This window comes from Pinus tabuliformis, chromosome 7 (assembly GCF_031772625.1).
Source record: "Pinus tabuliformis cultivar Carrire ecotype Pingquan chromosome 7, CPIR1, whole genome shotgun sequence".
In the NCBI taxonomy this organism is placed as follows: Eukaryota; Viridiplantae; Streptophyta; class Pinopsida; order Pinales; family Pinaceae; genus Pinus; species Pinus tabuliformis.
In genome coordinates, this window is record NC_142293.1 from 1,593,261,487 (window position 1) to 1,593,405,665 (window position 144,179).

Sequence of the window (144,179 nt, forward strand, 5' to 3'; positions counted from 1 at the left end):
TCTGGCTGTATAAAGCGAGGAGGTTGTTCCATATAGATTTCTTCATGCAAGTCCCCATGCAAGAAGGCAGATTTAACATCCATCTGATGGACTTCCCATTTGAAAGAGGCAGCAAGGGAAAGAACAAGGCGGATAGAGTTCATTTTGGCAATAAGGGAGAAGGTTTTAGTATAGTCAATGCCTTCAACTTGTGAAAAACCCTTAACAACAAGACAAGCTTTATGTTTATCAACTTTTCCATCTGGTCCATACTTGGTTCTGTAAACCCATTTGCATCTAACAAGTTTTCGTCCCTTTGGAAGAGGAACAAGATCCCATGTATCATTTGCCAATAATGAACGATATTCTTCATTCATTGTTGCATCCCAATCTGGATGGCCTGAAGCTTCTGCAAAGGTGTCAAGATCATAATTCGCTGAAGCTTGAGCCAATAAAGAAGAGGCTCTATCGAACTGAGAACGTGTACGTCGTTGATCTGTAGGATCACCTGCAAGAGCATCTGCTGCATCCCGAGTAGCACGGACCCATTTTGGAAGCTGAAGAGCTTAAGGAGGATCCTGAGAAGGTGGGGAGGATTGTCATCCTCGCTGTCATCATCTGAAGAAGAAATATTTTCAGAAGTAGAAGGGATAGAGAGAGGTGAGACATCCGCCGAACTAAGCTCGTAGGCCGATATATTTTCATCAAAATTTACATCTCTTCTGATGATAACATTTTTGGACTTAAGTTGAATAATTCTATATCCTTTGACATCTTCAAAATATCCAACAAAAATACATTTTTCACTCTTAGGTTCTAAGGATTTATGTTTCTCATCAGGAATATGGGCCCATGCTTCACTTCCAAAAACACGAAAGTGACTTACATCTGGTTTAATTGAGCTCCATGCTTCTTCTGGAGTGATATTCTTTAAAACCTTAGTAGGAGTGCAATTTATTATGTAATTAGCACAGTTAATTGCTTCTGCCCAAAAATTAAGACTAATTCCATCAGATTGAAGCATATAATTAGCCATTTCCTTTAAAGTGTGATTCTTCCTTTCAGCTACACCATTTTGTTGTGGAGTATATGGAATAGTATGTTGCATTTGAATTCCATTCTCAGTGCAAAAGTTGATGAATTTGTTGTTAATATATTCTCTGCCATTATCAGATCTTAGCTTAATAATTTGATGTCCAGATTATTTTTCAACAAAGGCTTTAAAGGCCAAGAACATGTTAAATACTTCACTCTTGAGTTTTAAGAAGTATACCCAAGTGCGTATGGAGAAATCATCAATGAAAGTTAAGAAATACTTGTAGCCAGAGAATGAAACAACTGGAAGTGGACCACAAAAATCACTATGCATAAGCTATAGAGGGACTGAGGCGTCCCAAGAGGCACGTTTTTCAAAACTATCCCGATGATGTTTTTCCAGTACACATCCACAACAAACACCATCTCTGCAGGATACCATTGGAAGAGCAGTCACCATATTTTCTTTACATAGATTCTAAAGGGAGTGATAGTTTAAGTGACCAAATCGTTCATGCCAAAGTTTGCTCACTTCATCATTATGAGCAAAAAATACTGAGGGAAGATTTGATGACCCAAATTTGTTAAACTTATACAACCTTGTAGAATCAGCAGCAATGACAGTAGCTAAAATATGTCTAAGATCTCTTAGGTCCCTAATTACAACATCGTGAGGTGAAAATTCAATGATTTTACCTTCACCTGAATGAGTTATCTGATATACAGATAGAAGGTTGCACGATAAGGTTGGAACACATAATACATCATTAAATTGACCATTGTCTATATGAACAGTTCCAGTCCCTACAACACTAAGAGATCTATAATCACCAACATATATATTTTTGGTGTTACAATCATTTAAAGAAGAAAAAATGGCTTTGTTTTTAGCCATGTGATAAGAACCTCCATAATCAATGAGCCATTCATGAGAATGAGAGGAAGAAGATACATTTAGTGCATAACCAGACCAAGATGCTTAATAACCACATGCAAAAAGTGTTATTCTTGAAGATGAAGTTGAAGTTAAAGAGTGCTCCAAATGGATGTTAAGCTTCTTCATTATTGCTTCCAAGGTTTCCATCTTCTTAAAGCATTTGGATTCTAAGTGGCCATCTCGATTACAAAAGTGGCAATGTTTATCAGTCTTCTTCCCTTTACTTTTATTTTCCTTATCATTTTGTTGAATTGATTTTTCATTTTGAGACTGAAATTGCTTAGGACCCTTGTTTGGTTTAGGACCATTCTTTTTAGGATACTGCTTCTTAAGATTCTTTGAATTTGGTTGCTGTTGGGCGGCTAAGGCTTTCTTAGAAGAGTTTCCAAGATTAAGAAGACCAAGATATAAGAACTTTTCTTGTTCTCCTATCAAAGAATCACAAAAGGCATCAAAAGAGGGGGAATTGTAGTCTTTTCCTTGAAAAATAAAGGCTTCTCTAGTAGAATGGAAGGTGGAAACAAACACAGAGTAGGCTGGTCCCAACTTAGTAAGAATGGAATAGATAAGGCTACCATCTTCTTTCTTAACTTTAACACCTTCCAAGAGAAGTGTAAGGGTTTTGAACTTGGGCAAAAAAGTTTCAATGGAAGAAAAATTATTGGGGTCCAATGTAAGCAACTCATTTTCGAGTTGATGGGCTCTAATTTCATTTTTAATTCCAAAAAATTTAGTGATTTGTTTCATTGCTTCATTAGGAGTATCAAGTTCTGTGATATGGAATCTAAGGTCTGGAGAAATAGACATCCCTATCAACCCACGTGCTTGATCTTGCCTATTTTCCCATTTGGCTGCCTTATCTTCATCTTGAGGTTTGGTTTCTTGGCCTGAGGCTATTCTGTAAAGACCTTTACTTCTAAGTAAATCCACAATGTAGGACCACCATTGGAAGTAGTTGGTGTTGTCAATAATAACTTGACATGGACTTTCCATTTTAATAGAAACTGAAGTTGTAGATGCTGAAACTAAGTGTTCCAATGGAAAGATCTCAAAAAATTAGGCTAATTAAAAAAACGACTCTGAAAACGGCTTCTGATGAAGAGGTTATAGCTTTTTGAAGAAAAGTTGTTGAAGATGCTGACGAAGTGTGTGAATGTGCAGAAATGAATGATAATGTTATATTAAAATATAAAAAAAACGCCCCCCCCCCCCTCCAAACTTAATTTAATTAGCTCACTTTAAAAAAATAAATAAATAAATAAAATTATGTGACTCACTTTTATAAATAAGTGAAAGTCACTTTTACAATGGTACTTTATGAGCTACCCACTAAATTGTAACTTAAATAAAAGATAAAGAGACTTTAGAATTATAAGTGACTCACTTTTTATAATGGGTGAAAACAATTTTACAAAAAATAACTTTAAAACATAAGTTACCTGTGCTTTTTGAAAAAGTAACTTGATAAAAAGAAAAACTTGAACTCAAAACCTCTATTTTCATAAAGTAACTTTGGACCAAGTGAGCTAGTTGAAAAGGTTAGTAATTTTTGGAAAAGATGAAGGTTTTTTTTTTTAGTCACTAAAGCTTTGGGGTGCATGCTTACTTGAAAAAAAAATTTGGCTTACAAAACAAAAACCACAAAACCCAACAAGGACATACAAAAAAAAAACAAACCTTACAGCTTAAAGTTAGCTTTAGCTGGAAACTAAATATTGTTCTCAATGTTTCTGACTTTCTGAGATCACACTAAGGCGCGGTGGAAAAGAGCATATGCATGAGCAAAATCCTTCCTTTTTGTTTCTAATTTGCCCAAATTGCACAGAGTCGCAGGGCAAAGAGCATACACAAAAATGAAAGGTATAGATCTGGTAATAAAAAACAGAGAGCTAAATAAACAGAAATAAACAGAGAGATGAATAGCTAGAATTGCAAATAAAGACTGTATACCTCCAGATCTTTAAAATAACATAGCTAGGGCTACCAGAAACCTTTTCGCGTGAAAAAAAGGGGTTCCTCACTAGAACAGATGCTCCTAACACAATAGAGCAGTCCTCTCGGCCCGAAAGCAATCAGAAACAATAGATATAGAAAACAACAGTTGGATGTAGTTGTACCGGCTTCAAATTTGGATCACCAACGGATGCGGCCCTTAAATAGCTCTGATACCATGTAGGAATTTACAGGGTAAGTTCTTCATATAGAACACCAAAGGACATCGTTCACAAACAGATCACAGATCAATACACCGGTATTCTTGACGTGGTTAAAACCCTCAAAGAGGGAAACAATCCACAGCCTGAGCCAACGTGACCACTTCAAGCAATTTATTAATAAAAGAAATAAAATTCACATAAGATTCTCTCATGAACAGTTACCCTACAAATGACCCTCCATTCTCTTTAAATAGAAATCATGGACCAATCAAGTGTTAGGCCACGAATTAAGTGTCGGTTATACTAAGGAGAGAATGAACCGTCGAATCACTTCATGTCTAGAACATATCGTGACTGTCGGATTGTAAGTTACAAAAGTACATAGTAAAGAAACACTCTTTACTTAACTCTACACTAGACCAAGTTATACTTAAATATTTCCTATGTGTTGGAATATCCTAACAAACTAGAAATCTCTCTGCAAATAAATCATAATGGTAGAACCCTTCAATCTTGTTGTTTTCTCATGTGAAGAATCAATTTTACTTTCTCCCTCAACCAATAGTGTTTCATATGTCTCCCAGGCGAGCAAATTACCTTGCTAATCCCAACATGAGGGCAATCCTGCCTTGATCCAATGACAAGATTTCCTATATTCTTAAAAAGAATAGTGTTTGTACTCATTCAAGCCTCTTAATACCATTAGAAATTCTCTTAGATCCGTTAAGGACCTTGTAGATCCTAAGGACATGAAAGGGGTCTATTTGATCCCTTGTTCCTATGGGATTCCCTACATTGGAAAAATTGGTCGCTCCATTAACCAGAGAATCCAAGAGCATGCAGTAGACATTAGGCACAATCATTCCCACTCATAATCTCTAACTGAACATGCAGAGAAATCCAAGAATCATGTCTGCATTGAAGATTCCAGAGTCATTGCTAGGGTTGATCACTTCCACCATAGGAAGCTTAGATAGGCTATTGAGATTGAGAAACAAGCAATCAATCTCAATAGGGATGATGGCTGGAAATTAAGTAAGAGTTGGATTACGACCCTCTTCTTGATTTCACCCTTGTTTCCTCTCTCTTTCCTGTTTCCTCTGTTTACTTAATTTTCTTTTTATAATTTTATTAATTATTATATTCAATTTTAATAAGAATACTAACTTATTTTCTTACCCTTGAATTCTCATTATAATTTATTTATTTTTAATAAAATTATTAATATTATTCTAATAAATATTCTAATTTTAGATCTTAGACATTTGTGATCCATAATGATAATGATGTAGATAATTTCTACACAACCAGCTCTGATACCATGTAGAAATTTCTACAAATCTAGCTCCAATACCATGTAGAAAATTCTACAAATCCAGCTCTGATACCATGTAGAAAATTTGATGGTAGGCTAACCCGATAATGCAATATAAATCAAAGCAGAATACTATAATCTACTTCTACTATCAATTTGCGGAAGCTTAAAGATCGAGTTGAATAATATAACCAGAAGAAGAAGAATCAATCGTACAATACACATGAAAATACTTTGGGGAAAGCCTTAGCTAAAAACCCCTCTCTATTGTATTATCATACAAGGTGGAAATGCATAGGAATTATACAAAGCCTTAGCTCTCACAGCTAGCCAACTCTCAATACAATCCTCACATATGCTCACAGGAAATCTTGACTGCTCTCCAGCCTTCCTCTCTGCCCTCCAAGCTCATATTTCCTTGCATTGTTCCTCTAGGATGATTCTCTCTTACCAAGTGGAAAACTCATCTACCAAGTGGATGATCACCTGATCTCACACACTGTCAGAACTGCGCAATCCTCAAGGAATGATACCTTGACTGCATGCATGAGTTTTCTTTATAAGAAAACACATGCAACTGATAGTACATTGTCCTTAGATTGAAAATGAATTGCACCTGGGGGGCAGACTGGTAAGAGCTAGGGTTTATAGAAATAAATCAAGTGTTGGATGCCATGGAGGGGCGTAAGGGGGGAGCACCACTCCCTCCTATAGTCAGGCAGTCTCCAGCCGCGGCAAGAAACTGCTAGAGGCTGAAAAAGGTTTTTCAGGAGGAGGGAAACTGGACAACGGAGACTCAAAGGAGCAGAATAATAGGAGGGAGGAAGCCAGAAGAGAAAAAGAATCAGGAAGCAGAAAACAAAAAACAAAATGGTCCATGTAAGCCTAAGACCACTATCACACCCAGAGTGGTGTTAAGTGATCCAACGCTGCAGGCACATAGGGATCACATGATGACTTACGCAATCATTTGTAAATTCATGGGGTTATGGCCAACGGAGAAGGCGCTACAGGCATGGATTAAAAATCACTGGAAACCTAAAGGGGACATAGACCTACACCTTGGATCAAAGGGTTTCTTCACTGTAGTTTTCACTAACATTGAGGATAAAGACAAGGTGTTTGAAGGAGGGCCCTACTTCTATGCAGTTGTAGGCCTCTATATGTGGCCTTGGATGATGAATTTTGTCCCAGAGCGTGAGACTTTCACTTCGGTCCCGGTTTGGGTACGACTCTACTCCTTACCACTAGATTACTGGCAACCAGAATCATTATCAGCAATAGGAAACAAACTAGGGCATTTTGTTAAAATATCTAAGGCAACTAGAAGGGGAAAGTACACTTCCTTTGCCCATATATGTGTGGAGATGGATCTCTCTGGAGCTCTATCGGATGAAGTGATCCTGGAAGTTTTTGATGAAGAATGGGTTCAAGCAGTGCATTATGAACATGTTCCTTTCAGATGCCGCAAATGCCATGAACATGGGCATCTATTCAGGGACTGCCCTCTCAACAATACAGAGAGCAGAAGTAAAGTTACAATAGGGAAAGAAACTGATAGCTTTCACAAGGTGGGAAATAGAGGTAAAGGAGGGAAAAGGTTACAAAAAAAACAACAATGAGGAAAAGCAGACAAGCCAGAATAGGTACAAGGTACTAGAAGAAGAAGAGGAGTTAGAAAAGGCAAATCAGACCATGGAGGACAACCCAGGGGAGAAGGAAAAGGAAGAAAATATGGAGGAGATATAGGATATTAACCAACAAAAGGAGACTATGATGAGCAACATGGAACTTGAAATGGACCAAGAAATGACCTCGAGTGAGGTGGAAACAGAGGATCATGAACTGCAGGATATTCTCGAAAGAGAACATCTAGATCTGGAAAAATTCCTGAAACAGGGAACCACGGAAGGTATGGATTCATTACCTCAAGAGGAGTTTAATAGAGTGCAACAGTTGTTTCTGTGGAGAACTCAGGCAAAAGGGTTGGGAGGTAAAAGAAACCTCGAGAGACAGGACAACGAAGGGGTGAAAACCTTGAAAACCACATCAGGACTCGCTCCCAGAAACCCAGGAAGGAAAAGGGGTAGAAAGAAACAAAACGAGTTACTGATAGAATGTGGAAAACTGATGATAGATTTAGGTAAGATGAAAGATCTAACCAACTACTCTTTTACAAATCTTTCTTAATGAAGCTCACATCTTGGAATATTAGAGGTCTAGGAAGTAAAAGGAAGCAAAGGAATCTTAACAATAGAATGAAAGAAGAAACACCAGACATGATTTTCATCCAGGAAACTAAATGTTCAATTCAAAAAATAAGAGAAATACACAGCAAATGGCTTAATAGATATGAATTTCTAGAAGTCAAAGCAGAAAAAACAGTAGGAGGTATTCTCACACTTTGGAACCCTCAAAGAATAGGCATAGTGGATGTTGAAGCATCTAGGAATTATTTATCAGTGGTTATTCAGCCTTTGGGAGACAGGGAAATTTATTTAATCACAAACGTTTATGGTCCACAGAAGCCTGATGACAAACTCAGACTGCTTACTTCTCTAGAGGATCTAAGAGATAGACATTCAGGAATACCATGGATTTTGGGAGGGGACTTTAACATGATCAAGTCCCTGTCAAAAAAAAAAGGTGGGACTAGAACTCTAGGCAGAGACTCTATAGCATTTTAGAATTTTATAAACAACATGAAGCTAGTTGACACAGATACAAGTAATGGCCTCTTTATCTTAGAGGACCTTATGCTCACAAGCCTTGATATGACAGCATGGATTCTCCCCTTAGGTGGCTCGAACCATTGGCCTATTCAACTTGAGGTGTCCTATATAGGAACCCCAAAAAATAGACCTTTTCGATTTGAAAATATCTGGCTCACCCATCCAGACTTTATTAGCAACATTGAAAAATGGTGGAAAGAAGATTTGCAGATCCAGGGGACGAGAATGTTTCTATTACACAAAAGATTGAAACATATCAAAATCAGGCTCAAAGATTGGAATAAGAATGAGTTTGGCAATATTTTTGAAGCTAAAAAAGTTGTTGAAAGGAAAATGCAGGAAATTAATCAGACCCTAATCATCGATGGCTTTGATGGGGAAAGAAATGAACAAGCTAACAAACATCAACAGGAATGGGAGGACTTATGCAAACAAGAGGAAATATTTTGGAGACAAAAATCAAGAGTACAATGGCTAAAAGAAGGGGATAGAAACACAAGGTTTTTCCACAGATCTACAATGGAGCACAGGTCTCACAACAGGATCTCAACAATCAAGGATTCCAGAGGCAACCATCTCAATACCCACAAAGAAATAGAAGTTGTGTTGGTTCAACATTTTCAAGGCATAGCAGAGGAACCTCTCTTAGATAGATCACAATTTATCAGTGACTTCACAAAGCACATTCCTAAGCTAGTAACAAGAGAAGACAATTATAATCTTAATAGGTCGGTGAATGAAGAGGAGGTCAGTGAAGTCATCAAAGATATGCAGAATGGAAAAGCGCCAGGCCCGGATGGTTTCAATGTAGATTTCTTTAAAGCATGTTGGAGTATTGTCAAGCAAGATATACTGAATGTGGTGGAGGACTCCAGGAATAATAGAACAGTATTGAAGGCACTCAACACTTCCTTCATCTCCTTGATTCCAAAATAGGACAATGCTATGACACCAGACAGATTCAGACCTATAGCTTTATGCAATGTGGTGTATAAAATAATTTCCAAAATAATTGCCAACAGACTTAAACCCCTTCTTCCTACTCTGGTTTCTGTGGAGAAAACGGGATATGTGGAGGGCAGACAAATTCTCAATAATATCATTCAAGCTCATGAGGTGGTTCACTCAATGATAAGTAAAAGGCAGGCAGGAATGATTATGCAATTGGACCTAGAAAAGGCTTATGATAAGTTAAATTGGGCCTACATCAGGAAGGTCCTTCTAGCTTATGGATTTGACCACAACTGGGTAAGATGGGTAATGGCCCTGGTGACTACCTCTAGTTTTTCAATTCTGGTAAATGGTTCTCCATCAAAGACCTTTAATCCTTCAAGAGGCCTCAGGCAGGGAGATCCTCTCTCCCCCTTTCTCTTTATTCTTATGATGGAAGGACTAGGCCGAGCTATCAAGTCCACTAAAGAAGCAGGTAAGATCTAGGGTCTCAAACTATCTGGGAACAAACAAGCTTTAACCCATCAACAATTTGTAGATGACACCATGCTACAGGGCATTCCCACGGTCAAGGAAGCACTAGCTTACAAACAAATCCTGCGAGACTTTGCTATGGCGGCGGGTACAGAGGTAAGCCTCTCCAAATCAAAGATTTTCTTTTTCAACACTAACATTGTTATTCAGAGAAACATTTCCAGAATTCTGGGCTTTCAAAGAGATATGCTACCATCCAAATATTTGGGAGTACCGCTCACAGACAAACCTCTGAACAAGATAGTATGGGAGCCTGTGATTAATAAGCTACAGGACAAGACTCGAAAATGGACAAGCAGGTCTTTGAACTTGGCAAGCAGGCTGGTGCTTACAAAAGTTGTCCTTCAATCAGTTCCCATCTTCATGTTTTCAGCCCTTCCAGCTCCAAAAGGAGTTATGCAACAATGTAGAAATATCCAAAGAGATTTTCTTTGGGGCAAAGGGGAAGAAAAGAAGAAATGGGCCTTGGTAGCCTGGGAAAAGATATGTAAACCTAAAACACACGGAGGTTTAGGATTGGATGATCCTGAAGTGCTAAACAAGGTTTTGGGGGAAAAATTATGGTGGAGATGGATAAAAGATTCAGATGCTCCTTGGGCACAAATTTGGAACCAGAAATATGCAAGTAATTGGCAAGAAAAGGACCATATAAGAATGTCTGGAATCATAAAAGGCTCCCACATCTGGAATAAAGCTTGGGAGAATAGAGGCATAGTTCAGAAAAATAACTTATGGGAAATTAGAGCTAGAGACCTTGCATGGTTTTGGGAGGATAAATGGAAACAGGAACCTAAGTTGTTAAGAGAAGACTTTGCAAATCTCAAGCATGATACTGACACCAAAGGGTTAATCCGAGTAAATGAATTTTGGGATCAGACAAATAGCAGAGGAAAATGGAGAACTTGGAGGGAAATGGATTACAGGGATAATGGCCCCTTGAAAGCATAGGCTGATGCTCTAACAGCCATCCTGGATCAAAGAAAGATCCTGATATCAGCTGATTCTGACCAACTAAGATGGGGCAATAACAATGAAGGCACCTTTAACCTTAAAGAGGCAAAACGCATAGCCCTTGAGCTTGATTCTACAAAACTAGATGGGGTTTGGAAGAATCTTTGGAAGAACCAAGGATGGATGAAAACCAAACTGTTCATGTGGCTAGTGCATCATAAGAAAATTCTGACCTGGGAGAACATCCAGAAAAGGGGTGTTTTTGGCCCATCCAGATGCCAGCTATGTGAATCACAAGATGAAACTATGGAGCACCTTCTCAACCTCTGCATATTTACTTCCACGTTGTGGGATGGGATTGCCTCAATATTCAGACAAACAGATAGGGACAGAGGAAGCATTACCAATACCCTAAGGAATTGGAGGAGAAACTTCTTTGATTATGAAACGGTAAACAAAGCTTGGGCTTTAGCTCCCAGCTTCCTAATTTGGGACGTCTGGAAAGAACGCAACAATAGAATTTTCAAAAATAAAAAGAGTTCCTCCCAGAGTATCATGGAACAAATTTTAAAACAACTCAAGGAGACGGTTGGGACTTTAATGCAAACACCCCCTAAGAACCTCCCTTCAAATGCTGATGTGCAGATACTACTTCAGTTGGGTATGCAGGGGCTTATTCCTCAGGGCAATAACAGATTGGTAGAGCAACCAGTCACTGATAAAGATTTCTGGCATCCTCCCCCTCAGGGATATATGAAATGTAACATAGATGGGGCCTCAAAAGGAAATCCGGGCATGGCTGGTTATGGGGGAGTGATAAGGGATGAAAAGGGTTGTATACAATACATTTTTCATTGTAATTTGGGAAGAGCCACAAACAATATGGCGGAGCTAATGGCCCTAGAGCAATGTTTAGAAATCCTGAAGAACGACAATCTTCAGAACATCATAATTGAAGCAGACTCTGAGTTGATTATCAATTCGGTCAAGAGAATCTATTGTGGTTCGGCTCTGGAAAAAGTCTTGAGACATTGGAGGCTTCTTCAGGTCTATCAAAGAATCCATCTCCACCTTCAGAACATGAGAACCTTAAGGTTCACGCATGTGCGCAGGACTGCCAATAAATTGGTGGATATACTAGCCAATAAAGGCGCTCTCTGTGCTAAGAGCAACAATAAGTATAGATGGAAAGAGGTTCCCCAGGGTAGATTGAGGGATGATTGTCTCAACCAAGCGAATGTGGACCGAGAAATCCATCAGAACAGGGGATGCTAGCAGATCGCAGCAGTTGGGTTTTAGTAGATACACAATCAACATGAAGCGGTTTTCCTGGGGTAATTTTGAAAATGACATTCAGCCCTTTGTCAGCTATATCAGCCCAGAACAGCTCAGACCCAGGGTTCTAGGGTGGGCGATGATTTACAGCAAGAGGATTTATTTAAACTATCTTTCACCACAGATCAACTCAGCTTTGCTCTGCAGGGAGATGGGGTGGGGAGTTTCCAGTCAGAAGGAACAGTGGAATTCCTACCATAGATATGGATATGTCGGCAATGGACGCAACGAATTAGTGATTTTTTTAATTCATACCATGGCTATGATGGTTTTCGGGTTTTCAGAAAGCCTCATTACCTGAAGTGGTTTTCTTGAAATGAGCCCGATGCCACTCATTGATCGACACTTGTCGCAGGAAGGAAAGAGAATACTACCTTTATCGGGCAGGTATTCCTCCTGCTTCTCTTCTATCCGATATCCCTCTCAACCGTTGGATCGAACGGTTGGGGATCAATGGCCGAGATTCAAGGTGCATGTTGGTGGGTCCGGGTCAGATTCTTGGCTTCCTCAGCGGACCCAAAATCTTCTAGGTATAAGATCTATTTCATCTTTATGTCCACCACTAGTTATTCTATACCACCCTCAAGGTGGTTTTCGGTTCATCGGGTGCCCTCAACTCTGGAAGTGGTTTCCTAGAAATGAGCCCGATGCCACTCATCACGCAACACGTGGCTCTAGCAGGAGAGAGAATACCGCCCTCATCGGGTGGGTATTCTCACGGCTTCTTTTCTACCCGATATGTATTTCAACCGTTGGATCTTGCAGTGGCGGATCAACGGCCCAGGATCACTGTGCATGTTGGGGGGTCCGGGTCAGATACTTGGTTTCCTTAGCGGGCCCGATTTCTGTATTTTGTGGGCCATATCTCCTTTTTAAATACACTGCTATGCGGGAAGGGGACACATACTTTTGTATCATTTAGTTTCTCGCTCGTTGGATCTTGGAGGACGGGTCGAGTGATTCAGTAGTCTCTTGGCTCAGGTCGCGAGCCATTGGCTCTTTTCCCAAGGCGCCTAGAGATAGCCATATCTCTGGCCATTTTCTACCCTGGGTTTTTTGTATTTTATGTAATTTATTTTATATAGAGAAATGAAAAGAAGGTTTGACTCTTGCTTAAGCAAAAAAAAGATAGTACATTGTCCTTGACTTTAATCTCAACTGGGTCTTTCTCATAATAGACATGCATGAGTTTCTGATGAGGAAATCTTCAATTAACTGGAGTAACACTAGTTGAGTGCATGCATGCATCAACTGACTGTTGACTCTCTATTAGTTCCTCAAACAGTTTGGAACTAATTTAATTGGACTTAACTTAGTAAACTGAGTTAACTAATTACAACTCAAATATAACTCAATCTTATCTCCTTAATTTAAGGGATAACTCTTGCATGACTTCAGAAAGACTTATAACTTGAATTTCTCCAACTAATTAATTCAAAATGAATTAATTAATTATTTCCAAGTCGCTGTTAAGACTAAATTCAATTTTAATTCACAATTTAATTCAAGGGCAAATTAAATTGGAATATTCTTCTTGCCATATTTCAACAAATGACATTATCTTTCGGATTAATCACATCATGACGATTTGGTTGACGTTTCAAACCATCTAATGTGGTTCATCCTCAGGACAAAAGTGAAAAAATCAATCTTTCCAAATGTTTAAATAACAGAGATGCATCTAGGTCCAGACAATCTCATTATAAATATTCTAATCCTTTCTATACAATTTTTAACCCTGGTAATAATATTAATTTTATTTAATAATTAATGTAATTAATATAGATTTATATAATTAAAAAAAAAGACTAATTCGTAATAGATGGTTTATAACTTTAATTAATTTAGGTACTATTAATTCCTAATTTTTAACACTCGTAATATTATTAATTTTATTAATTCCTATAATATTATAAATTTATTTATTTAATTAATGTATATAATTAAAACAAATAATGACTAATTCACAACAACTAGTTTATAACTAAATATTATTTTAATAACTAATTCCTAAAAACTAGTTTTTAACTAAATATTATTTTAATTAATTTAATAGCTAATTTACTAACTGCTAGCTCTAGACCCTGATGCATCATTGCTATTTATTTTTTAGGATTGATTGATTTTTTCACCTTTGTCCTAAGGATGAACCACATTAGTTGGTTCGAAACGTCAACCAAATCCCAATGATGTGATTAATCCGAAAGACATTATTATTTTTATTTATTTTTTGACAAAAAAAAATGTTAAACATTACAACATCTCTTAAGACCCAAAGGCATTTGTAATTCTAGGTGGCATGGTTTTCCTTCAATAACAATGATGAGTCAACCTGCATTCACAGATAACAACAAGTGATGATTGTCTCTACTATAGGTTTGATAATATACACCTGATCAGGTGCTCAGAATTATGCTAAAGAATAAAAGAGTCGGAATCTTGTCAAACTTAGCTTTATATTGAAGAGCTCGCCATTCTAAATCCAACGGTGTGAACGACACTCAAATCGGAGTTTGTATGCAGAAGATAGAGCAAGTCAAAGTTCAAGTTTGACTTACCTATGTGGCAGGTTCAAATGACATGGCAAGGGTCCCAGCGAATGGGGAAGTACCAAGTAGCAGATTTCCACTAAGTCTCGCATATCGCATATCGGGAAAAAAAATGCTCAAGTTAAGAATTGGCCCAGTAAATTGCACCAAAACCCCATTGTTATTATTTGTTACCACTGATAAAGTGTCGATTGCGATAAACTATCGGATGCGGGATTTTATGTGTTGCAGTTTAGTGTCCTGGCGGGTCCGTCATATCGCACTGGTTATGTCTCCATAGTCTATTTCCGATTGCGATGAGCACCCCAGATACGAGAATTTTATATGACAGTTTAATACCCTTGGCGGATCCGCAATACCACTGATATTATCGTAGTGTGCTGTCGTGTTGAACTTCATCAATTGCGATGAGCGAGAGGTTCCGAACGCGGGAATGTTATATGTTGCAGTTAATTATCCCGTCAGATCCGCAATTCCGCATCACAACGTTTTGCTGTGTTAAGAGCCCACAACACTTACTTATTGGGATTGTGATAAGGTCGACATAATATAGCCCGTCGAACAGTGAATTCCTCACTCTATTAGCGGATTTTGGAGCGGAAATGAGGTTTTTGGTCGGTTTTAGAGCATTTTGTGGAACAAATAGTGGAAGAACTGGGAGAAGTCATAACTTCTTCAGTTCTTATCCAAATTGGATGCAAAAGGAGGCTAGATAGACATTTTTGAGTATTCTGAACTCATGGAGACAGGTTTCAGAGGCATTTGAGCATTGTAAACACACTTTTGTTGTACTTTGAGCATAATAGAGAGGCCCGAGCCATTGGAAACTGGACCAAAGAGACGTAGCCCAGAAGGGGTGAACTCCTTTATCATGTGCTTGTTGTGAGTTGTATTTTGATGTTCTTTGTTGTTATTTTGTTATTTTTCAGCATATATTTTTATGTTAAATTGTTTATAACATTTACATAAGAAACTCTCATGGGAATCAGTTAATTAAGCAAAATTATTGAATCCTTAAGCACTTGATAAGCAAATGATAAGAATCTTGGGTTTTATTCTGAATGGGGAATTGGCACAACATTACTAATATGCTCCATTTCAGATCAACACTTCTATAAATTGTAACAACTAAAAAGAGACTTCTAGTAATACAAATAAAAAATTCTCTTACAATAGTTTAATATATAACTTAACTATAACATTAAAACTAGCACAACCACATTAGTAAATGTCGTTGATAAACATCGATAGGAATATATGTAAACCTTAATGTTTCAACTTTTCACTAATAGATATAAATTCAAACCCTAAAAACGTTATGCAACCAAAACCCTAATCCTAACCATTAATAACTAAACCCTAATCTTTCAAATTTTTCACCGTTAGATGTTGGCAATGCTTCTGGATTAGCGAAATCCGAAAACAAAATTTCTACAACACTCTTGTTTCCAAGCATAATTAACGATAAGTACATGCGGATGTTGAATTTTGATGTTTCAAAATTTTAAGATTTGTCACCAACTATATATATATATATATGAGACATTGGCATAGGTATTTAAATACAATGTGAATATTAACAACACATTCACATATTTGGCTATTAATGCTTAATTTGTTGGGAAATCCTCTTAGGGTGCGTTACACATTAACTCGACATAAGTCGAGCAATGAAAGAGTTTGCAGTAAAAAAAACAATAAATGTAAGGAGCTAGTGGGTAATGAAATAAAAAACAATACAATGTAGCAACCTAGTGGGAAAATAAATGCTTTATACGTTGCATAGGTTATCAAAGCTACCATTATTATCATTAGGGTTTTGCATGACCATCATTATCATTAGGGATTTTCTTATCCTCCTTGTTGGTTTTTTCCTTTATCCTCCCTAATATGTTGTTTGTGTTGCTCATGCAAGAGTTGTAACCTCCTCTTCCCACATTTACCCAAGCTACCTGTTCCACTCGGGTAAACATGTGACGAGAGACTACTATAATGTGATTCAACCTCCTAGGTTACCTCAAGGAAGTGGAACAGACAAAACAAAACCAATCTAACCTTTCACACATGCTACATAACTCTCAAGAGCCAACCAACCCTTCTAGGTGTTCAACCCCTAAGACAACTCATCATTTGACTGATCTTGACCATCAGTCGCTCCCATGACAAGCCCTACAAGTGACTAAGGCCTTCCAATCACCCCCACAATAAGACATGCCAACGACTATGGACATTTTCAACTAGTTCTATGCCAATGAGCCCAGATTCTATGGCACTTTTTCAAGGTCATGACTCAGGCCACTACCCAAAACTTCATGGAAATCTCAAGAATGAAAAAATAACATGGAAACGTACAGTGATGTGTGGTTTGACGGTAAGTCTACTTGGGCGAAGCCTAGGAGACCGCAGTTCAAATCTCATTGAGTACACTGACCTGTTGTGGTGGCGGATCGAGGAGCAGATTCCCCACCCCCGCCTTGGCGGCACGAGAGTCTTGCTCTTGCTAAAATCATAGGATCTTAGTATATTGACTTGCAAGTAGTTGGATGTACTCCTAGTATTATAGAGGCAACTACGAGGATTGATCCTAGGTCTCCCATAGATTAGGACTGATAGTTACCGATTGACCATGTGGTTAAAAAAAGGAAAAATAACATGGAAACAAAGGTACTAATGCAAACATTGATATAAGTGCTTTATCTGACCCCTACTAGCCATGATAGGAATTTCGTCAAACATGTCACAAATATGTAATCTATAGGTCATAAAATAATATTTGAGAATATGGCTCTCATACTTATCTGAGATTCGTTAAGAAGCATTGGTGCCTTAACACAATAGTTGCATTATCATCTATTAGGTCATGTATTAATTGTTCATTCATTTGCTAATCAAAACATGATAAGATCCATACATCAAGTCTATCATAAAACATACTCATAACCAACATATAACCAACATAATTTAACAAGGATATAATAATCACAACATCCACATATGAACCAATACATTTACACATAAAATACCAAGGAGAAGTATTTCTTATTAATAAATGAATACGCCAACCATGTTCAAGACTTCCACGAACTACCTAACCATAGATTGGTTGAACCAAATCTTTCTTTCAGCCAATCACCCTTGTGCCATATTCCAAGCATGAAAGTGGGACTCATAACCAAAATCAACCAGGGATTCTCGAGGCTAAACAACCTCACCCTCATTAAATAGAACTAGGCTTTACCGCAATCCTCACTAGATCACTAGGCCCTAAACAAGCATGGATGCCATCGAATTTCTCCTCCTACGCCGTGAGGAATTTGCATGTCTCCTAGTCTCTAGGCTTTATCGTACATCCCACCATACAATGGTAGAAGATCCCTAGGCCTAATCAAGACTCCACCCTCCCCATATATCCTGCCATTCACCGGTCGAGGATTCCTAAGCCAACCGAGATACACAACATCTGGCTTTACCGCAATCCACATTATGGTTCAGGGATTACTAGGCCATGTGTTCTTTCTTTCAGAGACCACCTCACTAAGTTTCGAATCCATCCGACAATCCAGCTCAACCAAAACAAGAGAACCCCCTCACACCATGGCTATCCGAAAATGGCAAGGCAAGGCTGAAAAACATTGTCACACTTGGAAAAACCCATGCCAATGACAGTAGGAGAACCAAAACCACACATGCATGTAGCATGCATGCTAAATCTAGCAAGGAAATAACACATGTAAATTGATACTTGCAAGTAAACTTGTTGTAGTTGCTTGATCCTACTATTCCTTGTTTGATCTTTGCTTCCTATTGCCTTAATTGTCCTTCTTTTGCCTTTCTTGATCAAATGCTAGAGTGCTCCAAGAATGCTCTAAGTGTTAAAGAGTGTGTGAGAGAGAGAGAGAATAGAGAGAGAGCTCCAAAATTGAATTGACAAAAGTTACCAATTGATCCTCATAAGCATTTTTATTAATGAGACCTCTATTTTCTTCATTTTCCATTATTTTCCTTCATTTTCCTCCTCACATGCAACCTGTGACTCTTCATCTTCCTTTTCTCCTATTTTTCATTATTTTCATAAATAAAATGTCAATTAATGCCTCTTGCCTTTCCAAATCCTTTGCCATTGCCTTTGTCATTTTCCCCTGGCCATAATAAACCGAAATGAACACCCATACTAGGATGTTTTGCCCAACGTTAAGCTTGGAATAACTTTCCTATAACCGTGGTTATTATTTTTACCTTTATTAACTTTATTACATGAAGTTTTTAACCTTGGGTTGTTACAGATCCCTCCCCCTTGGGGGAACACCATCCTTGGTGTTCAATGACACTTGCAAACCAACAAGGCTGCTAAAAGCAAAACATACTTCCCATGGAGCTTTATAACTTAGCTCGTTGCAGTATTTATAATGATCATTGTTGAAAACAAAACAACATATCTCTTACTGGAGCTTTATAACACAACTCATTACAGTATTTACAATAACAACCAGATATACTCATGCACATTTGCTTTAACTAACAAATAACCATATTGTCTATGGAGCTTTATAAATCCAGCTCGATACATACACATATACACATATGCACATTTGCTCTAACCAGCAAATAAAATGATTCGATGCCTGCATTTGCAACAAGGGAATCTAGAGGCTCACATCTCCACCCTCAAAAGTAGTACCAAGATCACCTCCTTCCTAGAAAGTCCAAAATCCATTGCTAAGGTCAAATCTGCATCCAATTTCCAGCACTACAATCTTGTGACACTTGTCCGCTCAGTGAAAAATTACCGACTCATTGTTCTAGGGTACACCCCCAATGTGCATCTGATTCCATATGACAATGATAATGACCAAACAAATACATTCCTTGGCCTTCCCTTCTCTGATACATAGTCCCTCATGCAATCAGGTCACCCCCTTCCATGTAATCACTCACCTTCCAAGTTCCCTGACATCCCCTATCTCGAGCGATCCATCCCTTGGCAAGACTTCCTCGCATTGGAAGGTCAAACAACCAAGGCATATATCTGCCTCAAAACCATTATACTAGTCATGACATGCTCATGGCAATCAATCGACACTATTGGGTACCGGTGTCCCATAATGGCCCTACTCTTGAAGTGCTTTACCAACATACTGCTGCCTGTTCCAATTCCTTTTGATGTTGTTGCTAATTCTTGCAATAAGTTTCAACCACCCAAACGGACATTTCAACCATGCTTTCTTGTATCAAGCACATAACCACCATTAGATTCAAAATAAATTGAAATAAACTCAAATCACACCTCATTGGTAGTTCGTCAATAAGGTACACCTGCAATCTTGTTTACTTCCTGTCACAACAAATCAAACTAGCTATTTGATCAAATCATCATGTATAAACATATCACATCCGGTTAGCTCAAAATGCAACCATCATAATATATAATCATAGATCACATGCATAATTAAAAGTGAAATAAAATAATGATACTTGTCCTTCAATCGATACTTAGCTTCTACCTTTATCCTTTGTCCTTTCTGTACACACACCAGATAAGTTTCCACACCCAACAAATACCCAGTGCCTTCACTTCAACCCCACACACATACACATGATGTGCATCACACACATACAACCACACATGATATACAACACCATATAATACATGCACCTACACCTGACATACAACACATACACCTACACCCGACGTACAACACAACACATACACCTGCATCAAGTGTACGACACAACACATACACCTACACCCGACGTACAACACAACACATACACCTGCATCAAGTGTACGACACAACACATACACCTACAGTATTGTACACCTACACTCAGTGTACAACACAACACAATACATATACCTACATCTAATGTACGACATAACACATACACCTACACGCAGTGTACAACACAACACAATACATACATAGAGTACAACACAACAAATACACATGTCACAATACCATGACTACGCAATGCACATACACAATACCACACATGCACAAAACAACATGCTCACAATACCACATGTGCACACACACAACATGTACGACATGCACACAATACCACATGTACATAGCACTACTCGTACACATCACCACTTGCACAACATGTACACAACACCACCTGCACAACGTGTACAAAACACCACATGTACATATCACCATCTGCACAACGTGTACACAACATCACATGTACACAACACGACATGCATGACATGTACATAACACCACATGTACACAACATCACCTACACAAAACACCCCATGTACAACATTTACACGACACCACATGCACAAAGCACCACATGTACAATCATACACACAACACCACATGTACATAACACAATATGTACAACATGCACACCAGGCCATACGTACACAACATCGCATAACAACATGCACAGAGCACCATATGTACACAACGATGCATATCCAACATGCCAACAACACCATATGTACAAAATGCACACCACGCCATAGGTACACAATACCAAATATCCAACATGCTCACAACACCATTTGTACACAACGCTCCATAAACAACATGTACACAACACCATCTATATATAGCACTGCATAAACAACATGTACACAACACTATATATACACAAAACCACATGGCCACAACATCACAAGTGCAACATGTACAACATATACACATCACTAGTACTAGACATCCATATACCACACACTCACTCTACCAAGCAACCTTGCTTCTAGTGTCTTTCCACTATTCATGCTTGTTCTAGCATGTTGTCGATCATACTGCTTTCATTCTGCTAATGTATCCCTCACCATAGCCTGCCCGTAACATAAACATAGACATAATAAAAACGTATAATATTAATTCATATCCACATGATACTGACCTCATTGATCTGTCAAGACTATTCTTCCCACTTGATTCCTCATAAACCAGGAAACTCTTCATGCCATTCACTTGCATAAGCAATTATTCCTCCACAAGAATGATCTATGCTGACCCTGTTAGACAATGACATACATGCATACACACAAATATATATAAGCACTAACATAGAACAATCATGATCATGTCAGACAACGACATACATAGATGCATATATACATATAAACATTAGCATAAAAACAATCATGATCTCGTCACACATCGACATACACACATGCATATATAAATATAAACATTATCATAAAAACAATCATGATCCATGACGACCCTGCTAGACAACAACATATACACATATACAAACATCATCATAATCATAATTACAACATAATTACCAGATATCATAAGATCAAGGTTAAGAGAACTCCCTTTATCCATGCACAAGATTGAGAACAACAGTTCCTAATATAGCCAAGGCATTTGACGCCTCAAATCCATTTACTGTACCTTTCATGTTACCTTTCTCATCACTATCCTGCCACCGTCCATTTACCCTAGTGAACCAGACAGTCCAACTGACTGTCATATTCCTGCCTTTAGCTGCCATTATACATGCACCGAGCTTCCTTTGGGTCTTACATTACCTGCTGGGTACCACACAACTCTCCCTGATCTCCATTAACTCTCCTCTTCCCAACCAATTCATAAGACTCTTAAAACATAAAAGTTAAGACCAGGAAAACCAACAAGAAGAAGACCAAGAAATCCAACAATAATACGACACCAAAAACAAAGTGGCATGGCCATGCACTAGACGCAATCAAGACCGCAAATCCAATGCAACAAATCACAAAAGACCAAAAGCACAAGACTAGAAACAAACATCATGACTCAATCCCCATGGTTCCCAATGCTTCCAAGGGAAAGCTCAACCTGAGCCTTCTTCAAAATCTCATCATAGTCTCTTTTGCCATGAAATCCTTGTATCATACTGCCATAACCACACAACTGTCAATGTATATAGATATAACAATATACTAATTATCTTACCTTGTTGTGCCAAGGACATTGCCTTGCAACTGAACATGTACATGTATCATCTCTCAAGGAACTCCAATTCCTTGACAAATCCAACTATAACTAGAAACTAGCTAATATAGCTATCAACTACATATTCAAGAATATAGCACATATCCAGATAATGTCAGACAAGATCAAGGTTAAGAATACTTCCTGTATGCAAAGCACTCGTTCGTTTGGAACTGCAGTATCCAAACATAGTCAAAGGAATCCTCACTCAATTCCTTTCTTTTACCTTGCACAATTAAGTCTTATTATCTGCTATCACATCACACAACTGTTAGGTATACAAACAAATAAATTGTTACCTTGTCATGCTAATGCTAAGCATGTTGCCCTGCAACTGCTCACACATGTCAGTCACATGTTCCAAATATCAAGACATCATGTATATTAATTTGAAATCAACCTCTACCAAGACTAACAACCATGTCCTAATCAATAGTCAATTCATAGTCATTAATCACAATACTACAACTAGCACCCATTTACACTCAAATACATATCAATTGTCTCAACACAGAATGTGCTAGTACAACCATCTTGAAACAAGAGCATTCCTCCAGGTAATCATACATTTAATCAAACATTCAAACAACAGATAAATGACATAATAGACACCAAACTCTCAAACACCAAATAGACGACATAAGTAAACTCATACCTTAATGTATCTCAGGGGAGGCTATCTTGTCTACAAAATCAATCTAGATTAATAAGATATAACTTCACAACACATCAACTCAAACATAAAATATCCATAATAGTAACTAGCTAACATGTTCATGTCATAAACTCATAAACAATTGTCATTCATGCATAACAATCACATATGCATAGTCAGTCTAAATTAATATGACATGATATCACAATACATTGACTCATAATGTCATAACCATAATCATCTGCATAGGTCAATCCAAATTAGCATGATACATATAACATCAAGATCTTAGTTGCAATGACCATAACCATCATGCATATGACCACAATGTATATAACAACAAGCTGTTATCCTTCATAACTAATTGACGCATGTACATGTGATCACACTGATTAACTAGCATCTATCATACATGTAACCATAACAAATGTAGACTAACAAACATGTACATAACCCTAATGCTTATAACAACCATTAATCAACATACCTGCAGACCCACCATGACAATCCGCTCTTACCCCGAGGTCCAGTGTTGCAACTTCACTTTGATGGCCTACGTCTCCTGCTCTATCTCAACCAACACATCAACATCATAACATACCAACAACATCATGATCACCTAAAATGCATATAATGACCTCATGCATAACAACCATGCCCATAATAATGCATGTATAACAACATATAAACACTAACATGCATAACCAATGCATAACTGACATGCACCCATGATGACCACATCCAACAACACCACCATGACCAACACCATGCACATATAACAAGCATATAGACCACAAACATAAAAAACACATATGCAATCATCATATATGCATGACCAACACACCGCCCATCTAGTCCAAGGGGTGAACCATGCTCTGATACCACCCTGTAACCCCCTCCTCCCAAATTTACCCAAGCTACCCGATCCATTGGGGTAAACATGTGACAAGAGGCCACTATGATGTGATTCAACCTCCTAGGTCACCTTAAGGAAGTGGAACCGACGGAACACAACTAATCTGACCTTTCACACATGCTACAAAACTCTGAAGAGCTAGCCAACCCTTCCAGGTGTTCAACCCTTGAGACAACTCATCGGTTGATTGATATTGATCCTCAACCGCTCCCATGACAAGCTCTACAAGTGACTAAGGCCTTCCAATTTCTCCCCAGCAAGGCATGGCAACGACTATGCACTTTTTCAACTAATTCTGTGCCAACAGTCCCAAATTCAATGTCATTTTTCAGGGCCTGGACTCTAGCCATTGCCTAGAACTTCTTGGAAACTTTAGGAATTAAAAACAACATGGAAACAAAGGTACTAATGCAAACATTGATACAAGTGCTTGATTTAACCCCTATTAGCCATGCTAGGCATTTTGTCAAACATGTCACAAATATGTAATCTACAGGTCATAAAATCAGATTTGAGCATAAGGGTCCCATACTTATCTGAGATTCATTAAGCATCATTGGTGCCTTAACACAATAGGTATTCATTGTTAATTCATTTGCCAATCAAAACATGATAAGAGCCATACATCAAGTCTGTCATAAAACATACTCATCACCAACATATAACCAATAGAAATAACAAGGATATAACAACCATAACATCCACATATGAACCAATACATTTACACATAAAATACCAAGGAGAAGTAGTTATTATTAATGAATGAATATGCCAACCAGGTTCGGGACTTCCACGAACCACTCAACCATAGATTGGCTTAACCAAATCTTTCTTTCAGCTAATCACCCTCGTGCCATATTCCGAGCATGAATGTAGGACTCATAACCAAAATCAACTAAGGCTTCCCAAGGCTAAACCACCTCACCTTCATCAATAGTACCGGGCTTTACCATAATCCTCACTGGATCACTAGGCCCTAAACAAGCATGGATGCCACCAGATTTCTCCATCTACACAATAAGGAATTTTCCTGTCTCCTAATCTATAGGATTTACTGTACATCTCGCCATACTATGGTCAAGGATCCCTAGGCCATATCAAGATTCCATCTCTAGGCTTTACCGTATATCCTGCCATTCACCGACCAAGGATTCTTAGGCTTGATCAAGGGCACACACCTCTAGGCTTTACCGTATATCTCGCCATTCATCGGTCAAGGATTCCTAGGCCCATCGAGGTACACAAAATCCAGCTTTTCCACAATCCAGAGTCTGATTCAGGGATTACTAGGCCATGTGTTCTTTCTTTTAGAGACCACCTCACTAAGTTTCAAATCCACCCGACAATCTAGCTCAAGTAAAATAAGAGAATCCCATCACACCATGGCTATTCGGAAATGGAAAGGAAAGGTTGAAAAACATTGTCACACTTGGAAAACCCCATGCCAATGACAACAAGAGAACCAAAACCACACATGCATGCCAAATCTAGCAAGGAAATCACACATGCAAATTGATACTTGCAAGTAAACCCATTGTAGCTACTTGATCCTGCTCTTCCTTGCTTGATTTTTGCTTCCTCTTGCCTTCTTTGTCCTTCTTTAGCCTTTATCCAATGCTAGAGTGCTCCAAGAATGCTCTAAGTGTCCAAGAGTGTGTGTGAGATAGAGAGAATAGAGAGAGAGCTCCAAAATTGAACTGACAAAAGGTTACACTGACAAAAGGTACCAGTTGAGCCTGAGAAGCCTTTTTATTAATGAGGCCTCTATTTTCTCCATTTTCTATTATTTTCCTCCTCACATGCAACCCATGGCTCTTCATCTTCCTTTTCTCCTATTTTCCATTATTTTCATAAACAAAATGTCAATTAATGCCTCGTTTCTTTCCAAAGCCTTTGCCATAATAAACCGAAATAAACACCCACAATATGATGTTCTGCCCAACATTCAACTTGGAATAAGTGTCCCATAACCATGGTTATTATATTTGCCTTTATTAACTTTATTACATGAAGTTTTTAACTCGGGGTTGTTACAAGAATCCTCCAATTCAAGCATTCCTCTTCATCCATATTGAAATCGTAGCCCTCATCGACCTCTTTTTGTTGCGCCAGTGCTTTCTCATTGACTGATTGTAATATATCCACCATTTATTGAAAAATTTAGGGAAGATACTGCATGATTCCATCAAAGACTACTTATATCCACCGAATGAAATTTGTTGCTTATGCAGAACCAATTTTCCTATGCATTTCTGAAATTGCAATTGGAGGGTTGCATTTGAATATGAACAAATAATTAATAACAATGGTAATTAGAATTCGACGAATATCATAACAAAAAAAATTGCATATAGAAAAGAATTTTCTCCCCATTTAAGTATTTACCTCTCTCAAGTGAATGGATCACCAATATTATTATAAGAAGAAGAAGGGCGCATATCATGAAACTCCGGTGTCTCGAACTAATTGCGTTGTGCATCTTCGCCATTTCTGCAAGTCATGATATTATAAAACAAACATTTCCGACGCCATTTAGTTAATTCATCACATTTTGAGGTATTCGAACAAAGAAATTGCAACAACATTCATCTGTGTAAGTTGTATTAATATGGTTAGGTCGCCAAAAGATGATCCAAATTGAATGTTGAAAGCGGATTACGAATCTGCTGTTTGCTAGGGTTGATGATTGCAAGTGGATCCGTGCATGGCTGCAATTGAAAAACACATCATTTGGGAGCAAACAGAATGGGTTAATGTCCCAATTATAACATGGAACGACCACTGAATTGAATGCATAATGTGGCCACCTCGGGGAGACGAAGCGCCACCCTGTGTTTCGCTCCATGTGCGAGGACTACTAAATGTTTCAAATATATTATTAAAATATTTATTAAATCCTTTTGTAATGCAGAAGACGAAGCAAGTCACTGAAATCACAACTGTGGAAGGCTCTACCAAACAAAGAATATTCCATTGACATGAAATCTAGTCCATTCATTAAAAAATTAAATTAAATTCTACAAGCCTACATCCATCGTGAGTTGAAATAGGTACGCCTATCGGCCTAATTAATTTATATCTAACTAAAAAAATAAAAAAAAACCTTAAAAACATTTCTCCGTATTATATAAAAATAGTATTTACAGGAAGCTCATCATCATAATTTTTTGTTTGTTTGTTATGTGGTTTGAGTTGATCAAAGATTACATCAGGCTTGACATGTGGCTTGAGAAACCATGATCCAAGGGCATCTATGCCATCAAAATCATCTGGGGATCGCACGTGGCGTGGGGCACACTAGTTCTTAACATGGCTGGATTTTTGCCCACAGAGTTTTGAACCGATGACCTTCACATCACATCGTGACTTAACAATACACAAATCATTGTCTATTTTACGCCCCGAGGGCAACTCATCATCATAAATGATTTTTATTTCAAAAAATAAAAAACCTTAGAAACATTTATTTGTATCATAAATAATATCTACAAGAAACTCAACATCATAAATTAGAGAAAACTTAATATAATTGGTTTTTTTAGAGCATTTTTCGAGTTAATTTTAATTAAAATTCAAGAATTTTTTTTTAAGAATTTGAATAAATTGTTTAATACCATTTCAATCTGTAAATAAGATGAAATTAAACTACGCCTAAATTAATGCCTTTATATATTTTTTGAGAAGATTTTTCGGCGAAAATCACATCACAATTCATTTGTGGATGTATTTTGAACCATACTAGTTGGTTTGAAACGCATTGACAAATGATTGTTATGCGATTTTTGCCAAAAACTCTTTTTAAGACGTGTTTTAAACCACGCGTGTTGGTTCAAAATGTATTGCCAAAATGAATTGTTATGCGATTTTTATTTTCAAAAAACTTGATATGAATCACAAAAAGCCTAAATTCAACCTTTATATATTTTAAACTTTCACTTGGTAAGTGAAAATACGCTTAAATTAATACACTTACATATTTTATAATTTTCAATTAGTAAAATGGGCCTCTTTACTCCACATATCGATGGCCCTTCGTTTTCTTAAATATTATAACCTGGCAAATCCCGTGAGACTGGTTTTAATCAAGGGTTCATTTAAAAAATTAGGCAAATTGTATTAATCTGCCCATAGATATATTGGTTAACGCGAAAACAGGCATCCATTAATTTTAGACTGTTTAAACCAAACAGTACATCTACAGAAAAAAGCCAGGCAGGAGGAAAATAATACATGATGCAGACATCTGTTAGAGCGAGAGAGCCATTGTAATAAGGTGAAGAGTACGCTCACAAGCATCACTGGAATTTGTGCAAATCACTGAGAAGAAATACATTTGAGAGGAAAATTGATCACAAAATCACCCAAAATAAACGGAAAAAATGGTCAGGGAAGTATCTGAGAGTTGCGTGGACAGCGTGACAATGGAGATGGTGGCTGCTTACTGTGGCAGATTCTATGCCAACAAACAAGAGCTTGCTGCCAGGAGGATCGAAGCCATTGGATATCAAGTTGGCCTCCAACTTGCTGAACGGTAAGAATTTTCAATCGTCAACCCCAAAATAATCTTGTTTTCATGCACTGTTTGCTATCTCCGGGGTTATAGTAGCGTCTGAATCCTATATTGACTCTTTTTTGTATCCGTCGAACTTGTCTGTGATTTGGGTCATGTTCTGTTCATTTTAATAGAAATGATTCCGATGTTAAATTGGAAGAATTATGTGCCCTTTAAAGTGGGTGTTCAAGACGGACATGCTCTGTTTTGGGATTTCTTATACAAAATTTTAATTATTTGGAGTGCGATTTTGCATTCAGCGGGAGAATTGGATACAACAAAATATAGGGCATTGAGTCGGAGAAACATTTTTTTGGCCTGTACAGTATCTTGATAGGTGATAGCCATAATCCCCAACAATTGATACTTTTCCTTTCAGTAATAAGATTTGCAATGAAGAATACATTACACATATAAGAATCACAAGGAAGGGTAAAACACACAGCATACAGACACCAGAATGGAATTCAGGAAATTTAGAAGGAAAAAGGAAAGTGATACTACGAGAGGACATACACAAATCGATTAAGAGTAAAGAGATTAAATCCAAAATAAAACTCAAAATCTCTATCATGCTCCATGGGACATCGTCTATCTGTTAAATAGAACACCTTGCTTGCTTTCGCCAGAATCCGGCTGATCATAGATCTGCAAATTCTGAGAGATACATTGTTCGATTTGCGATTTTGATGATCTGGGGCGATTCATGGGCCCCCGAAACCCCTTAAATTGTGGTTAAGAATAAATGGAATGCCAACTTCGATTTGGTGGGATTGCAGTTTCAGATTAGCGGTCAAGAATATGCGGGAAGAATCACCTGAAAGGACAAAGAATTAGTCCATGCAGTTCTATGGAGCTTTCCTCTTTTCCATACACAATTTTATAATAGGATAATGACTTAGTGACATGCATGTTCAACATTAGTTACTAAAATGTTTGTGAATGCATGTTCTATGTCAAGGATTCATGCATGTTCCCATGAAAGTTTTAGTTCGAGATCCTAACCAAGCTTTTTATGTTTTTCAGCAAGCAACTCCAATAATTTTTTCCTTTGTTCTTAACAAGGAATTCGCACCTCACGGTTAGTCTAAAATAGCCTGATTTTCCATTTATTGCATTTTGTGGACAGCATCAAAGCACGGGCCACATCTTTATTCCAACACTTCCATTGACAGAATACTTAAAATTCCTTCATAAACTGATGAATATTTCTAACACATGCAAACAGATTTTGCTCCTACCGGAAACTAACAAATCTGAATTTGAAGGCCAATAAAAACTGCCATCTGAATCTCTCCAGAATCTATAAACACACATAGTTAGAAAACATACAACAGAACATGTAGATCACTGTCAAAAATCTCTGTTACTGCTATTCCATTACAGCTGAATAAAATCTGCCACAGGAAAAATTGCTAGACAGAATTTTATGTGTAATAAATAAAATTTGAAACTCTGTACAGATCTGTACCCTCTCCCATATCTTATAATCTGAGATGAGTCGCCTAGGGTTGCAAAAATATATCTGCATGCAAAATAAGGTAAAACTGTAAGACTGTAGCATCGGACATGAACTTCCGCACAAGTCTAAGTGTCTAAACGTGTGGAAGTTGTCCAAAGCCCTCAACCTTAGCAAATTCACTTTAATTAAAGGATTAATTAAAGTGAAGTGTTTTTTTTTATAAAAAGTGAGTTCATTCTAATGAAATGCAAATATTTTTGCATTATTGAATTAGATGTATTTAACCATTTGGCATTGACAAGTTAGGTGAGATCTAATTTCAGTTTTCAATCACTTTCAAGATTAGGTTTATGGATTTGGTCAATAACTCAAGATTATAAAAGCAAGGCTAGCTGAAGAAGAAAGAAAAAATTAGAGACATTAATTGATTTATGGAGGACAGTGTTTCAAGAACATCGCAAGGGTGATAAAGGATCTTCATCTAATGTTCATGCCAATGGAGGGAAGGAAACATTTCAGCAGTGAGGATAATCCCAGCAGCAGAAAAACAGCTGGAGGCTGTACAGCACAAATGGAGGCTGTACCATATCTCTGAGCACAAATTGCAGGAGCTGAAGGGTACTGTACTCAGCTGTACAATTAGCAGCATGCAGCAACAACTGAGAGGAAGGTTGTATGCGGGATATACCAGGTCATATGCAGGTTGAGAAGCTGAACACGGGCCGTACAAGGCAATATGCGGTAGAGAGAGTCTGTACTCTGGTTGAGGAGACCATACATGGGCTGCGGGGTTGCTGGAAGTTTTTACTAGATCATACGAAGGCCGAGGGAGCAGTATAGGTGTAGATTGGATATCTTCAGGGGCAGATTTGCCAGGTTCTAAATTGCTATAATTTCCAGTTTTCTCTGTGGGCCATTTTCTCAGTAAGGGAGCCTTTAACAGCAGATTTGAAGGGCAGAAAATTTATGTGTATTTGTGTAAAATTGGTTTCGTTTGTTTCCACCGTAATTTTTATTTTCTAGTTAAAATTTTAATAGTGCATTTTATTCAGTAAGTTGCAATTTAATTAATTTATAGTAAGTAAATTACTATGAAATAACTTGCCAGTTGCTGGGGTTAAGGAAATTTAACATGGTATTAAAGCTTTCACTCTAAGAGGAAGGCTGAATTTAATGTTGCATAACAGATCAATCAGTAGTCAGATTGGTGGAGGCTGTACGCTTTAGAGGAAGAGAGGGAGGCTGTACCAGCCATTTCATTTGGCAGCAGTAAAATTTTTGTGGGTGTTTAAAGGGCCAAACACAGATCCACAATAGTTTTCCGATCTATTAGATTTGCGAAGAGATCTTAGCAGATCTATAAACCAACAATAGTAAAAGTCTTGTGGTTGCTTGAAAGAATAAACACAGGTAGTAGCTAGAAATGGTAGTAGCTAGTCTTAGGTCTGAAGACAGGCCGGATGTGCTTTAAACTTCTTTCCTCAGTTGGCAAGGGTTACCTTGCTATTGAAGGAAAATGATCTCTGGGAGATTGTGGATAAGGTAATTCCTTCATTGATAGACCCGGTGCAGTTCGCAGCTTATGAAAAGGATATTGGAGCTTAGTGGATTATTATGGATGTCGTGAAGGATCATTTGATCCGTCACTTGGTGGAGAAGAAGTCAGCTAGGGAGATGTTTAAGGCTCTTGTGGATTTGTTCTAGAGTGACAACTTGAATAGGAAGATGATCTTGAAGAACAAGCTAAGATCCATGCAAATGTCAAGATTTGGCAGTGTTATTGGCTACCTCATAAAGATCACAAAGATACATGATCAACTTGCAGTGATTGGAGAAAAGGTGGATGATGCAGAAGTAGTAAATATGGCACTGAATGGTTTCACCAAGTCGTAGGAACCATTTGTCAAGGGGATTTGTGCTTGGGAGCATCTTCTCAATGGGGAGAGGCTTTGGGATGATTGCATTTGGGAAGAGAGGCTCAGGAGGAGTATAAAGCCAACAAGCAAGGGAATTGAGATAAGAACTTGACCTTGGTTAGTTAGGCCAAGAAGGGCAAAGGAAAGGGTTCCAAGGGTAATATTAAGGGGTCAAACACGCAATCGGGGAAGAAAAAAGACTTGAGCAAGATCAAGTGTTTCATATGCCACAAGAATGGGCACTAGCATCTCAGTGTCTGGAGAAGTGGATGGGGAAACAACAATAGATAACAACATTAACAGAGATCCACCTAGATGAGTTTGCGACAAAGTTTGAGGACTTCTCACTAGTCTCTTGCCTTTCTACCAACATCATCACTAGGAGTGCATGGTACTTGGACAATGGTGCATCATGTCACATGACAGAGGCATAGGAGCTATTTAGTAGTCTTATGGAGCTTACTCAGGGGTTCATGTGGAGCTTGGTGATGATGCCAAATATGTAGTGAGGCGAGAGGGAACTATCTTTTTCCAACTCAAGTAAGGAGGATCATTAGAATCCAAGGATGTGCTATATGTACTAGGACTGAGGAAGAATTTGTTCTCATTCTCAGTTGCGGAGGACAGGGGCTTTGGCATCATGTTTTAGAAATGGCCAATACTCATTTGTCCCAAGGGATCAACACAACAGTGGTCATTGGGGACAAAGAGGGCAATTTATACAAGTTGCAGTGTAAGCCAATTCAAACCTTAGTACATGACAATGACAACCTATGTGAGTTATGGCATAAGAGGATGGGAAACCTACACTACAGGACGCTGCGGATTTTGAGGGAGATTGTCATTGGTCTCCTAGATTTCAGTATTGAGAAGCATGGTATGTGCAGAGGTTGTGAACTTGGCAAGAATGCCAAGGTTGATTTTCTAAGCAACGAGAGTAGGTCCAAGGGGATCTTGGATCTTATACATTAGGATGTATGTGGACCGATGCTAGTGGCATCTGTGCAAGTTGCATTGTATTATGCGATGTTCATTAATGACTACTCCAGGAAGACATGGATTTACTTCATGAAGACCAAGGATGAGGCATTCAGTCGGTTTTGAGAGTTCAAGGCTCTCGCGGATAACTAGATAGGAAGTAAGATCAAGGTCTTGAGGTCCAATAATGGGGTTGAGTAACTTCCATTGACCACACATTTCTACAGGGAGGTAGGGATCAAGAGGGAGGTGACAGTGTTGTACAACCCTTAATAGAATGGGTTTGCATATAGAGAGAACCGATCCATCATCAATTCTACCAAGGCTATGATACATGATAAGGAATTGCCAGTATTTCTTTTGGTAAAGGCATGTAACACGACAACATATGTGCAGAACATGAATCCTCATAGGATATTGGGGGACAAGACTCCAAAAGAAGCTTTCATTGGGGTGAAGTTAGAGACAAGACATTTAAGGATCTTTCATTGTCCATTATACATCCATGTGCCTTGGAGAAGAGGATGAAACTGGATCCTTCGGGAGAGAAGGGCATATTTGTGGAGTACAACGAGACTTCAAAGGCTTATAGGATCTTCCTTCCAACAAGGAGGAAGATAATTGTGAACAGAGATGTGAAGTTCGAGGAACACTTAGCATCTAGGAAATCTCATGAATCACTACCAGTGATAGAGGAAGAGGATCTTAGGAACACCTTCAAGGAAAGTAAGTCTCTGAAGAAGTTTTCGAACTATATGGCACTAACGAGTAGCATCATTGAAGAGGCAATAAACCAATGGGTTTGGAGGAATGCCATGTTGAAGGATGATGCATGGGATATTGTGCCAGGATCGAAGGGAAAGGCAGTTCCAGGTGGCTCTTCAAGAAAATTTTTCCTCGCTAAGAGGGAGTGTTGATGACTATAGCATTAGATAGGAACTTCGACACAGGTCCAAGTGTCTACACATGTGGAAGTCATCCAAAGCCTTCAACCTTAACAAGTTCTCTTTTATTAAAGGATTAATTAAAATGAAGTGCTTTTTATAAAAAGCGAGTTTAATCTAATGAAATGCAAAGGTTTTTGCATTAGTGAATTAGTTGAATCTCAAGTGAGGTGAGATATAACCTCAACTATCAATTTGTTTGGAGATTAGGGTTATGGATTTGATCAATATCTCCAGATTATAAAAGCAAGGCTAGGTGAAGGACAAAGATAAAAAAGAGACATTGAGTCATAAAGGACAATGATTCATGAAGAACACAACAAGGGTAATGAAGGATATTCTTCTGTTGTTTAGGCTAAGGGAGGAAAGGAAACAAGGAAACAATGAGGATAATTCCAGCTACAGAAAATTAGGTGGAGGCTGTACAACAAAAGTGGAGGCTGTACCTTATTTTTGAGCACAAATTACAGGAGTTGAAGGGTACCGTACTTAGTCGTATAGGTAACAACTTGCAACAACAACTGAGGAAGGCTGTACGTGGGACGTACCACATTTTATGCAAGCCAAGAAGTTGAACATGAGCCCTACCAGGACATATGCAACAAAGGTAGGCTGTATTTGGGTTGAGGAGACCATACACAGGCCATGTGGTTGCTAAAGGTTTTTACTAGACTGTATGAGGGCTATATGGAGCATCATAGGTGTAACTTGGATATCTTTAGGGGCAGATTTGCTAGGTTCTAAATTGCTGTAGTTATTTCCAATTTTCTCTGTGGGCCATTTTTCCAGTAAGGGAGCCCTTGTATGTTGAGATATTATTTTGATGAACAACAAATTTCTTTGTTTGTGTGAAATTGGTTTTATTTGCTTCCACCATTATTTTTATTTACTAGTTAAAATCCTAGTACTACATTTTATTAAGAAAGTTGCAATTTAATTAATTTATAGCAAGTAAATTTATAGGAAATAACTTGCTAGTTGCCGGGGTTAAGGAAATTTAACAAAAGCATCACCACCTTGGAATTTGTGCCTTATCTATCTTGTACACAACATAAATTATGGTGTTGCTGAAAAGGACAATACCTAGGATAGTCTCATGTTTGTTGATGGAAAATATTTCTTCGAGGTACACTCTCTAACTCTCCTTCTACTAAGGAAAGTGTTCTCAACTAATCCAAGTAGCTTTCTAAGAATCTTGAGCTTCCCTTTGGCTAAGGGTTGAGTCAAAATATCCACAATTTGTTGGAATGTACTAAAGAGCCCCAACTTCCTTCTGAACCCTGTCTTTGATGAAACGGTATCTGATTGCAATATGCTTGGAGTGATCATGAAATGTTGGATTTTCAGTGAGTTTAATATAACTTTGCTTGGTACAAACAATAAATCACAATAGTGTCCAAAATTTGATATATCAACACTGCTAGTAACTTGCCAAGCTAGATGGCTTCACAACAACATAATTGGCTTCCATATATTCTGCCTTTGCCAAATTGGGTGTTATAGAAGTTTGTTTCTCGTTGAATCAAAAATCCTACATGAACCTAAACTGGAAAAACACCCTAACATGCTCTTCTTGTCACCAACACTACTTGCCTAATCAAAATCTGAAATACCTTGCAGTGCCACCTCCCCACCACCAACATATCTCAATCCAAAATGCATTATGCCCTTCAAGTAGCAAAGCACATGTTTTGCAACAACCCAATGAACTTGCTTGGGCTGCACCATGTACTGAATCAAAATGTTGAGTACCAAAAATATGTTAGGCCTTGTTTACTAAATACATGAGGGAACCTATCAATTTCTTGTACACAGATGGATCAATCAAATTTCAATTAGGATCAACAAAGGACTTCAAATTTACTACTGCAAGAGTACTAGTAGCCATGGGCTTGCAGTCCATCATTTGAAATCTCTTTAGAATCTCGATTGCATACTTACCTTGTCTAAGGAAAACTTCACTTGGACTTTGCCATACCTCTAGACCTAGTCAAGCCAATGTCCTTCATGTCAAATTCTCTCACCACCTCTACCTTGCACCATTCTATGAGTTTCTCCGAACTTCTTGTAAGTATAAGTTTGTCTACTTGTAATACTAAAACAAGCAAATTAGAATGATCAGCCAATTGTAAAGATTAGAATCTACATTTGACTTCATGAAACCCAAACCTGGAAGATACTCATGGATTCTGGAGTACCATGCATGTGGTGCTTGTTTCAACCCATAAAGGGCCACCTTCAACTTCCAAAGACAAGTCTCGTGTCCATGCACCTCAAAGCCTATATCAACCCATCAAGAAATGTTGTTTTACATCCATTTGATATAAACTCCAATCAAAGACTGCTATGAAAGACATAACAAATTTGATATAGGTAATACCTAGTAATAGGAACAATTTGTCCTCTTCATATTCAACTCCCTCTTTTTGGGAGAACCCTCTAGCTGCAAACTGAGCTTTGTATTTCTCTATGTTGCCATTTGTCTCACACTTAACCTTGTACAACCACCTAGCGTTAATCACTCACTTCCCATTTACTTTAGGCACCATCTCCCACACATCATTTGTCATGACAAAGTTGTACTTCTCCATTGTGGCATTTTGCCATACTTGCTTCCTTGTTGCCACCTCATAATTGGAAAGTTTTGTATCAATAATGGAAGACATTAGTGCAACATAAGTAGGAGGATGGATTACTTGAAAGGAAGTAGATGGAGCACCAACTTGCTTTTTTGCCTCTTGCAATGTCTAGGTTAGCCATCTAGGTCTTCCGATTGAATTGAAAGATAAAGAGGCACCCCCTCACATTCGGAAGCTTGTTGATCTAAATATGTTTTTCTCGATTTTTTTGATTTTTGCAGATCTATTCTTGGGACAACAAGCTCTTCTACCTCCATGGTCACTGTTGGAGGTTCTTGAGACTAAGAGGATCATGCATCTTCATCAAAATTTACATCTCTGCTCACAATTGCCCTCCATTGAGATGGAATGTAGACTTTGTAAGCTTGTGAGGTCTCATTGTAACCTACAAAGATACTCTTCAAACTAGAAGGTTCTAACTTTGTCCTTTTCTCATTAGTAATATGAATGTAGACATGACAACTAAAAACATGAAGATGTGAGACCTGAGGCTTCTCACTTGTGAATGCCTCCTCTCTTGTCTTGTCCTTCAAAACTCTCTTAGAACACCTGTTCAGAATTTATATAGCTGTCGGACATGTTTCTTCAGAGAGGCATATGGGCAGACTAGATCATGAATCATGGATTTGGTTGTTTCTGCAATAGATCTATCTTTCATCTTTGCAATGTAATTTCACTGAGGGTTGCATAGAATTGTTAGTTCCCTCTTATTTCCTGCTCTCTTGCAAAAAATATCAAACTCCTTGGAGGTATACTCTCCTCCATTTTCAAACCTCAACACCTTAATCTTTTTACATGTTTGATTTTTCTATAAGAGCCTTAAACTCTTGAAACTCCCCAAAGACCTCATCCTTGGTCCTCATGAAATAGATTTAGGACTTCCTAGGAAATAATCAATAAAAGGTACATAGTAAATGTTACTTGATAAAGAAGCTAAAGACATGGGTCCACATGCATTTGAGTGGGTTAGGTCAAGAATCTCTCTTGACCTATGCTTATTGCTAGGAAAATCAACTTTCACAATCTTGCCAAGTGCACAACCATTGCACACTCCTTTCTTCTCAACCTTTAAGTTTGGCAATTCCTGCACCATGTTCTTCAAGACTGGTAACACTCCATAGTGTAGGTGACTTAGTCTCTTGTGCCCATTTCCAAATCTCACAAAAGTTGTCAATTTATTGCACTATTGCTCTCGTAGGATTCCCCTGCAATTTGTATAGACCACCCTAAGAAACACCTCCGGTCAACACCCGACCAAGATCCGAGCATCTATTATGAATGAGGACTTGTTGATTGTCAAACTCAACCATATATGTGAGATTTGTCATCATTGAAATTGAAAGGAGATTTTTGTTAATCTAGGTACACACAAAACATTGATAAGTTCAAGGATATCACCCGATGGTATTTGGAATGAAATGGAGTCGACTCTTCCAACTAGATACATGGCATCATTACCAAGTTCCATTTGTATGCTTGTTTTCTGCTCTTGAAGTTTTCTGGAGGTCTTCTTGTTAGAGGTCATACAGTTGGAGGTTTAATTGCCCACATACTAGTTGAAACTTGACACCCAAAACAGTGTTAGATGATAGGCATGAGATCATAGAGAAATGTATCTCAAGCTTGGATGGAAGCTCATCCACTTTAGCTGATGCTTTTGCACTCCTTGTAAAATACTTTTGCGACTACAAAGAAGTGTGTCTCAAGCTTGGATGGAAGCTCATCTACTTTAGCTGATGCATTTGCACTCTTTGTAAACTGCTTCTGTTACTATTGCTTTCCCTTCTTCTCATAATATTGAGAAGCAAAGTGCCCAAACTTTTGACACTTGAAGCACTTGATATGGCTCAAGTCCTTTCCTTGGTTAGAGGAACTTGAACCTAAATCCTCTTTCTTCTCTTCCTGACCCTTTCCAAGTCCTCCTTTCCTGTTGCCCTTCTTCATCTCCCTGATGACTGCAGGATTCTACTCTTCCTCTTTTATATTTGCATTAGTCTCTAATCTCGTCTCCTCTTGGATGAAGTCATCCTATAGCCTCTCAAAAGTGGGAAGGTTTTTTTCGGCATAGACAAAAGGTTGTCAAGAAGTGTTACTAGAATTGAATTGATTTTTCCAAATTAGCTGGTTTAATTGGTTTACAATGGTTGTCAATAAAAATCAAGGATCTAATTTTGAAATGCCCAATTTTGTATTGAACTGGTTGATTTTTGATGGAATTGATTGGCTATATATAGAATCAACCTTAAATGTCTAAATTGGTTGGTTTCATATAGAAGTTGTTGGTTCCATACTAATCCATATGTGGGCATGTGGGATGACAAAAATAGCCCCCCTTCCCCCAAGAAAGAAAATGAAAGAAAAAAAGGAAAAAGAAAAGCAAAACCCTAGTAATTAGTGGTAATATTAAATTCTTATAGTAAAAGTTGACATTCTCCTTTATCTTTCCTTTTCTATCCTTTTACTTATTTTTAAGATTACCTTTAAATGTTTCAATATGCTTGAGAATGGTTCGAACCTCATTGGACTTCATATGGAGATAGTAGAATTTTAGATCCCATTCAAAATTCAATGGACTTAACAGTTTCTAGGATTTTAGGATTGGTACGATTGCAACATTTCCATTGGATTCTATGATGTATAAGGGTATGGAAGTGACATTTAATCAAGAACATGAAGCCCTCTATGTACCTTGATATTGGTGCTATAGGTTGTTTAACTCCTTTGTCATGACCTTAGTAAAAATGTACCCTTCAGTCAAGCAATTAGGTAGGTTATTATGTTTTTACCTTATTTTGATGCTTAGAGGGTGATATTGAAGATGAGGATTCCAATATAGGCAATGATTTCAATGATATGTAGTTATTTGTTGTATAATTTTTTGGACTCTAGAGGCCATTTAGAGCCTCTTTGTTAATGTATTTTGGTTTATATATGGATTGCATTCAATGTTATTTTCGTTATATACACCCTTGCTATATACATGAGAACTTTACATATTTGTTTCTAATGGTTTGGATTCAAAAGGACACACACACATACACAAACACAGACACAGACACACATACGTAGATGATCAATATTTTTTGGTCATCCATTTTTTCCTTGTGTTTCCTGTTTTGATTTAGGTTTCTAGTTTTAGGGGTCCATTAGTTCTATGATTGATTGGTTCTTATAACATTGTTGCCAAGTAGAAGAGAACCCATTTAATGCGATTGGTACTAGATCTTCACCCTTGAGCTCCTCTTCAACTATTGCTAGCTAATCACAGAGTTCAGTAATCTTCATCAAGTAGACAACATTGGTATCTATCTCACTCATCCACATGGCTCTAGGCTCACTCAACCACATCTTTTGATTGATGTTCTCTCTCCGATAGAGTCATTAGAGCATCAAACATGTCCTTTCTCATGGTCTTCTTTGCAATATGATGGATCAAATGATCCTTCTCAAAGTCAAGGATGATTTGCTTAACCTTTGTTAGAATTTCAAGCCCTAGGTGACTAATGTCCTTATGATCTCAATTAAATAAATAAATCACTGAATTTAATAAACACAGATTTATTAAATTTCATACCATACCATCAATCATACATAGCTAGAAGTTAAATAACATAAGCATAAAAATTAAGTTCACACACATAGGTAATTACTCCTTAAAATCATTGTTTGTTCTTTCGAAAATTTACAAGGAAACCTCCACACATTGCCCAAGAAAAATAACATGCACAGTTACCAAAGTTGCCCTTAAACTGAGCTTGTACAACTCGTTGAAAAACCTAAAAACAACATAAAACTTCTATAAGACCTGCATGACACCCTATATGGTATGTTTGTATGACTGTACAAACTTTTTCGTACCAATGTACAAAATTGTACGGATTGTTGTCTCGAAGAATGCCTCTTCTTTGGCTTCCTTCTCTCTCCCTTGTGCTCAATTGCACAAGTGTATGTGTAAAAGGCTTTACCTTTCCCTAGCTTTATAGGTTTAGCAGAGAATCTATTTTTAAGATAACTCGTAGTCTAAGTACAATGTTAGACTCAACTGCTAAAAATAACTTTCATGCTTTTATTAAACTGAATTACAAAATAATTTTTTCCTTCTAAAAATAGAATTACTTTTCGAAAATGTTTTTTTGAACATATCTCGAACTAATTATCTCATGTTCACACTAAACATATGTGGAAGTTCTTATCCGAGCTATAATTCTCAACACCACCTCCGAGGGAGGAATGAAATTTGCCCCAATCCAAATTTGTCTTTGAAAACCTCAAACTTCCCTTTTCTAAGGGCTTGGTCAGAATATCAACTACTTGCTAATTCGTGGAAATATGTTGGAGCTTCATTGCTTTCATTTGAATCTTGTCTTGTATGAAGCTATCTCTGGCAGTTACTGAGCTAAGTGCCACAAAAGTCTGCTTCTTGCTAAACTTGGATACCATCACTGATCCCAAGCTAAAGCAACGCCTTGAGGTGCTCTTCCTGTCTGCTACATTGCTTGCCACTTTATCATCCCCAAAATCTCAAAGGCCATACTCCTTCGTGCCTCTTAATTTTTGAGTGAACCATCGAGGTCTTTTGTTAGAAGTTAGAGCTCCCCCTCTTTACTTGAAGGCTGTTGTACTGCCCTGACAATCACTAACGACCTTGGCTCAACCTTCAGAGCTTCCTACTCCTCATTCTTTGCCACTAGGTCTATTGTCTCCTTAGACCTATCCTTGTTGCTTGTGAAAGCAACTTTGGCATGGTTTCTAAGCATGCATCCTCTACATACACATTGTTGCTCAATACTAAACTCTAAAAGATCTATGACTATCTCCCTCAGAATATGCATCACCTTGTGATGAAGGTGCTGCATTCTTTTGTGCCACAACTTGCACAAGCTCTCACTTTTATGCATCAAGGCTCCAATGGGTTTGCCTTGCAACTTGTACACATTGCCTTCTCTAACCCCTATTATCTGAGCTGTATGTGGGCTAGAATTTTTTGACTTGATGAAGACTTGTTGGTTCTTGAACTCCATTGCAAAGTCCTTATCCTCCGTGTCCAACATTGAAGCAAATTCTTCTTGAGACCTAGAACAAACAAGACTTTGTCAAAATCTAAAAAGTTACTTGACTTGAGCTGGAAGGGAGTAATACTAACTTTTGCCACTAGGTACTTGGCATCATCACCAAGCTCAACTTATGTTCTTGAGTCTTGCTTCTTTAGACTAGAGAACAACTGCCGAGTTGATGTCATATGTTGAGATGCCCCACTTTCCACATACCATGCATTCTTCAAAATTGTGTTGGTAGAAAGGCAAAATGCCCATGAGAAATATTTCTCGAACTTGGCTTCAAATTCGTTCACTGTCCACATACCATGCATTCGTCGAAGTCATCCTAGTAGAAAGGCAAAATACCCATGAGAAGTCTTTCTCAAACTTGGCTGCAAAGTCATTCATCTGAGTTTTTGCAAAGGTTGCTACCAGCTTATGTTGCTGCTACCACACCCCCGCCCTTCTTCTTCTATGGACATCGTAATATGTATTGATTGTGCTTGTGACAAATTAAACACTTGATTTTACTCAAGTCGTTCTTCCCTGATTGTGAGGTTGACTCTTCACTCTTCCCCTTAGCCTTGCTGGGGTCCTTTACCTCCGCTCTTATTTGATCGACCAAATAGAGCTAGGTTCTCATCACCATCCTCCTTGCTAGCCTTCGATTCCATTTGAGTCTCCTCTTGGATACAGTAAGCCTCTCAAAGTTGGAAAGGTTTTCTTGAGCACAAATACCTTTGACAATTGATTATTGTTATTGCAAAATCTAGTACCTTAGTGCAAATCCTCACTAAGCAACCTAAATTGAGAGCGATAGTGCGAGTTTTACCACTGTCACCTTTCCAACAACTCCCATCATTTTAGTGATGGATACAATCCACCACAAGGGAGGCTTCTCCAGTAGATCTTAGGGATCATGTAACCCAATTTGACTTAAGCTAAATGCCCCCTAAGGTTTTACAACAAGATCTCACCTAGGAATAAGTATGCAATCGCTAGGGTTTTGGTAGATTAAGGAATAATTCCAAGAAAGTGAGTTCAAAGGTTGCTATGGCTCAATCTAGAGGCTTAGGTCAACAAATAGAGGCTCAAAAAGTTCCCATCCATAAACAATCAGGAAATTATACTTGGCTGCCATAAACTAGGGTTTCAAACCAGAAGTTGCAGCAAGCAATCATTTGCAACTACAATAAGAAAAAATGTAGCATGCAAATAGTTTACAACAACAATAAGAAAAAGCGTTGGAATTTATGTTAAAGCAATGCAAAATTAGAGCTAATTAAAGAGTAAACAAGGGAGTATATTACAACAAATTTTCTGTGGTTAAAATAAGTGTAACAACACAATAAACCCTAGATATCAGCCCTAAATAATGGCTGAAAAATGCATGCAAATTGATATTTTTACTTTTCCAATCAAAATGCAAATAAGGCCTAACCGTAGGACAATGACATCCAAGACAAATAATGCTGAAAATGTATGATTTTGCTATAATAAAGTTCTACTTTAACCTCAAATCAATAAAAGGATTTATTTTTTTTATTTTTTTTATTGGTTTTAAAATATTGACACGAGATAAGTCTAGTGCCTTTCTCAATCTAGGGCTAATGGAGTAGAGGAGTAAAAATCCTTGGAAGGAAAGAGATGGTTGTGGATTCAAAGAAATTGAGGGAGACAAACATGTGTCACTCAACTCGTCCTTCTATCTTCTTGGAGATTGAAAAGGAGGGGGTTAAACCTAGGTCTCCTCAAGAGAAACTTGATGAAAATCTGGTACACAGAAATTTTAGAGCCATAAAATATCAACAAAACCTTGATAAATTTTTTATTAAACCCTAAATTATCAACAAGATCAAGATGGAAGAAGATAATTTACATTTATATAGTACATATCAAAGATTCACCAATAATTAGTTGGAAAAATTGTCATTGATGTCAAATGGTGAATGGGCTAACATTTGTTTGATGATTTGTGTGCACAAATCAAGTGAATTTGATTGAAAGGACCTGCTAGTTTGGTAGCCCTTGTCAAGCCATTTCATTTGATAGGTGACACATTTGGTGTGTCCTCTTTTGTCCTTAACATTCATTGCTGCCCTAAAAGGAAGGCCAAAAATTCATAAATTAAGAAGCCTAAATTCATTAGTTTAAATCTGCCTTGAAAGGAGATTATAAGAAAGGGAAAATTTGATTTTTTAAGTGTCCTAAAGCCTACTTGTATAGGTTGGCTTGATAAGAGTTCATAGGTTGGCTTGATCAGAGTTTAGGTCGGCTCCAAGAACAATCAGGTCCATTTATAAAATTATCATTATGTGTTCAAGTCGGGCCCAATTTTTTTTGAAGAAAAGATACTAGTATCTTCTTTATAATATAAGTAAAATACATTCTGCAAATACACAATAAAATGTGCATTCAATGCGGCTCAGAGCCGATCCATCTATGTTCTAATATTGAAAACCCAAATACGTATTACGTGGTATACTTTCAGTGTAGAACAATAAAAACAAAATAGATACTTGTTTTGTACAATCATAGTATCATGTTCATCTAAATGTCATATGAGCATGCAAAAAATATATATAGCATTGTCATATAAAATGGCTGCTAAGCAACATATATAGTATATAAATATGCAAGAGAAAATAAAAAAAAGGGGTCCTTCTCCAAAGGGCCGAAGTTGATACTGGAGCTGATTTGAACCACGAAACTCAACCACCATCCAAAGACCCTGATCCAAGAAGAGGCCTTCTTTAGAAAGGCGATTAGCGGTCCCGTTTCGCTGCTTGTAAACATGGCAGCATGTGAAAGATGAAAAATATAAAATGATACGATGAGTGTCCTCCACAATATCAATAAGTAATAAATTTTTGCACATTTGAATCTTGTTGAGGTAGTTAACTACAATCATAGAGTCCCCAAAGCACTGAAGATGTGTAACCCCCCTCTCAACAACAAAGGATATAAGAGCACGACAAGCATTTATCTCAACCCAATTATTTGATCCCTGACCCAAACCCATCCAAACATGATAATAATGATGATCATTTAGGTGTAGAACAAAGCCGCCACCACAAATGGGATCGTCTCCCTGTGATGAGTCATCAAAGAAACCCCAAGGTCGTGAAGGATCCAGATCTACGTGAACAACATTCCGAGCAGAGTGAGGAGACATCCCCTTTGAAAAATGAGCAAGAATCGCAAGGCTCTCAACTGCAACAATATCTGAGTTTGTTTGGCAATCAAAGAAAATTGTTTTGTTCCGAGCAATCCAAATGCCCCAACTAAGGATTAAGGGAAGAGCACAAATCCCTTTAGCGAGTCGATCCTCAGTCCACACCCGCCAAGCTACAGAGAAAGATAAGTCATCCCATTGACATATAGGCCCCAAAGAAGCCTTATAAGAGTCCTACACCCGAATGGAAAAAGGGAAATGGATAAATAGATGATCAATTGATTCCCCATTTGACATGCACAAAGAGCACCAGCTAGGCCCGAATTTGAATCGACACTGAATAACATCCCAAGTAGGCACCTTGCCCACCATAATAGCCCATACCAACAACTTTGATTTTGTTGGACATCTGGACTTCCACAGACACCCCCACCACCATTCCAGAGCTTGGGATTGAACAATCGCACTAAGATAGAGATAACCAAGTTTTGTAGTGTAAATGCCATGAGGGGAAAAAGCCCAAACCAGTTCATCCTCGCGCTCGCAAATACGGATATGTGTAGTTCTCAAAGCATTTATAAATCGATGCCATTCTGCCTGTAGAAAGTGTGGAAATAATACATCACGAGTACCTTTCCACCCCTGCCTCTATAGCATAGTATGTTCAGGAGCTGCGAAAGGTCCAATTCCCTTAAGTAAGCAATAAGTGGAGGGCAGAGAACATGTTCTTGAAGACAACCAGGCCACAGATCATATCTGATACGCAACGATGACCATTTCCCACCCGCCATACTAAACCTGACAACACCAGATCAAATGAATGAAGAACAACCCTCCAGATCACTGAAATATTATGGCGCAACTTGATAGGAAATCTGATCCAATCCTCCATTGTCAGGGGGCTAATATACTTCCGATAGGCAACCTGTGTCCATAAACTCTGAGAAGAGATAAGCCTCCAAGCACTCTTAGCAGCCAAAGCCTTTGAAAATAGAAAGATATTCTTGAGGCCCCAACCCCAAGAAGTTTTAGAACAACCAACTTGTTCCAACATACCCATGGAAGAACAAATTGATCCATTGATCCAACCCATCAGAATCTGAGGCACAACCTCCTCATTTTTTGACCAGAACCAATCGACCTCAAGCTTCAACAATTTAATAATATGAAGGCCCTCTTTTGCCACCTCAATGGCCTCATGGATTTGATGCCCCTCCAAAAACCCAATTTGTTCTTGAGATATAACCCTTGATAGGATAGGCTTTATTCAACAAGCAATAACCTTTGATATGACTTTGTAAACACAATTACAGAGGGATATAAGACGAAAATCATCAAAGGATGTTGGTTTGTCTACGTTTGGGATAAGAGCGATGAAGGTAGAATTAAAAGAGGTCAATATCCCATCAAGACAAGTTTCATTCACCACTTGAAGGAGATTAGGTCCCAAAAGATCAAAGGAAGTTGTGAAAAATTCCGTTGACCAACCATCAGGTCCCAGACTCTTATCTTTCTGAAAACTGGAAAGAGCAGATTTTAACTGAGATTCCAAAACCTCTGCCATCAACCCCTGATTATCGCCATCCTCAACAAAGTGAAGAAAGAATTGAGCCACCCGAATTATCTCAACAATATTGACCCCTAGAGTTTCTTGAAAGATGCCACTAAAATGGTGCACTCCTAGATTAGGAACCCTGTCAAAAGTAGATACCTCGCGATCCCCCTCACCCAACTCCCGCCATATGGTGTTTTGAAATTTCCCGCCTTTTGCATAGGCATGATTTTTTTTTGTGTGTTTTCATCACCATCGTCCAACCACATGGTCCTGCTTGTAAGTCACCATGTCTCCTCCTGCGTTGCCAACAAGACCACCTTTCTGGACACAAGACTGTGATAAGAATCACACGACTCTTGTGATTGAAAGCCCTCAATCCCCAAGGCAGAGAAGGCCTCTAACCCATCTTCAAACTCCAATAAATTCTAAAACTCCTTCCGCTTCAAAGACACAACCCAATCCTTGACCACCCCTTTGATATGTTTAAGATTTTGTGCAAAATGTCCTACAATAGAAACACCTACATGACCCGCATAACGCTGTTAGTTTTGGTCCTTTGATATGTTTAAGATTTTGTGCAAAATGTCCTGTAGTAGAAACACCCACATGACCCGCATAAGGATGCCAGTTTTGTTTAACCAAATCATGGAAAGACCCATTAACTAACCAGTGGGCATTCGTCTTGAACAGATTGGCCGGTTTACGACCAACCCCTTTGATCTCCAACTAAATCGGACAATGATTTGATATACCCCCCGACCCTACCCATTGACGAATGAGTGGGAGAGAGTGAATAGTATGCTCATGCAACAAAAATCCATCAATCCTTTTAGCAATATGATCCAAGCCCACTTTCATATTGTTCCATGTAGGCTTCAATCGGATAGGAGGAAAATCAACCAATGCACACGATAATAATTTTTGTGAAAAAAATGCTGAAAGGCCATCCAGACGCGCCCGCAAGACCCAAGACTCTGCATTCCCCATGGAAAAGTTTAAATCCCCACACAACAGTAGTTGGTCAGAGGCCAAAAGGGAATTCCTGAGCAGAGAGTCCTAGAATGTGACTCGTTCCTCATGAGGACCATAAATATTTACAAAGGTAAAGATTTGATCCAATTGCAATGAATACCCTTCCAACCTCAGGCCAGACAGAAAGATCTAGACCTTTTGTGATCGAATCTTTCTACCATCCCAACCCAAAGCCAGGCTGCCTGATTGACCCCACACATCGCTCACAATAAAATGGTAGGAGGGCAACATAGATTCGAGTGTGTGAACCACATCAACCCTTGAGCCCAAGGTTTTGTGTAGATAAATGACATCGAGACAATCAATAAAGATAAGCTTCTTTAAAGCCAATTTCTTGGGCAGACTGGTCAACCCACAACAATTTAGGGAAATTATTTTCATAATGGAAACCCCTGAAGGGCCTTCACTGCTTTAAGTGCCTCATCCAACGATGATTGACGCCCCAACATCACTTCAATACATGCCTTAGTCTTTGGTAAGGATATATGAGATTTCTGCCCGTGCCCTTTCCCAGAGGATTCCGGTAAGGCAACAAGCCCCAAACCCCCAGGGGAAACCCTTGGTCCCGAAATCACCAATCTAGATCTCAAATTATGAAGAATGTCCCCCTCACTCGACTCATATGAAATCCTAGATAGGACAAAAGCACACAGAGAGGAATAACCCAAAAACCTAAGGGTAAAGTGCAGGGAGCACATTTTAATGGAGGAAAAATTGCAACAATTGATCTAGACTCAGAAACCAAAACCATACAGGAGGAAGGAACAGAGCTAATAGCATGAAAACAAGAGCTTCTGAGCGTATTATTGAAAGGGATAGGATCTGAATTACCAGGGCTTGACGAGATCAATTGAGAATGGTCCTCGGAGCTGCTGCCATAGGTGGAGAAGACATTGAAACAAGCCCCAAGCTTGTAACCATCACTGAGCTAGGAATGACCAATACATTAGTCACCACATCTTGAGCCCAATCTCTGCCCATAGAAGTATCAACAAGAACAACCCCCAATCCGGTCTCCTTCGTTTTCTGCTTCTTTGAGGATTGACCCTCATGTGAATTACCCTAGAAAGACAAATTGCATGAGTCCACCAGGTGATCGATTGTGTGACATCGACGACAATGAAAAGGTAATCCTTCATAGTCCAAATCCTGGAGCCGCGAAACCCCTTTGCTAATGTCCATTGTAGCACGTAAATCCTTACGCAAATCCAGATAGACCAACTGCAACACCTAGGCAACAAATTTATCCCTTGTTGTCATGAAAGAATAATCAACATCCAGGAAGTGACTCAACGAATTTGCCAAATTCATGAAACTCTGAGCAGTCCACATATTTGAGGGAAGACCCGGAAAACGCACCCACACCAGAATCTCATCCATCCTTTCCTTGCGGGCATCAAAAAGTGGAGTCCAACATTTGAAAATCACTGGCATAAAATCAATAGACCAGACTTCTTTTGCAACCCTATTTGCATCCTTTTTTGCCTTAAAGGATAATTGCAACCAACCCATATTTAGTATAAAAACTTTAGGTACCTCAGTAACCACAGGTGTGATGAACATGTCTCGCCTCTCCAAAATAGTGCCCAAAGCAAATTTTCTCCCATGTCCACGACCCACAAGGGAGAACTTAGCTAGAACTGCCACAACGACCATTTCCACCTCGTCCCCCTCACATTGGGTATAAGGAACTGACTTGAGATCGCCTTTCATAACCCTCTCCTTCTTCTTTGCATTGAAGGGCATGCCTGTAATCCCATCTGCCTGATTTGGATCACCATTGTACTTGTGGTGAACTACCTCTGACCTAGGAGCTATAGGGGGGTTTACTGCAGGAACAAACTAATTTACAAATGTCTGTGGAACCCCCCCATTTGTCGAATGAATCTTAGGCACATTAAATGTGACCGAGACAAAACCCTCATCATGTCCACGACAATTCACCCGCTAGGGCATAAAGAAAGTGGAAGAACCCCCACTCGAACTGGGATACAAAAAACCCCCACCCTTTAAGCCCCCAAGTTTCGGTCGAGACATACCAAAGAAACCCTCACTTGAGAAGCATGGAAAAGATCGAGAGATACCCCCAACTGTTGTGAGATGTGGAAAAACGCTCGAGGTCGTGAACACAACACATGTCGAAACAGGTCCATTAATCGGACAAGTGGCAGCCGCTTCGTATTCCCTAGAAACTAGAAGATTTGGGCACCAAGATAACCCAAGGTTCGGGTTCGAACCCTTGACCACCACCCTAGGCGATGGCTAAAAGCCCCCACAACTGATGACGACAACATTAGTGGCAAAATGAACCCCTTGATGGGGCTAGTCATAATTGACAACCCCCGCATATTCCATTAGATCTTCAGACAAAACCTGATAATGCCTCGACAAAACCCAACAATAGCCACAAGAAAACACAGAATAAACAAAACCTCCACGAAAAAGCTCCCCAGGATAAAACTGACAAACCTGTGAAAACAATGCGAAAATGATGGGGCATGAGAGCAAAGAGGTACAAACATTACCACAACCTTGCACCCAGAGAAGATAGAGGAAATAAACAAGCCACTCAACGAGGTCAATATGGATAGGAACCCCTCAGAGCGAAGAGCAACAAAGGATTAAACCTGCCCCAACAACCATCCAAATCTGCAGAAAGGAACCAATCTGTGAAGTGCCGCCATCGTCTCCCGAGCTTTGGCCATAGTTAAGGGCCCCTCCAAATCATATATATATAGGTCAACCATGGAGCACAAATGAACATAAAATTTGTGGATCTGAGGTAGCAAACCAAGAAGATGCATTTCAGGCCCGAGGAAAAGGTTATTGGTTCATATTTGATGAAATTTGAGGCAAAGTAAAGGTGAAAGCACTTGAACCAAAACCAAAAATACAAAATTGTCAAGGTCGGCCTTGGATCAAATGACACATCTCATGGACAAAATGGCACCCCTCAAGTTGCATATAAATACAAGTGCCCTCTTGCCTCATTTGGTTATCACAACACACATTCTTCTTCTCTCTTCAATTGTTTGGTTCGTACAGGTTAAAGGCAGCTCTATTCTTCTTCACATGTGCGAGGGTTTGGAGGCATCTTTGACTTCTCTCTTTGGCATCTTTGACTTTTGATGATTGGGCATTTGGTTTGGCTTGGTTTTCTTGGGTTTTGGATCTGATTAAGGAGGCCGAATTCAGTGAGGAAGGAAGGACGAAATTCTGAAGCAGCTAGACCACCTTTGACCAGCATTGACTTTTTTGCAGTTGAAGTTTGACCAGCGTTGACCAAGGGTCAAAAGGAGACTTTTGACTTCGATTTTCTTGGAGAAGGTCTGTCCCATCAGGCCACATTTTTGGGCTCTAAAACCAAGGCATTTTGAGGAGTTTGACTGCTGTTGACCGCAAAATAGAGTTGTACTTTTTCTCTCTCCATTGACCAAGTTGGACCGAAGTTTTTGGAGCTGTTTTGATTGATCCTTGACTAGAAAAAGAGGCCGCATTGATTGGGGTTTGACCGAATTAAATTGAAGCATATTTGACTGTTGATGACTTCACTAGTTAGGGCAGTCAACTGTTGTTGACTTTTTCAACAGTTGACCATATTTGACTCTTCCTCATCATTTTGACATTGGTATATTGATTTGACATAAGATTGATTGAATATTGTATATTGGTTTTGGATATTGGCTAGTCAAAGTTTGACTTTGACTCTTGGATGATGTACTCTCTCTACTGAACATTTGAAGACAATCTAATAGAAGAAGATTTGCAAAGGGTTTTCTCCCTTGTGGGGTTTTTCCTTGGTCATTGACCAAATATTGTGTCTCTTGTCTCTTGGCTGTCTTTCATTGTGCATTTGAATAATTGTTCTATCTACTATTGCTCTACTGTCATTGGTTAAATTGAAGAAGTGGAAATTGTTAAATTGGATGCTATTGGATATTGTTGAAGTAATAGTTGCAGCATAGAACAATTGATGAAAAATTAACATCTTGTAGCTTGGATCTCAACCTACGTTTGAAGGACAAGACTTGCTCTTATTGAGACAGACCTTGGCCCTGTTGAAAAGATAGACCTTGACCCTGTTGAAATGACAGATCTCGGTCCTGAAGAAGGTACAAACCTCAGTCCTGTGAAAGGCACAAAATTCGGCCCGAGGAAGGACACTTCGGCATGTGAAAATTTGGCCTTGAGGCAAAGAATTTGGATCTGCAATTCGGGCACCTGTAGTAGACTTGAGTTGGTTTGGGGGAAGTGCTTTTGAAGCATTGTTGAGGACTCTTGGAGCAACCTTTTTTAGCAGAACTTGAAGCCATTTTGTACCACACTTTCAAGACCCTTTGGAGCAACTTCTTGAAGTGTTGGAGTAGACTTGAGTTGACCTTGAATCATACTTGGAACAATCCTTTTGGAATAGACTTGCAACCACTTTGGAGCAGCTTTAGAAGATATCGTTGGCGCAGACTTGAGCCGACCTTGAAGCAACATTTGAAGCATCTTTGGAACAACATTTGGAGGCCTTTTTGGAGCAGGCTTGAAGTTACTTGGATGACATCTTGAAGCAGTGTTGTGTATTTCCAACAATGATTTGCAGCCGAATTATGTTAGTATGAAGTAGAAGGAATCTTGAAGCTGGCTGGGGTAAGAGCACATGTGTTTTGATGATCTAAGGTATGCAATTTATTGTTGAACTATCTACAGATTACACTTTGGCATGACAAGGGGTTGATTTGAAGTTGGAAAGGATTATTGTTGTAGTATTTGGATGTTGTTGTAATTGGGCCATTGTTGCTGGTACGAGAGCCCAAGAAGATTTCTTTTATCTTTTATTCTCTAGGGTGGCAGGGTGGTGATAGGGAAGGGAGTTGTAGTTTCCTTCAGGAGGTTGTCGCCTCTTTCCAGTGGGAGTTGGTAAATCTTGTGGTTGTAGCCCCTCTAGTTGTAGATGGTAAACGGGAACTTGTAGCTTCCCTTGTAATATAAAAATATTGTACATGTACATATCTTGTGTTCATATAATGTGATGTTATTGGTTAATTGTTTTGATACTTGAATTGTTGAAATTTTCAAAATACTGATTCACCCCCCCACAATATTTCCAACAATTGGTTTTAGAGTAGGGTACCCTCTAACAGTGTAATCATTGGAGGGAAGGTTGTGAGCAAATGTGGAAATGGAAGGCATCTCTTTAAGAACAATTCCGGTGTTTGATGGAAATGATTATCCACTATGGAGCAGTTGCATGGAAACCTACTTGAAGGCTTTAGGAGTGGATATTTGGCTCTCCATCATAAATGGCTACAAAGTTCCTAAAATCCTCCAACCGATCTTGGTGAGAAGAAGTTGTTTAGCTACAACTCAAAAGCTCCTCATACCATCATGGGTGGTTTGTTAAGAACCATTAAGTCCAAGGTGATGTCCTGCACCACAACCAAAGAAGTTTGGGATAAACTTAAAACTCTGTATGAAGGTGATGATAAAGTCAAGCAAGTCAAACTTCAAAAGTATAGAGCTCAGTTTGAAAATATGAAAATGGATGAAAAAAAGATATTGCGACTTACTTACTCAGAGTAGATGAAGTTGTCAACTCCATTAGAGGATTAGGAGAAAAACTTGAAGATCCTTTGATTGTACAAAAGGTCCTAAGATCACTTCCCTTGAAATATGATGCCAAGGTATCTTCCATAGAAGAAACTAAGGAATTGACTAAGATGACAATTGAAGCATTACATAACACTCTTACAACCCCTACGAAATAAGAATAGATACAAAAGACAAACCATTAACCAAAGAAGCAACTTTTTAGGCCATAAGGAAGACAAGAAATAAAGAACTCAAGGTCAAATGAATTCCAGACGATGATTCAGATGTAGAAAAAGAAAATTTCATCAGGAAGTTAAAATGGGGAACCAAAAGACACGAAGGTAAGTTACCTTTTAAATGTTTCAAGTGTGGAAGAATAGGTCATTATGCTAAGAGATGTCCTTTCAAGGAAAATAAAAGCTTTCACAAGAAAAATATTTATTCTAAAGAGGACAACAACTCTTCAAAAGAAAGTGATACAAAAGAGCCTGATGCAGGAGAAGTTCTCTTCACACCCAAGAGAATCAAGATAATGATCATGATGATGAAGAGGTCAATGATTCAGATGATGAGGAACCATATATGAGAATAGATTCTTTTCGGGGACTCAAGGGAGACTCAGAAATTGAAATGAAGATGAAGATCTTCAAGAAAAATTGAAGAATAGTGAAAAGGAAAATTCCTTGCTTAGAAATAAAAACAGAGAATTAAGAAAACTTCTTGAAAAGCGTGATGAAGAAATTATCTCTTTGAAGGTTCATCTTGAAGAAGCAAAAAGAATTGAGGAAGTGATGAAGAAGAATGAAGAAGAGTATAAGAAGCTTGAAGAGGAAGTTGGAACATTGAAGGCTAAAGTTGATAATCTTAATGAGAACTTGAACAACTCACTAGTGCTAGATAACATTCTTAGTTGTCAAAGATCTCTAGGTGATAAAATAGGTCTTGGTTATGAAGGCACATCTTCAAGCAAGGAAGACACAAGCTCCAAGCCTTTGAAGGAGGAAATTAAAAGGGAATTTAGAAATGCTACTACTTCAAGAAGTTCTGCTCATGTTCCTAAGAACATCCAAGATCAACAATGGATTGAACCACCTCCAAGATAGAACAACTTCAAAAGATCATCCTACTCTCCTAGGTATGAAAATATTTTTTGTGGTCATTTTTACTCCTGCGAAAATTTTGGGCATAAAGCAATCCATTGTAAAATCAATACAAGATACAATTATGCAAGAAGCATGAATGATTTTGGAAGGAACAAATCAAAAAATTTTCCTGGATCTATCAATAGAAACTACATTCCATTTGAACCACTAATGAATTAGAATATTGTGTGCTGCAAATGCAATAATCTTGGTCATAAGGCATAGGATTACAAGCTTGGAAATGCTCCAATCATAAAGACAAAATAGCCAACTATGAAATGGGAAAGGAAAAATAAGGAAGATTGCAACTTAGCATTGATTGTTGAAGATAAAGAAGATGAATGGTACATAAATAGTGGATGCTTGACACATATGACTAGAGATCAAAACAAATTTGTCAGCTTAAAAGAAAAGAGTGGCAATGTTGCATTTGGAGATAACTCTTTTGTCAAGATACTTGGAAAAGGTGTAGCAAGTCTTGGAAGTGAACATATGAAGGCACAAAATGTTTTGCTAGTTAAGGATTTGAAGCACAATCTTCTCAGTGTTGGAAAGATGTGTGATCAAGGGTATAATCTCTTGTTTGACTCTCGGAAGTGCGAAATCAAAGAAGAAGACTCAGGAAGATTGGTTGCAACAGCCACAAGAAGACCAAACAACATATACATTCTAGACCAAGCAGAGTGGAAGAAAATTGCAGCCAAGCAAAAGAGTCGTAAGAATGACAAAGAAGGAAAGGATAAGAAGACAAAAGTCATGCTGAGTGCCATATGTTCAAGGGGAGCAACCCCAAATACATGAGTCATCCTTTGCCATTGATGTCAAAGGGGGAGAGAAAAGGAAGTGCAACATGGAGATGAAGGAAGTGAAGCATGGAGATAGGGGGAGCATGATGATAGGGGAAGCATGCATGTTGACATCAATGACAAAGGGGGAGATTGTTGGAAAAATTGTCATTGATGTCAAAGGGTGAATGGGCCAACATTCGTTTGATGATTTGCGTGCACAAATCAAGTGAATTTGGTTGCAAGGACCTCCTAGTTTGGTAGCCCTTGTCAAGCCATTTCGTTTGATAGGTGGCACATTTTGTGGGTCCTCTTGGTTGGAGAGATATTAATTTTTAAAGATTGATGCCCCAATCAATGGGTTTCACACCAACACATTTTCCCCAAGGGTTTTTGGCCTTAACATTCATTGCTGCCCTAAAAGGAAGGTCAAAATTCATAAATTAAGAAGCCTAAATTCATTGGTTCAAATCTGCCTTGAAAGGAGATTATAAGAAAGGAAAAATTTGATTTTTTAAGTGTTCTAAAGCCTCCTTGTATAGGTCAGCTTGATAAGAGTTCAAGTTGGCTCCAAGAACAATCATGTCCATTCATAAAAATATTATTATGTGCTCAAGTCAACCTTAGTTAGGCCAGCTATGGAGAACAAATGAATAGAAAATTCATGAATCTAAGGTAGAAAACCAAGAAGATACAGTTTGGGCCAGAGGAAAAAGTTATTGGTTCATATCTCATGAATCTTGAGGCAAAGTAAAGGAGAAAGCACTTGAATTTTTGGTTTCTTTTCTTGGGATATGGTTGTTGGTAATCTTTTGATGAGTTTGGTCATTGCCAATCCCAAGCTAAAGCTGTGACACACTTGACCACCAAGGTTAATTTATGGAGATGGGACATCAATTTTTTTTCCTTCCCACGACTATCTCATGCCACTTTTTTGAAGTCACCATTGACTTTTGCTTGTCGGGGGATTTCTAACGATAAATTTTACTTCATTTTGAATTTTGAGCACAAAGTTATGGCCCTCAAAAGATTTGCCAGTTCATGTCCTGTTAGTATTCTACGGTTGACATGTGCTAGTCCTGCCATGTATTACCACTATGCTACACCACGTCACTAAGTCATGTGGCTAACCTGTGGCGGTCACACGCCCACATGTAGCCACCTTATCTAGTCACCTTCGTAGGCAGGGCATGTCAGATACAATATCACATTCGAATCCATGCTTTTTGTAAAGGTGTCTTTTATAAAAGTTTTGCATTAACAAACTTCTTCAGAGGATGGGAAAACATAACGGGAATGGGAATTAGTGGATTCTAGATTCCCTGCTATTTGGAATTTCTCTGATGATGGGGAAGGTTTCTGGCTCCCAATGGTATGTTCAACTATTGGTCCCAATCCAATTTTTGTCAACATCTGGGTTTTTCCCAAAAATGCTTATTAATAGAAGTTTCGAGTTTCCGAACTTCTATTATGGTCAACAGGTCAAACTTTTGGATTCCAAGCGATGTGCGGATCATGCCACATCATCCAACTCTACCATGTTGCCATGTCAACATGCCACATCACTAGCGACACGTTAACCCACGTCATGAGCTACGTCACCTTCCCCAATGGCATCCGGATTTGGGTTTTTCAGAAAAAGGGTATTTTCCAAAGTTTTGAATTTTTAGATCTGGTTTTTATTAACATACGAAAAATATTGACAAAAGGGAACAACTATCGAATCTAGTATTGATAGACATTCGAATTTTGTTTGACAGCACGACAAGTTTCGTCAATAGTTAATCATCTGGATCAGAATAAATCTTGAAGTGTTTCTTTAGAGGAAAAGCTAGATTTTTTGATCTCCACCCCTTTATCCCTCTTTCGGCTATAAGCTCACGGCCCTGGCCTCGCTGGTCCATGTGACCTAGGTTTGGGCTAAAGACTTCCAAAATCTGAATTCAAAGAAAACCCATAAGTTTTCCTTATGAGGAAAAGCCAGATTCCCAAATCTCTCTTCTCGTTAACTGAGCCATCGGGAGATTGAGCCACTGAGAGAACCAAGCTATGATCCTTGTCCCTTTATTTGGTCGGGTTGATGGATGTCAACTAATGGGCACAACACTAAGGATTCTTCAATTGATGGTCTTGTTAACCAGGCTATGGGCCATCAAGAGAATTAAGAGAAGACTTCGATGACTTACGGTCGGTCCGATTAATTGACTTCGACATTTCATTCCGGCTTTGCAGCTAAGCCCTTGGTCTTGGCATCTACCATCCCATGTGACTATGGGCTGAGGCTAAAAACCTCAATCACCAAATTCCGAACTCAATCCTCGATTTTTACAAGATCTATAGATATTCACCTTAAGGATAGCTAATTGAAGAAGTCCTTAAAGGCATCCCAGACTCTTGAGTTTAAGCCATTACTCAAACATTTTTCTTGGAGATAAGAAAGGCCACAAGCCACTTGTTTGTTTTTGCACCCTAAGTAAATATTTTTTCCCACTCAAGCTTCATCAGGTGTACACAAAGTTCCAACCCCTTACAATATCAACTAAGGACAACATTATAATCTATCTTTTGGAGGTTCTACCTTCATGGTTTCTTTGTGCACCTTTTCAAGCATAATTATAGGAAACATCCTAGTCTTCCTAGAGTAAGCTCTATAGGTTGCTTCTTAGGGAACACTATGTCCTCAACCTATGATTAGTTGTTAATTCAATTATAAATGCTTACTTATGCATCAATTCTATGCAAGCTAATACTTTTGGGCCTTACACATGGGTTTATCTTAAGCGCAATGGTTGAAGCTAGCCAAGGTATTTACCCCAATCCCCCAAGGCCTCCTTTGGGAATGCCTCCACGTATTTTCATCCCCAAGGGACACATCATAATTGCTCAATGACACAACAATTCCAGGTGGAATCCTGAAGTTTTTCATCTTTTGAAAGGACTATAGGCATATTCACTAAGAGTTCAATACTCATGATTACCCTACACCATTATCCATGATATGTATCATTTAGTTTGCTTAGATTAGTCTCACCAGCAAGCATAAAAACATATATGTATGACAACATATACAGATCCGAATGTATTCAACATTCAATAGAATAATTTAATAATGATATATATATATATATATATATATATATATATATATATATATATATATATATATATATATATTCAACATTAAACACAAGTAATTTATAGAAGACATACATAACAAGTGTACACAACTATAAGTGACATACATGATTTAATCACATAATTGAGGAGAGCATTTCTTCTTTAATTATCACCAACTGGTTGCAAACCTAAGATGTTTCTCCCAACCATAGACCACATTGCTTTATGACTCTCAACAGTGGGTCACCCCAAGATGGGGCCATAACTGTAAAAGGGTAAAGGCTCACCTAGAGCCAACTACAACATTCAGTCAGTACTGTACAAGCACTGGGCCAAGTGCTGACTTCAACAACTTACCTAATCATAGTCCCGCCTCCCCCACCTTACACACTTAAGATAAGGCACCCTTTTATTGCCTTTGCATTCATTCAAGCTGTGCTAATACTCCTCTTGGGCTTCAAGTGCAAAATGGTCAGTGATTCTCAAAAAACTGTGGCTTTGGGTGTTTCGGTTGCCTTTGGAAGTCTCTCAGGCACTCCTACATCCTTATGCCGAGAAATTCTAGCCAACATTTTCCTTTCCAAGCTCCAGCCTTACCCCAAGCAAGCAAGCAACCTTGACCATGGCATTATATCAAGGTTTTTCACGTTTGATTACCAGGTCATAGGGAGTGTCTAGGGTGGACTCTTACCTTCAGGATTGTAATTTGATCTTGTAGCACGAATCATAGATTCCCCCATGTACACCTTTCTTCCTTAGACAAAGAGCTTCAGTTGTAGACAATATGGGTCGAATGGGACATGGTTTGATGGTTAGAACAAGGGAAGGACACTTTTTTGTATGCATGTGTGAAACCCTCCTAGTGTCAAATAGAAATCTCCCCTCCCCATCACGTGAATACTTTTGCTTCTCCTGTATCTACCTAACCTAAGTTTTATGTGCATAAGTCACTTTTGGAATGTCATTGTGTGAACACTTTCTTGGGTTCCAATCCTCCCTGCCTTTCCTCTTGTGGAGTTCTAGCACCACATTACTCATGTTTGACTAGTTTTGTAGCAGTGGTATATTTATTATTCGTGAAATGATTTACAATATACCCTTATCCTCATTGGCCTTAATCTCATAGGAAATCTGGCCTCAAAGCACATACATAGGTATGTAGGCCAAAAATAATGTATTCACATGGGCACACAAGCCCAATGATACTTGACTCACCAACCTGATGGAAGTATTTATAACACAATACAGGGTATTCTTGGGGTGTTACAAAAGTAATGCCATGAGTTGCTTTTCTTCCATGTTGCACTACCTACCCAATTTGAGTTTGACTACCCCTACAACTTCACTTCACCATCTCCAAGTTATCTTCAGACCATACTCCACTGTGCCCCTCAAGTATTTGAGCACATGTTATTTTGCAACCCAATTCTCTTGCCTTGGCTCCACCATGAATTGACTCAAGGTGTTCATTGTTAAACATATATCTAATTTGGTGTTGACCAAATACATCAAGGAACCTAACCATTGCCTGTATAATGTGGGATCCACCAACTTCGAATTTGAAGTTGACACCTTCTTCATGTTAGTGATCATGGGTGTGGCCATAGGTTTGTAGTGCTTCATCCTATCTTTAGGATGTCAATTGCATACTTATCTTTCCAAGGAAGAATCTCCCCTTGTATTTGGTAAACCTCCAAGCCCAAGAAGTAATGCATCATGCCAATGTTCTTCATCTCAAGCTCAGTTGCCATGTCTACTTTGAACCCTGTAATGAGCATCTCTACACTTATAGGGAACAAATCATCTACATACAATACCAAAACAAATAGATCTATCCCAACAAATAAATAATATATATCAATATTTGCTTCACTTTTGGTGAAGCCCATACTTTACAAATATCCATGTATCCTGGAATACCATGCTCTCGTTGCTTGCTTGAGTCCATACAAGCTTTTCTGTAGTTTGCAAACATGGGACTCCTTCCCATTTACCTCAACTTCAAAGTCTTGAAGTTTCTCTATGTACATTTCTTCCTCATTGATCCCATTAAGGAAAGTTGTCTTCACATCCATTTGATTTATCCTCTATCCCATAAATGAAACTAAGGACATTATTGCTTTAATGGAAGTGAACTTGGCAACTGAAGCTAATGCCTTATCATAGTCCACTCCCTTTTTCTGGGAAAACCCTCTCGCCAAGAACACTGCCTTGAACTTCTCAATGTTGCCATCTGCTATAAGATTGATCTTGTAGAGCCACTTGGAACTCACTATTGACATCCCCTTCAATGTTGACACTATGTCTTGAACATCATTCTTCATGATGGAGGTGTACTCCACCATGGCATCTCGCCATACTTGTTGGTCTGTTGCCTCCCAAAAGCTATAAGGCTTAGAATATATGATGTTGCTTAGTAATTCCATGTTGTCTGGAAATTTCTTCTTAGATTTGTTCTCTCTAAATGTGCTCCTAGGAGCCTCAACATACTCTGAGCATCCATTAATGTTTGAGTGAACCATCAAGTTCTCCCTACAAAAGTGAAAGGGGATACTGCCTCCTCCTCTTTGCTTGAAGGTTGCCATATTGTTGTTGAAGTCACAGGTGATGCAAGCTCAACCTTTAGAGCTTCTAGCTCCTCATCCTCTCTCATTGGAATATGCTCATGGGACTTCCTGGATGCAAATTATTCCTCAAAGTTTGCATTCATGTTGTGGTTTGTATGAAACAATTAGCTCCATCTTGATTTCGCTTCCTTGTAGAAACCCCCAAATTCCTTGGAGATATGCTCACCCCCATTGTTTGATCTTTAGACTTCAATCTTCTTTCCTGTTTGGTTTCCAACTAGAGCTTTGAACTCTTAAAACTTGCTAAAGACCTCATCGTTGGTCTTTACTAAGTAGATCCAAGTTTTGTGTGAGATGTCACCAATGAAGGAAACATAACACATGCTTCCTAAAATTGATTCTACTAACATTGGTCACAAACATTTAAATCCACTAGGTCTAGAATCTCCTTATACCTACGCTCACTACTTGGGAAAGGAGCCTTGATCCAAGTTTTGTGTGAGATGTCACTAGTGAAGGAAACATAACACATGCTTCCTAAAATTGATTCTACTAACATTGGTCACAAACATTTAAATCCACTAGGTCTAGAATCTCCTTATACCTACGCTCACTACTTTGGAAAGGAGCCTTGGCATGCTCACATGCACCATGCTGTTTAATATTGAACTTTGGTAGATTTATGACTGTCTCCCTTAGAATAGATAGTGCTCTATGATGTAGGTGCCCCATTTTCTCATGCCACAACTTGCACACTTGTCATTGTGATGAACTAGGGCTTGAACATGTTCACCTTGCAAGCTATAACTATTTTTTTCTCTAACCCCTATTACCTAATCTACATTTGGGCTAGATTCCTTTCGTTTGATGAGGACCTACTGGTTCCTGAACTCAAGTGCATAGCCCTTATCCTCCATCATTGAAATTGAAAGCGTGTTCTTTATGAGACCTAGAACATACAAGATATCATCAAAATCTAAAGAGTCACTTGATTAACTCTTGCTATTGGGATAGCGGGAACTTAGAATCACCATCAAGCTCAACTTGTTCTCTCGAGTCTTGCTTTGTTAGACTAGAAAATAACTATCAAGTTGATGTCATATAATGAGATGCCCTACTACCCACATACCATGCATTCCTAGGAACCATGTGGGTAGAAAGAGACAAGATACTGTTGAGAAATCCTTCTAGAACATTTTTGTCTACTTTTAAAGTAGCTAGTGTAGACATTTTTTGGAGTAGGGTATTGCATACTAGATGCAAACTCGAGTGACATTTTTGGAAGCCATTACTTGTGCAAGACTTTGTGAAGACTAGAACCAGACTTTGAAGAAATCTTTGGAAACATTTTTGGAGTAGATAAAAAATCATATTTTGAGAAGTCTAGAAGCATTTGTCAAAGACATCTTACAACAATGTTTGAAGGCATCTTATGAAGAAATTTTGAGGACAATTTGGGCTATGCTTGGTACATCTTGAAGAGAAGCATTACCAAAGCATTGTCAAAGTCACATTGAGAAGTTGACTTGAAGGCATTAGTAAAGATCATGATTCATTGTTGAAGGCTCTCATGGAGTGAAATTAAAGGGACTTATATTGGGTATCATGAAGAGCTTTGAAGACTCTTTCAGTGATTGGTAAAGTTGTCATTGATGAACAAAGGGTTATTGAAGACTAAGTGAAGACATTATAGAAGGCATTCTTATAGAAATCATCAAGGCTTGTTGCGGAAGAAATTGGAGGCCTTGAAGGACCTATTGAATCCATATTGAAGATCTAAAGTAGTGGGTTGGAGCCCTAGAGGATTGGAGTCCTCAAGAAGACTAGGTTGGAGCCTGAACCAGCTAAGAGGGTTGGAGCCCTAGAGGATTGGAGTCCTTAAGAAGACCAAGTTGGTGCTTGGTGCAAAGTACAGGTTGGTGCCTGGTAGATTGAAGATTGGAGTCTTCATTAAGGGTTGGAGCCTTGAAGCAATATTGTACTTGATTCGTTGTAAAGAGGATTAGAGTCCTTGTCAATCTTATTAATAAAATTATGTATTTTTATTGTTCATTTTGTGTTCTGTTTTATAAGTGATCTCAATTGGCATAAAAAATAACAATTGTAAAAGAAATATTGATTCACCCCCCCCCCCCCTCAATGTTTCCAACAATTGTTATCAGAGCCAATAACTTCACAAACAACCTAACAACTAGAAGGTAGAATACAAATGGAAAAGCCAAGGAAGAAAGCCTCCAATCCTTCTAAAGATGTCTCTTCTTCAACCGTGAAAATAGAAGCAAATCAAGTTGGGAAAGCTCCATTGTTCGATGGGACAAACTATGAGTCATGGGGATAAAGAATGAAATTCTTTTTGATGGCTCAAGGACTTGAAATCTAGGAATCAGTGATTATCAGAAGCACAATGGAAGAGGAGTCCAAGGAATATAATGCAAGAGCAATTAAGGCAATCTTGAGTAGTCTACCATATCCTATAAAAGTCAAAATGGAGAAATATTCGTCAGCAAAAGAGCTTTGGGAGAATCATCAAGATCTTCACTCAAAAATATTGTTTGTCGTGACCTATGATTAAGAAGAGAATGGGATAAATCTCAAAGATGAACTAGAGAAGACAATTGAAAGCAAATATGAGGGCACCAATTGCATAAAGGAAGATGATGAAGAGATCTCTGAAGTTGAAATTGAAATAAATCTCAAGACAAAGCTTGTAGCTGCCCTAGAAGAAATAAGCAGTTTGAAAAAGGAAAATGAGGAACTCAAAAAGCAAGTACAAGATGTTGATCATGATCTTGACAAGACAAAGAAGGAAGTTGTCCTTTTAAGGCATCAAATACAAGAAAGGGATGAGGATCTCAACAAGCTTAAGGAAGAATTGTAGCAAAACAAGAAGAAACATCATGAAGAAGTCATATCCATGACAAATCAATTAGACAAAGCAAAAAGAAAGGAAGACAATTTGGCAAATCATCTTAAACAAAGGTCTGAAGAATTGAGCAAAGCTGAAGTAGAAATTGGCCAGTATAATGAAGAAGTCACTTCCCTTAAAGCTCAGCTAGAAGAAGCAAAGAAACAAGCACAAGGAGCTGCAAATATAATGGAAATTTTGGTCCTCCTGGAAGGACAAATTGATGAAGTAGAAAAGGAAAGAAATGTCATGGCATGCCCACTAGAAGAAAAAGATGAAGAGATCTTCAAATTGAAATTAGATGTCATCTCTCTCTAAGTCCAAACATGTGAAGCAACAAGGATGAAGAAGAAATGGAGAACCAACTAGCAAAGAAAGATGAAGAATGTGAGAAGATGAAAGAAGTTGACTAGCTGAGCAAGAATCTAAAGAGTTCTCAAACCTTGGATGACATCCTAAGTCGCCAGAGATCCCTCCTTGACAAATTTGGTCTTGGATATGTAGGTGAGTCTTCTAGCAAAAGTGATGCAAACCCTAATGCATCAAAGGACAAGAACATGGAGAAGCTTCAAAGTTGTGCTATTCCCCTCAACTCCAGCAGAAGCAAGAAAAGGAGTCAACATAACATTGGAAGATCCTTTGCCCCAAGAAATGTTGATGTTTCAGGTAGCAATAAATATCATCAAAGAACCTCAAGGCAAAAATGTTTCAGAGAAGCACAAAGGCAATCCTCAGTTTCCAAGTATCAAACTATATTTTTTGGTTATTGTTACTCTTGTTCAAATTTTGGGCACATGGCAAACAATTGCATGACATATAATAAGGACATTTATGAGGACTCCAATTAGTTCCCTAGAAGTAAAGTTGCAAGAAGATACTTCAATAGAAATTATGCTCCATCATTCATGTACGTAACTGAATGCTTCAAATGCCATAATGTTGGACATATAGCTCGAGATTGGAAATTGAAGTGGGTTCCCAAACAATTTGAAGAGTTGTCAACCAAGAAAGGAAAAAGAGTCACAAAGGATTGGAGAAGAATGCAGGTTACACCAGAACAACATATTGAATGTGTCTTGAATGCTCAAGACATCAATACTTCTTGTTGATTAATTTAAGGGCATCAAAAAGAAGATCACGCGTACTATTAGGGGGAGCACATGTCAAACATTATGATAGCAAAAGCAACTCTATGACATGACGACCAACATATTGTTAGGGGGAGTTGTCCTTGATAAAGATAGGGGGAGCAACCTAATGAAAAATCAAGGATGATGACAAGAGGAGCAACAAATGACGGGGGGAGCACCATATGAAGAAGTTTCCATTGATGTCAAAAGGGGAGAGAATGCTGAAAGGAGAGTATTGCCATCAATGACAAAGGGAGATATTGTTGGACAAAGTTGTCATTGATGTCAATACATTGGAGCATTGTTGAAGATTACAAAACCCTAACACTAAGTGCAAACCCTAATGGATGTTGAAAATCCTAATACTTTGCTACCCTAAGCCCCAAAAGGATCATATATCCTAAGTGCACAAATGAAGCACTTAGTCGTAAATGGTCAAGCCCTTAACCCTAGATGCTTATATGATGCCCTAGTTGTGTTGAAGCAAGACCTAATGTATTAAAGATGCCCTAGCTCTAATATGCATTGATGGATAAATAAAGAAACCTAGGTCTATGCCCTAGCATAATGAAACCCTAAAAGATGCCTGTATTGACCTAAGCTATGTATACTGCCTATGTTTACCTAAGCTATGTATACATGAATGAAGCCCTAAAACTAATTCTATTACCCTAATCCTAAGGAGCTTTAATTCAAATGACTGTGCCATAAAACACTAAAAAGGCTGTCATAAAAGAATTTCCTTAAAAGAAAATTATTATTCTTGGCATTAGAGGTGACATCTTGAAAATGTCTTTACACCAGCTTATAGAAGACTTTATGATCTTTCAAATGAGTGCTCATACACCTCCTAATTCCTTGTCATTTAAGAAAAAATAATTTTTGAAGACAAAACATAAAAGACTGCTAGCCGACCTAAGGAGGCTCACATGATCAGATGTGCCCCTTCAAAAGTTGTGTCCCTTCACTTCATGTTGAAACAACTATAAATACAAGTATGGGCAGTTCGATCAAGGGTGAGTTTCAGTTGAGATAAGCAGAGATATAACGCAGAACAAGGAGACAAAAAAGAAATCGCAGAACAAAGAGACAAAGAAGGACGAAAATTTGAAGATAATTGCCTTGGACAAATTCTGTTTGCTTTCTTCTGTTCAGGTGTTCTGTGGTGATTTTTTTGTTTGGAAAAGTGTTTGTCCAGACCTCAGTATCCTCAAACCTGAAGAGGATAAATCTCAGACCTATATAGCTCAGATTAATTGACTTACAATTCAGTAAAAGACAGAGAGATAAGCACGGATCTGAGCCTATATTGATGTAAAGTCTCTGAAGAAGGAGCTTCATCCTGAACCTGTGGTAACTATTTCTAGACCTGTGATAATTACTTGGTCCTATAGCGTAAATCTGTAGCTCAGATCAGTGCATAAACATTACAGACCTGTGATACTTAGTTTGGAGTTTGTAGCATCATTTGGGAAGAAGCTTTTGAGCATTGTTCTTGAGAGCTTTTGAGAGCAGCTTATTGGGCACTGTTTAGAGCAGACATGGAGCAACTGTTAAGTGTTTTTCGAAGACAGTTCTAGAAGGTGATTTTGAAAGTATCTGAAGCTGTATTTAAAACAATTTTTGAAACAAAATTGAAGTAGTTTGGGCAGTTTGTGGAAATCCCCTTTTGGAGCAGTTTATAAAGCGTAATTGAGACATTTTTGTCTATTTCTAAAGCAGCTGGTGTAGAGATTCTTTGGATTAGGGTATTGCAGACTAGATGCAAACTTGAGCGACAATTTTGGAAGCCATGAAGACTAGAACCGGACTTTGAAGAAATCTTTGGAAACATTTTTGGAGCAGATCAAAAAGCATCTTTTGAGCAGTCTAGAAGCATTTGTCAAATACATCTTACAGCAGTGTTCTGACGACATCTTATGAAGAAATTTTGAGGACAGTTTGGGATATGCTTGGTACATCTTGAAGAGAAGCATTACCAAAGCATTGTTAAAGTCACGTTGAGAAGCTGACTTGGGGGCATCAGTGAAGATCATGATTCATTGTTGAAGGCTCTCATGGAGTGAAATTGAAGGAACTTATATTGGGTGTCATGAAGAGCTTTGAAGACTCTTTCAGTAATTGGTAAAGTTTTCATTGATTAACAAAGGGTTATTAAAGACTAAGTGAAGACATTGTAGAAGGCATTCTTAGAGAAGTCATCAAGGCTTGTTGCAGAATAAATTGGAGGCCTTGAAGGACATATTGAATCCATATTGAAGATCTAAAGTAGTGGGTTGGAGCCCTAGAGGATTGGAATCCTTAAGAAGATCAGGTTGGAGCACTAGAGGATTGGAGTCCTCAAGAAGACCAAGTTGGTGCTTGGTGCAAAGTACAAGTTGGTGCTTAGTAGATTGAAGATTGGAGTCTTCATCTAGGGTTGGAGCCCTGAAGCAATATTGTACTTGATTCGTTGTAAAGAGGATTGGAGTCCTTGTCAATCTTATTAATAAAATTATTTATTTTTATTGTTCATTTTGTGTTCTGATTTATAAGTGATCTTAACTGGCACAAAAAATAACACTTGTAAAAGAAACACTGATTCACCACCCTCTCAGTATTTATTTTTATTGTTCATTTTGTGTTCTGTTTTATAAGTGATCTTAACTGGCATAAAAAATAACACTTGTAAAAGAAATACTGATTCACCCCCCTCTCAGTATTTCCAACACATCTTTGATCAGCCTAGGTCCTTTTGCCAAAACATGATGGTAAACCTCATCTCTCCACAAAGAATTGAAGGTTGACAAAGAGCTAGACTCTTGAGCAAAAACAAACTTACACATGGTTTCCACAGAATAAACAAATTGATATCCACAGACAATGCCAAATCCTGATTCAAGTATCTCGGACAAGAGAGTGGCAATCACCAAACAAAGTAGCACATCATTGATATTTACTCTGAAGTAAGACAGAATGCTGATCCTCAAAGGAACTTCAACAATTCTTGGTGATCTGGAACTTTTAGAAGAAATACTTGATAGTTTTTGTGCACTAGCAAACAAGACAAAAGCGATTTAAGAGACCAGTCTTGGCCAACTCGGCCTTGGATAAAATCCCTTGACTGATCACCAATTGATCAAAAACTCTTAGCTTATGAGACAACCAAACATACCAAACATTGTGAAGACAACAAACCCAATGCTTCTTTGAATCCTTGGATACCAATGAGCATTAAGGATCAGAGAGAGGATGTCTATGAGAAAATCTGAGTACTACAACAAAAGTCATATTGAAGATGTAGATGACCAAAACTCCACCTTGAATCCCTCCAAATCTGCCCAAGCATAGTAATATTTATGTTAAATAACTCAATCTTCGGAACAAGGGCTTGCAACTTCATAATTGAGAAATAGTTAGAGACAAGGAGACCATACTCCTAGGCAAGAAGGTGCCACTCTTAGAAGTGAGTACTGGGATCCCCGAAATCTCTATAGAAGAAGATGGCCTTCTTGCTCAGCCTGCATGTTTGGAGGCTGTTGAATTTTGTTCAACTAAGTGAGAAATTTCCCTAGAAAAACACTCTATGAGTTAACCCCTCTCACCCTTGAAGCGATATTTCTAAAGAGCAAATAATTTTTATAAGTGCAAAAGTTATTTCAAAATTGTTTTATAAAGTTATTTTGACATGTGCAAAATAAAATCACTTAAGTGATCTAATTCAACATGTGCAAAAATGGATCACTCTAGGAGCTTCCAAAAAACCTAATTCGAGTTAGGGATTTTGTCTCAAAGATTCCTATATATTGAAGAGAAGCCTTTATTTGCAACACATCGAGTTTTCTCTCTCTTGCTTTGGTGATCTAGCTCTCGAATTGGTGATCAAGTCCTCACATCAGTAATTCATCTCTCTTATTGTTAGTAGATCTATTATAGATTTGTAGGTCTCTGATTATCAGTGGAAAATCTCTTATCATCATTGGCAAATCTCTTATTATGAGTGGCAGATCTCTGATTATCAGTAGCAGATCTGTTATCATCTATTGATACCTAATCCTTGTGATTGAGTAAAGATATGTAAATAAATAAATGAGAAATATGAATAGTCTCTTATCATCGGGAGATGAACTGAACAGTCTCTCCCTCATGTATATAATAGACCTACCTGATGGAATAGAATATACGAATCGGTTTTTGCTTTGTGGAGTTACTGCCTAGCCTGACATGGTATCAGAGCCAGCTCCTTTTTTTAGCTTTTAATGCCCTTTGTAACTCCCTATTCTGCTCCTTTGCTCCTTTGCTCTCCATTCAAAAATGCTGCCTGTTCATAAATGTGGTAGCCTGCTCCACACTGTCACCTGAACACTGCTGCCTGACACTGCCTGCGCCCTCCGTCTGCCATATTCCATATTTACAGTCCTGACCCCTGCATTACCTGCGCTCTCTGGACTGTCAACATAATGTTTTTTGCCATAACGTGAAACATCTCTGCGACCATGCCATGAACCACTTGTCATTCTTTATGGTTTCAATCAGCTGAGTCTGTCGAGCAAACTCTTCCACTGTTTGTTGGATTTCTCAAATTCCAGGTCTGGTTCACTGTAATACATTGTCACAGCAGCGTAATTAATCTGCACCACGCAGAAGGACTGCCTTAAGTTCTGTCGTTGTCCCCAAAGTTTCCACTGTTCTCTGTGTTGTGTCAAAGTCTGGATGGCATTCATCGTAAGATCCAGCGCCATCTCTAAGCATTGATGGGTGGATACGGGAATCCATATCATCGATACCAATGACCAACATAAAGAAAACTAAGCTGCGTACGCTGTCGTCCTGATGTTCGCTCTCTTTGGCATCGCAAAGGCTGCTGAAGCACCGTCTCCCAGCCCCATTACTGGTGCGGGTTACATGAACTTCGTTCCTTTTGTCAGCGCTTCTTTTGTGGCTTCCTTTGTTGCGTTCTTGGCTTACATGTTCTTCTGAGAGCCATATTTTCATATGATATACCTGGAGATGTAGTCTGATACTTTAAACGAGTTTTGTTATTTCATTCATTGTTCTGTGGCTCGCCTATTTACATCTTTTTGTACAGAAATTGGTCTTGTGACTGACGGACAGGAAACTTCTTTGCTCAAGCCTCATCCTTCAATGGCGATATTGACATTTGATTGTATTAAGCGGAGAGTCGCTGTCACGTGAATGGCCGTAAGTGATATATGGTATGCTTGAAGACGGTGTTCCATTAGTGTCATTTTAAAAGGAGGCACATATATTTTATGAAGACCATGTTCCATTATTGAGTCTTTTATAATAAAAATAAGGCATATAATGTATGGTAAAAAAAAATGGTGAATGGTATATTGAATAGTTTATGGTGAATGGTATATTGAATAGCACCAGTAAGTGGCCGCTCATTAATTGGCAACGTGATTTTCATGGTAACGCTTGGTGATCTGAGATCAGTCTCAGTCTTGTACTTCTCAATTCCTATAGCTGGGAGATGAGCATACTTGTCAAGCTTTTAGTTCTAAGAGGCTGGTATTGTGGTATATTAAAGCTGCTGTCTTTGAAGTTCCTGGCATTATATTAACAATAGTCTTATTGAACGGTGAAATTTTTGGCCATACGTTGAAGTTTTTTTGGCCAAGCGTGGTATACAAGTTGACTTTGCTGTCCCATCATATCAAATGTATATTGTTTCCCATTAAGAGTAAAATTTTGCAGCAGAAGTATTTTTTTGTTACAGTATGCATTCAAGAGGAAGAGGAAGATATTTCAGAGGTAGGGGGGCAGACATTCTCAAGGAGAAAAGGCAGATTTGCACTGCATTCGTTGCAAAAGAAATGGATCACATAATGCCTCTACATGCAAACTACCATGGGACAAAATTGAGCAGAAAAGAAACCAACAGAAAGCTAAAACTAATGATACAGACAAAGGTAAAGCACCTGAATCCGTTCACTATGTTGTGGCACAATGTAACATTGGAGTAAATGAAGATTTATTTAATGCTTCACTTGCTTCTTGGAAAAATGACTGGTTGCTTGATTCAGGAGCAACCTGCCACATGACTCATATAAAAGATTTTTTTGAAGATTTCACTGACAATGTTGATGGAGCAGTATACTTTGCAGATCAATCAAAAATCAAGCCATCAGGGCTTGGCACAATCAGGCTTAAACTGCCTAGTCTTCCAGACTTTCTTCTGCATCATGTTCTATATCTCCCATAGCTGAAGAGAAACTTGCTGTCCTTGGTCCACATCTGCCAGCAAGGTCACTCCATTCATATGTTTGATGGCAAGCTTGAGGTAAGAAAAGCATCTGACCACTCACTTGTCATGAGGGGAATAGAAGAAGAAAGGCTTATCAAGCTGCAAGGAACCTCTGCTCATGCACAACATTTCTCATACAATTCTCATCATGAAGAAGGTACACTTCCATCAAGTTTATTATGGCATGCTAGATTTGGACATTTGAACTATGATAGTCTCCGCTTATTGAAGAAAAATGGTGTTGCTGGTTTGCCTACAATTCCTAGGAAACTTAAGCAATGTGATGCTTGCATTCTAGGAAAGCATAGCAAACAGTGTTTTCATGATTCACATTCAAGAGCACATAGAAAACTTGAACTCATTCATTCAGATTTATGTGGTCCAATGCCTATTCCTTCTGCAAATGGAAATAAATATATCATGACATTTATTGATGACTACACCATAATGTGTTGGGTTTATTTATTGAAGAACAAATCTGATGCTTTTCAAACATTCAAGAATTTTCATAAATGGATTGAAAATGATGCACAATCTCATATTGGATCTATTCTTACTGATAATGGAAAAGAATACACATCAAATGAATTTGAAAACTATCTTCGCCAACATGGGATCAAACATCAAACAACTGTGCCTTATAATCCCCAACAGAATGGTGTAGCTGAAAGAATGAATATGACAATCTTAAATATGGTACGATCCATGCTCTTCTTCAAAAATGTAAAGATAATGTTTTGGGCTGATGCTGTTCTATGTGCTGCATATATAAAGAATAGATGTCAATCTAATGTTATAAGAAACAAGACTCCGTATGAAATGTGGTATGGACATGTTCCTTCGGTAAAGCATCTCAGGGTCTTTGGTTCCACCTGTTATGCCTTGATACCAAAGGTACATAGAAACAAACTTGGTGCTAGAAGTCGTAAGTGTATCTTTATGGGGTATTCAAACAACTCCAAAACATACCGCCTCTATGATGAAGTAAATAAGAAATTTGTTGTATCTAGAGATGTAATTTTCCTTGAATCAGCCAAAACTGACAATGTTGTTGAGCGGCAACTTTATCGCTTGGATAGATTTGCAAAAGCAGAATCATTTCAAGAATTTGATAATCAGATTCCACTTCTTGAAGGGGGGATTCCTATACTAGATCAACATGTGGAATCTTCTTCTGAAGAACACTCTCCCCCGCATGAAACTCCAACAACGGATGATGCTTTAAGTGATGTAATTGATAGAATTGGGAGACTCAATCTTGATTCAGTCCCAACTCAATCAACAGAGCAGCCTGGACCATCTGAGAAAGGTCCCCCAAAGTGGCTGACAAAGACACTTGAAAGTGTTCATCTTGATGAAGTTGGAAAGACAGGAACCAGAAATTCAAACCGGCAAAATGGAGGTGATGTAGATGACTCTAATTCACCTGTTGATATGGATGTTTCTTATGATTGTGAATTGAACTTGTCTACAGATTTTGAACCAACTTCCTTCAAAGAAGCTGCTTCTCATGATGAATGGAAAGAAGCGATGCAAAAGGAGTATGATGCCCTCATAAAGAACGACACTTGGAAGTTGGTTGATCCTCCATTAGGAACCAAACCAATTGGCTGCAAGTGGGTCTACAAGAACAAGTATAAAGCTGATGGCTCACTTGACAAGCACAAAGCTAGGCTTGTGGCAAAAGGTTTTGCACAGAAGGAAGGGGTCGATTATGAGGAGACTTTTGCCCCCACAGCGAAATGGGCTACCATCTGGACACTCTTTGCATTAGCAACTCAGAACGGTTGGAAAGTCCACCAAATGGACGTAAAAACTGCTTTCTTAAATGGAAATTTAAAAGAGAATGTTTTTATGTCCCAGCCTGAAGGATTTGCTGTGAAAGGACATGAACATAAAGTATGCAAACTTGTGAAGTCCTTGTATGGCCTCAAACAAGCACCGCGAGCCTGGTATGAAAAACTAACTGAGCATCTTCTGAAACTCAATCTCAAACATTCTGATCTTGATGATGCAAGTTTATTTGTCAAGAAAGTTGGCAAAACAGTTGTATATCTTGTGGTATATGTAGATGATCTTTTGATGACAGGGAACAATGAAAGCTACATTGCATCCATAAACAAGGAATTGGGGAAAGTTTTGAAATGACTGATTTGGGCTATGTTTATTACTATCTTGGCATTGAAGTAACCCAACATCCAAAGTCCATATTTCTTTCTCAAAAGAAATACATTGGAGATCTGTTGAACAGGTTTGGCATGACAGAGTGCAATCCTCTTACTACTCCAATGGAACAAAACTTAAAGCTCACATCTATTGAAGGAAAAGAATTTGAGAATGCAACAAAGTATAGACAGCTTGTAGGAAGTCTCAACTACCTAACTACTACCAGACCAGACATTTCGTTTGCTGTTGGAATCCTCTCTAGGTTTATGCAAAAGCCTTGTGAGGGACATTTGTCTGCTGCAAAAAGAGTTCTAAGGTACTTGAAGGGAACTCAAGACTTTGGAATCAAATATACACAGGTGGATGACTTCAGCTTGATTGGATACTCTGATTCAGACTTCGATGGAGACAAAGAAACTGGGGTATCAACTTCATGATATGCTATGAGTCTTGGATCATGAGCTGTCTCCTGGAGATCACGCAAACAATCAGTTCCAGTAGATTCCACAACAGAAGCAGAATACGTGGCAGCAGCTGAAGCAACAAAAGAAATTGTGTGGCTCAGGAAAATTTTTGAAGATTTGCAGGTAAAACAAGTACAATCAACTCCACTCATGATTGACAATACCTCTACAATAAAGTTGGCCAGGAACCCAAAGTTCCATCATCGAACGAAGCACATCAATACTAAATATCATCTGATTCGACATCATGTTGAGGCCAAAACAATACATCTCCGTCATTGTTCCACAAATGAGCAAATTGCAGACATCTTCACCAAATCGCTTGGAAGAGAAAAGCTTGAACGATTCAGAATGATGCTTGGACTCACCAACATCCCTTCAGATTAAGGGGGAGAATGTTTTTTTTTTTTTTTTCTTTCTATATTTCTTCCGGTAAAACTATACTAATATATTATATACAAAAGCCAAAAATTTACATCAGATCAAAACAAAAAGAACCAGGCACCTGAGGTGTCAACCTGGAACAGTTGAGACCAGTGTTGCAGGAATCGCCCCCCCCCGCGGATCCAAAGGCAGAATCGCGGATCGGAGCGAATCGATCCGGAATCCCCAGTGGAAGCGCGGATCCGTTTTGGAGGTGGCGCGATTCCGGTCAAAAAATGGGATTCCTGCCAATCCATGTTGCGGCCACCCGGAAGCGCGATTCGGCAGACGGTTCGGGCACGGGGTGGCGCCACGCAACCTGCCCGGAAGCGCACGCCACCTAGGCGCAACCCGGACGCAACCCCGCGGGCAGCGAATTAGACACATTTTTTTTTTAATTTCTTTTAAAGTTAAACTTAACTAGCATGAGGGGGTGGGTTAGGGGGTGGGTTAGGTGAGTTTAGGGTGAGTTTAGGGTGACTTTAGAAAAGAATAAAGCCCCCATTCTCTTCTCATTTGCTCACTTTGAGTTTATGAGAGTTGGAGAAGAGAAGAGAGGAGAGGAGAAGAGAAGAGAGGAAAGGAGAGGAGAAGAGAGGAGAGCTTGGAGGAGTGAAGAAGGAGGAGCTAGGAGAAGGAGGAGGAGCTTGGAGCAAGAGCTTGGAGGACTTCATCTACAAGAGCTAAAGAGGTAAGTTCAAACCCCAAACTCCCTTGTATTTTTGAAAAAAAAATTGTATTTTTCTCCTCTCTCTCCTACTCTTTCCCATTGTTTCTACTTGCTCCTTTATTTACAGGTTGTCCACCACCTATATCCATATTCCAAGATGGTGTTCTTTTGGCTTCTATGTATCATTCCACTCTTGGTTTTAATGATGGCAAGGGTGAGGAATAGAGGGGAAGAGGAAGGGGATGAACTTGGTCCTAATAGTAGTGACCCAATGTATGATGAGGAGGAAGGGTTTGAAGAGGAAGGGGATGAACTTGAAGAGGACACTGAAGCACAAGATGGGAAAGGTACATCAAATCCCTTGTGGAACTATGTGACCAAACTTGAAGGGGGAAAGGGTGGTGGATCTTACAAATGGATGTGCCCTCATGGTTGTCATGGAGGAAAACCATATACGGGTTCATATACCCGTCTGAGGAGGCATCTTTGTGGGGTGCTAGACAGTGATGAAAAAAAGGGTTCTGTGGGGGTAACCATTTGCCCAAACATTTCAAGTGAACAAAGACAAAAATACATCAAAATAGAGATGGCTGCACAACGAAAAAACAAGAAACAAAAAACTCATTCTGAATCAAGTGCAACCTCTAAATTTGGTAGTTGCCCATCTCCTCATGGTACTTTTGCAACCTCTGGAGGTAGAAAAACAATAGGGGATTTCCTTAATGTTACTGGGAGGGATGATGTGGATGGAAAGATAGTCCGTTTTCTTTGTGCTTGCGGTGTACCATTCAATGTGCTTCGCTCTCCCTATTGGCATGAAATGGTAAAGGCCATCAATGAAGCCCCAAAAGGATACAAGGCCCCCAACTATGAGAAAGCTAGAACAGTGTTATTAGAAAGAGAAAAAGCTAAGGTTCAAAGAGCTTTGACACGTTTTACACATGAGTGGGTGGATTCTGGGGTATCCATTGTATCAGATGGGTGGACAAATATTAGAAACCAACATTTGATAAATGTTCTTGGTGTTTCTTCTAGTGGTGCAGTATTTATTGCATCTCATGACTCCTCCTCCATCAGTGCAACTGCACCAAACATTGCAGATCTCCTATTGAAATCAATCAAAGATGTTGGTCCGAATAATGTGGTTCAAGTGATCACAGATAATGCAGCAAATTGTAAGTTAGCAGGAAAAATTATTGAGCGTACTCATCCACACATCTTTTGGTCTGGGTGCCTGGTTCACACATTGAACCTTTTGATGCATGATATTGTGAAACACAAAGATTGTGGGTGGATTGCTGAGGTTTACAGGAAAGGGAAGCAGCTCATTAAATTCATCACAGGGCATACAAGGGTAAACTACTTCTATGGCACTTACTCCAAGTTGCAATTGCTTAAAATTGCAAAGACAAGATTTGCTAGTTATTACCTCACCTTTAGGCGGCTAGTGAGGGTGAGACAAGCTTTAACTAATCTGGTGTGTGCTGAAACATGGGATGAAATTAACGTCAGTACAGATGGTGCTAATGAAGTCAAGGACACTGTTCTTGACAGTTACTTTTGGTCACAGGTTAAATATGTTTTGCAATTCACCAAACCAATTTATTACATGATCAAGTTTGCAGATTCAGATCGACCAGTAATTGGGGAGGTGTATGAGCAAATGGATAGCATGTTGGGGCAGATTAAAGACATTGTTGAGCCTAGAGATACCACCTTGTACAATTATATTCGTGAAGAGGTGGAAAAACGATGGGATATGCTAAATGTTCCATTGCATGCATTAGCATATGTTTTGACACCTAAATACTATCATCCATCATGGCTTTCAAAACTAGCACCTGGGGGGGGAGTCAGGAGAAAACCACACCAAGATAAAGAGGTTCACGAAAAATATATGGCTGCATTGAGTAGATTAATCCCTGATGAGGAGGAGGCTGCATTGGTACGGAGACAGGTGAGCAACTATACGAGCAACACTGGTCCATTTTCGAGCATGCATGCAATTCAAGATCGAGAGCATTTTTCTGCTCTTGAGTGGTGGAACATGCATGGAGGGCCTACTCCACTTCTACAGAGTTTGGCATTGCGGGTGCTATCACAGGTGGTAAACACTTCTTCTGCAGAGAGGTGTTGGAGCTCTTATTCTTTCATCCACAGTGTTAAAAGGAACAGGTTGAATTTAGACCGGGCAGAGAGCTTGGTTTATGTTCATTACAACTTGCGATTGTTGTCCCATTACTGTGAAGATGCAAAGTCTAATAAAGACTTGTTGACTTGGGACAAGAATCCAGAGGAGCCCAATTTGGAGGATGGAGTGTTGCGACTAGAGCAATTAGAGGATTCTCTTATCCAGGTATGTCCATTGTGGTATGAATTTTCCAATTTTCCCTTATAAAGCATTTCTCTAATTCATGTTTTTAATTTTTTTGTTAACTAGTGTTTTTTTTTTTGCATGAATTTTTTGAGCGATTCTAGGATGATGACACGGGTGTTGATATGCCACCACCCCCACCCCCATCTGGTCCCTTGGTTTCTAGGTTCCATGGTTCAACACCAACGGCAGGGGGTTCTTCTTCATCAGTTCCAGTGCCACGACTTACACAGGGACCATCTTCTTCATTGCCACCACGTGGAGGCCCGCCATCACGTTCTATTCGTGGTGGAAGGAGGAGAGATTAGTAGATATATTCACAATCTACTTCTTTTTGTCATAGATTACTCATTAGACTTGTAGACTTGTGAATTTGAATTTTGAACCTTTTTGGCTTGGCGGTGACCAAGTGACATATTTTGTAAACATTATTATTTGAATTTTGGACATGACAAATGTTGACAGTTGCTCACTTGCTAGATAAATCATAATATGCTCTATGTTTTATGTTTTATAATATGCTTAAATGTTTTATGTTTTATAATATGCTTAAAAATTTGATGTATGTTTGTAATAGCTAGAATATAGATGATTGTTGTACATACTAGTAACTACAATGGAATCATGGATGCCATATCTATCTTGATTTATGCAAAAATATGCATGTTTTCATGTCTTCTACAATTAATTTGGTATTTGGGATGTTTGTTTTGAGTATAAATGCAAAAAAATATATAAAAATATATATATATAGCAGACGCTTCCGCGGACGCTTCGCTCCCTAGATTTTTGGAAAATGACGCTTCCGCGCTCCGCGCTTCCGCTTCGCTCCCGCTTCGTGCAACATTGGTTGAGACTGCAAGGTCCAAAGGACTAGACCATTCAAAAAGAGCTAGCCCTCGCAGGGGCCCCAACCGAAAATCCAATTGATCCCGCGCAGGGGAGACAGACATAACCCAGACCATCAACAAAGGTGCTTGAACCCCATTCCGAACACAGACAAAATGCATACATAACGAAACTAAGCAAACACAAACAGCGATAGAAGCCAAAAGACCAGACAGAAGAGCCATGTAGACCTTGAGCGAGGGCATCTCTATTCTTCCAGTTTCTCCTCCACTACCCGGCACCATCCGTAAGCCTCCACCTCCGCAGCAGTGGGGGCAGTGTCCATATGGATGTCTTCTGTTTCGCTGGTCCTCGCCTTCTGATCCAGAAGGCTTTTCGAGACATTCTCCAGGTCTGCAGCAGGATCCTTTGTTTCTTTCTCCGGGCTATCAGCATGCATCTTCCCACGATTGTCCAGAGAGTCATTGTCTTCCTGGGAAGTTTCAATGAACAGAACCGATACATGAGCACTGATCCGGGGGCTGTTCATAGAACTGCTGAAGTTAAAAATGGCAGAGCCGAAGGCGGGCAAGGAAGCAGAGTTCGGAGCACCAGCATCCATGAACTGACTAGATTGAAGGGGGTTAGCTCCAGTGGAGCGAATGCCATGGCAATGACAGCAGTGGGTAGAAGTATCAGCAACGGGAGTGCGTGAAGTTCCTCCCCTGGAGGTGCCTCGACGGCTGAGCATGCGCTGTCGGGGCCTTACCATCCTTGCAGGGACCGAAGGGATGAGACCCAGCTCCAGTGTGATACAAATCCTTCCCGTGAGAAATGCAAACAGACAGCGGAATGACCCAGACAGACAGCGTAATGACCCAGACGGAGAGGCAGTTGCTTGGAGCTGCGCAGAGCACCTGAGGTTGCATAAACCTTCCTGAAGGAAAAACCAGAAACATACCCTGACCCAACGCAGTGACATGGTTTTTAATCACAACGACCTCACCTTGGAACGCGTCCGCCATAACTGCAACCTCCAAGCGAGCCGAATAGCCGTGCAGGGCATTAACTCTTCTCTGTTGAATGACCTTATACCTGCTTCCACTCACACATATACAGGCTTGAGCCCAAACGTCTGCCTCGTGATGGCACATGGCTGGCATGTGGGCAGCGTTAAACTCCCGTCCCATCCGCACTATCACCCGCATCCGGGGACCTAATCCTTGTGATTGGGTAAATATATGTAAATAAATAAATGAGAAATATGAACAGTCATCGGGAGATGAATTGAACAGTCTCTCTCATGTATATAATAGACCTACCTGATGGAATAGAATATACGAATCAGTTTTTGCTTTGTGGAGTTACTGCCTGGCCTGACATCATCATTGGTGATCTTTTTCGCATTGGTGATAAAGCCCTTGCATTAGTATTTTATCTGTCTCATTGTTAGCAGATTTATTGGAAGCCTGTTGTTTTGTTTCATCATTGGCAGATCTAGTGGAGATTTCTCTTTCGCATTTTTGGAGATTTCTTTCTTGCATTATTGTTTGGCAGATTTTGTATTATTGGCAAGATCTCTATCTTGTATTATCATTGTGGTAGATCTCCCTTGTATTAGTTTTTGCAGATCTCATCCTCTCACACCTGGAGGATATTTACTTATTATTTGTGGCCAAATCATCTTATTGTGAAGGCGTATTGTCTTGGATTTCTAACACGCATCTAGAGACTTGTCTATCTCATTCGTGAAAGCTAATCTTCTTCTTGCACTTGCAATTTTGAAGCTGATTTTCAATTCATTAACACTCATCTTGAAGCACGATCTTTGGAAGATATTTTTCTCATATCTGTGGCTAGATCACTTTGCACTAAAGGCTTGTTTTTTTCTGGTTTGCATTGAGGCTTATTTGTCATCTGCTGGCAGACCTATTGTAGATCTCCTATGCGCACTTGTAACCTTTGCTGAAGGATTGAAGGATCTGTTATTCTACATTTGTGATCAGATCTCACACTTCAAAAGATCTGTCCTAGTTTGAAAAGGGGTAATGTTGCTGTCATTGAGAAAAGGGTTTTGTACTCTGCTTATGTATCTCTGTTGAACATTTGATGAAGATCTAATAGAAGAATATTCTTAAAGGGTTTTCCCCCACAGTGGGGCTTTCCCCACATTGGGGTTTTTCCTTAGTCTTGGACCAAATCTGCTGTCTTATTGTTCATTGACTGTCTTTGATATGGTTATTGGTTACTATCTGCACTTAAAGGTTGAAGATCTAAGATAATTAATTTAAAAATTGCAAAATTTAACATGCTATCAGAGCTGTGGTGAAGATAAGCTCAAGAACAGTAAGATGAAGGCAATTATCTTCTGAAAGACCTTATTTGCTGCTCAAAATACAAAAGTAGATCAGTTCAGATGGCTACATCCTTCTTCAAGGACTGTGAGAAATTGACGTGGGCTTCAAATTATGTTGCTTGTAAACTCAGGCTGGACACCAACTTGGATGGAGAAGATGTTCTGGGGTATGTCCAAGGAGGTGTACCCTAGCCTCCTGAAAATGCCCCTGCTGCTGCTAAAGCAAGACACAAGAAAGTTGAGATCAAAGCCCGCAATATTATCATTGATTCTTTGAAATATCATCTTCTTGCCTGTATCTCCAAACTGAAGACATCTAAGGAAATGTATGACAAGATTGACATGTTCGAAGTTCAAAATTTGAATCACGTTTTTGAATTGATGAAACAATCAAAAATATCAAATTGAATAACGAAGATTCTATTCAGCCTTATTTTATAAGGATTATTGAATTCAAGGACCAAATTTTGTCTGATGGTGAGCCCTTGTCTGATAGGGAATTGGTACACACAGCCCTTGATGGACTTCCTGCAGCTTGGGAAGTATTCATTATTACTATCAACAATAACAATGTTCTACCAATTTTTGATGAATTGATCGGAAGATGCAAGCAAAAAGAATCAAGGATGATTTCAAGGGGCAGAATTCAGAGACATGAAGGAGAACCATCTGCCTTCGCTGCACAAGAAAAGAAGAAGAAAGGAAAGGGAAAATCTTCTAATCCAAAGTCCAAGCCCAAGATTTTCAAGAAGAGCATGAGGAATGTTGAATGCTTTAACTGTCACAAGTATGGGCACTATGCTCAAGATTGTCCAGAAAGAAGATCCTCTTATAATCAAAGGAGTAGCAACAACTACAATAATCAGTCTCCTGATTGAAAAAGGAGGAATTATGGAGGAAGAAGATATGATGGAAGAAGCAATGTTCACAGTGATCATGATCCAGAGCCTCGTCCTCAAAAGAGATACAAAAATATAAGGTATGAAAATATTGTTGCTGCTTCTCAATCTGAGTACTTTCTGATTTCAGCTTTGTCTAGTGCTTCTCCTAGAGATTCTTTAGACAACTGGTTAGTGGATAGTGATGCCTCTAGGCACTTCTTTGGTTATAAAGAAGTCCGCTCTAATTTGGTTGAGAGGGAGACTGGTTTAAACATTATCCTTGGAGATAACACTACATACCCTGTAAAAGGGTTTGGTCCAATTTCGTTTCATTTGGATCTTGGAGAAACTATTTACCTTCAAGATGTTTTATATGTACTTGGTCTAAAAAAAAATCTTGTATCTATATTTGCTCTAGAAGATAAAGGAATGAAGGTGGCTTTTATAAAAGGAAAGTTGTTAACCTTGCTAGAGAAAACAAACATGAAAAATGCTTTTACTCTTGGATTGATAGTCAAAGGGCTTTACAAGGTCATTGGGAGACCTATTAAATCTATGGCCCAAGAATGCAATTTCAATCAGATCGAGTTATGGCACCGCAGATTTGCTCATCTTCATTATAAGGCACTAGCCAAAGTAAAGAAGATGGTTTATGGAATGCCAGAAATCCAATCAAAACATGATGGTGTTTGCCCTGGTTGTGAAAGTGGAAAGAAAATGAGAGGGCCTTTCCCCTCTAGCAGTACCAAAACTCATGACATCCTGTGGATGATTTCTTTAGAAAAACACGGATATACTTTCTAAGGCACAAGGATGAAGCCTTTGATATGTTTAAAAATTTCAAAGCATTGATTGAAAACCAAACTGGATAGAAAATCAAAGTCTTCAGATCAGATAATGGAGGAGAATTCATTTCAAATGAATTCATTGACTTTTGCAGAGAAGCCGTTATCAAGAAAGAGACTGTTGTACCATATAATCCTGAACATAATCGTGTGGTAGAAAGAAAGAATAGAACTATCATGGAGGTTGCTCGTGCCATGCCAGATGATCAGAATGTGCCAAGGTTCTTATGGGGAGAAGCTGCCAACATTGTCGTATATGTACAAGACAGGACTCCTCATCAACCATTATATGACAAGACTCCTGAAGAAGTATTCACAAGCAAGAAACTTGATGTCAGTCATTTAAGGATCTTTGGCTGTCCTGTTTATTTTCATGTACCAAAAGAAAAGAGGAACAAGCTTGAGGGTTCAGGTAAGAAAGGTATGTTTGTGGGCTATTGTGAAGATTCTAAAGCATTTAGAATTTATATACCTGGTCAAAGAACAATAGACTTCAACAGAGATGTAACATTTCATGAAGATGCAGTTCCTTGAAAAAGTAAGAATTAGTCCTCCTATCTCTTCTAAAGAAACAAATGATGATGTGGATCCCTCTACTCATGAACCTGATCATGAGGACCTAGATGAACCTGTTGAGCCCATGGATGCATTAGATCTTCCTCCATATAGGAAAAGGCCTCTATTTCTTCGTGATACTCTACAGGATGCTGAAAAACATACTGCTTCCAGGGGCACTTTTAGAGAAAGCAAGAAGCCCAGTCAATATCAAAACTATCTTGTTGCTATGAGTTCTATCATATAGAGTGAATCTCAATCATTTGAAGAAGCAATAAAGCACCAAGTATGGAAGGATGCCATGACAGAAGAATATGAATCCATTATGCAAAATGATGTATGGTATGTTGTTCCTAGACCTCAGGGCAAATCAGTTGTGACTTCAAAGTGGTTGTTCAAAATAAAACATGGGATGGATGACAGTATTGAAAAATATAAAGCAGGATTTGTGGCTCGAGGATTCTCTCAGAAAGGGGGAATTGATTATGAAGACTTCTTTGCTCCCATTGTTTGCTATACCACCATTCACTCTATTATTGCTTTAGCTGCTAGTCAAGGGTGGAATTTCAATCAGATGGATGTCGAGACAACTTTTCTCCATGGTGCTCTTTAGGAGGAAGTAAATGTTGATGCCAAACATGTTAATTGCTTTGCAACCTCTATAAGCATCAATCCCACATGGCTACATGCATCACACCAACCCCAAAGGGGACGCCCAGATGCCAATTAATGATTCTGTGGCAAATATAAGTCCAAGTGGGAGGTATCCACTCAAGAGGGTAATCTATCTCAATAGGCATTACACTTGAAGCAGCACAGAAAGCATGTAGGCACACTAGAGCACCATCAACATAGTCCTGATTTGCAAGGACAAAGAGTAGAGAATCATCAACAAAATGGTTATTAACCATTTTTGAACCATCTGGGAGTAAAATGTCTCTAACCTGCCCCACAATGTGAGCCACCTGCAACAGATAACCCAAGGGATCAGCAATCAACACATAAATATAGAGGCAGAGGACACCCCCTAGTGAATGGACCTATGAAGAGCAGTTTTTGGGGACAAAGCATTGTTGACAGAAACAAAAGCCAAGACATTGGTGAAAAGTGTTTTAACCATGGAAACACAACAAGGCCCAAAACCCAAACAAGTCAGCATCTCAGAGATGGACCAACTGACCCAAATTCCAATCATAAGCCTTATAAAAGTCAGTCTTCAACATAAGGTGCTATTTACTAGACTCCCTGGCCCACTCCATAGCCTTGCAAGCAGAAACCACAGTATCAAAGATTCAAGAATGAACCTTCGCTGCACAAAACGAGTGTGCTCTTGCTGCACCACATTTAGATATTGAATGAATCCTCAGAGCCAATGTGGGACTCTATTGGTGATGACTTCCATTGTATGGTCCTAAAGTGTTTGCATTTGGTTACCTTTATGGGTTGGTGAATCTCATTCCAATGAATGCAACGAGAAATTCTATTAGGGTTTGGTGGCCTATCACTTTGCTTACATTTGCTTACAAATTCTATATAATTAATGCCTATTCTTATAGGTTAGCCTAGATTCCACATTTTGGATGATGCAATATAATCATAAACTTAGGAAAATGGAATTATATAGTATGTTTCTCAATCTTAGAAAATAATGGTGGAGTTAAGATTAGGGCCTTGAGAATCAGAGATGGAATTGGTGAAATAAAAGGTGTTGCTTGGGAAGCTTAGGGAAACAAATGAAACCAATCTGAGTACATACCAGGAATGTCTGTCTCTAGCATTATAACTGGCATTATTAACAGCCATGACTGGATTCCAAGGATCACTATCAAATGTATTGATCTTCACCTTTCCAAGCACCAACATGGCAGCATATATGATACAGAATACTTATATGAGTCCTCCTAGTCATCCATATTGAAAGATTGATTCAGTACTACACCAAAACACTATTGACAACTAGCATGGATTTCATCATCACTGGACAGGAACACACAGTGATGAAGACAGTTTTAACTTTTTTGGTAGTTTGCAATATTGAATTGATAATGTGATGCAGGAAATTGAATTCACTGAGGAACAGGTCCAGCTGTTGTCTTAATACATCGAGAAGCACTTCGATTAAGTCTCAGATCATTCCCTCGTTGCAGTGTCCTGTCATCATTACCAGATGACATGCCAGCTCATGTGCATGCAATGACTTTTTTTGTTTTGTTTTTTGTATTTTTCATGCATGGTGGAAATCAAACCTTTTGATGATTCATTCCTGAAGCCTTTATTATGGATTTGAAGTCTTGCTTTCACTGTAATTACTAAGCAGTGTTTTATAATTCGGCCGAATCGAATCCGAAATGGCCGAGTTGATACAAGTCGTTGAATTTTTTTTTGACCCGGCAGAAAAAACGGAACGGGAGGCTGAGTCATGACTGACTCGGTCAACCCGGCCGGTTCTGCAATAACTCAGCCGAGTCAATGAATGAAAATCTTTAAAATTATGTGTTTTTATAAAAAATAAATATTTAATGTATTTTTTACAACGACCGAGTCATTGAAATCGAGCCGGCCGAGTCGATAGCAAGTCGGAGTCGGAGTCGGAGTTGACCCTTGGCCGAGTCGGAGTTTTAAAACATTGTTACTAACACAACCTGATTTAAGTGAATCATTATCCTGTTTATAACTTTTGCTACACTTCCTTTGAGTTTCACTCCTCACTGAGTTCATTTACAATGTGCTGTCTTGTGCTTCCATAAGCTTATCTGGGAAGATATGCTAATCTCTGTGTGCCTATGATCAAGTGAGGGTTTGAGACAATCAAATTGCTTTCACATTCTTGCTTGGCCCGTTCCCCTCAGTGCCAATGGGTTTGGAAGCGGTGCTAGTTGACAAGAATGTGATCTCCACTTTGCAAGTGCCACCTATTAAATACTAAGTTATCAGGTAACTCTGCTTCCTTAAATGACACTGAACCTAGTGAAGTGATTAGCTTCATTTTCTGTTTTTTGCAACACGACATGCTAGATTCTTTTAAATTGTTTTCATAGGCAATTGTTGTATAATGCCTATAATTTTGTAATAAAATACAGATATTATTAGATCCCTTCTGTAAATTGTTAATTCTATATTCTATGGCATAGCGTAAGTGGTTTTGAAATATACTTATGGGAAGTGGTTGTACATCTCAAACAATTTTGTAATACAATTCAGATGTCATTGGAATCCTGAGAAGTTGAGGGTAAGTATTATTACCTGACAATAAGTACTTGTAGTCATTGGGGAATCATTCTGGAAAGATTTACAAGGCTTGTTAGGCACTACAGAGGGCTGCAAATTTCCTGGATTTCGCCAGCAACATTCAATAATCAAAGGATAGTGTAAATGTTGAGTCTTGACAAGCTGAAATTACTCTAAATTAATGTTCCACAGGGACATACCCCCTAGGGTGGGGGCTGTGTCCCCCATGTTTCCCACGCTTGGGGTGTGCCTGGGGAAACTTTTCCCTATGTCTCCCTTTTGGGGAAACACATGGAAACTGTTTCCCCAACGTGGGGGATGCATTTTCCTGAAGGGGAGCATTTGGGTGACCTACCCCCACCCCCCAAAAAAAAGAAGGTGCCAATTGATTTTATGTCCAACAACCCTTTAAGACACAACAAAGTTAGGTGATAGAGCTTTCAGGAGTTTGTGACCTAGGATAGAAACAGTAAGATAACGGAGAATGCCAATTTTTACTTAAAAGTAACGCTACCATTAATTGTTGTAGGATGTTTGAGAGTACTACTTATGGAGAAAGTAGAATTTCATATCCCATTCAGAATTCAGCAGACCTAATAGTTTTAAGGATTATAGTGTTTCCACTGGATTTCACAATGATGAATTTGCATGGTAGAATTGTTTTTGTTGGGATCTTATCATTATTTATTTATTGTTTTTATAATTTTAGAGACGGGTACCTCTATGCTAGGGTCCCAAAATGCCCTCCTGAATTTCTCTAAAATATGGGGGTGCTCCCACACGTCCCCCACGTGTGTTTCCCCACTCCTGTGCTCCCCCATCTCCGAAACTTGGTGGAACATTGCTATAAATAGGATTTATGGTTTCATGTGTTTCCATACTTCCAAACTTTCCAGTCTGCTATGCAACAATCAAAACCTTTCTAGTAGAGGGAAAGAGACATCCTTACGGGTTGCACAAAGTTAGTGGAGGTGAATAGGAACTGCCTTGAGAGTTGCACAAAGTTATGTCCCATTGTTTTGCAACAATTTAAAATTTCACAAGTGATAAAGTATTAATGCTTTAATCTTAGATTTGTATGTTTTCTTTTTCAAGTATTGCTATACTTTATGTGATTTGTGTCAGATATACCAAGGAGCGACCTAGGTTTGCTGACCACCTGGAGGCAATCAAGTTTATCTGCAAGGACTTTTGGTCAGAGCTATTCAAAAAACAAATTGACAATCTGAAGACTAATCATCGTGTGAGTTTGTGTTTATCTCTAAAGTTGGACATACGTTAGAAGAGTAACTTGTAATGTTATTGATCTGATAATTTCATAACAGAGAAAATTCAGAGAGATGATTAGGAAAATTTCCCCGAGGATGGGGAAGGTGAGTGGATTACTAGGTATCAGAGATTGCAGAAATGATGTCCTGTTAAATGGGAATGGTGGGTGGAATATTATGTATCTCAAAATAAAATGGAGATGATTTTTTGCTCTGCATCCCTTGTTTCTTGCATGCAGGGTACATTTGTATTGCAGGATAACCGTTTTCGATGGCTTACTCGTATATCTCTTGATAGCCCATTGCCAACTGCAAATGGCTCCCCAGAAGAGTCATCCACAACATCAAATGATGCAAAAGCTGCACAAGCTGCAGGCATGCACCTTTACTTTCCTTGTGGAATAATACGTGGAGCATTAACAAATCTTGGAGTTCCTTGTCAAGTTTCTGCTGAGGTGGCGAATCTTCCTGCATGTAAGTTTTGTGTCAGAAGAAAATGCTTTGGAAGCTACAGCTGACTGCACTTTGTAGCTATCCATTTATTTTGCTTACCACTGGCTGTATATGTTTGTCTTTCACCTGCAGGTTCATTTGTTGTTCGCATCAAAGGTTGAAATTATGGAATTGATATATACTCTGCGAATTCATTCTATTTGTGAGAAGATATAGTTTGGGGTCCTTGAAAAGAACATGGAGAACTTGATGTAGACAACATTATATCAAAAATATATAATGGATAATTGAAGGGATGATAGTTTGGTAAGCAAACTCTACATGTTCTATCTGATACAAGGGTGTTTCAAGTTTCAACTTTCTGATGAAAGTATTTGGTATATTGCTTTTCAGTTGTATGACATTCTGTTAGGTTTATTTAAGGGTTTTGATGAGGGCACCGAATCCATATTTCTTTTAAATTGAGGATGTCTCGTCATTTATCCAAACAACATGTATTGCATACATGCGTCTTACCTTTTTGGAGTGAAAGTTGAAGTGCGGCAGTAGTCATTTCGGTAATGCTGACAACCGCCAGATCTTGCTTGTTAGTTGTTTGCTTTGGCCAGAGTTTTTTGTATGTGCACTAACTGCTTATTTAGTATGATATTTGAAGCTATAGAATTTTATTTGAAGACATAACTATTGAAAGATAATGGATGGCATTTGTGAAGTTGAATGATGCTAGAGCTATTTATTTGTTTGCAGTTCAGGTTTTTTATAGGGTCCTTCATCCATCCAAAAGTCTTTTATTTTTCTCTTGTTTTGGGAATGCTTCAAGAAATATGTTTGGAGGGGCTGGATTGCAAAGAGCAGACTGACTTCAGTTTGAGGAGTATGTGCTCTGCCAAAATCAGTCGGGACTCACATCCAGTCTTATCCCTTTGAAATTTATGCCATACGTGTGGGATGAACCATAATAAGAATGGAAACTTGGTGGATAGCTACTCTCCATTGACCTAAACAGTGAACCAACACCTCTCTGGCAGTCGAGAGACTTTTAAAATACTCAAAAGGCATTTATATCTATTGAGATACTATATGGCTAACAGCAGTGTCTTTACTTGATCAATGGTTCATTGATTTGATTCTTCCTATAGTATCAAGCAACAATGCCCCTTGTTACCGCCCAATTTGTACTTAATGATGAAAGCCCTGATTGACTAGGTACGACTCAAGGCCAACTGCTAGGATGGTTACCTCTGGTCACCTCAATAATATTTCCTTTTCGCTTTGGGCCAGCTCTCCTCTGGCTCAAAGGGGATCTCTCTAGTAGGATTACTAAGACAAGAAATGAGGCACAAGGTGAAGTTGAGAGTAGCCTTGGTAAAACAAAGTTACGAGGTTTTTATGGTCTTAAAATAGGTGATGTAAGGGAGTAGAGATCAGTGCCAAATCCAGCTAGAGCAATGTAGTCAAGGTGAATCAAATGTCTAATGAGATCAAGAAGACACCCTCCAAAGAACCACTGTTGCATGACTTGTACCCAGCAAATACTCGGCTGACATATCACTTGCCAACTCGGGAAGACTTGACAAATAGAAAAAAACTAAAAAATATCTCATCCTTTTTGCATAAAAGATAAATTATTGGCATTTCCAACACATAGAAGTTAGAAAACCAATCTTTAAACAAGAATTCATAACAACTCATAAAATATGATCATATAAGTTATAACATAACACAATTGAGATTTGTATTCAAAATTTTTAAAAGCAAACTGAAAAATGATTTCATAAACAAAATCACATATGGTAGCAACTTGCAAGTTCTCCATGTATCATAACATAATTAGAAAACCAAAAATAGACAATGTCTCCATGTGCAATGTAATGTCTCATGCATCAACACAAGGACGTATAGAATAATCCCTCGAGGAGCTAGTGCTAACATCAGTGGGTTCAAACAACAACTATGAGGTAGGTGTGTTTGGAGTTTCCATAGAGTTTTGGGCGTTTACATTTAATCATTCATGATTGTCATTATTCGTCACATTTGTAAATTGCTTTGGATAACTTGTTTTTACTTAATCTATGGTTAATCGAATATGAAGGCACTGGTCTATAATCATTTCTATCCTGTCGATATGTCATGTGCTTTATCTATTCATCTCAGTTAGCTAAGATTTGTCCTAAATTCATCAGGTTTCCCATCTTCAAGTCTCCTAGAGCCTGTGTTCCACAGGCTATTCTCATTTATTCACCTTAGGGACTACCCCCCTTGACTTGTCTAGGAGAGAGTCTGAACGAAGTGAGTACATATTAGAGTGACAACCCTTACTTTGAGCGTTGTCGCGGTGCCTAGACACTTTGTGTGACAACAGGTCCTATAGAGATTAGATAAGGACTTCGACCTAGTTCTTTTTGAGACTTTCAACAGGGATTATTCTGAGGATATGATCAACCTCTTGGAGATAATTCAGATCTCTGAGATAATTTTGATCAGAGGTTCAAAACATCGATTTTTTAATGAATAGAGGCTTTTCAGGCTACAAGTCCTGAGGCCATTCGGATCATGCATGCTAAGGTTTGGCCTATTCAAGGCCTAAGGCATTTAGTACAAGATGAGGGCTTCAACCTTGTCATTGGATCAAGAATTAGTCAGTTTGTACATGAAAAGAAAGCTTTGAACTTTAGCTAGGGCTTCGAGCTTCTTATAGACTATCGATTTTCTCCTATAATGAGATTCTTGAACTGAGGTATTGACAGATGAAGCCCTAGGAATAACTTCTTTTATATAATTGTTCTTTCACCATAGCTCTGATTCCATGTTGATTTTTCAAAGTGTATTTTTCACTTTCTTATGCATAAATCCATCATTAAGCAATTACATAGAAGACATCAACAATATTACATTTATTATAGTAGGATCATGAAGAGAGAGCCAAATAAAGACTAAGAATTTTCCCTGGGAAAACGCACATGGGGGAAAAATCCAACAAACTTTTTCTTAGAGAAATATTTAGCTCAACACAAGATACATTGAAGTCAAGCTCATGGTCAAACTAACCAGCAATATGTCACCTCAAGACAACCAGAAGATGCCGAGTCAAAAATGTCACAAAGATGTCTTCAACATGCTCCTCAACAACTCTGACTAGGTCTGTAATAGAGGCCGAAATTCGACTTGATCCTCTCCATAGAAAACTCAGACTACTCCATAGAAATCTTGGACTTGACCTCAGGAATCCTCAGACCTGTAGTAGGAGTCTCTTCACATGTGCGAGGGGAATCTTCCTCTAGATGTCTTGGCTGGCTTCTTCTCCTTGTTCGCTTGGTAAGATCAAAAATACGATTGATGAGATGAGATGCAAATCTACTTTGGAGGGATATCAAGTGATCTCTATATATAAACACTAGGGGGGTCGAATAAGTGCCTTTAGGGGCACGACCAACTTCTTCACTAGGAGGCCGACTTGGGCATCATGTGGTGTCCAAACTTAAATTTAAAATTTCGTTTTCCCTCTTTTGATAAGGTCATGAAGAACATGCCTTATAATATTTTCATTTGAATATAAAATAAATAAATATTTTTTCTTTTCTTGCTAGCATGAAGAACATGCTTCAAATAATTTTCTTTCATCACAAATACGATTTATATTTTATCATTACAAGTACAAATTGTACATTATCAAGACCAACCATAGCTACAAAATTCAATAGGAAGGTCATCTCATGCCAAGCGAACTTCTTGACAAATTTGGAGGAATTTGTTGACTGTTCCTCCCCTCCTGAACCTGAAGGTTGACTCCCTTTGAGTTGCTCATCCTTCGGAGCTACTTGCTCCTTGTTCTTTGTCACTGCTTTGCTTCTCCTTGTGCTAAGTCCTTTTAGCACCCTCAAGAAACCTAGTGGTTTATAGATCTACTAGATCTTCCTTCTGGATCTGTCTCAGTCCTTTGAGACATCCACGAATCTACAACCACCCTCAATTGTTACGCTCTCCCTCCCTCACTTTGAGGGCCGACCTCCGTGAATCCTACTGGCAAGCCCTGCTGATACTATCCTTGATACCATGTTATGTCGGCCATTACGTGTTCGTGCTTGTCGCGGTGGATCCGCTTCCCAATGATTTCTTGTTGGCCACTACATCCTATAGTTACTCAACCATGCCCAGTACCACATTCTTCTCGCAACACGATCCTCTGTGTTGTCTCCTTACAACACTCTTGGCACATTTCTCTACAACCATTCCTAACTGCTCTATTTGGGCTACTATGGTCCATTGCCAGTCTACCGTTGTGCTGACTATCTCTGCCCTTACTACGCCCAATGACACTTTGTTGACATCGACTCATCTACCTTGTGCGTGTACCAATCGCTCGATTGCTGCTCTTGACGACCTGCCTCGACTTAACACAACTATCATTGAAGTCTTGCCACACTCATTATATCTCAACCAACTGCGACCTTTTCACTTGCACCTGTTGTTGGCTCTATTCGTGCCGAATTGTTCTTGTGTTGAGCCCCCAACAACTACTATAGCCACTCCTGCTTCGCCTGAACTAGCAGTCAGAGTGTCATCCCTAACATTGGCACGATTCGTACCTTACCTCAGTTGTCTGCATTTCCTTGCACTTTCTGCACCTTATTGCCGACTACCTACCTCATGCTGGCGACTCCTACTTGTAGTGTCGCGACAAGTTCCATCCACTTTCATGCCTTGTGGTCTTATCGAATGGTTGATTTCGCGTCCAATGGCACACCCTTTGGTGACCCTTTGCCTTGCAACCACACGATTGATCCCTTCGGTGCTTGTGACTGTTGGCTTATTTTTTTGTTGGCAGTTGCTATCTACGGATGCCCAAACACTTGAGCCATCTGTCACTTGTTGGATTCCTTTGCAAGCTTGGCTCTGTTTGCTGTGGTTGTTCTTAATTGGTTGGTCAGCCTAGTCTTGACTCCGCCCAACAAACTTGTGGCCTAGTCCTACATCTTGTAACTCGATGTGTCATGCTGTTCCTCGAGTTGATGTCTCTGCATCCACTTGGCTTGATCCCTCTCGCTGTCTGCTGCTCCCTATGATGGATTTGACAAACCCTGCAACTGCCAATTGGGTGGGTCTAACAATTCACTTAGGGTTGTTGGCCTGCCCCACCCCACTTTCTATTTTATTTTTTTAATTTAACCTTTTAAAAAACAAAAAGAAAAAAATGAACTTCAACTATTAAAATTTTTCTTTACCCAATTACTTTGTACGGATGTTCATCGATCCTTACGGTCAATTTTCTTTGGCCCACTTTAAAATTTTTTCCACTTATACAATCACGACCAAACCTAGCTGCAGTGATCCTGTACGAACTTGACACTGGTTATTCAGAGAATGGTACTCTTCAGAGTTTTCACTCGAATATCATGTTAAACTTCCTGTAAACCTAGCACCCAACACTTAATTCCTAGCAGATTACAAATCTACTGATTAATTTCATAGTGAGGTTCCTAACATAAATTCAGCGAAAACAAAATATACCAATCTCAATTACAATGACAAATGACGCAACAAATTCTTCCCAATCAAATCAATTCATCATTAATATGGTTCAGAACCTACTTGGGCTCTCGTCTCTGGATAATGGACCACTAAGGAAAATTACATGTATAACAACTAAATTTGATCTACTTGATCAAGCCCTCCTTGGATGATCTAGATCTCCTCGTCGCCCCCTTCCTCGGACCCAACACACTTAGAGTATAACACTCCTCACTGAGATGCCTCTCTCAGTCTTGTGCTGTTTTATGGTGTCTTCTCCTTCTCCTTAGCCTTTGCATTTATAACTTTATATTGAGCTAAATCCCTAACCCTAATCTCCAAAATGATTGACGACTGAGATTATATCTCGCCTCAGTTGAGATCAGGGGTTGAGATAAAACCATAATGAATAAAGTAAATAATTTATTTTCCTAAGCTTGCTTTAGCTTAATAAGCCAACATAACAATTATGTGCTTTTCCTAAGTTAAACTTAGGCTAAGTTAGAAAAACAACTTGCTCACACCTAGACACTTAGGCTTGTGCAAAAGTACTTGCTCGAAGTACAAACATCAACCTATATGATATCTTGAATGAAAGTATATCTGGCCACTTGAGCAAATGTCTCCTCATAATCTATTCCCTCTTTCTAGGAGAACTGTCTCGCCACAAACCTCATCTTGAACTTCTTGATGCTACCATTTGCGTCACGCTTGATTATGAAGAGCCACATGGAACTCACTACTGACTTCCCCTTTGGTCTCAACACTATGTCCCATACAACATTCTTCATGGAGGAGTTATACTCCATGGCATCTCACAAAATTTACTGATTTGCTACTTCCTCAAAATTGGAGGTCTTAGAATCAATGATTCTACTTAGAAGCATCATATAGTCAGGGAACTTCCTTGGAGGCCTGCTCTCCCTAAATGTGCACCTAGGAGTCTCAACATGCACTTGAGCATTCTTCAATGGTTTGTGAACCATTGAGGTCTCTTAATAGAACTAGAAGGAACCACTGACTCCTCCCCACTTGAAGGTTGATTCCCTACACTAGAAGCCTCTGAACTTTGTTCAACCTTTGGAGCATCCTACTCCTCGTCCTATGTCATTGGTAGTGACTCGAGAATTCCTAGATGTGAAGTTCTCCTTGAACTTCACATCTCGATTCACAGTTGTCTTCCTTCGCACTGGAATGGAGATCCTATATGCTTTTGAAGCCTCATTGTACCCCATAAATATACCCTTCTTGCCTAAGGGCTCTAGCTTTATTCTCTTCTCCATAGGGACATGGATGTATATTGGAAAACCAAAGATGCAAAATGCCCTATCTTTGGCTTCACTCCAGTAAATGCTTCCTCTAGAGTCTTGTCCCCAAAGATCCTGCAAGGACTCTTGTTTTCAGCATACGCTGTGGTGTTACATGCCTTTGCCCAAAGAAACATAGGTAGATCTTGGTCATGAATCATAGCCTTGGCAACTCCGATGATGGATATGTTCTTTATTTCCGCAACCCCATTCTGTTGTGGGTTGCATGAGACTATCAACTCCCTCTATGATCGTTACCTCCTTGCAGAAATCGTTTAAGTCATTAGAAGTGTACTCACTCACATTATTGGACCTCAAGTCCTTGATCTTTCTTTTAAGTGTTTTCTTGGATTTTCACTAGAGCCTTAAACTCTTGAAACTGATCGAAGACCTCATCTTTGGCATTCATAAAGTAGATCTAGGTTTTCCTAGAGACGTCATCAACGAATGTCACATAGTACAATGCTCTCTGTTCTGGTCGCTGACATCGGCCCACACACATCTGAATGAATTAGATCAAAGATCCTCTTTGACCTATGCTCCCTGCTTGGAAAAGAAACCTTGGCATTCTTGCCAAGTGCACATGCTTTGCACACTCCTTGTTGCTCAATGTTGAAATTTGGAAGAATAGTGAGAATCTCCCTTTGAATTAGCAATGCCCTGTAGTGCAGGTATCCCATGTTCTTGTACCATAACTGATGCAGGAACATTGACTTGAAACTATCATTGTATTTTAGTAGACATAGGGGGTCTTGTGTTTTCAAGGAAGTTGGATTCCTATGTATGTAATTATTAATGTTTTGAGTGGTTAAAGTAGGAATTAATTAGATAAGTGTGAGGATATTTGTAAATGGTCTCAAGTGTAGGAGAACATGAGTGATTAATGATGATGAGAGAGTTGGAAATCAATTGTAACTCTTATAGGTCTCATGATTCGAGGAACTAGAGAGGATTCTTAGGGATAAGTAGGAGTTAAAAGTGGATTTAGAAGATTTTTAGGAGTTAGTTCAGCAAATTAAGGATCTGAACTAGAATTAGTTCAACAGAACCTTTTTGTATAAAGGTAAGCCTAAAAGGCTAAGAGCAAGTTAGTCAGTTAGTAGTTAGAGAGTTAGGAAACAGGGTTTGTCTGTAAGCCTACGGGCAGGTAGGAAAACAGAGGCCACTGATAAGAAAATCAGGCCAGAGAGAGAGACTCTTGTGTAAATACTTGTTTATTAATACAAACAACTCGATTTGGAGTTCATGTGTGTGTATTGAGTAATTAAGATATAGATCGTGTATGATTTTGAGTTATTCTGCATAACTTAGGTTGCAGGTGCAGAATCAGAGGCGGAATACAGAGAAGAGTGACTAAGAGGTGTTATGGCTTTACACACACCGACAGTACAGGAGGAAGCATAAAGGCGTGAGTGGAGCTAAGTTAAGGAGGAAGTTGTGATGCAGAAGAGCTAAAGACCAGAACCCTGGAGAAAGCTGAAACCACAAAAGAACACTAAAGAATGACATAAAGCAAAGTAAAGAGGTGATTAGTAACCGCAGCGGGGATAGAAAGTACGAGATGCCTTGATCGCAGTTGAAGGCCTGCAATTGTTATTAGCTGTTGATCGCAAAATTCAGGTGCTTACGTCATAGTCAACTACGAGGCTTGAGAGCTTGATAGTCTGTGTACCAGTGGAAGGGCCGCAGACCGTAGGATTTGATTGATTCCGTTATCTAACGGATATCGGTCAATAAGATGATCGGACGATAATCTCTGAACGGACTCGAACTTTTATAGACCAAGGACTTATAATTCGTATCGGCTCCGTGAGGCGATTAAACGTCGTGCAAGTTTCCGATGCGATATCACTACAAACCGTCGGATCGAATGAGCTTTGATCTATGGCATAGGATCACCGAGCAACTCTGTTGATCGGGGAAATATCAGCTGTCGGATTGAAGGTAAGATCGACGATGGAGATTGAAGCCGGACTCGAGAAGGTTATAGGTGTGGGTTTATGTTATTTGAAGTCCGGTTGTGTTATCGCATATCACATGCGAGAGGCGATGGAGTCACAGGTCAGTGGGATGCGATATTGCGACAACCGTTGATCTGGTGGACGAAATCAACGGTGGACAGGGAAATCGCATATCGCAGATCGGAAGTCCCGAATGCCAAGTTCTTAAGAGTCTTTGAATCCCGTGATTGCGATAAAGGTATGCATTGATAAATGTGCAGAGGCGAGGAAATGCGATAAAAGGTAAGTTCACATATGTTTGTGAAAGATTTCTATTATATAAGGTTTATAATAGAAATAAAGCAATAAGAAGGTTTTATGGGTAAGTCCAAATATAACCAAAGTAAAGTGTGGGGATTGGTTATATGTGCGGGCATTAAGATTAATCAAAGTTTAATGAAGGTGGAGTATAGAGTCCCGATGAAAGGATTGATTAAGGGACAGACTGGGTTAGTTAACAAATCATTCCGTAGAGATTTAATTAAGGGGCCTTGAACCTTAACTTATGAAGGTTTGACCAGGCAGGTCATTGAAATTCTTGGGATTGATGAGATTATGCATTTTATATGCATACTATGGGTATCACAGGATTTTCCTGCGTCAAAGTGGTATCAGAGCTAGTTAAAGCTCTTTTTAATTAAAGTAGAATTGTGCAGAATACAAGTGTGATTGCAAAAGAAAGAGGAGATCAGGTTATTTGAATCTGATAAGTAGAAGACATGACATAAGATGAGAGTAAGTGATATTCTTAAGAAGAGATTGCAGAAGCATAAGGAAAACACAGTGATGTTTGTTTTCTTGAGGAAAGTGGAGATTCACTCAAATGTGAAGAATGGATGGAGACTGCTTGTGAAGCCATGCAGGTATTGTTTTATTTAACTCTGGTTTGAGTTTTGCAGGTTTAAGATAGAGTAAATATTGATAGAAGCAGATAGACAAGGAAAGATTTATGTGTTCTAAAGAACAAAGTGAATGAAAAGTGGCAGTGAACCTGAAGAATCCAACTGAAGGTTGGACAGAGAGGATAAGAGTGTTCTTAGAAGGAAGCTAAGAAGCAAGCTTTTGAAAGCTTGGGAATGATCTTTGGTTTGAATAACATTGATATGCAGGTAACAACAGTTAGTGAAGCATCTTAGTAAGAAGATCACAGCCTGAAGAGCAGTGATGAAGGAAACCAGTAAAGGTTTCTGAGAGAGAGTGGCAGAACCTAATATTTCATTTGTGTTTGAAATACAAGAGGACAATTGTGTTCTTAGAAGATGCAGATGAGTTGAAGCCTAGAAGGAGTAGAGAGAAGTGCTCAAAAGAGGTTCCAGAGATAGAGAACCAAGGGCTTGCCAAAAGACCAAGTATAGGGAAAAGCTTGGTGAGGTAAGAGCAGCAGGGAGGACTTGCTGTTGCAGAGGTTTTAATGCAGCTCATAGGGAATGAGTGAGGAACTCATAGAGATGGAGGAGGAAATGACTACTGATAGTCATAGCAGAGGTTCTGAGGAAGACCACAGCAGAAGAAAAGTGAAGGAGGATGCCAAGGCAAATGGCAAGAGGATGAGTCAAGAGGAAATTGACAAGGAAATTGCCGAGATGAAAGAACAACTCATTGTGTTAATGATGATACTTGAGGAAAGCCAAAGATTAGGTTGGGTATTAAAGCAAAAACCAGTAAAGTGGTCTAAGTAACAGAGAAGACTACAACAAAGGCAAGTGAAGTGGCTGGTGGAAAAACTCAGAGAAGCTGAGTTGGAAATGGAAGTTTCCATTTGTGAACCAGAGCAGGGTGAAGTTCTGGGTGAAGATGAAGATGAAGACTTGAAGACTGAAACTTCAAGTGAGACCAAAGGGTCACATGATTTTAAATCTGATAATTTGTGTATGTTTGCAGGTGAAACATGCGAAGAAGGACAATTTGCTGATATTGTCGTAAAGGAGGAAGAAGACAGACATAATCTAAATTCTGTTATGAAAGAAGAAGTAGAGAAGGATATTAAGCAATCAAGTGAAGGACTTGAGGAGATTGAAGAGAAGACCATTGAAATATTTCTGAGTCACGTAGAGGATTTGGAACGACAGGAGGACTTGGTGATTGAATCATCAAATGAGATCATGAGGTCTTGTGGCTTTAAAACTGACAAGTTGTGTGTGAATGCAGGTATTGCAGAAGACAAACCATCTTATGGAACTGTCTTGAATGAAGCTGAAATTTTCCAAGTAAAGTATGATGATGATTGTCTTTCAAATGAAGATCAAGTTGATTTATTACAAGAGAAGGAGTTCATAAATTCCTTGCTTAGTGGAAAAAATATGTTCAGTGAAGATGAGCCAGTTATGTCTTATGATAAGGAATTTGCTATTGATGAGGACAAAGAGGAATTGATTTTCTTAAATGGCTAAAGGGAGAGTGATGGACGGACATCTGGAACTATTATAGAGATGGAGGATCAGAATTTTATTCTAATCAAGAATGAAGAAGTAGTGTCAACAAGAAGTTATACTTGTGACAGAGAAGAAGATAGTGAGGATTGTACAGAGCTTTTAGAAGAAATTCCAAGTGAGATGGCAAATTTATGGCATGAGTTAAGTCTTTTGGAGAAAAGGATAGAAAACCAAAAAGTAAGTGTTCAGGTTGTAAAATCAGAACTGAATGAGAATGAAGAAGTTCACTATAGTGGACAAGGACAGGAATACATTATTAAAACAGATGGTGTGGAGGAGAGACTAGCTGACAGTCTCGTGAATTCTGTTGAGAATTCAAATCAACATACTGATGTGCTGACAGAGGAGGAAGAATCAGAGCAGCATACTGATGTGTTGCCAAAGGAAGAAAAGGCACAAAAGCCTTATGATTTTTATTTTTATAATTGTTTGGTGAGTGCAGGTTTAGTTGCAGATGTTGGAGAAAATTTGGCACAGATGAGCAGCCAAATAAAAATGAAAGAGGAAGATTCTGTGGAAGTATTTAATCCATGGAACAGAGATGTTAAATTGTTGGAGAGAATGCTAGAAAGCCAGGATTCAATACAGAAAGAGATAATCATGAAAGAGGGTAAGGATGAAAGGGAGGTAGAACCAGTAAGAATGGAAGAACAAGTAAGAACGAGAGAACAAGTAAAAATAAGCGAAGAAGAAGTAAGCGTAGGAGAAAGAGTAAGTGATAGAATTCGACAACTTCAAAGAGAAGAACAACAGTTTGAAGAGCTAGTGGACAACAACAACAAACTGAAGCAAAGAGAAAGAGATAGCAGTAAGTGGCAGAGTATGGACCAGCCCAAGGATGTGCTAGAGATGGAGATTGAAGAGTTATGGCAAATAATGATGAAGTAGTCTATATGGAGGAGATTGATAGCAGCAGGAAGAATGATCAATCATAACTTGAACCTGATTGACAAGGAGAGGAAGATGAAACAAAAGACAACTGACATACAACAGTAGCAAAGGTGCAGAGCATTTAGACAACTACAAACTAAAGTTTGGGACCCTGGAGGTTTCCTATCAGAGATCATGAATGTTTTCTACTTTGGGAGTTTGATGTAGGAGCATTGACTTGAAACTATCATTGTATTTTAGTAGACATAGGGGGTCTTGTGTTTTCAAGGAAGTTGGATTCCTATGTATGTAATTATTAATGTTTTGAGTGGTTAAAGTAGGAATTAATTAGATAAGTGTGAGGATATTTGTAAATGGTCTCAAGTGTAGGAGAACATGAGTGATTAATGATGATGAGAGAGTTGGAAATCAATTGTAACTCTTATAGGTCTCATTCTTAGGGATAAGTAGGAGTTAAAAGTGGATTTAGAAGATTTTTAGGAGTTAGTTCAGCAAAAGTAGGAGTTAAAAGTGGATTTAGAAGATTTTTAGGAGTTAGTTCAGCAAATTAAGGATCTGAACTAGAATTAGTTCAACAAAACCTTTTTGTATAAAGGTAAGCCTAAAAGGCTGAGAGCAAGTTAGTCAGTCAGTAGTTAGAGAGTTAGGAAACAGGGTTTGTCTGTAAGCCTACGGGCAGGTAGGAAAACAGAGGCCACTGATCAGAAAATCAGGCCAGAGAGAGAGACTCTTGTGTAAATACTTGTTTATTAATACAAACAACTCGATTTGGAGTTCATGTGTGTGTATTGAGTAATTAAGATATAGATCATGTATGATTTTGAGTTATTCTGCATAACTTAGGTTGCAGGTGTAGAATCAGAGGCAAAATACAGAGAAGAGTGACTGAGAGGTGTTATGGCTTTACACACACCGACAGTACAGGAGGAAGCATAAAGGTGCGAGTGGAGCTAAGTTAAGGAGGAAGTTGTGATGCAGAAGAGCTAAAGACCAGAACCCTGGAGAAATCCGAAACCACAAAAGAACACTGAAGAATGACATAAAGCAAAGTAAAGAGGAGATTAGTAACCGCAGCGGGGGTAGAAAGTACGGGATGCCTTGATCACAGTTGAAGGCCCGCAATTGTTATTAACCGCTGATTGCAAAATTCAGGTGCTTACGTCATAGTCAACTATAGGGCTTGAGAGCTTGATAGTCTGTGTACCAGTGGAAGGGCCGTAGACCGTAGGATTTGATTGATTCCGTTATCTAACGGATATCAGTCATAAAGATGATCGGACGATAATCTCCGAACGGACCCGAACTTTTATAGTCCAATGACTTATAATTCGTATCGGCTCCGTGAGGTAGTTAAACGCCGTGCAAGTTTCCAATGCGATATCACTACAGACCATCGGATCTAATGAGCTTTGATCTACGACGTAGGATCACCGAGCAACTCTGTTGATCGGGGAAGTATCAATTGTCTGATTGAAGGTAAGATCGACGGTGGAGTTTGAAGCCGGACACGAGAAGGTTATAGGTGCGGGTTTATGTTATTTGAAGTCCGGTTGTGTTATCGCATATCGCATGCGAGAGGTGATGCAGTCACAGGTCAGTGGGATGCGATATTGCGACAGCCATTGATCTAGTGGACGAAATCAACAGTGGACAGGGCAATCGCATATCGCAGATCGGAAGTCCCGAATGCCAAGTTCTTAAGAGTCTTTGAATCCCACGATTGCGATAAAGGTATGCATTGATAAATGTGCAGAGGCGAGGAAATGCGATAAAAGGTAAGTTCACGTATGTTTGTGGAAGATTTCTATTATATGAGGTTTATAATAGAAATAAAGCAATAAGAAGGTTTTATGGGTAAGTGCAAATATAACCAAGGTAAAGTGTGGGGGTTGGTTATATGTGCGGGCATTAAGATTAATCAAAGTTTAATGAAGGTGGAGTATAGAGTCCCGATGAAAGGATTGATTAAGGGACAGATTGGGTTAGTTAACAAATCATTCCGCAGAGATTTAATTAAGGGGCCTTGAACCTTAACTTATGAAGGTTTGACCAGGCAAGTCATTGAAATTCCTGGGATTGATGAGATTATGCATTTTATATGCATACTGTGGGTATCGCAGGATTTTCCTGCGTCAATAACTCACATAGGTTGTCATTGATATGCACCAAGGATTGAATTGGCTTACCCTGTAACCTGTATAGAATGCACTTTCTAACCCCAATGACTTGCTGTGTCGGGGCAAGATCCCTTCGGACAAATGAGTACTGCTTCCAGTGCTTATTACTTTCTTATAACAACTAAGACGCTTCCCGGAACAAAATATTCCCCACCCTTCTCACTTCATACTTGGCTTCATTACCAAGCTCCACATGAATATCTAAGTCCCTGTTTGTCAGATTGCTCAATAGCTCCTGTGCTGCTATCATGTGATGAGATGCACCACTGTTGAAGTACAATGCACTCCTTGTGATTGTGCTGGTAGAAAGGCAGGAGACTAGTGAGAAGTCCTTTTCAAACATCACAACAAACTCATCCAACTAAGTTCCTGCTGATGTTGCTACGCATTGCGATTTTCCCTTACCCTTCTTCTCTAGACACGGAGATGCATAATGTCCATTCTTTTGGCATATGAAGCACTTGATCTTGCTCAATCCTTTTTCCTCAGCTGTAAGGTTGACCCTTCACCTTTACCCTCCTTGTTGGAACCTTTTCTTTTTCCCTTTTTCGCTTGACAGACAAGGGCCAGGTTCTCATCTCCTTTTCTGCTGTCTTTGGACTTCTTCGGAGTCTCTTCCTAGATGTAGTCATACCAAAGCCTCTGAAAACAGGGAAGTTTGTCCGGAGCACAAATACCCTTGACAAATGGCTCTCGAGCCTTTGAGAAACCATTCAGTGCCGTATTCACTAGTTCTGCATCGTCCACCTTCTCCTCTACTATTGCAAGCTGATCATGTATTTGGGTGATCCTCATGAGGTAGCTGGGAACATTGTCATATCTGGACATCTGCACAGATCTGAGCTTATTCCTCAATATCATTTTCCTGTCCATGTGATCGCTCTGAAAAAGATCCACTAGAATTTCAAACATCTCTTTGGCTGACTGTTTCGTGGGCAAGTGATGGATCAAATGATCCTTCACTGCATCTAAATCACCTGTTGGGCTCTGATATCCTTCTTTTTATGAGTTGCTAGCTGTTGCAGATCTGTGGGTGAAGGAATTACCTTGTCAACTATTTCCCAAAGGTCATTTTCCTTCAAAAGCAAAGTAACCCTTGCTTTCTAGGACAGGAAGTTTGATGCCCCATCCAATCTGTCTTCAAACCTGAGACTTGCTGCTGCCATTTTTCAGATTTGAACAAATTGCCATGAGATTGTGCTTTGTCCTTTAGATACCCACAAGATTTTACTGTTGATTTATAAATTGGCTGTTATCTGCAATTTAGACTTCGAAATCGGCCTCCTCTTTAGAGTGTAAGCTCTGGTACCATGTTAAGTTTTCTAACCCTAGTAAATAGGGAAATGATTTCCTAGTAATTTCCTTGTTAAAAATTAATTTTAAATTTACCTTATTGAATAGCATACACCCACTGAGATTTTTAACTGGCAAAATAAAATTATGGCAGAAGCGAAGTGAAACCAATTTTCACGACACAGCAAAATATTTCTGCCCTGCAAAACCGTTTCTCATTAATAATAATAACAAAGCTTACAAGGGCTCACTTATCTGGAAAATGGCCCACAGTGAACAATTACAAGCTACAGTAAAAATTTCAGAATTTCCAGAACCAACTCCTGACTGGCTGACCTGCTGTATGAACTTGCATGGCATGCTGTCCCTGCTGTACGGCTACATGTATGACTGCTATATAGCCCGTGCATGTGTGGGCTGCTGTGGCTGCTGTAGGGCCCACGTGTGTGGCCCTCCACCTGCAACTCTGCTGCTCTGTACAGCCTGCTGTCTGGGCTGATCACTCTGCTGCAAGTTTTACTTGCTGTCTTCCCCAAACTGATTGCTGGATGAAGGTCCTTTACCATGCTTGCTGAGTACTCCTTGAGTCACTGTCTTTTGTGTCTCAATCACTCAATGTCTTGTGTGTCTTTCTCCATCTAGCCTTGCCTTTATAAATTTTGAGTTATTGACTGAATCAATTAACCATTGATGAATGAGTCTCCATAACCCTAATCTCTCAATGAGAATGACGGTTGAGATTAAATCCCGATCAACAGTCTAGATTCATCTAATTCGCTAATGTAAAAACCTTTACATTTCATTAAAGATTAAACTCACTTTTATAAAAATCACTTCACTTTAATAATTCCTTTAATTAAAGTGAATTTGCTAAGGTAAAGACTTTGGATGGCTTCCACACATCTTGACACTTCGACTTGTGTGGAAGTACTTCTCCGAGCTACAAACATCAATAGTAATTGGAGCCCCCCAACATAAAACCCACAAAAACCCATAAAGGGTTTGGGCTAGATCTGCAAGTCACTGGTGACCCCAAAACTATGTGTTTCTCCCTCTAGTCTGCAGGAATGCTACAAGAATTGCACCGCTGCAAAAATGCCCAAATTCTCCTCAATGAATCCTTCCCCAACTCCAGCGAATCTCTCCTCCTAGCCACCAAGTGATTCCTAGCTCCAAATTTTCCCAAAACTACTAGTCTCAGTGACTGCAGAAGATGCCCATTAAACCCTTGTGCAGGCCCAATTTGGAGCAAAGCAACTCTCCAAAATTCCGCATCCTCAACCCTGCAAATTACCAAAGGAAGCACGCTCTTCTTGTGGGCAATTTTGTTGCAAAAACTCCGGTCAAGCAACCCCTTTTTGCTAGCTCCACTCAGCCCCACAAATTTCTCTTATGCGCCCAAGGAGAAGCACACACCAAATGAAATGATCTGCGTTGTGGCTCTGGAAAAGCTCGGGATGGACTTCTCTCTACTCTCCTAGGGTGACACTCGAAGTTCACCGAAGGTAGAGGTGGAATTTCTGCTTGGGAATTCCTTTTGCTAAACAACATTGATTGACTTGGCTAAACAACTCAAGAAAATTTGTGTTCAGAAGTAAAATTGTCAAAAGATCCAAATGAAAGCCTCCACTCCTTATTTATATCTGCTGGCCTCTCTTCTCTCCCTTGGTGGCCCCAACTCTCTCTCTCTCCCCTAATTTGCACCCATTTTCTTGGTAGCCCCCACTCTCTCCAAATTTGCACCCCTTCTCGCTCCTCCTCTACTCACTAGTGCACATTGCCTCCTTTGGGTGGCCCCATATTTCACTAAAACTTCAATTCTCCTTTTTTCTTAAGTCACATATGCCAAAATTCTCTCCAACTCCCATAATTGAAGAATTGTGACATGCCTAAGAAATTTGTGAAATTTGGGATATCACAGTCCTCCCTACCAAAAAATGCTTGTCCTTAAGTAATGCATGAACAAGCGCCCCCACTATTTGCTGGCCCAAATGGTCACTGCAAACAATATCGGGGTCCCAAATGTGCCATTGAGTCATCCCTGTCCCATACAGTATTCTGTCATAAGGAATCCCTTGATACGAGGATCTTAGGCCATCCTTAACATGAAGCACCCCCTGTTCCACCCAGTGTCCAACCAGATATAAGCTCTAGTAGCCCTCCTCATACTGCCCATGAGTAGTGCATCACAGTAATATAAAGTCTTGATCAACTCTTCGTGAAGCTGCTGTACTGAGTAGTCAATATCGTGCACTTCAAGAGTAGGCTCCTGAAGATACAATCCAACCCCGGTGGAGATTAATCCTCACCCGCATGAGCTCCCCCTAATCTCCTCCTGCTGATCATCCAATGATGCTGGTGAAGTCCCCCACACCAACAACAAGCCACTAAAACCCAATGGAAGATTTGAATGAACTTCCCTTGTAGGAACAAACTCATCCCGAGGGGTAGCTGAACTGCTGAGTCCTATGATGCCAGGATCCCATGGCCGTCGCTGAATGAAACCATCCTGCTGGTACCGCAACACCTCGGTCATGAATCACTGCCCAACATGCTCGTACTGGAGCCTCCTCTCCTGTAACTCTCAGTCACAATTTCGATAATGATCGAAGTTCTGCTCGACCTGCCAAGGCAACTCAACAATGCCAGAGCTTACCACTCCATGGCTAGCCCGAATTATGAGCAACAACTTGCCTTGCCATATGATGAAAGCCCTAGCGGTCCCCCATGTGCCAACCAGAGTATGAGCTAGATCTCTGGCTATCATGGCCATACTCACCAAGAAGTGGAGTGTCCCACCAATCCACTGAATCCCTAGATCCCATAGCCACATTGGAGGTCCACAACTCCCAAACCTTCCTGCCTGTTTTTGTGACCTACTGCTAGCTCTTGGGACCCCTCTGTGCCTTGTCTTTGACCCCTACATGTATCCAATAGATGGGCACTAGGCATCAAGAATCCATCCTGCGCATGCCAAACTACAATGCTCTTGCTAGACCACACAGGGAAATCTACTACCCCAATTCTTGATGATGCACCCAATCACTGCTTGGAGTCTGGATACCTTCTTGTAGACGAAGTATACCATCCCTTGTACCTCATGCCGGTATAACGCCTCAGGCTGTCCTGTTGAAAGTGTGCCATGCAATGCCCTCATGGTCACCTCCCTAAGTGTGAACTCAGGGGTGGAGCATATGCTATGTCTACAACAAACCACACACTCCCCAAGCATGTTCCTGTCAACTCATGCCTTGACCAAATGCCACCGCTGAGAAGTCTCTCTCTAGATACTTTGTGTCTCAACTAACTGTCTCAAGTGAGCATCCCGTGTCCTGCTGCTCACGATGAAGGCATCAAGGGACAACATCCAACTCTATTGTGCTTACAAACAATGTGGAAGTGAGACACGCGTGCAAATCCCCATGGATATCATCAAATGATGCTCATCTGTGTCCTTGTCAATCATGGGTGAGCTACACCCATTGTCATTCTTATCGTCCCTATCAAGTGGTCTCCTTGGAGGTAACGCTCCAAAATCCCAATGGGTAGTGTCACACATCACTACATGCAACCAAGCATCCCCGAGCTCCCCTGCATATAAACATGTATCTTTGCGTCCCTTGGTACACGATTACACCTAGTTGCACCCCTCTATATATTGCTGGATGCCACTATCGACTACCATATCATCTTGAATCAGTTGGCATCCGTCTCGTGTAGAAGCTACTGTCGCTCCATGTGGAAACTCAACGTGGTGTGAGTCGCTCCTACTCCACAGGGCAAGCCCACACATCACGACACACCACCATACACCTCTGTGCTCCCATTGGATACCACTGCCTATTGTCGTACCACCTTGCATCATAAGGCATCTTGCATGTGCCAATGTATCTGCTACTCTGCTAGTGAACCCACCATGACGCATCATATCTCCTCCTTTGTCCTGGAAGACGTGAGCAACCTAACTCCACACATGCTAGGGGGAATATCACTACTGTGCCAATCCTCGGTGGTTCCTGTGCCCAATACATCATTGGGAGAGCATCATCTCCATACAGTGCCCTGTCTGGTGGCCTACCCATGCCACCACCTCCAACAAGCTCCTGCCAAAGTATGTTGATCATCCTGCGACCCCATACGCAACCAACAAGCCAAAACAACCCATGGAGTCTGCTCACAAACGGACTGGCCACTAGTATTGATTGGAACTCCCATAGAGAATGCGTGCGCTCAATTGGTGGGTCAACTATACCCCCAATGTTGTAGTCATCTTTCATCTCTAATATATGATAGGAAGCGCCACCTCTATCCCAATGCCAATCCGAGCCTCCAACATCTCCAATGCATGAAAGCTCCTGTTGAGCTTCACTTCAGACTACAATCATCTCTATAAGCCTAGTCCACTCCATTGGGTACCAACTCAATATCTCTCGCCATCCAACCCCAAGGGTAGTATTGAATGCATGTGTGCCTGCACATGCAACAACCTCAACATGTGAATACTGCACCCTGCACAACTCATGTCACCTCATCTCACTGTCCTGGTCATTACATAAGATCTGACTAGGTAACTTTGCCTCCTCCTCTCCAATGTGCAAAGATAACCTAATAGTACTGCGATCCCCATCTATATATGCCTGAAGAGGGTTGCTCCGATGTCCAATGTGTACTCCAACTATACCATTAGGGAATCAACCATTCCCGTACGCGAGTTAGTTTGGCCACTAACTCGACACAAACTGCTCTCATGCCCTCGAGCTCCTTGTTTTACTGCAGAATGGTCTTTTGGATTGTTGTGGACTTCTTTTTCAATGCTAGAAGGCCAACCTGGAGCTAATGAAACTGCTGTGGGCAACTAACATCTGTAAACTCTGTCACAACTCTGGGTACCTCTATGTCTCCTGACACCTCATCAGTGGTGGGTAGTGGTACCTATGTGTCTCGTGGCACCTCACCAATCTATTGTGGGTTGCTATTACCTGAAAAATGAGACACGACCCTAGACACCTCATCAATGGATATCTCAATGGATGGCACCTCATCAACGGTGGACACCTTTGTGTCTCCTAGCACCTTGCCAATGGACGGCCGTACGGGTGTATGCTCTACTCTCTCCCCCAAGGTGTCGGCTGGAAATATCAAAGGAATATCCAACAAAGGTGATTCCTGCGTCACTCTAGGTATATCTACGTGCTCCTCCTACATGCCATCAACCTCATGCTCAACCTCCTCCTCAGGCTCTTGATATCTAAATCTAGGTCTCCACCAGTAGAAGCGCCTCTTGGTCTCACCCTCTAACTGTCCCTGTCCTGTCCACTCCTTTTGAGGAGGTTTGGTGCCCTGATTCTGTTAACTTTCCACACATAGTGTAAATGGCTTCACCCTCGTGGCATACACACCCCTAGTGTATTGGTCCATCACCTTCCTCAACTAGGCTAACATCTCATCATTCCTGCGGATCCCGTCCCAGATCTCCTGCATACTCTCTCGCGTCATAGGTTTTTCTATGGCTCCACCAGTCACTATACATGCATTCCCAACACCTTCATGATCCTGCTAGTTCCCCCACAATTGGTCAAGATCATACTTTGATACCACTGTAATGTTCCAAACTAGGAAAATACAACAAATAACATAACATGAACTAAGCTACAACAAATAAAATTTACCACTCATGTATCAATTAATAAAACACAAGAAATAGGGTGAATAACTGAGCCATTTTATTAGTGTGGAGAACTGAGTACGTAAGCTGATAAGTAAGATAGAACCTGGGCTTACTACTGCAAGCTACGCAAAACTCAAGTGAGTACAATGCTCAAGTGCTGAAGTGGTTCTCCACAAAACTGCGCCCTACCAAGGAAGTTGTTCCTGATGACTGTTGAATGGAACTGGAATATCTTCCCTAATGAGTGCCATAATGAATTGAAACTTTGCGGATGGCCTCCTCACTAGAAACTCAACAAAACCTAGAAATATCTCATGGACCTAAGTGTTAGAATGGCTTGCCCCTAATAACTACAACCTGCTTTGGAAATACTGCTGCCATTGCTGGAATGGAATTGGGATTTCAGCCCTCAAATCTGCTCAGAAAATTTTGCAGAATGAACTGGAGCCTCCCCACATAAAACCCACAAAAACCCAGAAAGGGTTTGGGCTAGACCCACAAGTCACTGGTGACCCCAAATCTACGTGTTGCTCCCTCTAGTCTGCCAAGAATGCTACAAGAATCACAGAACTACGAAAATTCCCAAATTTTCCTCAATGAATCCCTCCCAACTCAAATCGCTCCTCCTAGCCACCAAGTGATTCCTAGCTCAAATTTTTTTGAAAACTACTAGTCTCAGTGACTTTGCAGAAGATGCCCAATAAACCTTTGCACAAGCCCAAATTGAGCAAATCAACTCTCCAAAATACCATGCCTCAACACTGAAAATTACCAAAGGAAGCATGCTCTTCTTGTGGGCAATTTTGCTGCAAAAACTTTGGTCAAGAAACCCCTTTTTGCTAGCTCCACTCAGCCCCACAAATTTCTCTTCTGTGCCCAAGGAGAAGTACACACCAACTGAAATGATCTGCATTGTGGCTCTGGAAAATCCCAGGAATGAATTTCTCTCTACTCGCCTAGGGTGACACTCACCGAAGGTAGAGGTAGAATTTCTCTTTGGGAATTCCTTATGCTAAACAACACTGGTTGACTCGACTAAACCATAGCTTTAAAAACCGGAACCGGTGACTGGGTTTCAAACTGGAACTGTTCAAATTGGGACTGGTTAGGTCTAATTGTACTGGTCTTTAAAAAAATACATGAAATAATTAGTTTTTAATAAAAAAGCTATTTTTAAGATTTAAAACCATGATTCCAAACCAATAGAGACAAAATATGCAAGGTTTGGTCATCTATATACCATGTAAAGGTGAATATATCAAAATGGCATCGAGTGCAATACATATCAGCAACAAAATACATAATCAGTGAGGCTCTAAATGGCCTCTAGAGTTCGAAAACAATGCTCTAAGCTATGGGGTCACTGACCTACTACAAGTCTACATATAAGTGATCAACAACATGATCACTCCTCATCATGATCAAATTCATCACCACTACTAGACAAGGGATCATCAACATGAGCTACATAAATAATATGGCTCAGAGTTTGAGGATTCCTTAAACTCCTCTACAACTTTTGTAGTAATAGCAAAAATAGACATCAAAGTTACATTTCACTGATCAACATGGTCACTCATGAAACTCGTCATTGATTCAAGTTTCAATGTTGCTAGAAATACATAAACATCATCAACAAGAGATACATAAACATAATCTAGCTCAAAGTCTTCAGACTTGGATCGCTCAACCGTATAACATGATAGAAATTGAAAAGGTTTAACATGCCTAACCAATGATTTTGGTTTGAGTGAAGGGTTCATCTCCTCTAACTTATAATGTGCTAGAAAAAGTTAGCATGCCTAAGTAGTTGTTTTCCTTTGAGTGAAGGGTGCATTCTTGTTAAGGCCATGGTAGAGGAGTTCAACAATCAATACCACCAACATCAACAAAGTTCAATAATCAATGCCACCAACATCAAGGTTCTTAAAGGGCTTCATGCTCTTGATCAAATTCCAATCTCATACCCTCATGCATGATAGAATCAAATGGAAGCATTGCAAACCCCCAAACCATGAAATCCTGAAAACCATTAAGTTTGCCGATTTTTGAGTGAAATATAAAATTCTAGTTTCTCCATATGAAATCCAATGAGGTCAAAACCACTCTCAAACGTCTAGAGTCATTTCATGGTAATGTTAAAAATTTAAGTAAAATGATGAAAATGAAAATTAAAGGAAAATTGATTTTCATTTTCATCCTTTTACTTTAAGAATTTAACATTACCATTAATTGCCAACATTGCTAGGGTTGAGATGTGTCTGGAAAATGAGAGGGTAGGCATGTTTTGTTGGAGGGATGATTTTTGGAAGAAAACAACCCCAAATTTCCCTCAAAACAACTTCAAAACTCACAAAAATGCATTCTGTGGGGTTTATAGCTGCCCTGGCAATAAACCGGCCGGTTTATGACAGAACCGACCGGTTTGACCATAAACTCGCTGGTTCCGTCCTAAACCGACCTATTAGGACCGGTTTTTATAACTTTTTGGTGAAGGGAGGGGTCAAACCGGGTTATTCTGCGGGTTTGACCCGGTCGGCTAGTGAACCGGCCGGTTTGACTGGTTAACGGTTTAAACCGACTGTTTTTTTAAAACACTGGGCTAAACAGCTGAAGAAAACTTGTGTTCAGAAGTAAAATTGTGAAAAGATCCAAATGAAGACCTCTCCTTATTTATATTTGCTGGCTTCCCTTCTCTCCCTTGGTGGCCCCCACTCTCTCTCTCTCTTCTAATTCACACCCCTTTCTCTTGGTGGTCCCCACTCTCTCCAAATTCATATCTCTTCTCTCTCCTCCTCTTCTCACTAGTGCCCATTGCCTCCTTTGGGTGGCCCCACATTCCACTAAAACTGCAATTCTCTTTTTTTTTCCCTAAGTCCCATATGCCAAAATTCTCTCCAACTCCCAAAATTGAAGAATTGTGATATGCCTCAGAAATTTGTGAAATTTGGGATATCACACATAACTGGAGCACCTCTGCTACTCTTACATCTGTGAAATTTGGGATATCACACATGACTTGAGCACCTCTGCTACTCTTACATCTATGCATATAACCTTGTCTAGGAATGTGGCCCATTGTATCTTCAAGTTGTTGATCAGTGCCCATACATCTTCTGATATGGTTTCATAACACTGAAACCACATTGCCTCACCGTTTTAAACCACATGATATTGGTAGAAACCCTTGAATTAAGCATGGAATTGTGTAAATACCAGATCATTAACTAAGGAGACATAAAAAGGCATATTCTTAAGATTTTACTGACATAAACCGCAGGATAATCCTCATATCAATTAATTATTAGTCTCTGCTATATGGAATGTATCATTAACACACATGATTGTGGGAACCTCTGATGGCAAAGCAGACAATTGTATAATGGTGGTCCTCTGCTAGGGAGCTTTTACTAAATCAACTTTTATGTCACATCAAACTTCTTGGTGGATTTGGAAGGCAAACTAGAAGCAACTCGTGGCACTAATTTAACAAACTGTTGTTTAACTTGAACAATATTATGAAAGTTTCCAACTTGCAATTCTTTCTAGCAATATATGTATTTGGTTGTTTGAAAACTAGTTGATTAACAAGCAAAGCAATTTGATTGGTGACTGAAAAAGAAATCAAGTTAAAGATTTCACCAACCTTTCTTTATCACTGTCATGTGCAGACCTGAAAGTGTAATTACTGCTCTTTGATGTTTAGATTGTGTTAAAATCTGCATTTAATCACTAGACTTGTGTTTATCTTCGTCATGTGCCTAGAAAGCATTTTTAGTGAATTTGAGCTTAGTTTCCTCCTCCATTTTAACATAGTTTTTCACTACAAGTGAAAAAAAACCCTGCAGTATTTTTTTGATGCGCAATATTACAGGGTCTAAAAGTTCCATCAACAAAATTTGAAGTAGGAAGGTAGAATGAAACTAAAGTATTTTTGCCTTATCTCGATGATTAGAAACTATGTTCAGTGAATGACATATCTCTATTTTGACGACTCTATTAGACACTCTTTGCAATGACTCATCTAATTGTTGTAAATCATTAAATAAAGACAATTGTTGAAATAATCAATAATTTTTTATTAGATGTTGAATAAGAATTAAAACACATTACTTTTTGTTTATTAACAACCTTTATGTCCCATTTGTATGAATAGAAAGTAGTCTTAGCAAAAGCCACGCAATTCCTCTCAAAGGAACAAGCCAATGCATATGCAATAACTAGGTTGGCTAGATTCTTTTCCCTTAGACTTGAAATTTGGATTTGTCTTGAACTCACTAGCGCGAATAACCAAAGCAAAGGGCTCACTATGTCTTACATTGTGGAAGTCTCTTGGATCCCTTCACGGACCTTTCATTAAACTCTCTAGCTGTCTCATTCTTTGTTTTTGAAGATCTACAAAATTTGCGAATATGAAAGATAAATATATATCTTCAATGTCCTTGAACATGGCTATGAGAGCATCCCAAGTTACAATAGAATAATTTGGTAACCTTTTGAATCACCTCTTAGTGCCTCCCTCAAGTCGCTGGATAAATAGTTTCATTTTGATACCTCTGTAACTGGATACCGTCAAGTAAATATGAAAAAATTTCAAGATGCTGTTTAGCGTGGATTGCATTGTTACCTTGATACCTAAGGAGACACTTTTAATAAAGTGCGTTAGGCATATCATTGGGATATCCAATAATAACAACTCAATTGAGTGGGGTCATCTGAACTATTGAAATTAAGAGAACTATAATGGAAAAAATTGAACTAGAAATCACAACCTTGCCTACTGCAATGGATGATTAGAATTCATTCTCCATTGTCATGAAAGTTCATTTGGATTGTCCAAAAATGTATGTACACTTGATCTCGATTGAACCTAGAGGATCACCTGGGTGTTATTGAACTTGGTGAAGCTGCTAGGTGAATACAAAAATATGCAATATAATATATTCACCAATGTGGTAGTAGCCCTATGCTACAAATACTTAGGAAGCTTGGATTTCTCTCTGACAATGACACCAAAATGTTAATGCTCGACAACAGAAGAGTGTCTAGATAATTAGTGAGTACATTGTCACCTTGTATAATTTTTTTGCACTTGAGTGCTTGCTAACTTTAGTGGAAAATCCCTATGCAATCTAGAAAGGAAATATGAGCTTGGAGTCGAAGAAACACTCCCAATCTACAAGATATACTTGATGTTATATAAAATTCAAAGTTAAAATACGACTAAATTAATCCAAACAATAGGAAATAATGCACATTTACACCTAATAACGAAATGATGCCTTGGCCACCGCACAAATTTGTTGTTAGAACACAAATCTATCAAATCTGCGCTTGAAAGTGCAATTTTGAGATAAAATATTAAAAAAACAAGAAGTTTTAAGTTTGAACTTTATTAATGATCGTTGAAATGCCTTGAATTCCATGGGTTATGGAGTTACATCAAAATCAATGAAGAGGGAGTACTTCCCAATGTCAATTGATTCAAAAAATTCAAGTGAACTAAACACAACAAACAATTGAGATGTAGCTACTAAATCAAATGTTACTTGTATTCCAAAGATATGGAGATAAGGTTTGGAGATATTCATTTCAACTACAAATACACTAGGGGATGCCAAATTGCTTTCAAAGCATTTTTCCTTATCATTGTTAGGGATATAAAGTAAGCAAGATGAGAGTGACCCCTATCTCTAAAGGGAAACTAGCCTATTTCACACTCACTCAAACTGAAAGGGTGCAAAGACAAGAAAACTCAGCCAAATATAAATTTCAATAACAGAAAGGAACCGTTCTCCTCACTTCCCCACTAGTCTCTATAAAATAGGTTTAGAGATGTCAAAGATAAACCTCCTAAATTAATGCGCATGAGTTAATAACGAAGACTAAATCATAATAAGAGCAAACATTGCTAAACACAAACCTCCTCAAGCCATGTGCTCCATCTCTAGATAATGACACGCATAAATAAGGATACTCCCCCGAGAAAAGCTCCTCTAATGTAAAAGTAGAGAATATCCTCTATTGCTTGCGTGTTCCACTCATAGGCCAAGAATATCTTGTGTTAGAAAAAGTCCACAAAAGCTCATTCTCAAACCATGCGCTCCAATTCTTAGTATAAATAATGTGCCCCTCCCAAAAGTCAACAAATTCAAGCTCAAAAGGTGGGCACTTATTCCATTGCCTATACATAACATTCCACAACCAAATATAAATCGCGAGAAACTTATTAAGTTATGTGCTCCATCTCTTGGTAAAAATAACAGCAAGTGGAATCCCAATCACTTCAATAAAAATGTGCAAAAAATAAATGTCAAAATGGATCTATAACTTAAGAAATGCTACTCCTTAGAATGGCTTGAAATTAGACATTAATGTTGTAAGCCACCCTAGGTCTCCAAAAATATGATCACTTTGCTAAGAATAGAATACCGAAAATAGACCCAATCGCATGGTTTTAGAATCAATTAAACAATGAACAAATCTCCACACAAGGTCTCCAAAAATGCCATCACCTTGCCATGTAGATCAAATTTCTAATATAGATTTCCTTTAATCTCATGGTTTTAGAATCATTTGTAATTATAAACCATGAACCACACAAAGTCTCCAAAAATGCCATCACCTTGCCATTTAGTTCGAATTTCTAATATAGATTTTCTTTATTTATTTTTTTAGAAATAGATTTTACTAGTTTTGTTAATATAAAATTCTCAATTTTGCCTCAAATTGGCACAATCACGAAGGTAGATTATGCTATTTTTTTCCTTCTCCATTGGCTCGGAGAAATGTATTTGACTTGCACTACCAAGTACTGGTGCTCCTTTGGGTTAAACCCAAGTGATGATCTTACATAAAAATTTAAAACACCTCCATCCTACTGCAAGTACTGGTGCTACTTTGGGTTAAACCCAAGTGTGATCTTACATAAAAATTTAAAACACCTCCATCCTATACGGAATCCCATAGTTATGTTCAATCATCTATATCTTTGGAATACAAGTGGTCCTCTTATACAACTCCTTTGTAACGGAACTTCAATCACCCCACCTGAAACCTCCTATCGGTGCTCTTCCACTCTGTAACCCATTAAAAAGGGAAAATCCATTTACAAAGGGAAATACTCCCAAAACACATTTTCCGCTTTGTATACGGCCTTAGCACAGGGCTCGAGGCTAACCTTGTCGCAATCGACCACCACAATGTCCAATGATCATACACATATGAACCATCCCCCTTTTTCGACTCCGATCTCCGACTATCGGAGCGATAACACATGCTTTCGCATTAAAAGGCCCGCACCATATAAACTATTGGAAATATTAATCATTTGGGAATACAAAGGAATTTCCGCTCCGAACCGCATACACCAGATTTCAAATTCTATATATTCGCATTAATATCCTTGTCGGGTCCGCCTCCTCTATGCTGCGTTCGCGCTCTCCGATAAACCCCGACACCCGATCGCCGATAAAGTCGACGCCAATCACCGATATATCGCTATCGCGATATCGCAATTCTGCTAAACACCGTTGCTGACCTTTTACACCTCTAATCGCTGATTGCGATTTAAGTCATGACTGTTGATTTGATCATGATCCAACCGTCCATGATTAGTCGCTGTTCGCTCATCTCAACCTTCCAAGGCTCATTCCAATAACTTAAAAGGGACTCCCGCCAATGCGACTGATTCTCAGCCATTGATCTAACTGATCCAATGGTTGTTGAGCGTCAATACTTCACTTCTTTGCAATTCCTTTTACTCAGAAATTCTTCGCCATTTCCAATGGTTCCTGTGGTTTCTAGGTTTTCACATGGTTCCGGCTTTTCGTTCTTCTGCTGCTCAATTCATTCTCGTTTGAGCTTAACTCTACGGACTCCTTCTATCACTGTCCTTTGGGACTTTAATCGCTCCCTTGAATGGATTCAAAGGTCCATTATAACTCTCTGTTTCACTGCTTCTCCAGAGCTTCGCTCTGCTACTTTAATTAGACTCGATGGTCGATTTAGATTCTTATGAATCGATCTCCTCTCTCTCTGCGTCTTTCAGAATTCTGTCTGTACCTGTACAGAACCTACGAATTCACTGTAAATCACACATGAAATACCAATTAAGCATACTGGCACAAACAGGGACCAATCTTGCATATATTAATATAAAAGCACAGCTTACATTTGAGACACTTTGGTCTCATGCACACACACATGCCTAATTCTCCTATTAGTGGCGTCCTCTATTGAATGCGCAGGTTCACTTATTTATGAGAACACATTGGATTGGATCACTGAAGGATCCGATCAGTCCTCTAACAAAAGCCCTCAAGCTCTCTGCATGCATACATATGTGGCAGATAAGTTTCCTTGAGACTTTATCCATTCCATATTTTCCTCTGTTTTAAAACAAAAAAGTCTTCTTATCAGCGTCCCATTTAATGCCTAAAAGCTCTCTCTTGTTCCTATAATCATGGAACTGTTTAAGAGTTGGATTTGACTTCTACCACTCATGTTCTCATTTATTTATTTTGAGAGCATTTACATATTCTCCCACTATCTAATAAAATCACTTAAAGGCCTAAATATTGCCTTAACTTGATACTTAGGAAAATTATTTCCTAAAATGCATGACCCCCTATGTCTACTATTTACAATGATTTTCCTTGGGCTAAATGCTCTTGCATCATGCTGCACTTATCATTATGCTGCACCCAACATACTTATACTGCACTTTATTACACTATGCCGCACATATCATTTTGTTGCACTATGCTGCACCCATCATGCTTATGTTGCACTTCATTACCCTATGCTACACTTATCATTACGCTACACTATGCTGCACCCATCATGCTTATGCTGCACTTCATTACACTATGCTGCGCTTATCATTATGCTGCATCATGCTACACCCATCATGCTGCACTTACATCATGCTGCATCCATCATCACGCTGTCACCTACATCAACACTATATGCCTACAACAATACATCCCACAGTCCATCTGGCCTTCATACAGTCCTTCAATGAACGCAACATTATAGGACTGTTTACTGCATTCGCTGTCTGACTTGATAATGTAGCCCTTAGACAACCCTTGAAAACCTTTGCTGCTAGCTATGGCCTGTGGCCTAGCTCAGCAACAAGATAAGCATATGGACAACGAACAACATTATCACTAGCTGTCAGTACTTATTGATTTACATATGCTATTCAGCTTTTCAACATATAACAACGGCTTCATTACTTGACCAAAGCATACAATATAAGACCCCTTCTTGCTGCTGCGTCTAAGGTCTCTTGACTGCAGATTAAGGGCTAGATAAACAACAGCTAGGGCAGCTCTGTAGCTGCGGATTAGGGCCTATATTGGCTGAGTATAAAACTCCTCTTAGCTACGTATTAGGGCCACCTTAGGACAACGAATATGGAGCTCCTTCCTTGACAGCGAAGAGCCCTCATTCTTATCTGTGGCTAGGGTATAGGACTGCGTCTAACTGTGTGAGAAGAGGACTACAACTAGGGCTCTTTTGGAGCATTCTATGGCAGCGTATAAAGCTTCTCCTTTAGGACAATGTAGAGACCTTTCTTAGACTCCTCCATGATCATGTTAAGGTTACTTCTTCCAAATTGCATAATTTTCTTTAAAAAATAAAAATGAATAAAGAAAAATGCATTTTGTACTTTGTAATTAATTTGGTATGTTTTATAAATGGAAAATTGTTTTTTTCATATAAAAAAATAAAGTGACAATTGTTGCCATGTGCTTTATCTTCTGTGCATGTTTTAGCGGCGCTGATAAAGGTAACACAAGCAGTTATCAAGTTAAGAGAATTAACATATTCATTTCCCTATTGAATTCTCAACATGGTATCAGAGGTTTGGTTCTCTAAGGGCATCATGAAGATCTCCTCTACAATGAAGAAGTTCATCAAGAAAATTGCAAGCCATCTCAAGAAAGGTATCAAGGAAGCATGGAGGTTCTTATTCTCTTCAAAGAAAGCATCAATCAATGAAAGAGATGAAGGTCTCTTCTCGACTCTCTCTGGTACATTCCAAGACAAAGACATCTGGGTAATTGATAGTGGTGCATCAAGGCACATGACTGGTCACTCCAACCAATTGAAGACCTTATCTAAAGGAAAATCCGCTTACTCTATGGAACTTGGAGACAACAAAAGCTATCCGGTGAAGGGCATTGGATCAACTTCCATAAAACTCAAGGATGGAAGCAACATCCACCTCAACAACATTCTATTTGTTCTAGGTTTGCACAAAAAATTACTTTCTATTTCAAGTTTAGAAGATAAAGGAGATAGAGTAGCCTTCATTGATGGAAAAGTAGTTGTTTGGGGAAAAGACTCAAGCATATATCAAGCTAAAGTTATTGGCATCCGAGAAGGAAGGCTTTACAAATTAATATCTCCTGTAAACCAAACCCTAGTTCACTTTGAGATTATTCCATGTGAACTTTGGCATTGAAGGTTTGGTCATATACATTTCAAAATACTTCCAACCTTAAATTTCATAGTAGATGGAATACCGAATTTGAAGGAGGATCATGAAGGTGTCTGCAAGGGATGTGCATTGGGCAAGAATACCAAGAGACCATTTGGAAGCAGTGCTTCACGGTTGAAAGAAATCTTGGATCTCATTCACTCTGATGTGTGTGACCTTATGACTCCAAAATCACTTGCAGGCCATCTATACTATATCACATTCATAGATGATCATTTAAGAAAAACCTGGGTTTACTTAATGAAAACCAAGGATGAAGTATTTACAAAATTTCAAGAATTCAAGGCTGAAATAGAGAACCTTACAAAAAGAAGAATCAAGACACTGAGATATGATAATGGAGGACAATATACATCCTCAAAGATTATAGCATTTTGTAAGGAGTCTGGGATTAAGAAGGAGCTGATAGTCCCATACAATCCCGAACAAAATGGAGTCGCAGAAAGAAAGAACATATCCATTGAAGAAAGTGTAAAAGAAATGTTACACGATCAAGATCTACCTAAATTTCTGTGGGGAGAGGCAACAAAGACTTCGGTCTACATTCAAAATCGATGTCCTCACATATCTCTAGATAACAAGATTCTGGAAGAAGTGTTCACTTGGAAGAAGCGATTTGTCGATCATCTCTGAATATTTGGGTGTCTTGTGTATATTCATATACCAAAGGACAAAATAAAGACGCTGGATCCTTCCGATATGAAGGGAATATTTGTTGGGTATAGTAACTCATCAAAGGCTTATAAAATCTATATGAAAGATGGACATGACATTGTAGTTAGTCGTGATGTCGTATTTGATGAGAGTATAGCATTCAAGAAGTCAAAAGAACGTTCCATAGATTCTGATGACGAAGAACTTCCAATATTTGAAGAGGAAATTGACAAGGAAGGAGAAGGATTACACCATGAAGAAGAAGGGCCAAGTGAACCTGTTCACCCTGTGGTCATTCCCGAAACAAGGAAAATACCTAATTGGTTGAAATCCACACTACTTGAGGCAAAAGGTCATGGGGCAGCGCAAGGATCATTTAGAGAAAGTAAGAGACCCAAGAAATATTTTGGGTATGTTGCATACATGACAAAATTAATAGAAACAAAACCGTCCACCTTTGAAGAGGCTGTAGAACATCGAGAATGGAAGGATGCCATGAACGAAGAGTATCAATTTATAATGAAGAATGGAGTCTGGGAGATCGTACCTAGGACCGAAGATAAATCTGTGGTTAGTTCCAAGTGGATCTATAAGCTTAAGCATGTAACTGATGGAAGTATGATAAGTATAAAGCAAGATTTGTGGCTGGAGGGTTCCCTCAACTTGAAGGCATCGACTATGAAGAAACATTTGCTCCAACAACAAGATATACAACGATTCAATCACTAGTCTCTTTGACAACATCTATGGGATGGAACATCCACCAAATGGATGTCAAGAATGCGTTTCTGAATGACACTATAGATGAAGATGTCTACATATAACAACCCTTAGGATTCAAAGTCAAAGATAGGAAGGCATATGTTTGTAGATTAAAGAAAGCATTATATGGCCTCAAGCAAGGACCAAGGGCATGGTATGCTAAAATGGATGCATACCTACAGAGAATAGGTTTCACAAAAAGTTCTGCTCACTGGAACCTTTATATTAAGGTTGTAAACAATGAACCTGTAATTATTCTTCTGTATGTAGATGATCTTTTGACAGGTGTAGAAGGTCAAATTGAAGAATGTAAGAAGCAACTGGCAACAGATTTCGACGTGAAGGATCTTGGGATGATGCATTAATATTTGGGACTAGAAGTCTCGCAAGGACCAAATCAAATCTATTTGGGCCAAGGAAAGTATGTGATTGAGATTCTAAACAAGTTCGACATGATGGACTGTAAAACTATGACTACTCTGATGATCACAAACTTGAAGAGATTGAGGAGTTTCGAATCAAGCTCTGTGGATCTTTCTAGGTATAGACGACTTGTTGGCTCATTGATGTACTTGGTGAATACTCGACCAAACATATGTTTTGCAGTAAATGTACTCAGTGAATTCCAAGTGGAGCCAAAGCATGATCATTGGATAAAAACAAAGCATATTTTGAGATATCTGCGAGGAACCATCAACTACTGTTTGAAATATGATAGAAGGAATGATGTACAATTGATTGGTTATACAGATTCCGACTGGGGAGGCAATGAACAGGATGGAAGAAGCACTATGAGAGGATGTTTCAGTTTAGGATCCTCCATGGTCTCATGGATGAGCAGAAAGCAAGACACCGTTGCTTTGAGTAGTGCTGAGGCTGAATATGTTGCAGCATGTGAAGTAAGCAGAGAAGCAGTATGGTTAAGGAAGTTGCTATCCGACTTGTTTGAAGGACCAATGAACCCTACAGTGATACTTTGTGATAACACCAGTTGTATTTGTTTGTCTGAGGATCTAGTGTTCCATGGAAAGACAAAGAACATCAACAAGTATCACTATATTCGAGAGCTAGTACAAAATGTTGTGTTGCAGCTACGGTATATCTGCATTGATGAACATGTAGCTGACATATTGATGAAATCACTTCCGAACAATAAGCTTGTATACTTAAGGGACAAGATTTGTTGGTGGATTTGTCCTCCCTAATTGAGAGGGATAGATAAACACTACGTTCTTGTCTTCACTTGGGAAGAAAGAATGGAGGATTGGGTAACCATATGGCATTCAATACTCTTTGAGAATGTGGTAGGGCATTAAAGACAAGAGTAGTCATGGGACCGATATTCTTTGAGGATTAGTGACCCAAGATAAGAATAGTCCAATGGGAGGTCATACTTTGTGAACACCTGGATGGGGTATGTACCTTGGGAGACAATGATGATGGTGTCTATACATCATTGGTCTCACCAACATTGTGCTCTGATCTTGTGGAGAGATAGAGCTGTTAGTCAAGGCCTTGCTATGTGACAATGCTGGTTAATATGATGCTAGACAGACGGGTTACCAATCCGACTCTTCTTATGAGATCTCTTCGGATTGAGAATTACCATGTACCTCTTATGAATACCTCCTCGTTAAGAGGGAGTGTTAAGAAATGTGTAACTAGGTTCGGTCTTCTTAAGTATGAAATGTATTCTTGTAAATATAAAATGAAAAAGAAATTATTATTGTTATTGGAGCATGGATTCATGCTCAAGTTCTTTTATTTTATAGGTCAAGCACCCGTTGAGTGCTTCTAGGGTTTGTCGTAGGTATAAGAGGGCACATTGTAAATTGTAAAGAAAAATTATTTTGTCTTTAAAGTGTCAAAATACCTCCAAGATCAAGTCGGCCTAATGTGTTGTCAAGTCGGCCTACATGAAGAGCCACGTCCAAAGCCTATATATAAGAGGAACTCGTCCTCCATTTGGATCACTCACTCACTCATCTCTTATGCGAAGGAGCAGAAGAAGAAGAAGAAGAAGTCGAAGAAGGAAGTGTGAAGAAGAGGAAGTCAAAGCAGTCGAAGTGTTTCTAGGCCTATTCTATTCTTTTCGGAAGATAGAAGTTAGGGTTTTTGCGTTGGGATCTCTGGTGGTTCGATTTTGGAAGCAGAAGAGAAGGGAAGGCAAGCAAAGGTCTCATAGGGCATCTTACTAGCCCTAGGACTCAAGTCAAGGCATGAAAAGTCAAGAGGAAGGCTATTAGAGGGAAATCAAAGTCTCCTAGAGAAGCAACAACAATTGCAGCAGTTGATGGGGATCATAATTTCAGATCTTCTGGGAGGTCGAAGAGATTGCAACATGAGGCCGTGGTAGACTCGATCTTAAGGGTATTTATCTGAGTCTAGGTCATGGTATTCGTCAATTGAAATATCTAAAAGATAAAGAAGAAATTTACGGGTTTCCCCTCAAGAGGAGGGGTTTTGGCCTTGGCTTGCAGCCTATATACCGTGTCACTGTTTGATGTATTGCACATCAGAATAATAAAGAACAAAGCTAATAAATAAAAGGTAACACAAGCAGTTATCAAGTTAAGAGAATTAACATATTCATTGCCCTATTGAATTCTCAACAGAAGGTGCAAAGAAAAATTTCAAATTCACGAGACCAATTGTTCATTGACTGCAGTTTCTCCGGGTATTCCAATTTTTTCATTTCCCATTTGATTTCAGAATGAGTTCTTCTAAAGGCAAAGGTAAAATCGAAACCAGGAACCCTATGCTTCCCCCAATTCCAAACTTAGATGAATTGCCACTGGTAGATACTGATTTTAAGGTTGCAAAAACTAAATGTGAATTCGACTTGTACGAATTACACAATTGGGCTTTTCAGAAATTTGAGGATGCAAGTGATGAATTTAATCTTTGGGAATCCTTATACCCCAGTTTGTTTTCCCTCAGACCTACCATTTTCCCGAGTTTATTTCCTGGTGTGAAAACTGATATTTACCAAGTCAAAGAGCCATAGCAGCCAGAAATAGTGAAATCCTATTCTCTATAACTACATAATCCATTTTCCAAGCCTTGCATGTTAATCTTTCAAACTCTCTTCAAACTATTTCAATTGATGCATTCATGGAAATTTACTAGAAGCCTATGTTCCAACAGAGAGCCCATATTTTTGAGTCATTTTTACTAGAAGGTTCTGAATTGCCTCAAAATAATCCTCCTTATTCCTCAACAACATTTCCACAAATGTCCAGGAAAACAGCTTCTATGGTTTGTTGTCTCTTAGGGTATCAGAGTGATGAATGGGTGGACGAGGTCATTCTGGGGTTTTTGTTTGTCTTTTCTTCGAGGAAAAAACCTGCTGTCTTTTTCAATTTTGGCCAATTCATTTCAGATATCATTTATGAACATTTTTTGAAGTTTAATTCAGAAAGGGATTTCAAGCATCAATCTATATTAATGTATTTGTTTTTATATCACCAAGCAGATAGGTTCAAAATGCCATTGCAGAAGCTAGATCCACAGGGGAGACCACTATATGTTATTCACTGGACATCATTAGTAAGAAAGAGTTTAGAAGATTATTCTTTCAGTGATTTTGTAGATCAATTCCTGTACTTGTTACTTTGCCTTCTCAGTAGTGATGCAGTGCCAAGTATTTCTCTTGAAATCACTGGTTGGTTCCAAACACGTCGACAAAAGTATCTATATGTGATTTTCGCCGAAGAATCTTCTCAAACTTGATATGGATCACAAAAGCCTAAATTCAATAAAAGAATTTACTTTTGAGTGAAAAAACAAAGGTTGGAGACTGGTACCTATATCAGAATTTTACAGAAATTGGACTATATGGTTTTGAATTGCCACCCTACAAGTTACTAGTTTTTGTTCTTATGAGAGTTTTTGCTTTGGAATTTATAAGACAAAGTTTGAATGTGGATGAGATTCATTTGTATCATGAAAGCAAAAAGCTCAATTCAAACTGAAAGTTCATGTGGGCTCTTTCATAGTAAATACTAGAGCAACAAATAAAGAAGTTGAGAGTTTCCTTTTACAAATGAAGTTTAAGATGACTTTCACTTGGCCCTATGATCCTTTAGGGAAGATTTCAGCTATCAGGCTCGAGAAAAAATCTGTTGCCTATAATCATGTTTCAAAACCAGAGATTGAAACATATGCAAATCAGGGAGTATGGGAAGAAAATACTCTACAAGATATGGAGGAACATATATCTAGTCAAACAGAATTGGAAACACCTGTCCCAAAAGAGAAAGAGTTGAAAAGGACCATAGAAAGTATTTCTCCTAGTGTTTCAGGCTCCAAAGCAATAGAATTCCAAGTTTTTAAAAGGAGGAAGACGAAAGATACAAAAGAAGAGTCATCTGAAACTAGAAACAGAGAAGTGTATACTACACTCATGGTGTCAAGCGAGCATGTTTACACTTTACAACAGATTGAAGAAACAATCCCTGATATACCTACTTCTCCTTCTTCTAGTGAGAAAAATATTTTTGCTAAGTTTAGAGAAATAAAGCAAAAGAATGAACTTCTCAAATCTGCCACCTATTCCCAATTTTGGAAGCAAACATCTACTACCTAGAGTAGGTTATTATATGCATTAGATCTTGATAAAGGGCAGTTTAAATTGGCCTTTCTTGAGCCAAAAGCTCCCACTTCCAAAGACCTAACAAGATTATAAAACATCTGGTTTTTCTTTTGATACAAAATATATTAATCGCATAGATCAAATTGATCACAGTTGAAACAATATGCAATCACAGTTGAAGCTGGAAAGAATGTCATCATTGGCCAAAGATACAAGGATAAAGTATTTAGAATATTTAATTTGTTAAATTAGGCATAGATCCTAAAAATGTTGATGCAACATAGGAGATTATCAAGAATAGAAATGCTGATGTCCAGGTCCTAAGGAAAAAACTCTAATTGCCAACAACATAATACCTCGGGGAATACCTCCCTAGTTGAGAGGGAGTGTTAGAAAATGTAAATAGTGTTGGTCTTCATAATGAAAAATATTTATTAATGAATTTATTGTTTTATCAAGCATGTTCTTCATGCTTTAGAAGTCAAAAGGAGTCAAAATAAAATGTATTTGAGTCATGTCATTTGACATTTGAAACGATAGAAACGATTTTTATTTTGATCAAATAAAGACAATCAAAAAGTTCAGGTCGACTCTCTCTCAGTCAAGTCGGCCTATGTAGCTATTGGATGCCTCTTAGACAACTAGTTATAGACCATACTCAAGCTCATTTGAAAGACAGACAAGTGCAAGAAAAGGTAGTTCGATCTCTGCAACAGAAGGAAGACTAAAAGGCTGAGATTCCAAGAGTAAGAAGAAGTCAAACCAAGAAGACCGAATTTTATTCCATACATTTCACAAGTCCGAGTTATCTAAAGTTCTGTGATAGGGCCTTTACACACGGGAGCTTTTCTGAAATATTTTGACAGGGCCAAGGGTTTGAAGCATCCTATATCCTGTGACGAAACCGAGAATCTGAAGCTGATTAAAGTTTGCAACAAGACTGAAGTTTGGAAGTATTTTCTATAACAATGCCAAGATCTTTGACTTTTGTAACTAGGCCAAAATTCTGAATTGACTACAGTAGACTACTATTGACTTTGACTTGGAGAGGAGGGCTGACCTGGAACTTTTGAAGGAGTCTTTGGTCTTGGTTTGGATATCTCATTTTGACTTGATTCATTAAGAAGATGATTGTTGGGTTTTCCTCCTCGTGCGGTTTTGCCCTGGCTTGAAAGCCTAAATTTCTGCCTCTTTCTTCTTTTTGATCTTGGAAAGTTAGTTTCTGTAATTGCTCGATGAAGAATGAACAATAAATAACAAAAGAAAGAAGATTAACTCTCACAAGTAATTACCAAGTAAGAAAATCAATCATTATATTCATTGCCTTTGATTTTCTAACATGGTATCAGAGCTAAGGTGAAGAGGGGACTATATTACTAGACAGTGGATAGAAGGTCATCTTTGGAGCAGCTATATTTGAAGACATCTCTAATAGAACAGTTCAATAGCAACTTTCTTCCAATCCTACATGTCTAATTTAATGGCTTTTATATGCAAGGAGATCAATAAGCTAGGAGCATCCAACTTCAAGCCATCGAAAAAGAGAATTGACTTAGTTTTTAGAGAGAATGATGTCATGAAATTTGTTCAAGTAAAGGTTCCAACTCCAGATAAGAATGATGCCTAGTTAATGGAAAAATATGAAAAAGGGGAAATTAAGGCTCAAAGAATTCTCTCCAAGTCCATCAAAGACCACTTCTAACTTTTGTATCAGAATTATCTACATCTAAAGAAGTCTATGATACCTTGGTGAAATTATACTCCGTCAGTACAACAAGTCACATGATAGCCCTGAGAACTCAACTATATCAATCAAAAATGACAAAAGAAGACACTATAGCTTCTTATTTCATGAAGCTATCAAAAATTAAAGATCAACTTCAAGAAGTTGGTGAGAAAATATCTGATTCAGAATTAATTACAGTGGCAATCAATGCCTTACCTAAAGAGTGGGATGGTTTTGCAAGTAGCATCTGTGCAAGAAAAGAAGCTCCATCATTTGAAGAATTATGGGCTCAATTTTCAATAGAAGAATCCAGAATAAAGGCTAGAAGTAATACTCAACCTGTCAATGAAGCCTCTCAAGCCTATGCAGCTAAATCAAAGAAGAATTTTGATAAGAAGAAGAAAAACAAAAATAGAGACATGTCCAAAGTCCAGTGCTTTGGTTGTCATGAATATGGACACTACAAAACAGATTGTCCTAAGAACCCTAAGAACAATAAAAGGAAGGAAAGGTCTGAAGCATTAACAACTGAGGATGAAGAACCTTCAAAGAAGCAGAAGGAAGATCCTAGAGATCTTTACTATTGAGAGATCATAAAAATGATGACTGGTGTATCATGCACCAGGTTTGTAGCATAAAGCTTAGAAGATAGTCAAGCATGTGTAAATAAAATTTGAAGACATGTTTAGAAGAGTAGTTAACTCCCTCAACATAATTAGTGGAAAGAGGGAGGAGTAGACAACCTAGATTACAATCACCATTGCATTTCTTATCAAGCAAGGCAACAACTGACTTCAAAAGCTGATCTAGAAAGGAGGAGGAGGACATGTTTGTTGTCTCATGTTCTAAGCTCAGGTTAAAAGGAAGGAAGCTGGCCGAAAATATGATTATGGTTCTGTTGTTTGGCGTGCTGATCTGTGGGTGAAAAATATGCGTTTTGGTGAGAGAATTCTCTGAAGTGAAGTGAAGGAAGGGGTCCTAATTTCCGTGAATAAGAAAGGCCACAAGGTCTGATAACAGAGCAGAAACAAGGGCCAAGTTCCTTGTCCTTTAAGCACAGGAAAACTACTCTAGTCCGAGACTGCTGGAGCAACCACAAATCTATGTTTATAGGCCGAACTGAGGCAACCACAGAAAGATCAGATCCGAACCTATAGTGAGCGCAAAAGGCTAGTACAAGGTCGAAATTTAAGAGACCATGTAGTACTGAACCGAGTTATCTCAGAGCTGAGCAAGGTATGTTGAAAGTATATCTTATAAAATTGCAATGTGTAGGGTTGTTTCATAAAAGCTTGAAGGGTTGTTCCCTAGTGACTGTGTCTTGGAGTAACAATGTCATAATACAAGGGCTGCCAAGTGTGCCCTAGTTGATATGATTTTGTGTGATAGGTCACAGCTAGAACAATCATCTTGAAAACTGTGTGAGGGCTAGTGGAAGGCAACCTAAGAACAACGAAGCTTGAGAAACAAAGGACTATTAATGGTTGTGTTTGGTTGCCCTAGTTCTGTCATCTCTAGTAAAGCAAAGAAATTGTGTGAAGACTGGTTAATATGCCCTAGATCAGTGGACTTTGAGAGGGCTGGTTTAATGCCCTTGTTTAGTGAAGTCTATGATAAGAGGGTTGTGTGCTAGAAGCTGTAAGTACAATGATACAAGAGTGTTTTGTCACTGTTGAAGGCAATTTGATTGGTGCTCCAAAACTGACAATTTGGAGCTGCATAAGGACAGTTAGAGGGTTGTGTATAAAATCTTAAGATCAATCATCTAAGAGGCAGCTAGAGGACTGACAAGAAGGTATATTCGAAGACCCTAAGAGTTGGCTGTCTTGAAGGAACATGAGAAACCGCTAGAGGACAGAATTATTTGAGTCCACAAAGCTGTGTTGACTGATAGAAATTGATTAGAGAATTGCTGATTGGGAAAGTCAGCCAAATTGTGTGGACTGAGCAATAGATTGGCCAACCTAGTATTGTGATGATCAATTAGTTGAAGGACTATGTGATGGACTATGTTCAAGGCAGGAAGCATGGCAGTGCAGAAAGTAGTGCAGTGCAAGAAGCAGTACTTGACAGTGCAAGATTCAGTAGATGATCCTAAGTCAAGTACTTGACAGTGCAGGATTCAATAGTGTAGGATCATGGACTGTTAAGGTGCAGATTTGGAGGCCTAGTTCAGAAGTTGTAGTTGAGAAAACTCAATGATAAGAGGGCTGATTGAGGAAGCTACAACAAATCTCCACAAAATAACATGTAGCTGATGTAAGGGAAGTATGTGTACTTTTGACACAAGCTAAGGCTTGTTGATGCACTCTCCCTGTTTGAGAGGGAGTGAGCATGGATTTCTCCTCTCAGGTTGAGAGGGAGTTAGGACACATGGTTCTCCTTGTGTCATGTACTGTGACAGATTAGGATTAACATCCTAAGTCAAGTACATGGACATGGATAAGGAGAATGGTGGATTGGATAAGCATCTTGGACAAAGATTCTTGAGTCATGCACTTTGACAGATTAGGATGGAAATCCTAAGTCAAGTACATCGACACACGTTTCCTTGAGGGAAATGGTATGATGTAGGACATACTCCAGGCATCCTAGGTGGATTATGTGCCTCAAAGAGGTGGTATGGTGTCCCATGGAATGCCTACCATCATTGTGCTTTGATCTTGTGGAGAGATAGAGCGTACCTATCAAGGCCTGGGTAATGTGACAACGCTGGCTATGATGATAATATCATCATTGATGCTTATCAACCTGGATCCCTTCTTATGTGAATATTTCAACTTGAGATAGATCTATTGAGTCATTATGAATACCTCCCTAATTGAGAGAAAGCGTTGGAAAATGTAACTAGTGTCGATCTTCATATTTCAAAATATTTATTAATGAATCTATTGTTTTATCAAGCATATTCTTCATGCTTTAGAAGTCAAAAGGAGTCAAATAAAATGTATTTGAGTCATGTCATTTGACATTTGAAAAGATAGAAAAATATTTTTATTTTGATCAAAATAAAGACAACCAAAAAGTTCAAGTCGGCCCTCTCTCAGTCAAGTTGACCTGTGTGGCTATTAGATGCCTCTTGGACAACTATTTATAGACCCTACTTGAGATCATTTGAAAGATATACAAGTGCAACAAAAGGTAATTTGATCTCTGCAACAGAAGGAGGACTAAAATGCTGAGCTACCAAGAGTAAGAAGTCAAAACAGGAAGACCGAATTCTGTTCCATACATTTCACAAGTACGAGTTATTAGCTATCTACTCATCAATAGGAATATATCGGAGCCTCACTGCTCCCTTCTGCACTACTTCACGAATGTAGTGTTACTTGATGTCGATATACTTCAGCTTGTTATGAAACACATGGTTATCAAAAGGCTTCACACAACTTTGATTGTCACAATATATTCGGTCGACTCCAACACATGATCAAATAATCCCTTGACTAGTTTCTGAAGGCACACTGCTTCACTACTCACCAAGCATGCTGCAATATACTTCAAGAAATTATAATAGAGCCGAAAATGGAGTGATATCCTCATAAACTCTTTTTGTCTTCAACACTTTGAATCTGCAACTGTTCTTCTTAAATCATCCATGACCAACTATACCATGTTGGTATTCCAACACATGTTGAGAAACATATCTTGGCTCAACCATAAACTGTTCTACTTCCTTCATTGGATCATAGATGCCTTTTAGGTCACCCAAACTAGGTGCTCCCTCTTAGAGTGAGGCATATCATTCTATGGTAATTCAGGCTGCTCTCTCTACCATTATTGTCTTTCAGTATATCATTTATCAATGACAATCCTCATTTCGAACTCAGAGGCTAGCTCCCCTGGAGTTAAAATATGGTTCCTGAGGAAGTCTTGACTTCTCCTTCAATGAACTCTTCTACTCAATTATTGAGGAAAGTAGTTTCTGCATCAACCTGGTGCAATCTTCGAAAACAATGATAATAGAAGTGTACCTCACAGCTGGGACAAATGTCTTGTCACACTCATGTCCCTCTTGCTGGGAGAACCTTCTATTGCTAGATATTGTAGACACCATGAGAAAAGCATACTTCAAGTCCTTTTGCTTTGCTTCGTTCTTGCACTTCTTCCATCTACTTGTCAAATCCTTGACAACTTTTACTATGTACTTGCAATCCTCTTTAGGATGCCATGGAAGAACAATTACAACCAAGCAAAGAACTCAAAGACAAGAGACTAACTAATAACAAAATAACAAAAATGGTAATAATCAAACAAGAGAGATATAAAATACTTGTCTTTTGAGGATTATAATGGTATGTCAGCTCCCTCTTGATCTTAGCTTCCTTGCATCCATTGCCACCTTATCATCCTCATCCTCATCATGATGTCATTCCCTACTTGCTAGGGTTCGGTTTCTTCTTTCAGTGAAAACGTCCAATCCTAGGGTTTTGTCCACAAACCCTAGGGTTTTCTTATTCAAACCCTTGCTAGGGTTTACAAACACTAGATATTCCAATATCCAAAACCCTAGAATCTGGCCAAGACTTTCAGTCTTCCAAACCCTAGATTTTCTTGCAAGTCCAACAATGAAAATGCCATCAAGTCTTAATCCCTCAGTAAGATATTAGATTGTGTTGAGATCAAAATGTCTTCATCAATCATTCTGCTAGACATGATCTGATCAAGTTGTGTACTTCAGTCTTCAGTCTTTGAAGAGGAGCTTGACCTCTTGTCATGTCTACCTAACTCAATACTCCCTTATCATAGCATAAGGTCTATGTCAACAAATGGTGTTAATGCTTTGCAGTCTCTATAACCTCTACACCCTAGTCCTAGTGTTCTAGATCGAGTCTATGTAAAAATGATTTGAGAATAATCTTAACTATTTGGTTAGGTTATTTATGACAAATTGCTTGGTCTGCTGAATTATATTTGTGTCGCAGAAATGGGTAGTCTATAAGGGTCTTTCACAATTGGGTTTTCCCCCTTAAGATGTAAAAAATATGAAAATCATGATGTAAAGTGTCTCGAGGGTTGAAAGAATAATTTATCTCCTCATAGGTAAATTAATTAAATTCTCTGGCCAAAAAAATAATTAAAATCCTAAGCCAAAAATTTAATTAATTTTAGGTTTTAGGTAAATTTAAATTCTCTAAAGGCAAAATTTGTCAGTCCTTAAAAATTTAATTTTAAGAGGCCCAAGGACTAAGGTAAATTAATTATTTTGATAAAATTTGAGCCTTTGATCCCTGGGGTTAAGTCAAGGTCAAAATTTTGGGGAAATTAATTCAAAATTTAATTTTTGAATTAATTAAAATGCATTTAATTGAAAAATTTGAATTTCCCCAAATATTTAAATATTTTTACGGGGGAGATTAAAAGAAATTTTAATCTTTATCAACGATCGAGATTGTTTTGACGAGGATCACTTGAACTAGTCGCTGGAGGATTTATCTTTAAATAGGAAGTCATTCGCGAGTCCATGGATCAGACCTTTGAGTCGTGTGCTAAGCAAAAGGATCTTGTAAAATTTATTCGGATAATAAAGAAAGATTTTGGGGTTAATTTTTGCGGTGTTACTCTTCATGGAAATACTGTAAGATGTGTCATTTTCATGCGTAATTTTTTTTAGGCATTAATGATAGCTTCTGAAGAGTGATTTGAGTACATGTATCTTGCTCAGTCGCTGGGGGTTAAATGATAATTTAAATTTTGAATGTAATAGCAGGTATTTCTATTTATCTGCATTTTATTATCATTTTCTCGCTCTTATTTGATGGCTGGATTTGAGTTTTGTAGGAAAATCTTGATTTTTAGATCATCAGGCGTTTAGGAAAATTTCAGTTGGACCAACCAACTTCCGATACATGTTTTTTGAAGAGACGAGCTTAATTTGATCCTGAGCTTATCATAAGATTTTTATTGGTCATGCATGAAGGGTTTTGCTAAGCACCTTCTTTAAAATTAAAAAAATTAATCTTTATGTGAGTAATTGATAAATTTGGCTATTGAGAGCCTTGGATTATTAGATCTGGGAGCGGAGTTGGATTCACACTCCTTAGATCTGATAGATCTGCCATTTCTATTCATAGATCTGTAAATTTTTTGGGTTTCCTGACTTGGGTTTCTTGGAATTTTTTTTTTTTTTTGTATAACTGGTTTTTGGATGTTTTTTGTTTTTAGGTACAGGTTGCAGATCTAAAGGTGAAGTTTGATTAGAAGCCAGATGTAGGCCCTAGAGAGTAAGATCCAGCCTCAAAATCATTTTTGCAAGAATATTATTCAGCGTTTTGCAGTGCAAGGGTTTAAATTTTTTTAATCTGGAAATTTTTTAAGGTTTTCACTGATAAATGTGAAACAAAAGTATAACATTTTAATCAAAGATTTCTGGAATTTTTTCTTGGGTCCTTTGGCTACCATTTTCTCTTGTCTGCTGCCTGGGGCTGTTTGCTTTTGTGCTGTAGAGAATTTTGAAATAGTTTTTCAGTTTTGCTGCCTGGGGTTTCTCCTCACTCTTGCGATTTTCCATTTGCTGCCATACTCTTTCTTCTACATTTTTTTTTTCGCTGCATTGTTACAGCTCCTCAAATCTGCAACCATCCCTCTTCTCTCCCTGCTCGCAGCCCTTGCTACCATCTCTCCCTCCTCTACGTTTCCTCAAATCGCCGACTTTCTTGCACTCCATTGCTGCCTCACTGGCTTCACGTTGCCCAAGTTTGCATTCCTCCCTCCACGTGTTCTACATCAAACCTGCAACTATTCCATCTGCCATAACCCTTGTTTGCATTTGCTGCAACTCTTCCCGTGGCTCCCTTCATCACTTTCCTTTCCTCCACGCAGTCTTCGCTCCTTGCTCCTTCATCTCCCCACAATCCTCCTTTGCTGCCATTGCCCTGCGGCTCCTCCAAACCCTTCTCCCCTTCGAGCTCTTTCGTTGTCCGCCGTCAATCCCTGCATAAGCCCAAAACACTTAAGACTTTTTTTGATTTTCACTTATATGCATGCACATGCGTTAGGTTAGGTCTTATTTTCATTTTACTTTTAGGTTTGTATATACATTAAAAGTCAGAGGTTAAGATTAAAATGTATTTTAATCTTTCATTTTTGAAATTCGATTTCATTTCTTGATTTTTATTTTTATTTTTGATTTCCATTTTCTTTTTATTTTTGATTTGATTTTTGTTTTACTTTTTTATTGTTGTTTTTAACTTATGATTTTGGATTTTTCTTTATTATCATAAACATAAAAACATAAAAATCTCTAAAATTTAAATAAAAAATTTGAAAAATCTAAAAAATTTAAAATTAAAAATCTAAGTTTTTTAAAAATATAAAACATTTAATTTTTTTTTTTTTAAATTCTGGTGACTAAGGAATTAAATTAGAAGAAGACTTGCGCTATTACATTAAATTTTTTAATGTGGCCCACGACCCATTAAAATTTCAATTTATTCATCTTTTTAATTTACTTTGTCATATTAAAAATTTAATTTTTTCATTTACCACATTAAATTAATTTCCTAAGGAACAATTGAATTGATTACATAAATTTCCTTGGTGTCATTCTGTGGTAATATTTCTCTATTGTCAAGTGCGATTAATGTTTTAAAATTTATATTGGCTATAAGAAAGTTAATTAAATTCTAGATTTGGGTCCTTAATGAAAATCATTTTAAATCTGGAATCTCTTGCATGATAGAGTTTTGGGCGTTTACATTTAATCGTTCATGATTGTCATTATTCGTCACATTTGTAAATTGCTTTGGATAACTTGTTTTTACTTAATCTATGGTTAATCGAATATGAAGGCACTGGTCTATAATCATTTCTATTCTGTGGATGTGTCTTGTGTTTTATCTATTCATCTCAGCTAACTAAGATTTATTCTAAATTCGTCAAGTTTTCCATCTTCAAGTCTCCTAGAGCTTGTCTTCCACATGCTATTCTCATTTATTCACCTTAGGGACTACCCCTATTGACTTGTCTAGGAGAGAGTTTGAACGAAGTGAGTACAGATTAGAGTGACAACCCTTACTCTGAGCATTATCATGGTGCCTAGACACTTTGTGTGACAATAGGTCCTATAGAGATTAGATAAGGACTTCAACCTAGTTTTTTTTTGAGACTTTCAACAAAGATTATTTTGAGGATATGATCAACCTCTTGGAGATAATTCAGATCTCTGAGATAATTTTGATCAGAGGTTCAAAACATTGATTTTTTAATGAACAGAGGCTTTTCAGGCTACAAGTCCTGAGGCCATTCGGATCAAGCATGCTAAGGTTTGGCCTATTCAAGGCCTAAGGCATTCAGTACAAGATGACAGCTTCAACCTTGTCATTGGATCAAGAATTAGTCAGTTCGTACAAGAAAAGAAAGCTTCGAACTTCAGTTAGGGCTTCGACCTTCTTATAGACTTTCGATCTTCTCCTATAATGAGATTCTTGAACTGAGGTATTGACAGATGAAACCCTAGGAATAACTTCTTTTATATAGCTGTTCTTTCACCATAGCTCTGATTCCATGTTGATTTTTTAGAGTGTCTTTTTCACTTTCTTATTCATAAATCCATCATTAAGCAATTACATAGAAGACATCAACAATATCACATTTATTATAGTACGATCATGAAGAGAGAGCCAAATAAAGAATATAAGAATTTTCCCTGGGAAATCCCACATGGGGGAAAAATCCAACAAGATTTTTCTTAGAGAAATATTTAGCTTGACACGAGATACATTGAAGTCAAGCTCATGGTCAAACTAACCAGCGATATGTCACCTCAAGACAACCAGAAGATGTCGAGTCAAAAATGTCACAAAGATGTCTTCAACATGCTCCTCAACAACTCTGACTAGGTCTATAATAGAGGTCGAAATTCGACTTGATCCTCTCCATAGAAAACTTAGACTATTCCATAGAAATCTTGGACTTGACCTCAGGAATCATCAGACCTGTAGTAGGAGTCTCTTCACACATGCGAGGGGAATCTTCCTGTAGATGTCTTGGCTGACTTCTTCTCCTTGTTCACTTGGTAAGATTAAAAATACGCTTGATGAGATGAGATGCAAATCTACTTTGGAGGGATATCAAGTGATCTCTATATATAAACACTAGGGGGGTTGAATAAGTGCCTTTAGGAGCACACCCAACTTCTTCATTGGGAGGCCGACTTGGGCATCATGTGGTGTCCAAACTTAAATTAAAATTTTATTTTCCCTCTTTTGATAAGGTCATGAAGAACATGCCTTATAATATTTTCTTTTGAATATAAAATCATTAAATATTTTTTCTTTTCCTGCTAGCATGAAGAAGATGCTTCAAATAATTTTCTTTCATCACAAATATGATTTATATTTTATCATTACAAGTACAAATTGTACATTATCAAGACCGACCATAGCTACAAAATTTAATAGGAAGGTCATCTCATGCTAAGCGAACTTCTTGACAAATTTGGAGGAATTTGTTGGCTGTTCCCCCCCTCCTGAACCTGAAGGTTAACTCCCTTTGAGTTGCTCAACCTTCGGAGCTACTTGCTTCTTGTTGTTTGTCACTGCTTTACTTCTCCTTGTGCTAAGTCCTTTTAGCACCCTCAAGAAACCTAGTGGTTTATAGATCTACTAGATCTTCCCTGTGGATCTGTCTCGGTCCTTTGAGACATCCACGAATCTATGACCACACACTTGACTGTTACACTCTCCCACCCTCCCTTTGAGGGCCGACCTCCGCTAATCTTGCTGGCAAGCCCTGTTGATACTATCCTTCATACCATGTTATGTCGGCCATTACGTGTTCGTGCTTGTCGTGGTAGATCCGCTTCCCAATGATTTCTTGTTGGCCACTACATCCTGTAGTTACTCAACCATGCCCAGTACCACATTCTTCTCGCAACACGATCCTCAACAATCTTGGCACAATTCTCTACAACCATTCCTAACTGCTCTAGTTGGGCTACTATGGTCCATTACCACTCTGCCGCTATGCTAGCTATCTCTGCCCTTACTACGCCCAATGAAACTTTGTTGACATCGACTCATCTACCTTGTGCGCGTACCAATGGTTCGATTGCTACTCTTGATGACCTGCCTTGACTTGACACAACTGTCATTGAATTCTTGCCACACTCATTATATCTCAACCAACTGCGACCTTTTCACTTGCACCTGTTGTTGGCTCTATTCGTGCCAAATTGTTCTTGTGTCGAGCCCCCAACAACTACTATAGCCACTCCTGCTTCGCCTGAACTAGCAGTCATAGTGTCATCCCTGACATTGGCACGATTCGTACCTTACCTCAGTTGTCTGCATTTCCTTGCACTTTCTGCACCTTATTGCCGAATACCTACCTCATGTTGGCGACTCCTACTTGTAGTGTCACGATAGGTTCCATCCACTTTCATGCCTTGTGGTCTTATCGAATGGTTGATTTCGCGTCCAATGGCACACCCTTTGGTGACCCTTTGCCTTGCAACCACACGATTGATCCCTTCAGTGCTTGTGACTGTCAACCTATTTTTTATTGGCGGCTGCTATCTACGGACGCCCAAACACTTGATCCATCTGTCACTTGTTGGATTCCTTTGCAAGCTTGGCTATGTCTACTGTGGTTTTTCTTAATCGGTTGTTCGGCCTAGTCTCGAATCCGCCCAACAAACTCTTGGCCTAGTCCTACATCTTGTAACTCGATGTGTCACGCTGTTCCTCGAGTTGATTTCTCTGCATCCACTTGGTTTGGCCCCTCCCGCTGTCTGCTGCTCCCTATGATGGATCTGACAAACCCTACAACTGCTAATTGGGTGGGTCTGACAATTCACTTAGGGTTGTTGGCCTGCCCCACCCCATTTTCTATTTTATTTTTTTAATTTAACCTTTTAAAAAGAAAAAAGATAAAAATGAAGTTCAACTGTTGAAAATTTTCTTTACCCAATTACTTTGTACGGATGTTATTTGATCCTTACAGTCAATTTTCTTCGGCCCTCTTTAAAATTTTTCCACTTATACAATCACAACCAAACCTAGCTCCAGTGATCCTGTATGAACTTGACACTTGTTATTCATAGAATGGTACTCTTCGGAGTTTTCGCTCTGATACCATGTTAAAATTCCTGTAAACTTAGCACACAACACTTAATTCCTAGCAGATTACAAATCTACTGATTAATTGCATACTGAGGTTCCTAACATAAATTCAGCTAAAGAAAAATACACCAATCTCAATTACAATGAAAAATGACGCAAAAAATTCTTCCCAATCAAATCAATTCATCATTAATATGGTTCAGAACCTACTTGGGCTCCTGTCTTTGGATAATGGACCACTGAGGAAAATTACATGTATAACAACTAAATTTGATCTACTTGATAAAGCCATCCTTGGATGATCTAGATCTCCTTGCCGTCCCCTTCCTCGGACCGAACACACTTAGAGTATAACACTCCTCACTGAGATGCCTCTCTCAGTCTTGTGCTATTTTATGGTGTCTCCTCCTTCTACTTAGCCTTTGCATTTATAACTTTATATTGAGCTCAATCCCTAACCCTAATCTCCAAAATGTTTGATGACTGATATTAGATCTCGCCTCAGTTGAGATCAGGGGCTGAGATAAAAACATAATGAATAAAGTAAATAATTTATTTTCCTAAGTTTACTTTAGCTTAACAAGCCAACATAACGATTATGTGCTTTTCCTAAGTTAAACTTAGGATAAGTTAGAAAAACAACTTGCTCACACTAGAGCAAGTGTCTAAGGAAACTTTAGATGACTTTTGCACACCTAGACACTTAGGCTTGTGCAAAAGTACTTGCTCGAGGTACAAACATCAACATATATGATATCTTGAATGAAACTATATCTGGCCACTTGAGCAAATGTCTCCTCATAATCTATTCCCTCTTTCTAGGAGAACTAGTACATATACATCAAAAGTCAACATTTTGACTCGTCATAATAAGAGAAGAGATCTTCTCTAAGAATATGATACATGAGGTAGCTGATCTGAACTCAGGTGAAGGAAAATTGCTTCAACTGATCCTCCAAGGTGATTCCATCACCATGCCGCACCCATCATTGTGATGCACCTCATCATCATGCTGCACCCGTCACTGTGCTGCACCCAATCAATGAACTGCTCTCATCACTGTGCTGCGCCCATCACTGAGCTATACCCAATCATCATTTTGCACCCATCATGCTTCATCCATCATCACTGTGCTGCAGCCATCATGCTTTACTTCATCATCACTATGCTGCATCCATCATGCTGCACTTATCATTATGCTGCACCCAACATACTTATACTGCACTTCATTACACTATGCCACACTTATCATTTTGTTGCACTATGCTGCACCCATCATGCTTATGCTGCACTTCATTACACTATGCTACACTTATCATTACGTTGCACCCATCATTCTTATGCTGCACTTCATTACACTATGTTGTGCTTATCATTATGCTGCACTATGCTACACCCATCATCACGCTGTCACCTACATCATCACTATATGCATACAACAATACATCCCACAGTCCATGTGGCCTTCATACAATCCTTCAATGAACGCAACATTATAGGACTGCTTACTACACTAGCTATCTGACTTGATAATGTAGCCCTTAGACAACCCTTGAAAACCTTTGTTGCTAGCTATGGCCTGTGGCCTGGCTCAGCAACAAGATAAGCATATGGACAATGAACAACATTATCACTAGCTGTCAGTACTTATTGATTTACATATGCTATTCAGCTTTTCAACATATAACAACAACTTCATTACTTGACCAAAGCATACAATATAAGACCCCTTCTTGCTGCTGCATCTAAGGTGATAAACAACAGCTAGGGCAGCTCTGTAGCCTCAGATTAGGGCCTTCATTTAGGGCCTATATGGCTGAGTATAAAACTCCTCTTAGCTATGTATTAGGGCCACCTTAGGACAATGAATATGGAGCTCCTTCCTTGACAACGAAGAGCCCTCATTCTTATCTGTGGCTAGGGTATAGGACTGTGTCTAACTGTGTGAGAAGAGGTCTACAACTACGGCTCTTTTGGAGCATATAAAGCTTCTCCTTGCTGCATAGAAGGTTCTCCTTTAGGACAACGTAGAGACCTTCCTTAAACTCCTCCATGACCGTGTTAAGGTTACTTCATTGACTACGTTAGGACTTTCATATTAGGGCAACATAGAGCCTATCTTCATAACTGTGTTAGGCCTTCATCTCCATGCCAACGTTAGGATTTAGGGCATCTTCTTCTTAGGGCAGCATATTCTCTTAGGGACTCTTCCTTCCACTAAAACCCAAACAAGTGGAGAGGAAGAGATCACAAGAGGTGTGAGTGTGTCTCAAATGAATTGCAAACCTCTTCTATTTATAGTGCAACAATGAGGATAGATGGGGGTAATTTAGTTGATCTCCGACCTTGACGAATTGTCTCATAACACAAATAAATTCATATCTCCATGAATACTTTTCGGAATCGGACGATCTTTAAATCAATCCTACACCTCTCGATGAGAGGAATCCAATAAAAATATCAGCTGCCATGAATAAGTAGACCCGCATGGAGTTTGGCCCTAGTTGTCAATTTTAACATACTATTCCCTCTCCTCTTGGTAATTCCTCACCTCTTTCTCCAGTTATTATATCAGATTGATGAGGATCTCGATGGTTTAGTTTTTGCCTTCCTCAGGCGACATCATATACTGGAACTCTTAGAGGTGCCTTGGGTATCCTTTCCGGTAACTTGGCGGTCAACATTATGGTTTTTCTCAACTGGCATGAATTGGATGTGTTTAGTTTGAGTCTAATGGACTACCTCTTGGTATACTCATGTTATTTTGGGATGATCCTTGTCAAGCAAATTTGGTAGTGACCAATGGACATATTTTGTTGTTAACGTTTCAGTCTTTTTTGTGTCCTTTGTTTTTGTAGCACCTCAGTCTTCAATCTGATTGTAGGTAGTAATGGTGCTTACTTTGTCTTCCCTGGTTGGAGGCATGCTCTCCCAGGTCGATCCTTTTGGAATATCGATCGTTGTATGCACTCAATGTAATACTTTCTTTTATTAATAGAAAACTTTTGTAGAAGCGTACAAAAAATATGTCAATCAAAATTTTCCAAGGCAACACTTCATGCACTTGAAAAAAACCAACTAAAACATTTATGTTAAAAAACATAGAAATAAATCTAAGCAAAATCGTCAAAGTCAATGTGTTTATGCACATGTGAAAATCAACTAAAACATTTATGTAAAATTATATTTATTTTTGGAGGTGACATAGAGCTATATTTAAGGTGTTTTTATATCGTGACTAAATTTAGTCATATTTAGTTTAATTGTTTATTGATTGTTCTAATTCATCGACTTATAATATATTTAACAATTTAATTTGTTATTAATCATTAACATTTCATATATTTCGTAATTTAATCAATCATTCAATTATTGTTAATTGGTTTATAATAATAATGATGATGATGATGAAGAAGAAGAATATTAGTTGCTATCAAATTGTGATATGTCATATATTAATGAATTATTAATTGCTATCAATTTGTTGTATATTTCCCAGTTTAATGGATTATTAATTATTGTTACTTTGTTTTTTTGTTTTGTTTTTTACTATGGAATATGTATTTGAAGGAAAGTTGTCAAGTACTCACACTCATTCTAAAGATGGGTATCATGACGCTTGGGGTAAACTAGATTTGTCATAAGCTCAAGGCTTTGTCAACATAGGACTCAAGGCCATTACGACAATATACTAGTTATAAGGTCCACATGTCATTTGTGGTAATTGAACTTGGGTGGGAGGATATGATTCTGCTAAACCCTAAACAACCCATCTAGATCCAATTGACAAATTTGTAATATAATTAATCATGATAATTATTATTGCTAGCTTTAGTTACACAATTCTTACATTTAATACTAATTTAGTGTTTGAATAATGATAATATATTATATGTAGTTTATTAGTAGCATAACCATTATATTTATTACCTTATTAGTTTCATATATTTTTTTTTTGTTATTTATTATTATTTAATAAAAATTTATGTGGTGTGAATAATTTATTAAATCCTATAAAATTGTATTGTATTATTATGCAATATTGTTATTCGTCCCATATTTGCTCTATATAGTTGATATGATCCCAAAGGGAGAAAATATGGGGTTAAATGTATAGGGTATAATCCAAAGGGAGGCATATGTGAGGTTAAATGTACATATAATGGGGTAAAAGTATATGTGATAGAAATCGAACTTGTAAAGATGCCACATGTGCAAGTGCAAATATGCATATATAGAGATCATGCAATCATTATTGAAGAAATGCATGATTTGGATTTATGAATGTATTGAGGTATTTAGAGGAAGTACTACACTTTACGGAATTGTTATGTAACTCCTCTCTATTATCTATCTTGGAGTAGTATTCCATATACACATTTGTTGTACATGGTGTTTACCTTGGTTTCTTATAACATTTTAAGGTTTTGGAACATGAAATTTGGTTTTAAAGCATATGATGGATTTTGCCCATTTAGACGAGTCATCTTGGAATTTTCACTATAACTTTCTTATAGGAAGTTTTCAAATAGTTATTTTTTTCCAGGATATTAATAACACATTTGAAGTACTAGTGATATAATTTTTTACTGTATTTTTAAGTTATAAGTTGTGGAAGGTAGGGTTTTTGACTAGCCCTAAAAGTAGTTTAATATATGTGTTCTTGGTAAAATAGTCATAATTTCCTATTTTCTCTATTCTGGGAAATCTCAAATGACAACTTTTTTAGGAGCATGAAAAAACATATCTAAAACTGTGATTGTTAAATTTCATATTTTGATTCTCAATAATTATCAAGCTACAAGTTGTTGAAGTTAGGGTTTTTGACTAGTCCTAAAACTAGTCTTAAATAGGTGTTTTAAGTAAGACAATCATAACTGATTCTATAAATATCCAAATTGAGTGCCACTAATTTCATTGGAAAGACAGTCTTTTAGGGTCAATTTTCAAGAGCATATCAAACAAAGTGGACACATGGCATGCCATTTAAGTTTTATTTTATGGAAAGGGAAAAATTCAACAAGTTTTGGGAAAGTAACCATAACTTTCACTTGGCATATCAAATTTTGATAAAACCTATGGAATTATAGAAAATAAATATACAAATACTACAAAATTAAATTTTAGAATAAAAAATACTAAAATTTAGAGATACATTGGGAGAAAGGTCGGTGAACGAGATTGTCTCTAAATCACAATTTTAAAAAATATGTTAATTTAAAATGATCATAAATTTGATTGGAATCTTTAATTGAGGTGATCCAAAATCCATTGGAAAGAGAAAACGAAGTAGAATATACTATACAAATGATTATAACTATTTGAAATAGTTATTGATAATATATTGAGGTTGAAAGTTCAGGGTCTGGGTTATACCTCAATTATGAATAAATCACGATAACTAACTTTAACAGAGATGATGATAAAGAAAACTAATTTAAAAATATTGTTTTGTAGTCTTTTTATTTTTTGGGTGAAGCTTATAAGTGGTGGAATAGCCTTGACGAAGATACTATATGCTACAACATGAGAAAAATTTGAGAAACCTTCTCAAATAAATGGATCAAGGATAAGAAAAATGGAGATGTGTAAAATTCAAGTTGAACTAAGAGGATACAAGGAAAATGTTTCAAGTCATAGAAGGACAAGGAAGAGATAAGCAAATGTATTATAGATTAAGGTGACGAGTTCATTAAGATGCAATCCCTCAATGAGTTAGTCATCAAGGAGGGTAAGAACTTAAAGAAAGAAAATGGTAGTAAAGAAAAGTTGGAAAAGGATTATCAAGGGAAGAATTCAAAAACAAAGATGAAAAAATCAAAAGCTTATGTAAACATTGTCGAAAGAAGTTGTCATTAATGTCAAAGTTTGTCCAAAAAAAAGAGAAATTGATACTCTTGCTTTGAATGCATTTTTATTCCCCTTAGCTAGCCCTAATGAAAACACAACATAGATGGTTGGAAAGCTTATTCCAAGACCTTTCCAACAATATATGCTACTCCCTCTAACTACTTATGGTTGAGGAGATATGAATTCTTGAAGTTTATTAATTATGTTATCTAACAATACGACCCCACAGTGACGGTTTGGAGCACTATATATAGGCATGAGGAGGAGACATTTTAGTAATTCACTCAAGGAAATTTAAGATATTTTTAAAAAAGTTAAGAAACAAGGGTTTATGGGGTTCATATCTCATGAACTAGAAGTGAAGAGAGGTCGGATTGGGGAGGCTATCTATCAAAGGGATTTTGGCACATTTTTAATTCAGTTTGACACAATTTTTGAAGTTCTTTTTGGTGCATTTTTAAAAGGGTTTTT

General features: G+C 38.7%; 1 protein-coding gene across 2 annotated transcripts; it reads left to right on the forward strand.

Moving 5' to 3' along the window:
- Positions 1 to 28,137: 28,137 nt before the first annotated feature.
- LOC149254201 (uncharacterized) lies at positions 28,138 to 87,965 on the forward strand. Of its 2 annotated transcripts, XM_089460079.1 has the most exons (4): positions 28,170 to 28,525; positions 86,675 to 86,792; positions 87,057 to 87,291; positions 87,403 to 87,965. In XM_089460079.1, exons 1-4 carry the CDS (start codon positions 28,374 to 28,376, stop codon positions 87,429 to 87,431), a joined length of 534 nt encoding a protein of 177 aa, XP_089316205.1. In that variant the 5' UTR covers positions 28,170 to 28,373; the 3' UTR covers positions 87,432 to 87,965. The 2 variants fall into 2 exon arrangements, with proteins under 2 accessions (XP_089316206.1, XP_089316205.1); XM_089460080.1 differs by lacking the exons at positions 86,675 to 86,792; positions 87,057 to 87,291; positions 87,403 to 87,965 and adding an exon at positions 80,537 to 80,933 and having other exon boundaries at positions 28,138 to 28,525.
- Positions 87,966 to 144,179: the final 56,214 nt, after the last annotated feature.

Bases quoted from the DNA above. Each gene is read 5' to 3' on its own strand.
- LOC149254201 (XM_089460080.1), top strand. From the start codon at position 28,374: ATGGTCAGGGAAGTATCTGAGAGTTGCGTGGACAGCGTGACAATGGAG. The intron at 28,526-80,536 runs GTAAGAATTTTC...CTTGTCTGATAG, and splicing joins GGCCTCCAACTTGCTGAACG to GGAATTGGTACACACAGCCC.